General features: G+C 43.9%; 1 protein-coding gene across 2 annotated transcripts; it reads left to right on the top strand.

Moving 5' to 3' along the window:
- Positions 1-65,208: 65,208 nt before the first annotated feature.
- On the top strand, positions 65,209-111,137 carry CDX1 (caudal type homeobox 1). 2 transcript variants are annotated; one of them, XM_086931311.1, is made up of 3 exons: positions 65,209-65,761; positions 108,789-108,934; positions 109,850-111,137. In XM_086931311.1, exons 1-3 carry the CDS (start codon positions 65,305-65,307, stop codon positions 110,054-110,056), a joined length of 810 nt encoding a protein of 269 aa, XP_086787437.1. In that variant the 5' UTR covers positions 65,209-65,304; the 3' UTR covers positions 110,057-111,137. The 2 variants fall into 2 exon arrangements, with proteins under 2 accessions (XP_086787437.1, XP_086787438.1); XM_086931312.1 differs by having other exon boundaries at positions 65,222-65,818.
- The last annotated feature ends 33,042 nt before the right edge of the window (positions 111,138-144,179 follow it).

Genomic DNA, 144,179 nt, shown 5'->3' with positions numbered 1-144,179 from the left:
TCTGTATATGCCCTGGCGTGGTTTCCACCTCACCCGGCCATTACTTCCTCATCTTTCATCCTTGATGTGACGTGTGGGGAGAGTTATAGCAATTTGGGCAACCGCTTACAGGGTATTGCGCAGGCACAGTGTAATTACAATATCGCCAGTAAAGTAAGTACCAGACAACACAGATACTCAGTCTGGACCGGGAGTCCCGAGCAACCCCGGCCCTTTTATGTATAGCTCTCTGGCCACGCCTGGCCAGAGAGTGATACACTGTGTGCGATCAATTCCAGGTCTGTCCCCGCCCGGGCAAACACTAGAACGCTACATCCCTTATCAGGTTGGTATTTAAACAAGCTAATGTCAAAAGAGTCTAGCAAATAAAGGTTGCCAATCTTCAGTTTGGCTTGGGGTTCAGCCTGAGACTGTATTGGTGACGGTGAGCATCTCTTTGGTTCTGTGAACTTGGAACTCCCACGCGGGTAACTCGTTGGTCAGGACTGTAAGAATCCAGGTATTTGGTGCCTCTCCGGACTCAACGGGCGCTCGCCCCGACCATGCGTTCAGCCTCATCCACTGGTGTTTCCAGGAGCTCTGGCTGTTCTGCCACTGTTGGGTCTGTGACAGGAGTGGGAATTCTCTTAAACCATGAGACGTTTCTTGTCACAGTCTCGCCGTTCCTTTCCGCCGTGACTGCGGTTCCACTGTTGGATCTCACCACCCACACGCCTGGTTCATAGGGTGTTTTGAACTTCCCAGTGTTCCAACGATTTCGGATCAGTACAGAGCATCCGGGTGGCAGTATACAGGTCTTCGCTTTGCGTCATCTGTTGGCTCGGTCGTTGGTGTCTTGTCTCTTCACTTGGGCCGTCGTTGGGTCATAGGGTTTTTGTTCCCCGCACTCAACCCTTGGAAACATGTCCTTGCGTGGCCCTGCCAGCATGAGCAACCACGGAGATCTCTGAGTCGAGCAATGAGGTGTACTGTGATACTCCCTCAGGAATTGTTGTAGCTTGCACTCTGGATCTGCACCCTCAGCTGTCGAAATCTGTAGCACTTTGTTTATCGTGCGCATAAAGCGCTCCACCTCGCTGCTTGCTTGGGGCCATTGGGGGGTTTTTCCGTGGTGCTTAATCCCGAGGCGTGTCAGAAAGTCTCTGAACTCCCCACCTTGAAATGGGGGCCCATTGTCAGTCTTGATGATGTGCGGGATGCCGAACAGTGCAAACGATTTCTCTAAAACGGGCTGTAGGTTGTTAAACGATGTGGACGGTAGGACTTCGACGATGGGGTATTTGGTGTAGCTGTCAACGATGACAGCAGTGACTCTCCCGTCTGGGAAACTTCCAAAGTCAAGACTTAGCCATGCCCACGGGGATGGAGCCGGATCCTCCGTGATGACGGGTGCTGAAGCCTTAGCATTGCCGGTGAGTTGGCACTCACTACAGTTGCACAGAAATGACTCGACGTGACCTTCCAGGTCCGGAAACCACACCTTTTCTCTCATTCGAGACTTCATCCGTCTGATGCCCTGGTGGCCTTCATGGGCAAGGGCGGTTGCTCGTTCCTGCAGGCTGATTGGCACTACGATGCATGATCCTCTTAAAACGACCTTGTCTTCTGTCTAGCTGAGTTCGTGTCTCACTTTCCAGAGTTTGCCAAGATAATTGCGGTCAGGCTCACTATACCCTTGGATGTCTTTAAGGAACTTTTCCCACGATCCTCCTTTCAAAGCGCTTAACACCCGCAGGAGGCATGCATCTTTGTCAAGGTGTTCCTTGATCTCTTCTATCGAGATCGCCCGGGGACACGACCATTGAGAGATCATGTTGATGAAATCCTCTGTTTGCGTCTCCTGTTCCAGGCTGGATTCAGTTACTGTAGCCGGATGGCGGGATAAGAAGTCCGCAGGATTCTTGGCCCCTGATCGGTACAATACTTCCATCTGATAATGTTGCAGCTGAATTGCCCATCTTTCAATCCTTGGGGGAGGATGTGGCGCTGTCCCTCTGAATAATGGCAGGAGTGGTTGATGGTCAGTTATCACTCGAAATGGGTTTCCGCTAACATATAGGTGAAAATGATTACATGCCCACTTGATTGCGAGCGCCTCCCACTCTATCTGTGAATACCTTGCCTCGGTTGCAGTAAGCGCCTTGCTCACAAAAGCTAACGGGACCCAGGTTCCTGGTTCTGTCTCTTGAGTAAGCACCGCTCCTAAGCCCACTGGGCTAGCGTCCACAATCAGTTCCGTGGGACGTGAGGTGTCAAAGTAGGCCATTGTCGTACTGTCCAATAGAGCTGTCTTCACTTGTTTGAATGCCCTGTCTTCTTCCGTGGTCCACTTCCATGAAGTCTCCTTCTTCGTGAGATTACGCAACAGCTCCGGAATTGTTGCTAAATTCGGAATGAAACGTCCGCAATATGTTGCCATCCATAGGAAGCTTCTCACCTCGCATGCGTTCATTGGTGCGGGGCAAGGTGTATCGCCTGAGACTTTCGGGGGTCCACTTTGACCCCGTCCACGCTGAAAACATACCCAAAGAAATCAATGGACTTTTGGAAAAATTAGCACTTCTCTCTGTGGAGTGTCACGCCATGTTCTGCCAGCCGTTGGAGGGTGTCTAGTAGTCGTCGGTGGTGTTCTTCAATGGTTTTAGAATGGATCAGGATATCGTCACTTACATTGAGCACTTCACTCAGACCAGATAGTATTTCTCTCACAGTGTTCTGAAAGATTTCCGCCGCCAATGATATCCCAAAGTTTAATCTTTTGTAGCACCGGAGTCCGAGATGTGTCGAGAAGGGGGTTATATATCTGCTTTCCGCCGCTAATGTCAATTGGTGATAGCTGGCGTTCAAATCTAGCTTTAAAAACCACTGGGCACCGTTTAGGTCAGCCAGGATATCGTCTATTGTAGGGATCAGGTGCCTCTCTCGTCTGATAGCTCGATTCGGCATCCTCATGTCTATGCATATTCAGATTTTCCCTGGCTGCTTCGGTTTTTCCGCAATCAGCATGGGTGACACCCAGGGAGTCGGGCCAGTCACCTTTTCAATAACCCCTTGTCATTCCAGCTCCTGTAGTTCCTGTTGGACTAGCGGTCGAAGATGAAAAGGAATTCGTCGGTGTCTCAGGGCCACCGGTTGGATGGCTTTGTCGATGTGTAGTTTCACGGGAGGTCTCCGTATGCTCCCCAATCCTTTGAATAGTTGCGGGAACATCTCCTGGATACCATCAGCTTGTATTAGTTTGACAGCGTTTGCAAAGGCAATCAGACTGAGGTCCTCAGCAGTGTGGCTCCTAACTAATATGTCAGCTTCTCTATCCACGACATGGAAGATTGTCGTCACTTCATGACCTTCCGACCTTACTTGAACGGTCATCTTTCCTTTTAGGGGGAGCGGTGTTGTGCTGCCATAAGTCAGGATCTTGATTTTTGATGGAGTGAGAGTTGGCCTTGGGTTCAGTCTTTTGTAGTGCTGTGAGCCCATCACAGTGACAGTCGCTCCTGTGTCAATTAGGCCAGTCACCCGGGATCCGTCGATTTCGATGTTGCACTTCGGTTGTGGCCGTCGCCTTTTCTTGAGGTCGCTCGCAAACGACACAAAGTAACACTCTTCTTCTTCCTCCGTTGACGAGTCATCCAGTCGAGTGGGAGTTCTGTTCGATCTTGATGTTGGGGAGTTCCTCTAGCATTAGATTCCTCACTGCTCCTGTCAGTGGCCTTCTTCCAGTGTTACCTCTTCCTCGTGAGCCCCCTCGGCATACACTTGCAAAGTGGTTTAGAATTCCACATTTTGAGCATGACTTTCCTCTTGCCGGGCAGCTATCTAGGGGATGTTCTTCTCGTCCACATCATCCACACGGGGCTCGCCGTGTTGGTTTGGTTGCTGTGTTGCAGTATCGCTCTCTGTCCAGCCGATTACTCTGACACTTCAGTATATGCAAAGTTTTTTTTCTGGGATTAAAATTTTTGTTAGATCCTAGTTATTGGCCTATATGTGCTTTGCAGGCTTCCCATTTTTTCTCTGTATATGCCCTGGCGTGGTTTCCACCTCACCCGGCCATTACTTCCTCATCTTTCATCCTTGATGTGACGTGTGGGGAGAGTTATGGCAATTTGGGCAACCGCTTACAGGGTATTGCGCAGGCACAGTGTAATTACAATATCACCAGTAAAGTAAGTACCAGACAACACAGATACTCAGTCTGGACCTGGAGTCCCGAGCGACCCCGGCCCTTTTATTTATAGCTCTCTGGCCACGCCTGGCCAGAGAGTCACTGCTCCTGTCAGTGGCCTTCTTCCAGTGTTACCTCTTCCTCGTGAGCCCCCTCGGCATACACTTGCAAAGTGGTTTAGAATTCCACATTTTGAGCATGACTTTCCTCTTGCCGGGCAGCTATCTAGGGGATGTTCTTCTCGTCCACATCATCCACACGGGGCTCGCCGTGTTGGTTTGGTTGCTGTGTTGCAGTATCGCTCTCTGTCCAGCCGATTACTCTGACACTTCAGTATATGCAAAGTTTTTTTTCTGGGATTAAAATTTTTGTTAGATCCTAGTTATTGGCCTATATGTGCTTTGCAGGCTTTCCATTTTTTCTCTGTATATGCCCTGGCGTGGTTTCCACCTCACCCGGCCATTACTTCCTCATCTTTCATCCTTGATGTGACGTGTGGGGAGAGTTATGGCAATTTGGGCAACCGCTTACAGGGTATTGCGCAGGCACAGTGTAATTACATCATCACCAGTAAAGTAAGTACCAGACAACACAGATACTCAGTCTGGACCTGGAGTCCCGAGCGACCCCGGCCCTTTAATTTATAGCTCTCTGGCCACGCCTGGCCAGAGAGTGATACACTGTGTGCGATCAATTCCAGGTCTGTCCCCGCCCGGGCAAACACTAGAACGTTACATCCCTTATCAGGTTGGTATTTAAATAAGCTAATGTCAAAAGAGTCTAGCAAATAAAGGTTGCCAATCTTTGGTTTGGCTTGGGGTTCAGCCTGAGACTGTATTGGTGACGGTGAGCGTCTCTTTGGTTCTGTGAGCTTGGAACTCCCACGCGGGTAACTCGTTGGTCAGGACTGTAAGAATCCAGTATTTGGTGCCTCTCCGGACTCAATGAGGCGCTCGCCCCGAACATGCGTTCAGCCTCATCCACTGGTGTTTCCAGGAGCTCTGGCTGTTCTGCCACTGTTGGGTCTGTGACAGGAGTGGGAATTCTCTTAAACCATGAGACGTTTCTTGTCACAGTCTCGCCGTTCCTTTCCGCCGTGACTGCGGTTCCACTGTTGGATCTCACCACCCATACGCCTGGTTCATAGGGTGTTTTGAACTTCCCGGTGTTCCAACGATTTCGGATCAGTACAGAGCATCCGGGTGGCAGTACACAGGTCTTCGCTTTGCGTCATCTGTTGGCTCGGTCGTTGGTGTCTTGTCTCTTCACTTGGGCCGTCGTTGGGTCATAGGGTTTTTGTTCCCCGCACTCAACCCTTGGAAACATGTCCTTGCGTGGCCCTGCAAGCATGAGCAACCACGGAGATCTCTGAGTCGTGCAATGAGGTGTACTGTGATACTCCCTCAGGAATTGTTGTAGCTTGCACTCTGGATCTGCACCCTCAGCTGTCAAAATTCGTGGCACTTTGTTTATCGTGCGCATAAAGCGCACCACCTCGCCGTTTGCTTGGGGCCATTGGGGGGTTATTCCGTGGTGCTTAATCCCGCGGCGTGTCAGAAAGTCTCTGAACTCCCCACCTTGAAATGGGAGCCCATTGTCAGTCTTGATGATGTGCGGGATGCCGAACAGTGCAAACGATTTCTCTAAAACGGGCTGTAGGTTGTTAAACGATGTGGACGGTAGGACTTCGACGATGGGGTACTTGGTGTAGCTGTCAACGATGACAGCAGTGACTCTCCCGTCTGGGAAACTTCCAAAGTCAAGACTTAGCCATGCCCACGGCGATGGAGCCGGATCCTCCGTGAAGACGGGTGCTGAAGCCTCAGCATTGCCGGTGAGTTGGCACTCACTACAGGTGCACAGAAATGACTTGACGTGATCTTCCAGGTCCGGAAACCACACCTTTTCTCTCATTCGAGACTTCATCCGTCTGATGCCCTGGTGGCCTTCATGGGCAAGGACGGTTGCTCGTTCCTGCAGGCTGATTGGCACTACGATGCATGATCCTCTTAAAACCACCTTGTCTTCTGTCGAGCTGAGTTCGTGTCTCGCTTTCCAGGGTTTGCCAAGATAATTGCGGTCAGGCTCACTATACCCTTGGATGTCTTTAAGGAACTTTTCCCACAATCCTCCTTTCAAAGCACTTAACACCCACAGGAGGCATGCATCTTTGTCAAGGTGTTCCTTGATCTCTTCCATCGAGATCGCCCGGGGACACGACCATTGAGAGATCATGTTGATGAAATCTTCTGTTTGCGTCTCCTGTTTCAGGCTGGATTCAGTTACTGTAGCCGGATGGCGGGATAAGAAGTCCGCAGGATTCTTGGCCCCTGATCGGTACAATACTTCCATCTGATAATGTTGCAGCTGAATTGCCCATCTTTCAATCCTTGGGGGAGGATGTGGCGCTGTCCCTCTGAATAATGGCAGGAGTGGTTGATGGTCAGTTATCACTCGAAATGGGTTTCCGCTAACATATAGGTGAAAATGATTACATGCCCACTTGATTGCGAGCGCCTCCCACTCTATCTGTGAATACCTTGCCTCGGTTGCAGTAAGCGCCTTGCTCGCAAAAGCTAACGGGACCCAGGTTCCTGGTTCTGTCTCTTGAGTAAGCACGGCTCCTAAGCCCACTGGGCTAGCGTCCACAATCAGTTCCATGGGACGTGAGGTGTCAAAGTAGGCCATTGTCGTACTGTCCAATAGAGCTGTCTTCACTTGTTTGAATGCCCTGTCTTCTTCCGTGGTCCCACTTCCATGAAGTCTCCTTCTTTGTGAGATTACGCAACAGCTCTGCAATTGTTGCTAAATTCGGAATGAAAAGTCCGCAATATGTTGCCATCCATAGGAAGCTTCTCACCTCGGATGCGTTCATTGGTGCGGGGCAAGGTGTATCGCCTGAGACTTTCGGGGGTCCACTTTGACCCCGTCCACGCTGAAAACATACCCAAAGAAATCAATGGACTTTTGGAAAAATTAGCACTTCTCTCTGTGGAGTGTCACGCCATGTTCTGCAAGCCGTTGGAGGGTGTCTCGTAGTCGTCGGTGGTGTTCCTCCATGGTTTTAGAATGGATCAGGATATCGTCACTTACATTGAGCACTTCACTCAGACCAGATAGTATTTCTCTCACAGTGTTCTGAAAGATTTCCGCCGCCAATGATATCCCAAAGTTTAATCTTTTGTAGCACCGGAGTCCGAGATGTGTCGAGAAGGGGGTTATATATCTGCTTTCCGCCGCTATTGTCAATTGGCGATAGCTGGCGTTCAAATCTAGCTTTAAAAACCACTGGGCACCGTTTAGGTCAGCCAGGATATCGTCTACTGTAGGGGTCAGGTGCCTCTCTCGTCTGATAGCTCGATTCGGCATCCTCATGTCTATGCATATTCAGATTTTCCCTGGCTGCTTCGGTTTTTCCGCAATCACCATGGGTGACACCCAGGGAGTCGGGCCGGTCACCTTTTCAATAACCCCTTGTCGTTCCAGCTCCTGTAGTTCCTGTTGGACTAGCGGTCGAAGATGAAAAGGAATTCGTCGGTGTCTCAGGGGCACCGGTTGGATGGCTTTGTCGATGTGTAGTTTCACGGGAGGTCTCCGTATGCTCCCTAATCCTTTGAATAGTTGTGGGAACATCTCCAGGATATCATCAGCTTGTATTAGTTTGACAGCGTTTGCAAAGGCAATCAGACTGAGGTCCTCAGCAGTGTGGCTCCTAACTAATATGTCAGCTTCTCTATCCACGACATGGAAGATTGTCGTCACTTCATGACCTTCCGACCTTACTTGAACGGTCATCTTTCCTTTTAGGGGGAGCGGAGTTGTGCTGCCATCAGTCAGAATCTTGATTTTTTATGGAGTGAGAGTTGGCCTCGGGTTCAGTCTTTTGTAGTGCTGTGAGCCCATCACAGTGACAGTCGCTCCTGTGTCAATTAGGCCAGTCACCCGGGATCCGTCGATTTCGATGTTGCACTTCGGTTGTGGCCGTCGCCTTTTCTTGAGGTCGCTCGCAAACGACACAAAGTAACACTCTTCTTCTTCCTCCGTTGACGAGTCATCCAGTCGAGTGGGAGTTCTGTTCGATCTTGATGTTGGGGAGTTCCTCTAGCATTAGATTCCTTACTGCTCCTGTCAGTGGCCTTCTTCCAGTGTTACCTCTTCCTCATGAGCCCCCTCGGCATACACTTGCAAAGTGGTTTAGAATTCCGCATTTCGAGCATGACTTTCCTCTTGCCGGGCAGCTATCTAGGGGATGTTCTTCTCGTCCACATCATCCACACGGGGCTCGCCGTGTTGGTTTGGTTGGCCACCTTCCTCTTCCTCCTCGGAATGCTATTCGAATTGCGTCAGCTCGCTCTACCTTGACATTGGTTGTTTGATCGTGGTGGGAGGTGAGCACTGCTTCCATCGCTGTCGCCCGGACATCCGACAGCTCATGCTAGCGAGCGAAAATGAGTATTTCCTCTAAGGTGATCCGGGGTTGTCGTAATATGAGTGTCCGCAGCGTCTTGTTGCGACACCATTGAATGAGCTGCGCTGTCACCTCCTTGGCCTGGTCATCCTCCGTGCAGGTACTGGCCAGTTCCCTGAGGCGTGTGTGATACGTGTCCATTGATTCCCCTTCTTGTTGTCTGGCCTGCCTGAGCTTGAAACGTTCGTAGTGAGGGTTGAGTTGGGGGTCAAAGTGAGCGTTCAATGCATTGACAGCGGCGTCATAGTCAGTGGCAGCACCAGTGTTTGGGAGGTGTTCAAATAACTTATATATCTCATCACCAGCAAAATGTAATAATAATGACCTTTTTACCGCACCGTCTGCCTCTCTTGTGGCCACAAAGTAATTATTGAGACGGCCAACCCATACTTTCCACCTTGGAGATGCGGTGGCCGGGTCAGCGAGTTCACTAAACAGCGGGAGCGCTGTGATCTGGGAATGTACTGGATGCGTCACCACTGGTTTCAGCCGCTGGTTGTTGGGCTGCAGGCCCTGGCACATTCGACATGATTTAGCTCTTGTGGGTGTGTGGTTTTCTGTCTTGCTAGGCTACCGCTGTTCCTCTCTTGGGATGTTTCTCCTTTTTTGGGTGGTGATGTTTTCGGTTTTTCAGTGCTTGTTGGCCTCTGCAGCGTTACGCTGGTTTCTGTGTGCTTTTGGTCACCCGTAAAGTTGTGGCCTTGGGATTTTCTTTTCCTCTCTTGCCCCCTTTCTCTCCTGTTGTTCTACTTGCTTTGGCGCTGTGTACCATGTTTTTTGCTGCCTTTTGCTGGCATTTGCAGTTCCCAATGTTGTTCGCGTGGGCTTGTGCTTCCTAGAAGCACGTTATTTCTGTTCTTTTTCCTCTTTCTCTCTCTCCCAGGCTTGCTCTGGGCGCCTCGCGCTCCCTAGGGGCTGCCGTGTTCAGTCGTGTCCCGTGTCCCGTGTTCTGAGCGCGGTGTCTGCCGCGTGGTCAGGCTGTTGAGGCCTCTCCTGCTCACTGCGCATGCGCGCGCTGGGTCCTCAGGCGCCACGCTTCTCCGGCAGCTCCGGGGCGCCCCTGAAAGCGCGCACAGGTCTTTCCGGCGTCCTTACCGGCGGGGTTGCCCACAGATGGGGGTTGATTGCGCACTGCTCAACCCGCGGTCTCGGACGGGCTGCTCCTCCGATAGTCCGCTCGACGTTGCTGTCCTGCTGGGCTCAGCGGTGCCTCGTTGGTTTCACGTCGCTTCAGCCATGCGATGAGTTTTTTCTTCTTGGGCCATGACCACTATCACATTGATCCCACCTGCGTCGCCAGTGTGACGTGTGGGGAGAGTTATGGCAATTTGGGCAACCGCGTACAGGGTATTGCGCAGGCACAGTGTAATTGCCGCCCAGGCAAACACTAGAACGTTACATCTGATTCAGTCCTTACGCCTGAAATACCTCTCCCCTCTGGCAGAACCAATTCCCTAGCTGAAGCTAAAAGTTCCTCCAAGGTTGGCCCTTTTACCAAAGGACCATCATAAAAGGGAGGAACTGATATTGTCGCATCCTGTTCTTTTCTTTTTGGAGAACGACCCTACGCTTGAACAATTGTGGTGAGTAGATGTGTTTCCTTCCTGGTTGCGGTCAACTTCGGCAACATTATACAAATAGATTTGGGGCCAGCTACACCCTGCTGCAGCGGGCAGGGCTTTTTGTCAGTCTCTCTCTTGGATTCGCAAAGTGCTCCTTTATGCAAAGAGATATCAGGAAAATTAGAGTGCTCCTTCTCCCCCACTTGAGGAGTTTGAGAGATTTTGGAAGCTTTTTTTCCCGTCTAACCTCTCGGGACACTCTCGCAAGATTTATTTCCTTAGAATTCGACCATAAACAGGAAGTTTTGGGTTAGTTTCGTTCCTCGTGTGTTCAGGTGTCCAGAGAGGTTGGAGCAATGCATTGTGCTGCCTTCTGCGAGAAGATTGCTATGGAGCCTTCTTAGGAGGAGGCTGGGCCCTGATCCCAATACTCACTGCAGTCCACACAGGCAATGATTGAAGCTGCAGTAGAGGCACCTTTTAGGGCTCAAGAGGGGCAACCCCCACTTAAAATCCACACGCAGGATCTGGATGAGCCCAGAGCTGACCCTGATAAGGAAAGTAGAAGGGGTTTAGATGTTTATGGTCTGACCTGGCGTATCTCCCGCAACACCTGAGACATAACCTGAGTCTACCTTCGACAGATCCATCGGCTGATGAGGATTATTTTTTTAGCCAACTATCAACAGGTGGAGTCACAGACTTTACCATCGCATAATGCTGTAGGCCGGGTCTTGTCCCATGAGTGGAAGGAAGTAGCCATGTCATCTTTTCCAAAATTACCTTCATATCGTTATCCAGTGGATACATTTTGAGAAGAGTGTCCATTCGTAGTAAAGGTGGACAATCTGATGGCAGGCCTGAGGATGCTTCCCCACCAGACTCAGTGGATAAGAAAGTGGATGCAGCAATGAAGTGTTGTTATGCAAGCAGTTAAACTTCTCCATTGGTGCCAACATTGACTTACACCACATATACCGTTCAGTCCTTTCCTAAGGACTCTTAGGCTTTGGCAGACAGCATGTGTGAGGGAATGGATTGTTTGTCTCTTTTGTCTCTCACAGAGCAGCAAGTCTGTTTTCTTTCTGATTTGTAATTTGACAATTTATGTGCATCAGCAGTTACTTCTGAGCCGCAATAGCTGCTTGCCAGCATTATAGATCCGCAACTAGAAGGGAAAAGCTACTCAATATGATGTTCTGAAGGATCTCTCTTTTTAGAGTTCCAAACTCTTCAATCAGCAGTTAGAAGAGATGATTAAGAAGTCGGTGGGAAATAAGAAATTGCTGGCTCCATTTCGTCCCTGTACTACGGGCAGAGGTTTTACTTATTATAGGGCTTTCCCTCCAGGCCCTGCGAAGAGTTCGTCCTAGCCCCTTCGAGGTAGGGGTCATGGCCCGAGCACCCCAAATCTTAGCAAATCCCATTCCAACCCTCCTTCACAGTGACCAACCCTCAGCCTCCTAAGGTAGGACTACCTGGGGCCACTTCAGTGGGGAGGTGTGCCTCATGTACTTTCATGACCAATGGCAAGAGGAAGTCTTGGATGCCTCAGCAATTCATGCAGTCTCCTGGAATTTTCGGAATCCCCAGGACAGTCTTTCAGGAACATTCCCCTTCTGAGGGATTGAGTTCAAAGTCAGGCTATGTTGAAAAGCATTCAACAACTTCTCGACAATCGCATGTTCTTCCCATCCCTCATTTGGAGCTGGTGCAGAATGTGTCAGGAGTCTATCGTCCAGTATTGGATTTAAAGACTCTAAATTGCTTCCTGGTTCTCCGATCCTTCAAGATGTTCACACTACAAAATATCTTCTGTCAAATGGGCAGTTCCTGGCATCTTTGGACACATTGGATATGTATTTGCACCTCCTGATGTTTCCTCTCCACCAGCAGTTTCTGAGGTTTTCCGTGAACAACCAGCATTCTTTGTTTCCATCTCAGATTCTTTGTTTCCATCTCTTACATTTTTGCTACAGGGCCCAAAAGTTCCACAAAACTTCTGGCTTCATTGGTGGGTATTTTACAGTTTCAAGGTATTCTGGTATTTTCTTACCTTGAAAATTGGTTAATTGCTTTCACTCTCTCAAAGACTTTCCAGGATGTTGAGGAGGTTTGTGCCCTATTGCTCAAACACAGATTTCAGCTCAACTGCACTAAGTCCCACCTACAGCCGTTCCTGTATCGTCAGTTTATCAGAGCCCTGTTCAGGATGGACTCAGGAGAAGTCTTTCTGGCTCCCATTCAGAGAGACAGATTGAGGTTGCCACATTCAGTCTTTTTGGAACTCGCTGTGGCTCCAGCTGACTGTGGGGGACATGGCTTCAACTTTGGCTCTGGTCTCTTGGAGCCCCATTGTTCATCACCTTCTACAGCACTGGAGTCCAGTGTCTCAGGACTTTCAGACACGAGTTCCTAACATCCCCTCCATCCCCAAATTAGGACATTCTGTGGTGGTTGAACCCACTAAACCTCAACAAGGATCATCAGCTGAGCCAACCCCCCCAGTTATCATTTTAACTAATGCCAGAGGATTGGGTTGGTTGGCAGTCATAAGTGATCTCTTCATTCTCACAACTGGAAGGAGTTAGATGCAGTATAAGCTGCCCTGTTTCATTTTCTCCCATTGATCAAAGGTCGTATGTGTGTGTCCAGACCGACAAACAAGTGACAAGATATTAGTTATGTTATGAAGGGGTATGGTTCCCTCTTTATTTTTCCTTTCCCGGAAAATTGGCGTGTGGTCAGAGCAGACTCTTCTCTATATGACAGCAGTTTATCTTCCAGGGATGGAGAATGGGCTGCCAACTAAGGTTTCCATTTCAGTATCTCTGTGCCTCTCTCCTCTAGTGTTTGGGAGGAATAAAAAAGGTTTGGGATCCCATGGCTAGACCTGTTCGCCACAGAGAGCAAAGACTCTGCTTCCTAACTTCTGCTCATTGGTTCCCTCTACAAGGACTTGGACAACAAATGCTCTGTTGATCCCCTGGCCAGGGGGTTTCCTGTACTGTTTACCTACCATTCCCTTGATAACCAGGGTCTCACAGAAGGTGATGACTGATCACTCTCAAGTTCTTCTTGTAATTCAAGGGTAGTCTCGGAGGCTGTGACTCCCCCTTCTCCTTCAGTTGTCTCTGAGTTTTTCTTCTGTATCCTTCTCCCCTGAGTCAGACAATCCTTTCAATAGACTTCCTATTGTGCCTGAATATTGGGTTTTGGTTGGCACAGGGATGTTCAGAGGCACTGGTGAAATCCATACAGTAATTTAGTAATCCCTCAGCTCGCAAGTTTTACGACTGCTTCTTGGGTCACTTTGAGAAATAGTGTCAAGCTGGAGGTTTGATTCAGCTGGTTGTGCTCCAATGAGAATTTTCGATTTTTAAATAGGATATTTTCATTTTGGGGTTGTCAGTTTCCACCAAAGGAACTCAGTGGACTGCTGAGCATGCTTTCCGGGGGATGATCTCTCTGAGGTAGCTCCTTTGACATCCCGTCTCGCTTGGACTTTCTTCTTCAGAGAACAATTTTGAATTCTCCAGTTTCCCCTTGCGATTTACCTTTGGTGCTCTAGCCTTTGACTTGTCATCGTTTTGAGCTGCTTGATTCTGTCTCTTCTACATTCCTTTACGGAGAAGGTGGTGTTCCTTGTGGCTGTGTATTCAGGCACAACGGTGGGTGATATTGGAGCTTTGCTATCAGTTTCCCTGTTTATCTGTTTATTCTGGATAAGGTTGTACTTTGACCATGCCCTAGTTTTTTGCCTAAGATTCCTTTACAGTTTCACTGTTTGGAGGATATTATTCTTAATTTTTTCCCTAGCCCCTCTTTGGCTGAAGAGGTGACTTTGCATTCTCTTAATTTTTGCAGAGCTTTCACTGTTTATCTGGAACATACATCTTCCTTCCAGATAGTGGACTCCCTGTAGGAGAGTAGGGTCTGCTTCCTATGGTTACCCCCACTTTTTGCTGTGTTTCACTAGTTTTTCGACTTTAGTATGGCTGTGGCCCTGCTAATCAGGCCCACAGCCTAGCGGTTCTCTCTCAAAAGTGATACCATGTACTTTAGGTACATACCAGATTGGTTGCTGGGTCACCTTTATGAGCCCCTGTATATGATAACTTAGGTACCTAGGGCATAGGGACCCCAGGGGCCTACCAGGGGCTGAAGCATGTATTGTGCCACCCCTGGTTAGCCTTCCAAACTGACATCACAGGTCTGCACTTGCAGCCTGCGTAAGGTGGTGTAAGCACCCCTTACTTAGATATAGTATAACTACATTCTACCTTTATATATAGACACATAGTAACCTATAAGTCACTCCTATGGCAGGCCTTGACAATCCTGGAGGTAGAGTGCTTAGTTGTGTGTGAGAGGGTGCCCTAGCACGAGCTGAGCCCCTCTGCAGCTTTCGGAACCATCTCCTTATAGCTGTTCTATTATATAGCCATACCATATACTCTTAAGTGCATTATAATCCTCGCGGTTAATGCTAACTTTGGTTTGGCTTTATCAAAACATGTCGTGTAAGGTGTCAAACACTCTGGAATACTACCCCCCCCCCCCCACCAGTTCTGAGGGGGGGGGTAGCATTCCACCCTTCTAGAGGGAGAAGACATGTACATACTGGTAAACCCGGTTAAAGTTAAACAGAGCCCCAGCATCACAAAATGGATGTTGCTGCCACAGACATGATTCTGCCCTCCTTCTGCTGGACGAAACTCTGGCAGGGGAGGCCTGGACAATAGGTTTCCTGTCCAGGCAGGTGCTAGCACCTCCCCAGACGGGCTTTAGTGTATTGAGGCAGGAGGGTTGCATTCAGTGAATGCTTTTCAAACACTGCTTGGGGCACACAAGGTGCTCCATGCATTTCCCAGTACAAACCGGTTGCTTGTGCACTCAGCCCCAGCTCTGGTGCGAAACTAGACAAAGCGGAACGGGTGAATCCACCCCCTCCCCAGGTCCACCCATAGGATGGACCTTAGAGTTACTCCAACCCCTAAACTTGCTATAAGAATAGGATTCCAGTCCCTAGGACTTTAGATTACCCTGAACAAAACTCTGCAAAATATATCTTGGACCTTCGGCATTCCATATCGACTGGAAGATGGAAGAAATCTCCCTTGTGGTCAAGGAATGACCACCCTGTTCAAACAGGCAACAAAAGCATCTTTGCCAGTCTGCATTTTTGAGGCTCCTGCCGGATACCGTAGAATCTGAGAGACAGGAAATGGACTTTCATACATCTCTGAAGCTGCCCCAAGCTCCCAGCAAAGCTGAGACCCATAGCTGACATGAGAATTGTGGGAGCAGAACTCCTGCATATCCTGCATTTTTGCACCTGCACCTACTTCCCGAGGTATCCCAAAGATGTGCATTGGGGTATTTGAAGCCCCTGCCCTGAGCAACGTTTGCACCAAAGTACAGACCACAGCACTCCACGAGTGACCCGTGAGTCCTCTTTCTTCACAGCAGCTTGAGGCCCCTTTGCGGTTCCTAGTCTGTTGGCTACTGAGCCCCCCGAAGGCCAATCCTTGATTTCTTGAGCTTTCCTGGTTGCTCCAGATGTGCTCTGACTCCCCCAGACCTTGTTGGTCTCAACTGAAGCCAATCTTGACATCTTGCATGGGTTGCTGTTACCAAGGCTTGTTGGGTCCAATCCGTATTCTGATGCTGCAGCACCTGACATCCTTTGTGGGAAAGCTCTAATCCAGATCCTGGTCATCATCGACACCTCCTGGTCCTCGTGGCTGCAGAGTCAAGCTTCACCTCTTTCACCTGAAAACACCCGACATTGGCATTTTCTCCTCGCCATCCTGGTCACTTGCTAGTGACACATACACTGTCCCCTCTGCTTTCAGGTTCTTTACAGCTCTGATCAACTCTTGGATCCACCCGGACACTTTTCCTCTGGTCGTCTGCAGCATTTTCGTTCTCCATGGAAAGTCAATGGTGATCCGCGGCTGTGTTTAGGCACTGCACGCTTTCCCCGTGGGCCTCCTGTGTCCCTACCTTGGGTGGTTCCTGGTAGCCCCAGAGGTTCTACAGGCCCTAGGCCTGCTTTCTTACCCTCACATGGTTCTTATACCACTATTTTAGTATATGGTTTGTGAGGCCCCTAGGGCATAACGTATACTGTGCAACTTATCGTATGCTAATTAAGTTCCTTGTATTGTACTTTTGCCTCTGACCTCATAAAGAGTCCAGAGGGGTTGATTTTAGAATAAATACATGTATATTTGATATATACCTTGTGTGGTGTGCTTTCATTTGATCATTCAAGAGATTATAATTGGTAAAACAACTTGCTTAACTCGCCTCTAAGTTTTAGCCTGAAGGCTGCTCTCCCCAGCTACCACTAGGATAGCTTTCTATAAAGGTTGACTTTAAACCTACCATCAATAAGGGTCGTTTGGACTGATGCAAGGTGCCCACTAGAATAGTAGACATCATATGCCAGGCCAACTTCTCACACTCCCTATTTGTCTCTTTTGGCCTTCCTAATACAGATTACAGAGTATGGCCCCTCCACTTATACGATATGTAGGAGGACTAAGTCTGCAATTATGAGGGGGTATCAAGTTTCACATTCTGTCTCTCCTCTGCAGATGCAAGCCGGTCTACTAGAGGGGTTCAACCTCTTGGGCTGCTTTAAGGGGATCCTGCTTGAGGGATATGTGTGCTGCTTCTTCTTAGAAGTCACATCATATTTTTCTTTTTCACTATAGGTTGCTGTTGAGTGGAAATTTCTCCTCTTTTTTGGAGATCTTTATTTATTTATTTTATTTTTAAAGTTACATAGAGTGCGAAATATACCCACGCTAGGGTATCAGAGCGCTTTACATAAGGTGTAAGGTGAAACATTCAAAGGGCAACATTGCATACAAAGAAACATAGTCTGCAGGTAACAGGAAGTAACAACATTGAGAAAACTTGTTCTGAAAACAGTAGAAAGACCATTCAAGTTCGTGTGGGTCATCTGTTATCGTGGCAGCAATGAGAAGAATGTTCTGAACCCAAAAAAACTATTTAAGCTCATGAAGGTCTTAATTAAGCGGGCCAGAGAATAGAGGTAGTTTGGGGTTTGCCGATCTTGTGACGTGGTTGTATTGATTTAGGTAGGAATTTGCTCATCAGGATTAATTTTGTTTCCTTTTTGAAGAGAGGGATAGAGGAGATTTTTCCGATGTGTAGTGGAAGGGAGTTCCAAATTCTTGGAGCTGCCCCAGAGAATGCTCTGTTGGAAGTTTTAGACTTTTTGAAACGTGAGTGTTTCAGAAGTAGATTGTTAGCACTCCTTGAATGTCTGTTTCCCCCAGACAGGCTGAGTTTTTGGGCTAAGTACTGAGGGGTGTTGTGGTGTAGCACCTTGTGTGTGATGCAGGCCATTTTTAGGTGGATTCGAGCTTCGTAGGGTAGCCAGTTGAGTGCTTTAAGGTGTGGCGATGTGTGGTCAAATTTCCTAGAGCCTGTTATGAGTCTTTCAGCAGCATTGGGACAGGCTTTTAGAGGGGCGGTTGAGAGTTTGGGAAGCCCTGCGAGGGAGGTACATCCGTACTCAAGTCTAGAAATAACTAAGGACTGGACTGCAGATTTGAGGTCCGCGTTCTCGAGAAATGGTTTAATTTTTCTGAGATAGCTGAGATGGAAGCGGGCATTTTTAGCCACTAAGTTGATGTGGGTTTGCATGTTCAGGTTCTTATCCAGAGTGATTCCTAGTGATATGGAGGAGTCCACTACTGTTGGCGTGCAGTTCAATTCCATGATAGTTTTGATCCATTCCTTTGTCTCAGTGGCGTTCTTAGGGGGGGAGATTTGGAGAAACTCTGTTTTTTGAGAGTTTAGCTTGAGGAAGTTGGCCGATAGCCATTGGACTGTCTTTTCGAGGGCTGTATTCATTGACGTTATATCTTCAATAGAGGAGATCTTGATCTACAGTTGGGTCTCATCCGCGTACATGTGGAAGGATATGTTCTCCAGCTGTAATAGCTCGGTGAGTGGTTTGACGTATAGGTTGAATAGCATGGGAGATAGTGTGGAGCCTTGAGGAACTCCCAGTAGGTTAGAGGAGGAAGCTGAAAGATGGTTGTTGATCAAGTAGGATTGCGATCTGTTTTCCAGGAAGGATTTGAACCACTGAAGGACTTTACCAGAAAAACCCATCCTGTATTCTAGTCTTCTTAGTAGTTTGTCGTGGTTGACCGTATCGAAGGCTGAGGAGAGGTCGAGTAAAACTAGCAGGCCGGTTTTGTTGCGGTCAAGGGCTTGCAGGGCGTCATCTACTATATGTAAGACTATATGTAAGATAAGATGGCTGTTTCTGTGCTATCAACATTGGATGATGGGAGCATAGTATTGCAACCTTCCTGGAACCACTGCTTGCTATGCATTGTTGCAATGAATGTACCACAATTAAATTCAATGTATTTCAGTTATTCAAATTCTTCCAATATTTTCGATATCTTACTCCATTTCCTTCTGTCACATGAAAAGCCGTTTATGTATTTACGATTCTAATGCAGTAGACGTGTCCATCCGGACTTTTATCTTCTAAAGCAGGAACTATACATAATTCATCCTCGATAGTGAATAGTTTCCCATGCATTTCGGGCCGTGTTCTTGCCCTTCATCATGGATTCACTACAAATGTAAATGGGAATATTAAACTGTGTGTTTAGGCGAACATAAGATGTGCTATCTTAAAAGTCATTCATTAATGTGTTTACATTTTAAGAAATACTTCACTCGACGTTTTCCCTCTAGCTAATCACCATAAAACTCAAATGAAAATGACTCACCCTCCTTTTTACAAAGCACCGATTCATAAAAAATCATTAGACTATTTAGACTATTACCCCCACTCATTTGGTAAGTAAATTATATGTTGCCCCTCAAAACCACAGTGTAAAACTCCCCTCGTACCTGTCTTGCGTGTAGTGACCTCATTCCTAGTTTGTTAAACTGTCTGTTCACTCTGTAACACCTGTTAACCTTTTAACTGAGTCAAACATAACTCCTCCCCTGTTCTTTCGCCGGTCGGCCGTTTTACTACAAGACCCATAATTCACCTCCATGGATGAACCTTACACTAAGCTTCCATCAACTAGATTACTCCGCTCACCCTTACGATGTTAATACCTATGCCTTTACATCAAATATGTAATTGTGCATTTCTCCAGAGATGTGCATTTGTTGTAATTGCCAAAAGCGTGTACACGTATAATAAACAACCGTATGCTGCTCTATTAGTTCAATATTCTGATGTTTTGTCCACCAAGTCAGTGAACCTGGGAGCAGTTCAATTTAGATCCCTCCTGGGAGGAGAAATGGTTTAACATGTGACCGTCCAATTTCTTTTTATTTTTTCCCTTGTAACCATGTAATCCGTGGGTGTTACCTCGAAGTAGGGCTGAAAAGAGTTCATCACTCAATTAGGTAGCCAAGAGCACTACGTTTTATCTTGTTTCTGTTTCACTTCTATTTTGTTGTTGTTTTAGCGTGCATCCCGGGTCCGATGTATGCCCTCCTACATCCGGATGGACATGTCTACTGCATTAGAATCGTAAATACATAAACGGCTTTTCATGTGACAGAAGGAAATGGAGTGAAATATCGAAAATATTGGAAGAATTCGAATAAATGAAATACATTGAATTTAATTGTGGTGCATTCATTGCAACAATGCATAGCAAGCAGTGCTTCCGGGAAGGTATCAATACTATGCTCCCATTATCCAATGTTGATTGATCATTCTACATGGTAGGAAGGAGTACCACCGATCCGGGATGCATGCGAAAACAACAACAAAATAAAAGTGAAACATAAACGAGATAAAACGGAGTGCACTCGGCTACCTAATTGTGTTTCTGTGCTATGCCCGGGTCTGAATCCCGATTGGTGAATGTTCAGTAGATTGAAGTTTGAAATGTGTTGGTTTAGTTGTTGCTGAACACATTTTTCCAGGACCATGGCTAGCATGGGAATATTGGTTATTGGTCGGAAGTTGTTGGGGTCGGAGTTATCAGCAGTAGGTTTTTTAAGGATGGGGTGACTTGTCCTGTTTTTAGGCAATCTGGGATGTGACCTTGTGCTAGAGAGGCATTGATGATATTGGTCCAAAGAGGAGAGATGCTATGGAAGAGGTAGGGTAAACAATTTGAGGGGACAGGGTTGTTGAAGTGGTTGTTAAGTTTGGTCGTTGCAATAATATTGGTGATTTCATTAAGATTGTAGAGTTTAAAAGTGACCCAGAGAGAGTTATTTCTGGGCCGTGGTAACTGAAGCATTGCAGGCATAATGACTTGATTGCCCAGAGTTAGTTTTAGCAGAGAAAAATGAGGAGAATTCTACACTACTCAACTGTGATTTCGATGATAGTAGTAAAGATTTAGCTAATTTGTTAGATTGTTTTTTCAGAATTTCAAAGAGTTTCTTTGGTCTATTTTGGTCCTGTCTAATTCTGATCTGAAAAATACTTTTTTTGATTGTAGGATACTTTTATTATAGTAGTTTCTCGAATTCGAGATGATTGGGGGAGGGATGTTGCCTCCATTTCCGTTCCGTTGATCTGAGTTTGCGTCTCTCTTCATTTAAGGCTTCGCTGAGCCATGGGTTATTGTCTTTTTCCCAAATTCTTTTGAGTTTTGGTGGAGCGGCTTGCTCGAAGACTTTGGTTACTACAGAGTTGTAGTGAGCTGTGAGGTCTTTGACGTCTAACCCGTTATTGGGGGGGAGTGAGAACCTTCTCAAGTGAGAGGCCAGGCTGTTCCAATCAATGGTTTTTGTGTCTCTTATCCAATGTTTATGCTTGCATTGTTGTGGGAAGATTTTCTTGAAGGCGGATGGAATTTGGAAGGTGATAATGTGGTGGTCTGACCAGTCACAAGGCATAGCCGAGAGTGAGTCAATAGTATTTTGATTAGATATGATCCAATCAAGAGTGGCACCCTTTGAGTGAGTCGGCATTGAGATAACTTGGGTCAGAGAATGTTCTGCTAGGAAGGTTTTAAGGGCGTTAACCTGCTTGTCCTGGGGGTTATCCCAGTGTAGAATGAAATCAGCTAGGTATATGTCTTTTGAGTGAAGGGAAAAGTTTGAAGTAATAATTTCCATAAGCTGTTCAGTGAATTCAGCATTCAACCCTGGAGGATGGTAAAGAATGTGTCGTTTGTAAGAGTGGGTACTTGAAGAATTAACAGAAATCCCCAAATATTCACAGGAGACAAGGGGTTCTGAATGGAATTTCGAGATGGAGATGTCGGACTGATGTATGCAGGCTAAACCTCCGCCTGTCTTGTGCGTTCTGTCTAATTTAATGATGTTGTAGTCGGGTGGGACAAGAAGATCTAGGCAAGGGGAGGATGACTCATGAAGCCAAGTTTCTGTGAGGATGATTATGTCAATTTCCCTGTTGAGGGCATGGTCGGCGATGTCAGATGCGTGTTTTGGTGCTGACCGGCAGTTCAGTAGAAGACAGGAGAGCACGTGTGCGTCACTCTTTACAATTGGCTCAGGGTTTTCAATGTGTGCAGTTAATGATTAAAGATTATTCAGGTTTATTCCTCTAGGTCTTGGATGAGAAGTTCTACTTGGGTCGCTAGGGACTGGGAGTATAGCATATTCATCTTTATTAGAGGTAGGACAAGCAGCGGTTTCATATTGCTGAAGAAGTGATTGGATTTCACTATCAGTTATGTTATTGTAGAGTCTCCCTGTGCACAAGACTCGGTCCGATAGTGGTAGAGGGATAGTTTTTATCCCCTTCTCGCCTGTTGCTAGGGATTTTTCAAGATCTTTAAGTGTGGAAAGGGAGTTTTCAGTGAGACGTTGGATGTTTCTGATTTCTAGGATAACGTTTTATAAATTTTGGACGGTGATGCAAGTCTGTGTTTTAGGTGAATCTTGATAGGGCGGGGGGAGCTGAAGTAGGGTGTTGATGGGGGGCATTAATGTAGTTGTTCTTGCTAGTTCTAGAGGAGGGAGGTGGTATGGTGTGTGTGATGTGCGGGTAGTTGTTGCTGCTTCTTTCAGCATATGTAGGAAGAGGCACGGGTCGAAGCTCCTCCGAAGGCGCTGATAGGGTGGGGAGGGGAGTTAGGTTCAGAGGTAACCTGGGTGGATTGACGGACTGGCTTTTTAAAGCACAGAGCTGAAGGGAAATGTTAATGTTACTTCCAACAGTTTTGGGTGGGGTAGTCGGACGTTGGTCTTCAGGGTGAGCTGACGGGGTGGAGGCAGAGGTTAGGTCCTGAGGAGCAAACAGTGGGTTGCTGGCCTGGCTTTTTAAAACACTGAGCTGTTGATGGTTGCTAATGCTACTAGCAGCAGTTCTGAGTGGTCTAGGGGGTCGTTGATCATCAGGGGATGCAGGGGTGGTAGGAGAGGTAAGGTCCTGCGAGACGCTAAATGTGGGGGTGGAGTGTGTTTTGAGGGTGCGGAAGTAATTATCAAACAGTTCTAGGTCCTTGTTAGCTGCTTGAATGAACACAGTGCCATTTTTGTAGGACGTTATGTTCAGTGTAGCTCTGAGGTTTTGCGAGGGAGTCGTAATAATCCTAGTTCCGTAAGGGCTATTTTTATGTTCCTGGATGTTTAATAGGTTGGAAAAGGTCAGTCGCCATTTTGCTATTTTTCTTGTGAAAAATATGAGGTTATAGAGTATGGTGCCTTTTTTGACATTAAAGGAGGGATCTAGCAACAAGGTATCAGGGTTTTTTCTGAGCAAATTGTGCTTGAAGGTTTTAAAGGCATCTTTCGATAGTTTAGGGGGGTATTAAATAGAGTATGCACTGTTGCCATCTTCTATCATGTTAGGTCCCGCCTTTGTGTGAAACTTCCTTTGTATCGTGGGGGAGAGATCATAAGACAAAACAGAACGTTTAAGCGCCAGAAGGTTGTTAGAAAGTGATAATTCTCAATCTGAAGGAAGTTGTTGCAAGACGTCTGCAATTTTGTTGGATATTATATTGAGTGGAAACGATAAATAGGGCTATCTAAATGATCGTGAAGGATGGCTGCCAATTCGTAGGGGTCAAGGCCTGTCTGTTTATGTGGTTTTGATAGTAAAGTCATTAGCCGTTACAAGATGGCTGCCGTTTTAGTCACCATTTGAAGCTGCTGTGGTGTTCATGATTAAATGGGATTCAACATAACAGGCTGGCTACCTCTTTTAGATGAAAGCCCTTCCAAGATGGCTGCAGTTATGGTAGATGAATCTTCAGAGGGTAACTAGTAACTGGCAAGGGAGTTGTTCCGATATGTCTGCTGATAAATTGGGAGCCATTTTAATTGTTATATGGGAAAGTGATTTCAACCTACTAGCGAGGTGTGTGAGAGCAGGGTTTCACTCCCCCTAATAGGCTGAGATCTGAATAATCCCATAAATTTACTCACATAAGGAAAAGTCCCCAGTGGCGCTCCTCATTTCCGGATCAGGCGTCGCGTCAGGAGGCCAGCTTCAGAGAACAAGCGAAGAAACTGATGAATAGTGTACTCATCAGGGGCGGGACATCCGGTGCCTTCTCTGAGCGATATAAATGGCAAGGGAGATCCAAACGTGATCGCTAGACTCCTTGGTCCGGAACACGCCTCCACGACCGGTGACTCCCGATGTGAGGGGGACACTCACGATAACTCCAGTGATCTTAGTGTGGATCGCCTCTGCAACCCGACCAGGAGCAGCTGAACGAGGCTGGAGGGCGACTCGTCCTGAATCTTTAACCACCCGAGGTACAAAGTTGTTCAATACTCTCCAGGAGGTCTCTTGTTCCTCCTTGCATTGCTAGTTACAGTTGATGGGCACAATGGGCTAGGTTACCAGGGATATACAGCCATTAGCTATCCCTTACCACCAGAGCTCACAAAAGCACCTCTGCTCCATCAGCCATCTTAGGCATAATTTCATGTTCTTTCAGCAGTTTCAGAAACTTTCAGCAGTTTCAGAAACTTGTCCTACTGTTGTGTTCTCTTAATGGTCAATTGCATGATGTAATAAGCCCAGTTTATTTGCAGTTCTTTGGATGATTGTTTATTATGTTACGACTGTAAATAATTGGATAGGTAGCTTGGATATTATCTCAAGTGTAAGGACTGCATCCAGGAAGATGGGCGAGGAGGCAATGCCCTGGTGTCATGTAGCTCCTATAGAAAATATGCAGGATCTGCATGTTTAGACAACATACACTGTAGGATTGGTGTCAAATGAACTCTGATCACTCCCACTGGGTATATTGGCCCTTTTTCTACCAACTAGCTCACAGTGCCACTAGACTCTCCTCTTACCGAGGAGAGAGTAGTTCTTGGCAACCGTCAAACATGACAACCCTGATCCCTCAGGGCCGTGGAAACAATATACTACCTTTCACCTAGTCACTCGTGCTTACTTACCCTGTCTCAGAGAGATACACCGAATAAAACAAGCTGGGTGTTTTAAATAATCATTTATTAAACATTTGTTATTCTGGTGTAGAATAGATGTGCTGCAACAACCGTTAGACAGTATAAGATATAAATGATTAACAGTACTATGAAGATAAAAGGATGCTATAGTTCTATCATCTTACTAAAATCATGAATACATTCAAGTAAATAAAACACATGATAAAAGATACATACTCCTACAATGCCTACCCTAACTAGATGTACCTACGTGTACATTGCCTCGAGTTGGACACCTCGCGAGGGATGTTAGACCACTGCGAGCTGGAGCTTCTGCATGCAGGAACCTCAGCGTCTCTGGTCAGTGTGTCGGTTGGGAAGTCTCGCTCTCCTCTAGCTATCTTAGCCGGATGTGTTGTATATATAACCATAGGTCTCCCTAGGGGTCCTACCTTGCTGTATTACTGTGTTGACCTAAGGATGACGTCGGGCATGAACTTTGTACAGGACCTGACATTGGGCATGAACTTTATAATTTTATAGAGGAGATGGCAGTCCTGCTGTGCTTCCAAGAACACCTCATGCATAATGTAAGAGATTTCGAACTAGGGAAAACTCGCGTTCTGAATGTGGTGTAATATCTAGGTAAAAGGTCAGTCCCTGTAAACCGTGACAAGTGTAATGTAGGGAGAGAATATAATTGAAGGGTAACAAGTTTACTGGAATATAACACTGGTTACTTCCGGTAATGGTAATTTCTCCAAGTCCTGGCCTTCCTTGAAGCAGTCCTGAGTCCCGCCCCCACCCGAGGGGTTGAAGGTCTGATTATTCCAGATATTTCGTTTTTTCCATGTTTCTTATACATGGTATGCTACAGGATGTGACAATCTCAGTGCTTCCCTTTTGTGATGGTCCATGGGTAATAGGACCGCCTTGGATTAACTTTTTAGCTTCAGCTATGGAATTGATTCTGCCGGACAGGAGAGGTACCTCAAGTGTGACGACTGCATCAAGGAACACCAGGACTCGGACTAATGAACATTATAGGCAAGTAAGTGCTGCAATATTGCCTCAGGATTACTAGTGGGCACTTAAAGTAGATAGGACCAAAGTATCGCGAGTTAACTTTAAAATCTATTTTATTTGCAACTTCGAAACTTAATGGATGTTGATTATCTTCTTTTCTCCCATCTTGACAGGAGAGCGGAAGTCCGGATTTTTAAATTCAAACCGAAATGCAGACTACTGAGCAATCTATGGATAGTAAGTGCCGCATTTTCGAGAATAACAAAAAGTGCACAAGAGGAAGAAGTTTGCTGCTTCACACACATCCACACTTCGCAGGAAATCGATACTTTAAGCTTGGTGGTTAATTCACTTTGTCAGTCACCGCAATATATGCAAATGCTGTGTATTTGTTGGGATTTACTGCTGCATCTACTTTACCCTTATAATATATTTTCAAATTTGATTTCAATTTAAGGGAGTATTCATCCTTTAACTTGAACTCCTTTTTCACGGTCAACTGCCACTGGGTACGCAGTCAGGGTTTGTCATACTTCCGCGCTGGGGGGGTAGGATTTTACCCACACTGTTTTGGATGACAAACTCAATTGCAATGACACCCACAATTGCAGAAGATGACACATCTAAACGAAAAATCAATTCCAGGTAAAACCCAAAAAAGATTGCTTATGCAATTATGAGAGTGGGATTCCCATGTTTCTGACACCCCTCTGCAAAAAAGCACTACATAAAACTAAACATAAGATGGACTCCAAAGGTGCAGGCAGTTCTTGGAAAGTGCCTTATAGAAGTGGGGCTGTCGTCGCCAGTGGAAAAGCAACCATAAACCTTTGACTTTACCGACATGGTACTGCTATGCCACCCATTCAGAATAATATTCTAAGGTTCAACCCTTAAAACATAGCCCCATTGGCCTAGCACAATACTTGCAATGCTCGTAAATTAATTATACTGATCTACAGAGCACCAGCATTGTATGTAAAGCAAGAAACTTAGGCCTCGATTCACTCTAAAATTATTCACTGTAAAATTCATAATTGCCAGATGTGTAGACCTTTTTATTCATATTTCAGAAATGTTTTACTTTTTCTCGTTAGCAAATGTTCCATGTATATGCAAAGCAAACCTACAATTGTTGATTTCCATGGATACAACTGCTTCCGAAATAGTAGCATCATGCAAATGTAGAATTTATAATTTCTTTAATTTTGACACGTGAAATATTTTTATGGGAAGCACCCTGTCCCTTACACCACCTAGGGCCTAATGATGCTAACAAGGGATGAGGAACGTGTGCTTGACTCATTTTTCTGCCAGTTATAACACCATGGGCCAGATGCATCATGCAAAGAAATAGCGATTCCTTAATTGCGATTTTTAAGGAATCGCAAATAAAGACTCACTATTGGCTATGCATGATGACGATAGCGAAGAAATAAGGATTCGCTAAAAATCGCTAAATAGAATAGCGATTCCATGTTAAGGAATCGCAATTGTAAAAAAAACTCCTATCTCGCATTTAGTGATCCCGCTATTTGCGATATCGCAAATAGCGATATCGCAAATTGCGATTTCGCAAATATCGGGACCGTGAAAACTACAGAGTTGCACTGATGACATCACAACCAGTAAGTCAATCAGCCCATGCTGCCACCTGTGCACAGAGAAACACTGAGGCAGAAGCTGAGTGCAGGGAGAGAGAGCAGAAGAACACAAACTGCAGTCTGCTCACAGGTGGAGTCAGCCATGTCCCAAACAGCTACAGAGGAGGGTGCAGTGGGCAGGAAGCGAAAAATCAAGTTCAGTGAGGGTGAACTTGACCTCCTCATTGAGGAGGTCGCAAACAACCATGAGAAGCTATTTGGGAAGCTCTCCCTTAAAGTGCCAGAGGCAGACAAGAGAAGGATCTGGAACAGGATCAGAGACACGGTGAATGCTGTGGGGGTCACACACCGCAGCATAGATGACCTGAAGAAACGCTGGTACGACCTGCGCAGTCGTGCCAAGGAGCGGGTAGCGGAAAGGCTGAAGGAGGCGAAGGGGACTGGAGGAGGAGGGCCAACAGTCCCAGACAACACACCCCAGGAGGACATGGTAGAGGGCACAATTGAGCCAGAAGCAGTGGTTGGAGTAACGAACCTGGACACATCCGGGGCGGCCTGTAGCACACAGGGTAAGATGCATGACTATCAACAGAACAATGTACATACTGACAGTGCTCAAATGTGAATCAACCTGCAAAATAACAGCAAAAATAGTCCAGCACACATTTTACATAGGGACACCAATGCATCATGGGACTTGTAGTCAGTAGAACCCAATTGCCTGTTAGAATCCAACACAGTAAGCCCAAATGCAGTACAGTAATTGATGAGAGACAGTGAGAACATAAATGTATAGTTTTAATTAAGATTGCTTAACTCATGCAACAACTTAAAATAACATTGCACTGTTTCACATCACAGATGCAGCTGAAGCAAACACTGATAACAGTGATATTGGAGACAGCACACAGCCCAACCAAGAGTCTGCGGTGTCAAAACCTGTGACACCACCACCAAAATCCAAGGCACCAGCAAAACGCAGGGCCACAGTAACACCACTGCAGCCAATGGAGACAGAACAGGAAACATCTACCGCACCTAGTACAAGCCGTCAAAGTGCCAGCAACACAACTACACCTCAGGCACATGTCCGGCCAGGAACAAGACGCAGGCCAAGGACCCATACTTGGGCACAGGAAGCAGGAAGTCCCAATCAGTGGGGTGGCGTGGAGTCACAGATGGTGCGGGTGCAGCGCGTGCAAGCGAGGCACATGGGAGCCATCGACCTGCAGATGACAAAAATGAACACAAACATTTCTGCAATGGCTGACAGTGTGAGGGAGCTCACAACTGCACTAGTGGAAGCACACAGAGAATCCAACAACACCCTGCTGGAGTGGCGCGTGTGATGCAGGAGGGACACACCACACAGAGGAGGAGGCATCACCAGTTTGTCACATGCATGGGCGCCTATACCAGGTCAAACAACAAGATCTGCGCAAGCGTGGCACAGCTGTCACGTCGGTCTGTGGAAATGCAGATAGATATGGGCCAATGTTGTGGGGATGTGTCCAAGGCACTGGGGCAAATTACAACTGTTGTTGAACTGATGCAGGCTAGCACTGGTGTTCAGGGCGATGTTACAGCCGAAGAGGGCAGTGAGGTTTCCAGCCTCAGCAGCATCACTGCGCCACTCACCACTGTCAGGAGGAGCAGTAGCCGTAGACAAGCACCTCCGGCTGCATCCGGGAATGCAGATGCTGAAGCAGGAGAAAGACATTTGGGTCTGAGAGGGAGGAGACGCTAAACCTAATCAGAGGGGTGTAAGACTTCATGGTGACGTAACCATGTACAAGACTATCTTTGTAACTGCATTACAAGTCCTTTGTGTGTCTCTTTTGTCCTTCAGTGCATGGAGTTAATGTGCTAATGGACACCATCTCAGTTTAATTTCACACCCCTACCGCCTGCCGTGGTAATAAATAGTTCACCTTCAAATGCAAATGAGAGTTGTGTGTCATTGTTACATACCTTAGAAATAATGCAGGGTGATATCTGTACATTTTCTGTGTCCCTCCGCTGAACTACCAAGATGTGCCCGGCGTGGTTGTGCTGGGGGTTGGTTGCCCTCTGTGTCGGATTCCTCAATGGGGATGACTCTCCTTGTTGCTATGTTGTGCAACATTGCACATGCCGCAAAATTCCTGCAGCAGGTTTCCGGTTGGTACAGCTTTGCTCCTCCAGTTTTATGCAGGATGCGAAAGCGACTCTTGAGCAATCCAAACGTCCGTTCTATTACATTACGTGTCCTGATGTGGGCTGCATTGTACCTCTGTTGGTGTGGGCTGGCTGGGTTCAGGTATGGAGTCAAGATGTAATGCCTCACCGCGTATGCACTGTCACCTACAGAGTTACAGACAATATGTTAGTGTCAGGTATGCATTGCCATAACCTAAGTCAGTGATGTGTATAGTATTCAACTTACCTAGCAGGTGTCCATTGCCAAAATCTCCCCTGAGCAGACGTGTGTGCAAGCCACTATGGCGGAAGATGTATGAATCGTGAGTGCTTCCAGGGTATTGTGCTACGAGGTCGGTGATGATGTTCTCAGCATTGCACACTGCTTGGACATTGATTGAGTGATATGATTTCCGGTTGCGAAATATATACTCATTTACGGCAGGGGGACATATGGCTACGTGGGTGTAGTCAATGCATCCAATCACGTGTGGGAACTGTGGTACTTGGTAAAATTCCTGTTTTGTTTGGCTCAATTCCTGTGGGGTGGTGGGGAAGGTGATGTGGTTGTTGATCACAGTCATCATGGCGGCCAGGAAGGATTTGAAGAACCGCGAGAGGGAGCTCTGTGATACCCCTCCTGCTTCTGCCACTATGTCCTGGAAGCTACCTGACGCAAGCAGGTGCAGGCTACATAGCACCTGGACATGAGTAGGGATAGCCTGGGTCCTATGTGTTTGGCGCTGCAATAGTGGGTCCAATTCATCTATTACGTCTAGTATCATTGCTGCATTCATCCTGTACTTATCATAAATTTGCTCACGAGTCTGTCCTAACAATGTGATGCGCAGCCGGAAGATTCTCTCCTGGATTCTCCTTCTGGCCTGGCCTGCTGCAAGTATCCTCCTCCTCCTCCTCGCAAAAATGTAGAGTCCTGCCATTGTGGGAGGCCACTAGGGCCTCATGGGTCTGTTTAAATACACCTCTGATGTAAGGCAGGTGAGTGGGAAAAGTTTTTTTTTCCCACCTGATTGTGATTCCCTTTAAACTGCTATTGCAAAATAGCGATTTTTGATAGATTCGCTAATAGCGATTTTTCATGCATTGGATTAGCGATTTTTTTGCGAAATCGCTATTTTGATATAGCGAATTCGCAATTTGTTTCGCAGAATCGTTGGTTTATCGCTAATTGCGATTCGCTAATGGGGTTCGCCCTTGTTTTGCGATTTTTTTGCGATTTCGCTTTTTTCCTTTTGCAAATTCGCATTTTCCTTCGTTTTCATATAATGCATGCCATTTCTTTATTTTGCGATCGCAATTGGTAATTCGCACCAGTTGCGATCGCATTTTTGGTTGATGCATCTGGCCCTAAAGCTCCACAGAGATTCCAGGCAGTATTTTCCCATCTCTGGTGCCTATTCTGTGCTGTCTGTCTTTGGTCTAGAAGTCCTGCTAAAGGAGCTATATGCACCTACCAATGTTTCTGTAATGGGCCTCGATCCTCTCTTGGGGGTCCTTTCTCGTGGTGGACTGCACTCATCTGTTCCCCTTCATTTGTACTGCATGTGTTTAAATGTCCAAGTGAGATATTGTCTCTCCCCCTGCTTTCACGTGTTATTCATCTCATATTTTGCACAACCTCTTTCTTCTTCTCGCTTCTCCTTCAGACTATGCAAATTGACATCTTTGCATCACAAAACACTCCACAACACCGGATCAGCATACCTCAATGAACAACTCACCTTCTACACACCGACCCACCAGCTTCGCTCCGCTGACCTCATTCTTGCCACCGTCCCCAGCATCGGTCGTGCAAACGCCGGCAGCAGATCATTCTCCCACCTCGCCGCAAAAACCTTGAACACCCTCCCCATCCGCTTATGACAGACCCAAGACTTGCTGGCCTTCATGAGACTCCTCAAGACCTGGCTGTTCAAGCAGTAGCAGCACCCAGCCCCCCTAGTGCCGCTCTACAAATGATTGATTGATTGATTGTCTGTATTCAGCTGTAAGCAGTTGTTTTTCATCCAGTCGACTACGTTTGTCATGCATCTGTGGAAGTTGGTTCTGGTGGTGGTGGGGTCATCAGTGATTGAGAGGATGAGTTGGGTGTCACCTGCGTAGGAAATTATGTTGAGACCAAGGGATCTGACAATATTGGCCAGTGGGAAAAATATATGTGTTGTAGAGCGTGGGGCTAAGAGATGAGCCCTGGGGGACACTGCAGGTGATCTCTTTGGGTTCAGAGGTGAGAGGTGGGAGGTAGATTCTCTGGGTTCTCACAGTGAGGATGGAGGTACCCACCTAAGGGCATCCCATTGGATGCTGATGAGGCGGAGTCTTTCGATCAGTGTGTCATGGGATATGGTGCTGAAGGTTGCAGAGAGGTCGAGAAAGATCAAAGCTGCTGTTTCTACTCGTCGGGGAGAGTTCAGATGTCTGCAGTGGCTGAGATCAGGGCAGTTTTGGTGCTGTGGTTGCTGTGAAAGCAAGATTGGGTGGCGTTGAGGAGCTGGTTCTGCTCCAGACGTGTCATGAGCTGAATGTCGAAGTTCGTTTCCAGTACCTTTACTGGGAATGGGAGCAGGGAGATTGGCCGGTGGTTTTTAACTTTGCTGGGGTTGGAGGAGGGTTTTTAGAGTAGTGGGTACTCCTGAGTGGGTAGATTTCATGGTGGAAGTGGTGTCCTGGGTGGAGAGGATGTTCCAGGTGGTCAGTGTTTGGTTTATGTCAGTTACAATGGTGGCGCATCTAACGAGGAAGTCAGTAGGGTTGGGTTGGGGTTCGAAGTTTCTGTATATTGTTGCGATCTTGTCATGGATGAAGTGGGCGAGGTTGTCATACAGTTCCTGTGAGGGTGTGATGTTTTTGCTGGCAGCCTCTTTAAATTTCACCACGTAGGAACATTTCAGGTACTCTAATTCATTTGCACCTTCAGTTAGGCAATACCCCTTTCTTCCAATTACCATCTTTTCTGTTCTATCCTAATCCATAGTATTCTCCTGCAACATATTACATTGGTGCTTTCCTCCAAGGCCCCCATTTGATCACTATCCCTATTTGGGTTAAACATATTGCCATGTTTTCGATAAGCAATTACATTAAAGATGTATGTATGGCTTGCCTCTTTTCTTGCCTTTTTTGCAATTATTGATCATTTGAGACAATGTGGAACCATACGCATGTATGTATTCATCACAATTTGTTGCCTTTTATATTTTAAACTTATTTGTACGTGTATCCTTTTCTTTGTGTTTGTCTTTATATGTGCTAGTGCAAGAATTATACAGGCCTACATTTAACTTGCCCTGATGATGATCATACCATTTTAATGGATCGAAATGCCATCGACAACACAGACCCAATTCCAATTAATTTCATAGTTTATGGTTTGTATGCCTTCTGATGTAACTGTGATATAAACATTGCACCCTTAAGTCACATGTACCTCACTTTTGCCTTTTACATTTTTACCCAGTACCTTTTTCACTTCACATTCACTCACATTCCACCATGTTTTCACTTGAGAAACTTGATGTATTGATTTTTTATAGTGCAAACTTTGTTTCGTATTTAGAATATTGATTGGTATTCTAGGTCAATCCTTCTTCTCTTAGGGAATGCTGCTGTTTTTGAATACCATATTATTTGTCACACAGAGCTAAAAGTGACTTCTTGATTTCAATATCACTGCAGATCCACTATCTGATGGGGTTATTTGGGAGAATGTCCCATATCAAATTTTGGCCCTACAGAAATGATTCAAATTCTGTATGATTTGAGAATCACAGGACATCAATGCTGAAGACTGACTTGAGTTTCTGTGCTTCACTGGATAATAAAGATCTGTATCTTGATGTGGAAAATCACAAAGAGCTGTTCTATTTCCATCATTATGGACACAAATCTATGCATTGATAAAACAGCCAAAGGGAAGTATATCATTTTACACAATCGGGCTATTATGGGACTGTGTCAATTATCAGTTCTAGAGGGTTTCAGGCAAGATTTTAATAGTGATGTAAGATCAGATGAATCTGCATTTCACTATTTCCAAGAGCCTACAAAGTTTAAAAGGATTTTGATCACCTGTCAAAGATGTATATATTTCCAACTGTTTATTTATTGATTTCTACAACAAGGCTACACGTATTGTAAGGAAAATATCCATGACAAATTGCTTGAGAAACACCTTTTTGGCAAGTTCATGGAAATTATACCCTGTTGAGACTCTGTCTGATTCCTAGAGAAATTGTCTTTTTGAATGAGTCTTACTTCTCTTTCAAATTTGAAGACAGCATTAATAGCGAAAAAAAATTCATAATTTCGCACATTTTTCAGACTGCATATTGAAAAAAAGCATTACTGATAACGAACTGAAGGAAATGGTTCAGAACTGTACTTATAATCTGACATTGTTTGGTTCAGATTGCATAGCCTTATGCCAAACAAATACTAATATTGCATGCATAGGTTTCTGTCTAAAGCTATAGGTCCACTAGAAAACAGAGCAAATGGTAGGCTTAAACGATATTCCCCCATGACAGTGACTACCTATTGTTTAAGAAATGTATGCCCAAGGAACTTATCATGATCTGGGGTAAATGTTTGGGAAAAAAACATCTTGAAAATAGGTGAAGATATTGGTTTGAGTGATTTTCTTTTAGGACAATATCATGCGAAATTAAAAGATTTATAGCTACAATAACTGATGCAACTATAAAAAAGAAAAAGCATATTCACAGAGGATAGCACCAGAAAGAATCATGAAAATTGACAGAGAAATTATGCAAAATACTTTCAACTTATTGATAATGATGAAACGTGTGCTACTTTGTCAAGTTCAAAACAGAACCATCTTTATTCAATTCCCAATTCTTTAGATTCTTACAGCTAAGCCACGCACTAGAGAAATACTGTGTGAGTTAGTTGGTCTTCCAGAGTTCCGTCCCCAAGAAGCTAAACTAATATTAGGAATACTAGAGTGAGGGGGATATCAACACTCCTAGATTGTGAATGGCCCAGATCCTACTTTAACCCTGTGTACCTAATGACAAAAAGACCTAGACCCTCTTGACGGTTAGTAGATTGAAGCAAAGATGGTGCAGTACAGCTTTGGTATTTCGTCCACGCTTTGACTAATTCAACTCAACTACCTCCACAGAACATACTACACCATGAGAGATAATTGAGAATGGAAACTAAGACATCCCCAGCTGTGCATGATAGCCAGGTGATGGTAGCTTTCTACACATTGTATAGGACTTCCATCCCATTTGACCATTCTTGAAGTACATACAGAACACTCTAGAATTAGTGAATGGCAGGTCAATTGTCCTTGTACACAAAATTATGCCATTGGGATTCTGAGGAAAATAAGGGCCTCAGTAGCAGTTGCATCGTAATTGGGCTGAGATACCTAATTACAAAGGGGTTATCACAGAATCAGAGGACTTGACGCCTCCCTTCCCCTGTTGCTGACTATGGCTGAGGGGTACGGATTGGTGCTCAACCCCCTCAAAGTAGCGTGTATAATGCCCATGAATGCCCAAAATAGCACACACAAAGCTGGGGTAAATGAGTGGAACACACTGGATTCAGCATCACCTAACTGATAAAGGTACCAACAAGACCAGCAACCCCCCCCCAAAATGCCCACTCTTGCCATGGTTCCCTGAAACTTTGTAAGGAATTTCCACAGGGTCTCATAGTTGGGAAAGATCTATAGACAATAACCTAGGAGTTCTGGGTGGAAATAATTGCATCAAGTCACGTAGCAAAGCTCTCTTCATATTAGTATGTGTATTCAATCCGAAGACCTACTGTATCCTGTCCATGACTGTGGTTAATGTTTCATTGTATTACTTGCAAACCCGAAAAAGAATGGTATTTAAAAAATTGTACTTTCAAACTTTAGCTAAAGAAATTCATGTTATCTCTTCTATTTCCTGTTCTACTTCTTTTACAAGATCTGAATTCTTTGCAAAATGACAAGCTCAAATGTGTGCACTGACACAAATTGGGCACTACAAACACTTCAATTGCATAAGGTACCTTGGTCGTTGATGAACAAAACATCCGTCTTTAGTCCTTCCATTCTCACTATAACCCAGAATTACGATTTCTAAGAAAAGAGGCATTCATAGCCTTCTCTTGATTGAACAGATAGAGAGTGTCCTTTTTCTATTCCTGAAGTTTCGCATCTCCCGTGACCGTTGCATTGAGCAATTCATTGCCTCTCACTGTTTGATATTTCTGTGGCTGTCAGAAATATAAATCTCTTAGATGGTATGGATGCATACACCATTTATTCCAATAACGTGATTACGCTCTTGGAGCTGAATTTCCCTTTGAATTCTATTACTTGGATAATGGAAATCCTCCTTTCATTGGCAAAACTTCATGTCCCATTATTTAACAACCCTCACTACCTTGGGAGGCCATAACTATCCCATGTGGTTGTAATCCTTTTTAGGTTTTGACTGGCCATGCGCTTTGCGCATGTGCCAAAAAACCTCTTGAGTTGTGTGTGTGTGTTTGGGTCGGCCCTCGTCATTGATTGGCTGGCTCCGTAAACGGAGCCTTGCCATTGGACGAGGGGCCTGTCCGTCAATGCCGGACCAGACACGGGGGCGTTCCCGAGATTCTTTGGCTTTTGCCGACGTCACGGGACGCCGGGAACGCCCCCGTGTCTGGTCCGGCATTGCCGGCACTACTGCGTCTCTTCTCCCCCGTTTCCCGCCCCGTGACTGGCCGGCCGGCCAATCCTAGCGCGGCCGGCCGGAAGTGCCCGCCCCCCGCAGCCCGGGGGAAGAAGGAAGACGGCAAGCAGTATGGCGGCGCCCGCGGGGCTCCCGTGGCCTGGAGGGAACCGCCGCCGTCGACGTTGCCGGTCTCCCAAGCCGAAGAGGGAGACCGGAGAAGTGCCGTCGCAAGGTGCAGGTGAGTCTCGGCGGTTTAGGGCATGCATGCTCCCTGCTCCCACTTTCTGCTCTGCTCGTTCGGATTTCATCTTCCCCCACACAGCGCTGCCGCCCACGGGTGCCCACAGTCCCTGTCTCATGCTGCTCCAGAGCCTGCCAATGCACAGTCTCCCCTCCGCCATGCACACGCTGCAGAAGGATACCACCTGGCCAAGTTCTTTGTTGGCGGCCTCCCCTACCACACTACCGAAGCCTCACTCAGGAAGTACTTCGAGGTGTTCGGGGACATCGAGGAGGCCGTAGTCATTACCGACTGTCAGATTGGCAAGTCCCAGGGTTATGGCTTTGTAAGTGTTGCCCGGATATAGCGCTCTTTGCTTTGGTGCACTGACAAGTGGTTTTATTTAGGCACTGCTGTTGGTGTACTAGTGCAGGGACTTTGTCCTGGACTTTATGTTTATGTTCTTATGTGAGGCGGCCTGGATATATAGCTCTCTTTGCACAAAAGTGGTCATATGTATATTGCAGATGGTAAGGTGGCCTGTGGCGGTCCATAGAGCGCTTTTGGGTTATTTCCTTACCCTTGGTCTGGATCAAGCGCTCCCTGACTGTAGCCTCACTCTCTTACATGTATGGATGTTGCAGATTTTCTTTTGGGTTTTTCTAAAGCGCCAAAACACCCAGGCCCCTAGAGTGCTCTGAGTTGGGAATACCAAAGCATGGGAGATTGCCGTGGATACAGAGTGGTGCACGAGCACTCCAAGGCAAGGCGCTGTATTTTCTTTACAAACACTTGAGGCTAATGCTGCGGCAACGCTCACATGGTGGAGTCCAGCTGTTGTGAGGCTGTAATAAGGGATGCTGTATGCCCCCCGTGGTGAACCCAGGTTATATGTTGGAGCATTCAGCTAGTGAAAGGGAAGTCATGTGCAATATGTGCTGGTTCTACGGAGTCTGTATTTAGGGGCTTTAACTCCCCACCCGCGTCTTTTCTCCTAGTGGTCTGTGAGATGCGAACTCTTGTCTCTGTATTCGCATCCCCAATTCCCGTGGGGTAGGTACCCTTGAGGAATTTTAATACCATTGATTTTTTTGGGAGGGGAGCCCTCCCACCCCCCCCCCTAACAAGTATCCCAAACATTCACGCCTCGTATGCTCCAGTTTCCCCCAAATGCTTAATTGTCTTTACCTCTCTGAGATGAGGCACCTGCCTGGCCTCCTTTGCTTTGCAGCTGCCTCGTTGTCAACTTCCTGTATAGTGTGGATCATCATTCATCAACACCCATCGCCATACCCTTGCCCGGGGTTGTGACTGTAAATGTATAGTAGATGGATAAAGTGATAGGTGTGGGTGAAATACTAATCCGCAAAGCTCCTGGTCCGCGCCTGACCTGCGCCTGCCCGCTCGAGGCGCTGTTTTCTTTGTGCCGCTTAGGCCCTTCCCGTTCTCACCTTCTGTTGTCATTTTAGTTTATTTGATGAGGAGCTAAGCATAGAAATGGTAAGCTGGAGCAGGGCTGAACTGAATCATTTCATTGACAAGTGGCGCTATATAACCAGCATTGGCATAGCCAATAGGTCTCGCCTTTGGGACCTTATAAGTATTTAATTATGCTGCATAATATCCTTGGTGCAACACCAACTGTTGCATGGCTAAATACTTATAATGTCCCAAAGGTGAGACCTATTGGCTATACCAATGCTTGTTTTTGTATTGCAAGCCTATGTATGCCGCTCTCAGGCAGTGGCATCTTTCCTTTTTTTTGCTCTTTTACTCTTTTAGTTAATGTTGTTGTGTATGCTTGTTGACTTATATATTTTTTGTGGCTGGGTAAGTGGGTGAATGCAAGAATGAATACGTGGATGGCTGAATACATAGATGGTTGACAGTGCACTTGTGATGACTTATTGGGTGCTTAACTTCACCTGTGAATGAAGAGACACTTATTCATAAGTTAGACTATTTTGTGGGGCCAGGTCTTGTTTGCAGAAGTCTTCTCCACTATTTGTGGGTTAAAAGTTCATGAAGTTGCCATGCCTTGCAAACATTAAAACATGAAATTTAGCAAAGATGCATTGGAAATCATTCTTTTTTGCCTGCCCTCACTATATATTAAGGTGAACTGTTCTACACTCTCTATTGCTATATGTTTTGACTATTATTACCTTGTTGTATAGCTCTGCAGTGGGGCTCCTCGTCTAGTCATCAGATTTAACCATCTTCTACATTTTCCTGTGATTGTATTTAATATATTGTGATTTGTGGTTTGAGTTAATCAAAAGAATATGGAGTAGTTTTCTCAATCAATTTGACGCTCTCTCGCAGCACCTGCAATGTAATGATCAAGGTAGGGCCTACCCTTGGGGACTAGGTCAGAAATCTGGTAAGCAAACATATCTAAATCAGGGTGCCGTCACATTATGTGCCAAAGCACGGTCTGATTTAATTATCAATAAAAGCACACAGTCATTGAACAATATGCTAAATTTTGTGCCTACTTATAGCCAAAACGTACTCTCTATTAGATGTTTGTCTATCATAGATAGTGACCGTGTGCTTGGAGAAAAAGCTGTCTGTTACTAGTTAGTCAGTATGCAGTCAGTGACAAAACGGAAATGCAAAACAAAAAACACACTGCAGTCTGCCACCAACCATGTGATAACAAATATTATTGTCAGCGTGGTAGTATTTACAGTGGTGTATACAATATTTCATATGTTTTATGAAGAATGTGGGGATCAGTTGATGGGGATTTCAAGAGTGGTTCATTGGGATAGAAAAATATGCTAGTCACCATAAGTAGGGCACCCCATAGTCCTTGATCTTTGTTAGGTACTCAAAACAACATCGCGAAAAATGATTGCTTCCATTGCCTGGCCACCCATAGGGCAGTAAGATCAACCTATCAACCGCGAGCCTGTGTGGTCTGTGCATTGATCCTGAAGTATTTCAGAAACTTGATCTAATGGTAAAACGAGCTGGATGTGTTGCATGCACAAAAAACCGAGGCAAACAACCCACCTCCAAATATCTGTTTAAGGTAAAGTGGTGGACACCGAGAACAATAAGTAACTTAGCCACCTTCATATGAAGGGACAGAGGTAACAATTCCATTAGGGCAGTCATTACAAGGGCCTTACAATCCCATTTGATGAGTCCAGTAACTGCAGTTACCTGGCCCGTTTGGATTACAAGTCCCACAGAAACACCATGGATGGGGTGTGTTTGATAGCAGGTACACAGTCTTTGTAAAATTCTAATTGAAAATCTGGAATAATATGCTGAAATCAATGCAAACTCAGATTTCTGCTTCTTGTTCCCCATTGTCGTGTGATTTGAGGTAATACTGTTTTACTCCCTTAACTAACCCTTCGGCTTCCTGACAATTACATGTCTACTCAGGAGTGAGGAGGATCCATGCAGATTGCCTACCCACTTGTAAGGGGGCGCTTTTAAGTTGGCTAATAGTGATGTGTAGGAAGAAGAAGCACTTGCTTTAGTGCTGTTCTGAAGCAACTACCCAAGTCGAAATTTGGACACTGGAGAAGAGACTTATGCTCTACAATAACTGTGTGGAAATTCTCCAACAATTAGTCCCTCACATAATAATAATAATAATAATAATAATAATAATACATTTATAAAGCGCCTGGCTGCACAGAACTGTGTGTCCCCGCGCTAACTGCTAATACAATACAGAGATCCGGAGGAGCTGTAGAAAAAGAGTCTCGGGGGAGGTTTACATGTTGGGGAACAAGTAAGTTTACAGTTTTGCACAAAATATCAGTTCAGATGGCTCCATCTGCAAGTGGAGCGGGAGCGCATTCCAGTATTTAGAAGCTAAATACCTAAAGGATCTTCCTCCCATTTTGGCCCTGATGATTCGGGGAAGTTTGAATAGCATCATGCCAGATGATCTTAGGTTCCGGGTTGGACGGTGTATAGTAAGGAGATTTTTTAAGTATTCAGGACCTTTGTCCTGAGCGATGCGATGGGCATAGCAAAGGGTCTTAAACTTAATCCTCTCCTTAACCGGAGACTTTTTATTAATCCATTGATCACCTTCATAAAATGTATCTGGCAAATCTGTGATTCAGAGGAAACGGCTGAAGTTGATGCTCTGTCTGGAGATTGAAGTTATTCAAGTAACTGTATTTAAGTTGCCCTACTTTGCCAGTAAGAACATACCCATCGTGCATGGGTATTATTAGTTGTAAGTCCTTCGTTGGCTTTTTAAATTTGTATGACATTTTGGGAGAGTTTGAGACTTTGAATCATGGGATCAGAACTCTTTATTAAAAAAAAAACCCTGTCACCAAGCCTTCTGTCCCACAGGCCCCAGGAAGAAGGTTCTCCGTTTTTAATTGCAATTTTCCTTTGTGATTCCATCTCCATCTTTTGTAGTGCTCCACATTATGTGGATGAGATCTAAAGCCCTGTGACTCGCATTAAATGTAGCATACTTCTGCTCTGTGTGGGGGGGGGGCTCTGTGTGGGTGTATGTGTGGAGGGCGCTGTGTGGTTGTGTGGGGGGGCGCTGTGTGTGTGTGTGGGGGGGCTCTCTGTGGGTGTTTGTGTGTGGCATTTGCGAGAGATTAAGCTATTGGCATTGTAAATGACAATGCCATTTATTTATGTTAAAAAAAACATAAATAAAAATAATGTCAAGAGCAATGCCAATAGCTCTAACTTTAACAAAGGCAAAACCATTGCATTGTAAATGCTTGTTTTAATTTTTATTTATTGGTTTTTGAAGAAACAATACAACCAGGCAGATAATTGTGCGGCACAATATACAATGATTTAATGGCATCGGCACATGGATTACATCTTTACTTCCCCTTAGAACATTAGGAAGAAAACATGCATGAGAAAAAAAAGAACAAGCATTTACAATGCAACGGTTTCGCCTTTGCAAAAGATAGAGCTATTGGCATTGTAAATGACAACATTTTTATTTATGTGTTGGTTTTGAAAACAGATAAATAAATGGCATTGTCATTTACAATGTCAATAGCTTAATCTCTCGCAAATGCCACCCCCACACCCCTACAGAGCGCCCCCCCACACAGAGCCCCCACACACACACACAGAGCCCCCACACACACACCCACACAGAGACCCCCACACAGAGCCCCCCCACACACCCACAGAACCCCCCACACACCCACACAGAGCCCCCCCACATACCCACACAGAGCCCCCCACACACTGCAAGCCCCCCCACACACCCACACAGAGCCCCCCACACACTGCGAGCCCCCCCCACACACTGCGAGCCCCCCCACACACTGCGAGTACCCTACCTTTTTTAGTCTCCTGTTTATTTTTTGAAACGTTCTATTGAGTAACACGTTTCTCATGTAAAGTAACTGGTCCTATAGTACAGCGCTCTGACTCCTTTGGGTAATGTCCGCGCTATATAAAAATGCACTAAATAAAAAAACTCTGTGCTTAGTTTCTTCCGGAGTATTGAGTTTTAACGGGGTGGGCCCTGAAAACTCGTGGACCTGGGTCACTAAGTAAGTACAGCAAAGAGTGGTCCGAGTTTTTCACAATTATTCCACAAATGTTCTGTATTTACTCCATACAGACATTCACCACAAATAAGCTTCAGTAATTATAACTAAACAAAATGAAAAATAAAGTTTAAATGTTCAAAATCTAATTGCATTTATTTTTGCAATCAAGTATTATAGTAAGTTCATCATCACAGAAATTGTTTTAAATCATCAAAATTTGTTAATGTAATTATGAAGTCATTATATCAATAGTGCTCTCAGTGAGGAAGGGAAGGGTTGTGAGGAGGTTTGTGAGGGACTGGGTAAAGGTGGCGTGACATTAATAACATCACATTAAAATCTATACGCCTTTACAGTCAAGGTAATATAAATGTTCCCAGATCACATCACACATAGGTTAGGTAAGTCAATTTAATTCAGTCCTATGGTGTGCTAGGTTGGCGTAGTCTACGTTTCGACCCCCATGTACGCTGAAGGGTTGTTATTGCCTCATGTTGGGGTCTTCGTCAGGACAAAAAGAGAGAGCCTAAAATATAATACAAAGGCTCATGGGTATCTATGTGGCTTGTAGCAAAGTAAGAGCACGCGCGCTGTTAGTGCTGCAAGCCCATACTGATGCAGAAAGTAAGGGACAAAGAATGTTATTGGTAACACAACGCGTGACGTTTCCAGAGACTCCATTCAGCCTGATGGTTTGAAAATACATGCATCCCAAATTAATAATTACAGGAGACGTGAGATTAAGAAAGAGACATCAAGAGGATTCGCCATCTTATAAAACTCAATTTCTACCTTTTTTTTAATGTATCATACATCAATGGATTGCTGCTGTTGCGCAGTGTCACACAGCCTTCAATTCATTTCTCTATGAGATTCAATTCAACAGTACTTATATACTTATATAGCGCCATGTACTCCCCAAGTTAGAAACACAACCAATAACAGGTAAATTAATACCCACCTTAATAAATCTGTCAAAATACTTGTTTTGATTATTATCTTTGATCTTTCAATAAAACAGGGCTGTAGGTAGCAGATAATGAAGAATTACATAGAGAATCGGATCCAAAATTTACATTTCCGTCCTAATTCCAAATATTTTAATAGACCTTGAAAATTGGCCAGCGGGGAAGATAATTGAATTTTTTTTTGATGCTGTGTGTTTTTGTGCGCACACGTCTGTTTGTGTGAGTTCATACACGCATGTATTAGTGTGTGCATGCGTGGCTTTGAGTGCATGCAGGAGAAGCGGGCCCACTGTCGGTCTTAGTGAAATGATGGCCCAGGCACAAAGGTGGCATTTGTTGGCAACAAGTACTGAGCCTCGCAGGACGGTTGTCATTATCGCCAACCAATGGCCTTCCATGGGAGGAGGCCCATTGCTCGTCCCTGGTAACATTCTGGTATGACGCAAGGGTGGTAGCTCCTATTTCTGACTAACACCTGCCCTTACAGAATGGTGATTATTTGTGACGTGTCGTGTACATCCCTTGGGCCCACCCAGGGCATAATGGTGATTGTGGCAGTATGGAGATAATTACTGGCATCTATTACACCATGGCGTCATACTGTGGCATATGACTCGCCCTGTCATAAATGTGGCCATTCATAGATATTGTAGGCAGCCTTTGCACCACTGTGTTACTTCTTGACGTATTAGAGACATCCTTGTCTCCTACATAATCACCCACGGTGGTTATGCATAATGCAGGTGCCGGCCTAAAGGTGGTAATTCCTGGCCTATTGTAGGCAGCGTTGTATGCTGGCATTGAAGGTATGTGACGTCACGTGCATGCCACCTTTCTCTAAAATCTAGTACTGATGACATGTTTTCAATACCCAGGAGTTAGTCAGTGTGTTGGGAAAGGCAAAACATAACTCATTTATAAACACCTTACTATTTGATATTGTACTTAACGTTTTGCTCTAGCAGAGCCATCCAGAAAAACGGTGTCACCTTTTACCTCAAAGCTAATGTATTTTAGACACGTATCAATCAAATACACCAGTCAAAGTAAACTAGGTTGTGATCCTGAATAGGAGATGGGCCAACATTTATCAATATTTTGCTCTTTAGCATCATTTGCCATAAAACTAAAGCTTTACCCGCCCGTCCTCCACGATTCTCATAAAAAAACGCAGTAAACACGAGGCGGCGGGCGAGCGAGCAGCGTACAGTCTATGGGGAAACAACAGAAGGCCATCTCCTGGTCATGGGGCAGCGCCATCTCGTGGCCGCTTGGCAGAGGGAGACTGGATACATTTGCTTTGGACATAACACATAATATCTAGAAAGAATCTTGTTTTTTGGGTGTGTATTTCTGTTTTATAGCGCCGACATGGCACCACGGAGACAATGGCACAATGCGTCACGTAAAAACTTACTCTCAAAGTCGAAGAAGAGAGAGTTAGCAATGCGATGTTTGTTTATCGAGGATATATGCATGGTGGAGAGCTGGTGTGTTCTTTAATTTTAGTTACCTTTTCTTCGAGGTCTGATTTGCGAGACTGTGTCACAGCTTGAGGCTCCAATCGGAACCCAGAATTTATACTTCTCCCCTATACAAGCTGCTTGTGGGCCATTGATCATGTTTACATTCCGCCTACATCTGTTTTGTGCGGGTAGGCCGTTACAAACAAGACAGGGAGGATGGATATGGAGCTCCAGGGGCTGAATGGGGCGGTTACAACAGCAAGCACAAGGTCAGGAAGGGTGGCAACCAAAACAAAAATAACAAGTCAGGTCCCTGGCCGGCAGCCAATCACAGCGCGGCCCGGGGAATGACGTCACGGGGGTGTCCCGGGCCGGCAGCCAATCACAGCGTGGCCTGGGACACACGGCAACAAGGGCAGGGACTTAAAAAAAGAGTCAGAAACGCCCACGATTCGCGTTCTGACCGGGAAAAAGTGATTGACAACAATATCTTCCAATGGCTAGCCTCCATTTATGGAGCTAGCCAATGGAAGAAGGGGCGGGTTCAAGTCCCCCATACTGTTCTATCATTAGATTTCTTCTACGCGAAACGCTGCTTGCGCAGCTTTCGACAGGCAAAACCTAAAACGGCACATTTCAGGCACGAATAGTGCTGGGGGAACCAGGTAAGGGACTGACTCCGGTGGTTAAGCTCTGTAAGTAGGAAATGAGGACGGCTCAGATGTCCGGGGGTCGGCTAGCAGCGGGCATCAGGTCCCAAAATTCACCCATTAACGTCTGGCAATGGGTAGCGTCGTTTAGCCAACCAGGCACTGTAGGTGCCGGTCTGCGCCCTCGGTAAAGTGAAACGCTGCATTTGGCAAGGACTAGAAGCATGGCGGTCAGATTGCGACTAGTGTTACGTAGATGCTTGACATACCCAAGGAGACACCCCAACGGATCAGGGTCTATACTCACAAAGGTGGTATCACTAATGGCCGTACATACAATCTGCCTGTAGGTGGAGACCTTTGGGCACAGCCAAGCCAGGTGCGAGAAGTAGGCAGTGGAAGCAGAGCAGCGCACACACCTATCGCTTGTGAGGAGCCCTATTCTATGCAGTGAAGCGGGGGTACGATATAAGCAATAGTTAGGCAACAAGCGCTTTATCTGATTGCAGCAATACAGCCAAACATCTTGGGGGAGATCTCTGCCAAGGTCCTCACTCCACGCTGTGCGGGCTCTGTCAGTGCTAGCAGGAAAAGCAGCAAGCGAAAGAGCATAGAGCCTGGTGACTAACTTCTTAGTGGAGCTAGAAGAGTATACCAACTCGAGGGCAGCAAGCTTCAGTGGAGGGTTAAAAAACGAGTGGACTTCTCTACAGATAACTCGGATTTGGTAGTAGAGGAGCCGATCTTGCGGCCCAGCATCTTCGGGAAGGGCGACGAAAGTATTGGCAGGGTCAGCAATAGTGGTGAGGCCTAACGATGCAGCGCGTTTAACCATGCCGGACGTTTGGAGGGGAAGAAACGCCGGGTTACAAGCTAGCGGCATGGAAGGAGCATAAAGTGTAGATAGGCCAACCAGTCTCCGGAGTCTGTTCCAGGCCCAGCACAGACATCCCGCCGTGTCTACTTCACCGCGCAGAAACCTAGGAGCAGTAAATAGTGCGGTCTGGAGTGGCCATGGGGCAGCAAGATCAGCTTCGACAGCAACATGGGGTTGGAAGGGGGTGGAGCCAGAAGTGAAGAAAGCTAGCTTGGGTGCAGAGCGCATATAGGTGAAAGTCAGGAGCACCCATGCCCCCAAGGGACAGGGGAAGTGTGAGAATGTTGTAAGCTATTCTGGGATTCTGGGTTGCTGGCCAGCCCATACCAGCACGATGATATGTGAATTTGGTTTGCGTAAAAAGTATGAGGTTAGTAGGATGTTTAAAAAAAGATATAAAGATTTCGGGAGGACGACCATTTTTGCTATTGCAATGCGTCCCGCCAGCAACAGAGGACGTTTTTGCCAAACCAGTAGCTTGGAATCCAACCAATTCATAGCGCGTCCAATATTAGAGCGCCAGAGCTCATCAACGTCACTACTAAGCCAGATACTGAGGTATCTGGTGGGGCCGGATGCCCAGACAAAAGGGTAGTCTGTGGTGAAGGGTTTAGTAGCGTCGGTAAGAGGAAAAAGATTAGACTTACTCCAGTTGACCTGGATGCTGGAGAGGCCCCCAAATCACAGAACCCCCCTTGTCATAGGGCTGAGATTATCTTGCGGATTACGGATGTAAAGCGTGATGTCACCCACATACATAGATACAACCAGGGCCCGGGCCGCAAAGCCAAGGGCGTGCTGAGTGTGGTGTTGCCAGAGCCATGCGGCGAGAGGTTCCATACTGATGGCAAAAAGCAAGGGGCAAAGAGGGCACCCTTGCCTAGTGCTCCTCGAGATGGAAAAAGGCTACGTGACATGTCCCTTGATGTGGATGCAGGCCGTAGGGAGGGTGTAGAGAAGCTGGATACTGCGCACAAAGCCCGGACTGAAGCCCAGGCGAGGGAGGAGGTAGAAGAGGTAAGACCATTCAAGGGTGTCAAAAGCTTTAGTAGCATCTAAAATTGCCACAACCTCAGGAAGAGAGGGGCTTATCTGGTGAAGCACAGCAAAGATGGTCCGAAGATTATGTGACGTGGCGTGCCTGGGGATGAATCCAGATTGTTCAGGACGCGCGATCAGCGACATTAGGGAAAGAAGACGAGTGGCCAGTAGTTTAGCATAGATTTTATTAATGAGGGACAAAGGGCGGTAGGAGTCGCACAGCTTAGGAGATTTGTCGGGCTTTAGGGGAAGGATGAGCATGGCTTCCCGAAGGGAAGGGGGGAGGCACACGCACTCTAGAGAATCCTTTTACATGGCAGCTAGGTGAGGAACCAGGAGGGGCGCGTATTGCATGTAAAAGGCCGGAGTGAGGCCATCAGAGCCGGGGTCTTTGTCCCCGGGAAGTCCTGAGATAATAGCCAGTAGCTCCTCCTGGGTGAATGGTTCATCCAGGTACTCCCAGTGTGCATTACCCAACCACAGGAGTTCAAGGGTGTCGAAATATTGGTCAAATAGCTCGCGGGAGGGCACCGCACCTGTAGGCGATGATATCCGAAGGGGAAGTAATTCTGTCAGTGAGTCCACTCTGTAGGGCAGTGACATAGGAGGAAGCGTGGGGGTGCCTGAGTAAGTTGGCAAGGGTCTTTCCGGGGCGGTCACCTTCTCCACAGCCACGAGCCTTCGCCACCTTGCCTAGAAATGCCAGTTCTCTATCTACCTCTTCCTGGAACTCAGAAAGTTTAGCTCAAATCTGGGCTAGAGTTTTGGGCAGTGGGTTGAGGGATTTTTGAAGGTCCAAAGCCTTAATTTCAGTCTCGAGGCACTCAAGGTTGCCATGAAGAGAACGCAGCACTCCGGATTGTTTGGAAATACACTCTCCCCGGATTACTACCTTAAAGCCCTCCCAGAGGGTAGAAGGGGAACTCAACCGTGCCGACATTCAGCTCAAAATAATTGACAATAGCAGTACGGATCTCCTCCTGGAAGATTACATCCCAGAGAGCCTGCGGAGGTAGCCTCCAAGCAAACATGCAGCCCGTGGAGAGTGGGAGCCTGGTCGGAAAGGGTGCGAGGCATATGATCTACGGATGTAACCCATGAGGCAGCATCACAAATGGCGAGCCAAAGGTCCAGACGGGACCAGCACCCCCCATGAACCAGACATGCAAGTGCCTTCACAGCGATCTGGATTGGTGTGTCTCCACATGTCAAGCAAGGAGTGGTCAGAGATAATTGCATTAAGAAGGGTGGCAAGGGAACATTACCTTCAGGCTGCAATGGCAGGCCTGGGACAAGATTCAGAGGACTATTTAGATGGGTGGCACAACAAGTGCTGCCGCCTAATAGCAATATATAAGTTATAGGCCCTAGGCCATTGGCATAACAATAGCCTCCACAGCCCACAGCTCCGTGTGGCCCCCAGCGGCACTGAGCTCAGGTGAGTCTTAGAGCTCCTGACTGGGTCCGGAGCATGGGGGCCCCCTCATTGTACTTGGGAGGGAGCCCCCTCAAGTTTTGTTATGCCATTGCTCTGGGCATACGGTATACCACTCTACAAGGGACTTAATGCAAATTAACTATGCCAAGTAGGTATATACTAATCAAACTATGTTTCGGGAGTGAGCACAAGCACATTAGCATTGGTTAGTAGTAGTAAAGTGCATGTCCTACTGAAAAACAAAGTTGGGAGTTTTTAACAACCAGGACATGTAAAACTTAAAAGTACACGCCTTTATTGTCCAGGACGGATTCGTGGTGTTTCTTCAGGACCAGTGAAGTATAACCCTACCCTTCATCAGGGTCGGGTGTGGGATCTATGGTCTTCTTAGTTAGAAGGACAATCTGCCCACATTCTTTTTATCCATACCAAGGAGACCCTCCATTAAATCCATTGTAGGGTACCCCTTAGGTATTTTTAACTACTCATAATTGTGGCTATATCAAAAGATCTTTGCCAAAGTGCCCTCTTGCAGGGCCTGTGGTGTACTGAAGCACCAACCCCATGAGGAGCAAAGTCCGATGATGAAGCATGACACTCTGACAGGAGTGTGAGGGCATAACTTCCCTATAGGGAAGCCGCCCATCACCCTCCAACCTTGTGCTTTATACACACTATATATAACTCTTCTCTTTAGGAACAGCTACCACCCTAAATCATGATCTTGGCCACTATACATATGCTCATTCTGGTGGGTACCCATTGAGGGTCTGATTCACAAATGGCCTCCATAGTCATGGCAGAGTCATCACAGTCGCTGCAGGGGGTCCGCTCTCGTGACGGGACCTCCGCAATGGGAAACTGCTGTATGGAGGTCTGCCACGAGAGTGGAACCACCGCCACAACTGCAATGCCTCCAACACAACTGCAGAGGCTGTTAGTGAACATGGTCCTCAGTGTCCTCAGTGTCATTTTGCGGTTCCTCATCAGGACTACAGCATGCAGTAGTGAATGGGCAGGACCAGAGGCAGAAATGTTTTGCTGAGGCAACCACCACCATTTCAGGAATCAAGGATATGGGAATAAAGCACTGCAGATAACTCCTAGGTTCCGAGCAGGACCATAACCCCTTGGCACAATATGTACACACAATACCCATGGAAAGTGATGTCGCAGAGTCATAGGAGAACAAATCATTTAGCAAATGGGAAATACAACACAAGAAGATGGGATGCTGCAGTACGTGGAAACACATTCAGGAAGTGGTAACGGAGTTGATAGAACTGATAAAGAAAAACAATGCCCTATTCAGTGAAAAATACATTTGAATATTACTCACTTCCTGCATAGGCTGGGGACTGCTGGCCTACATGAAGTGAAGGAGACTGTTCCCACAGGAAACAACTAGTTACAGAAATGATGCACAATCAACCAGAAACAAATACCAATCCCTGTCAGAACTAAGGGCCTGATTTAGATCTTGGCATAGGGGAATACGCCATCACAAACGGGACGGATGTCCTGTCCACCATGTTACAATCCCATGATATCCTACGAAGATCGTAATACAGTGGATGAGATATCCGTCCCATTTGTGATGCAGTATTCCATCCACCGAGATCTAAGTCAGGCCCTAGGTCAAGGGAAGGGATGTGAAGAAGACAACAAACGTGAGCAAGGGAGGATCCAGATGACGAACTCCACTGAAGATCAGAAAAACTATCAACTTACAATGTTGCTAGGAAGTGTGGTTTTCTAGCCCTCGCCTTTTATACTGTGAGAGGTCAATTATATTACAAATGCTTTCAGCCTCAAATGCCCTGATTATGGATTCCACAATATTTGGTTCAAAGAGATGAATCCTCAGTGTGTTGAGCCTGGCACGGTTATCTAGATATAACACAAGTTTTGAAAGATAGTCTCTCTTGGCAGCCCTTTATGACATGGCAGGCTGTAGTGGGTCATTTCAGATTCACACTACTGCTAGATAGGGTATTTACCTCCCTTTGCAGCAGGCACATTAACCCACAAACTGAGTCCTGCAAACAGAATAACAATCTCTAGAGCAGATGCATTATCTCGCCAGGCTATTTTTCAAAACAGGCCAGTGTGGGCTAATGCCAGTCAAATGTAAGTCGTGCCTGACTTCTGATAACTCTGCCCCAGCACAAAAGCCTAATCAAAGCACCATGCCATATTGGAATAGGGAGTTTCCTGATTGGACATTGCTTCAGATGACTGGTAGGTTTAGGTACTGACAACCACTTATGTATCAATAATAGGAAATATTGTGAAAGTTATTGGAAAACAACATGACTCAATGTCCTGTACAGTTGTGCAATCTCTTCAAGCCGCAAATTCTTGTTTGACATACTATATATGAAAGGTGAGACTGCAGTTCTGCTAATGCCTACTGAATTCTTGGCCTCATATTAGTGAAAGTTAAAGTGTTGGTACTACCTTTTATATCAGTTTCCCACACATAACACTGTGGTGTCCCACAGGGGTCCATCATATTTCCTCTATTATTCAACATCTACCCAACCCACTTACTAAACCTGATTAAATCATTCAACCTCAGATGTTGCAATCATGAACATGACATCCAAATTTTACAAAATGATGGTCTGGAAGACTTCTGCAACTTGATGACTGCCTTGGGCCATAAACACATGGATGATGACTAACCTTCTAAAGCTAAATACCACATAGACAGAGCGTATGCCTTGCGGACGAAAATACCGGGCTACCTCTGTATGGCCTAAGGAACATGAGTCCCTCCAACAATGTCAAGAGAAGTAAGAAACCTAATGGCAACCTTTGATTCAGACCTATATTTGATACCACATGTTAAAAACGTAAAACAGAATTCCCTTTACACAATGCAAACAGTATGTTGCATCCTCCCATTCCTTGGGTACCAACAGAAACTACAAACAATCCTCACACTCATAATCTCCAAGTTTGAATGTGCTGACAGCTTATACCTTGGCACACCTGCCTTCATCATATGCGAAATACAATTTATCCAAAATGTTGCTGCAAGACTTGTTCCCTGCCTTCACCCAAGAGAACACATGACTCAAGGCTTGCAGTCACTCCCCTGGAAATCTATAGATAGATGGGCAATGTTCAAGGCACTTTGCTTTGTTCACAAAGCCTCCAATGAAAAGGACCACTATACCTAGAAGGTAAATTCAAGCAGTTTTAACAAATCAGGACATTGTGCTCCAGGCTTGCACCGCTTATCATCATTCCACTTTACCATAGGAAATCTGTAGGAGGTGCTGCTTTCTCAGTAAAACCTGCCAACATCTGGAGCTCACTACCAGCCAGCATTTGAAGTATTCAGAGTCTATACACTTTAGACGACTGCTTAAAACTTGAATATTTCCTTTTGTTTGTGAAAGAGAAGAGAAAAAGGCAACAAGTGAATGGCACTATTACATCAAAGAAGGCAATATAAAAGAGGAAGAAACAATATAAGAGAAGTTTTTGGCGAGGATATCAAGAAAAAAGAGGGTAAAAGTATACAAAGGAGAGAAAAGAGGCAGAGCTATTCCGACTGCTTGAGCCAGGACGTTAGAACATCCCAGATGTCCAGACCCCTTTTCCGCATTCTAAGGCCTTTCTGAGCGTATACAGCTCTCTCTAGATTATATGTAGCCATTAGCCTGGCCAGCCACTGAGAGAATGGAGAGGGGTCTGGGTCTAACCAAGCAGAGGTGACACATAACCTCCAGACTGCCATGGCAATGAAAATTAAGCCCCCATTTATATTCCTAATCTCTACCTGCTGGGTCCCTAGTAGAATACCTGTGGATGTTAGCACAGTGCTTTGGGTCCTGGATCTTAAGGAGAGTTGAGGCAAGTTTGGGGCAGGTTGCAAAGATGTGGACAGAGTCGGCCCCATATTCGGAGCATCGGGGGCACAATGTGCCTCTACCGGTTCCCCATTTGGCAATTTGGCTGGGTGTGATATATAAGAAAAAAATGGTTTTGAAGTGTTGTGCCTGCAATTTGGCTGACAGCAAGATGTTTTGAGAGAGTGCTAGTGAGTTGAAGAAAGTGTTATGAGGGGATTCAAGTTTGGAAAGCCATTTGTCAGCTATTTTAGGCAAGTCGTCTGGGGTTTGTTTATTTAACATGCTGCATAGGAGGCTTATTCGAGGAATAGCAATATTGTGCAGGGTGTTAAACAATTCGCCTTCAGAGAACCCTGAATTGCCCCCATCTTTTCTAGAGGAAGTCACGTATGGAGAGGTACTTGAAGGCATCTTGGCTTTTCAAGCCATGTTTGGACTGTAAGTCTGCAAAGGACTTAATTCCGTCGCTGGTAATGAGGTCCCCCAGTTTCGTGATGCTTACCTTCTACAAGTCTGAGAGATAGGCCCTACCAAAGATAGCGTGGAGGTTACTATTTGTCATAATTGGAGAGTAAAAGTTAAATCTACCCAGCCCAAATAACCTGCGGATATTGCGGAAGACCTTGTAGGAGTTCATTAAGGTCTTGAATCTCACACGCTTGAAGTATCCAAATGAGGTCTGGAGCAGGAGACAGCCCCGGTGTTCAGCGCACAGTAAGATCTCAAAGGGTGAGGCCAGCCCATAAGAATGTGAGGGGAGAAGTTCCTTCACAAGTTCAGTGCTATATTGCATGATTGAGGCCCAGTAATATAGAGAGATGTTGGGAAAGGCCCACCCACCCCGCTCTCTGGGATGAGACAGTTGCCTTAAGGCCTGCCTGGGTCGTGAATAGGCCCAGATAAACTGTGTGAATATTTGCTGGAATTTCTGCAAGTGGGTTTTGCTAAATTCCAGGGGTATGGTGCGGAAGAAGTGAAGAAGTTTAGGAAAATATGTCATTTTAATTGTGTTACATCTGCCAACCAGGGTCAGGTGGAGGTTGTCAATTTGTTTAAGAGCTTTCTTGGTGTCAGCTGCAAGAGGGATTACATTTTCTGAGACTATTTCTTTGATGTTGGCAGATATGATAACCCCCAGGTATTTAGCTTTTGGCACTACCCTAGCATCTACCCGGGTGATTTCCCTGTTTATGATAATCTATGTTTTCTTGTTGTTCAGGGCGTAGCTCGATAATCTCCCAAATGTTCGTGCCTCTATCTCCAGGGCCAGTATGGCACTCTCTGGGTAAGGGAAGTTTATGGCCAGATCATCGGCGTAGGCCTTAATCTTGGTGCTACTATCGTGAGTGTTGATGGCAATGAAGGCAGGGTTCCTTTCGATTTGTTTAATGAATGGATCGATGTAAAGGGAGAAAAGCATGGGGGAGATGGGGCAGCCCTGCTGAGTGCCCCGAGAGATGTCAATTGGGTCAGTGAGCCGCCCGTTGATGAAAACACACGCCGTGGGTTTTAGGTATAAGGCCCGTCCTGCCTGGGTGAGTCTTGGCCCAAACCCCATCCTACCAATTACTGCCCACAGGAACCGCCAGGTGCTTTTTCAGCGTCTAGTAGTGTTAATGACATCGGGTCTCCTGTTACCTGCGCAGCATCGAATAGGGTAATGGGCCGCCTGACATGCTCTGTGGTGCCTTTTTTGGGAATTAAATATGAATGTGGGGAGCGCAGAAACTACGCTCCACTCCCTGGTGCACTGCAAACACTGGATAAACTATCCAACACAATCTTTATAGCGTTACACATTTCTCCAAGTTAATCCAATAATAAACAGTCTTTTCAAAATTTTCCATTTTCGCCACATCCATAGCATAATGTATTTTGGAGGCTTTTCATATTTGCGTGTGCCCATCCGGACTTCTTCATAAATATGATCCAAAATGACAACAGGTAGTTCTAAGCAGCATCTTTTTATTTCAAACCCAATGCATTTCGGGCTGTAGCATCAGCCCTTCGTCAGGGGTCACTACAAAATCAATTACAGAAAACAATCGTCATTATCAAATGAATAGCGTTTTTCACAGTGTGTACAAGAATCTACATTTACACTTAACAGAAATTCGACTCCATTTTCTGAATTAAAAAATACTAAAATAATGACTCATCTTCATGAATCCACCAAGCAGGCTCTACAACGTGACATTATCCAATAAATACGGATATTACTCATTGTCCCCAGCAGTTTTATGCTCAAACCCTCTAGTCAAGTGAAGCGTGCTTAACATTCATTATAGCGTTTTTTTACTGAATCACTTTCATTTCAACAAATTCGAGCAATTAGCAAGTATTAAACTCCTAATCCAGCGCAGTTCAAATCCACTTTGTGCTTACCCCTTTCACAAATTCCCCCTCCCTTTCAGTACGTGCAAAAGCTACACAAGTTTTTATATCATTTGCCTGAGCCATATTTTTCATTGCGCGCACACAACTGCATTCAAAATGATTAAACTTGCCGCTATACCTGCTAACTCATTTTCGTAAGGTCGCTCAGCGAGTGCTTCCTGCGACCATCAGATTCTCATGTGTTTGGCCACGTTTCCAAACTCCATTATGACTCTAACTGCTCCACCCCTCGTTGACGGACCACCTGATCAACTGAAACTACTGATACTTCCTTATGGACTACATAACCCGGCCTGCACTAGCTTGTGAAAGGAAACAGCCGTCTTCAATATAAAAACATCATTAGTGTAAAACACATTGTGAATATGAAGAACATCTTTATCATTCTTATTTAGTATTTGCTTTCTGAACGTCATTCTTAACTTGATTGCTGCCCTGAACTTTGCGAAAAAATTGAATACCCCACATTTGGGAACACGCAAAGTTCAGGGCAGCAATCAAGTAGATTCTTGTACACACTGTGAAAAACGCTATTCATTTGATAATGACGATTGTTTTCTGTAATTGATTTTGTAGTGACCCCTGACGAAGGGCTGATGCTACAGCCCGAAATGCATTGGGTTTGAAATAAAAAGATGCTGCTTAGAACTACCTGTTGTCATTTTGGATCATATTTATGAAGAAGTCCGGATGGGCACACGCAAATATGAAAAGCCTCCAAAATACATTATGCTATGGATGTGGCGAAAATGGAAAATTTTGAAAAGACTGTTTATTATTGGATTAACTTGGAGAAATGTGTAACGCTATAAAGATTGTGTTGGATAGTTTATCCAGTGTTTGCAGTGCACCAGGGAGTGGAGCGTAGTTTCTGCGCTCCCCACATTCATATCTACTATATTGCTAGGGCTTGCATATCACTGGGACGCACGCGTTTTGCCGAATAATAATGTTGACTTTGAATACTTTGAAAATAAGGTGTGCATACCACCTCTTTCATGATTTTTTGGGAATTAAGCCATTCTGCCATTCTGAAACTAGGGACTCGACCACAGTGGATATTCTGGTAGCAAGGATTTTGAAGTCGCAATTGGTGAGAGTGATGGGTCTGTACAAGTTCATTTCTAGAGGTGACTTGCCCTTTTCAGGAAAAAAGGTCCAGGAGGTAGGGGGAGGCACCATCAAAGATAGAGGTTACCAGATCAATGAGGATTGGTTTAATTTGAGGGGCAAAGATCTTGTAAAATTCCACAGGGATGCAGTCCATTCCTGCGGCCTTTCCATCAGGTAAGCTAGATAGGGCTTTAGAGATTTCATCCCAGGTTGGGGTGACGTCTAAAACTTCGCTATTGTCGAAGGAAAGCTGTTTTAGAACCACTTCGCTTAGGTAGCGATCTGTGTTGCTTTCCAAGAAGTCAACTGTTCTGTCCTTTTCTTCAGTTTACAGCTCAGTATAGAATTCCCTGGAACCCCTTCTGTATTAGATTGGGATCTTTGGTCTCGGTCCCTGTGGACAGTTTGATTGAAAGTATTTCGCTACTTGTGGACTGTCGCCTGCCTGGTCCTGACAGCAAGGTGGTGCCCGATGAGATCGCTACACTCGTAGTTTTTTTCCCGAAGGGTTGCCCATCTGGCCGCAGTTTTTTCGGAGAATACTGCCCCTATTTTGACTTTCGCAAAGACTACTTCTTTTTGGGCATCTTCGGTGTCCTGACCTGACCTAACCATTTGAACCAATTTAATTTCTGCTCTCTTAAGTTTTCCCTCTAAATCACTAATTAATAGCTTGTCCTTCCTTTTCTTCCTAGCTGAAAAGCTCAGGGTTTCTCCCCTAACACCCGCCTTTAGTGTGTCCCATACAATTGTTGTTGAGGCAGTTCCAATATTGATTTCCAGAAACTCCTGGATTCAGTTTCGCATGTGAGAAAGATACCCAGGGTCTTGAAGGAGAGCCTTCTCAAAGCTCCACCTTGGAGCCTTGTTCCGGTTCCCTAGTCCCTTGATGTTTAGTATGAGAGGATTGTGGTCTGACATAAAGTGAGGTACAATGTCGATGGTGCCATTGTTGGCTAGTGAAGATGAGATAAAAAAGTAGTCAAGTCTGGTGAAAGTGTGGTGCGGGGCTGTAAAGTAGGTGTACCCAGGTAGTGTGGGGTTCAGGCAGGCCCAGATGTCGTTTAGACCATGGAGGTGAGCTAGGTTGGAAAATGCTTGAAAAACAAGGGTTTTTCTGCCTGTGTACCTCCAATTGCTCCCGGGGTTCCAGTCACAAGGCAAATGTATGTTGAAGTCACAACATAGGATAATTGGGCAAGCTCCCCGGAGACCGAGTTAACGGACCCCGGATCCTCTGAGTTGCTGCTGTATAAGGAGCAGACAGTAAAGGAAAGGTTGGGAGGAAAGTGGCATTTGGTTATTAACCATCTGCCCAGTGGGTCTGATTTAGTACGGGTCTTTTGGAAAGAGAATCTTCTGTCGCTAAGATGCCTACCCCTTTAATTTGAGCGCCTTGCGTTGTAGCCCCTAGGACTTTGAACCCAAGTGTGTTCAGTAGGTGTTTCTGTGAGCCCTCTATATGGGTTTCCTGGAGGCAGATGATGTTGCCCCCTAGAGAGCGTCAGCCTTGAGTGACAATCCGTCTTTTCGATGTGTCATTCAGCCCACAGATATTGACGGAGACAAACCTTAGGGAGTCTACCATGGCCATATGGGTGTAGAGAGGTAGTGGGGTGCAAACAAAACCTGAGCCCTGGAGTGCGCTGCACTTACAATGATTTTTCCCACCCTCGCCCGAAGTCTAAACAAACGAGTGCGTATATGTGTTGTAGTAAAAGAGTGCCCTTGGTTCTTCTGTGACATAGTCAGTGCCTGTCCACCCCCATCTTCTGGGCAATCAGGAATGACCTGAGTGATGGTAGTCAGACATGAGTCCAGGCTGACGACCACATCTAAGAAAAAAAAGTCATGTTCGTTCGGCTAGAAGCCCCTGTATAGCATCGAAAAGAGCAAGAAAAAGTCAAGAAAAAAGAGAGTGAAAGATGCTAAAGAATGGAGCGAGGGGCTATCTACATGATCGAGTAGTCTAATTCAAGTGGAGCCCTGGGATGCTGTTCAAGTTTGAAAGGTCTGTAGGGGCTATGGGCCATATGTATCAAGACCAAATGGGTTCGCAATTTCGGCATTTGCGAACTCATTTTCGCAAAATGGTATGTATGAAAGAATTTGGGTGCAAAATAAAGAATCGCAAAAGTTGCGATTCCTCATTTTACGATTGCATTTAAGGAATCGCAAATTTTGCGATTCCTAAATGCAATGTATTAAGCAAAAAAAAAATCCAAAATGCCCTTAAGGAATCGCAAATTACCACCAACTTCTAGTTGGTGGTAAGTTTCCTTGGAAAATGCACATTTCAGCATTTTTCAAAGTGCCATGTAATGCACATATATGCCCTTAGGGCATGTATGTGCACCACATGTGCACCCATACTTATTTCAGGGGTGCAACAGGGTGTCCTTTTGACACCCCTGCACTCTTGAAATTATTCTCAATTTGCGATTAGCAAATTGCGAATCGCAAATTGAGAATAAATTCCCATTCCTTCCTATGGGCCAGGAGGCCCATAGAAATGAATGGGAAAGTATTCCTTAATTGCGAATTCGCAATTTGCGAATTTGCAATTAAGGAATATCAAGAAATCGCTAATAAATTGCGATTTTCTTGATACATACCAATTAGCGATTCTAAAAAATAGCGATTTCTTGAAAATCGCTATTACAGAATCGCTAATTGGTATCTTGATACATATGGCCCTTTGACAGGAACATGGACAGAATAGCAAGGACCAGAGAGTGAACTTTTCATCTGAGATTTTTCTTGGATTTCAGTTTGTTCAAGTATTCGCCAGTCTTGATTTTAGAGAGGAAAACCCCAGTACTCCCATTGAAGATTACTTTAAGCCTGGCTGGGTTCATTAGATAGACTTCAGCCCCCAGCTGCTGGAACAGGGAAATCAGTTGTCTTAACCGCCATCTCCTCTCGACAGTCTGGTGACAAAAGTCTGTTTGGCGAAAAATGTTACACAGTTTGACCCTTTCTTGGAGTTAGGGTGGGCCTGGTCATAGATTAGCTGCCTGAGGAGAAAGTTGCCAAAGTAAACCAGGAATACCCTTGGCTGTCCCCCACTGGCATTGCCACCGCTGCGCTGGGGTCTCGGGATGAAGGGAAAGCGGTGGGCCCTCTGTACTTTGCGGTCCCAGTCCCAGCTCGATTGGTCAGGGAAAGAGTCCTGCAAAAGTCTCACAATAAAGCGCCTTGGGTCATCCCCTTCCTTTCCCCCTGGGATGCCCAGCAGGCGGAGGTTGTTCCTGCATTGGCGGTTCTCCTGTTCCTCCATCTTGGACATTGTGGTCTACCAAGCAGGCTGAATTAGACTCGCTCTGCTGTTTGACTGAGTAGGCTTCACTCTCCAAGTGCTCGGTCCACGCCTCCACCATGGACACACGGTTGCTTATGTCAGTGCAGGTTTTTTTCAGACGCCTTAAACCTCCTTGCAGTTTCTTGGCGGCTCCTTTGGCAGCTCGATTGTCCACTCGTACCTCCTCCTGAAATTCTTTGATGGAGGCTAGGATGGAAGCTAAGGAGAGCTTGGTAGTGTCTGCAGGCGGATTTTTAGCTTTCCCCCAATGTCCTGTGCTGTACTGGGATAGTCCTCTTCCAGAGGATAAGACATTTGGGAGTCGGAATCGTCCCATTTCAACTGGCTGCGCCGCTTGCCCTTGCTTCTCGGTTTCTTTGGCCGCAGAATCGTACCAGTGTCTTTGTTTAAGGTCTCGCTTTCGCCCTCGCTTGTCTCTGACCCTGACCCTGACCCTCCCTCTCCAGATGAGGTAGATGTGCCGTCTGAAACTGAGTAGAAATGTTCAGGTCCCATCTCTGGAGTCCAGGGAACTTGTAAATCAGAGGGGTTTTCTAGGCTCTGGATAAAGTTGGCCATGCCGGTCATCTTGTCTTCCGGGCCAGAGAGGGCTGCTAGAGGGGTGCTAGTGTTAATGTCGAAATCGGTAATGTCAGGGCCACTGTAAAGATTCTGCAGGTCTGGATATGGAGTGTGTTGTTCAGTCCCCTTGCTCGAATCTTCGGTAATGGAAGTGATTCTGCGGGAGTCTTGATGCTTAGTCGAGGTCTCGACATCATCTATAGTTAAGCGGGGCACTTCCCCTGAGGGAGTAGTAGCTGGAAGAGTGTCCTGGGAAATCTCCTGGTTAGGGGTTGGGCTGACCGCTGTCAATGAGCTCGGTGCGGGGCCAGTAAACTCGGTGGGTCCAGGGGGGTAGTCTCAGGGAGAGGTATGTGTGCAGGGGGCAGGAGGTTGTTGGCCGCGGTTTGAGCTTTAGTGCCAAAGAACAGTCTTGTTAGGGGCAGCTGCATGGTTGAGTCTTTAAGATTTCTAGGGATCTTTGGGTCTTTAGGCAGTCTGCCCCCCCGCTTTGCCCAGCAGCTTTTTACTGGTACTGACCTCTTGCTTGGGTTTAGGGCCCCCCTCAGTCGAAATGGTGTCTCTGGGCTCTCTCGATTCGGGCTCGGCAATGGTTTTTGCCTTGGTGCCCTTCCTGGCTCCCCTGCTGCTCATGCTGTAAGCGCCCAAGCCCCCAAGCCCCCGGTGTGCAGCCGTCGTCGTCGCGTCCCAAATCTTCGAGTTGATACAGGCACCGAAGAGTAGAGATCCAGGTGAAAGTCAACTCGGTAGGTTCTTGGCGCATTCCTTGTGAAGAGGTAAAAGACAATCTGACCCCAGGTAAATAATCCGTTATGGTCCGCCGAGGGACGGCAAAGAGAAGAAGCCGCCGAAACAGAGATAGCGCGATGCCTAAGATCAAAGCCTCCCGCCAGCAGCCTCGGAAAGGAGCCGTGCATCTGAGTCAGCATCACGGGAGCAGGGCGGCTAGCCGATCATGCACGCGTCTGGCGTGGCGTGGGCAGCTGAGCAGTGGAGCCTCATGCTGACTCCATCTTGCTCCCCGTGTTAAAACTTGAATATTTCCAAGACAACTACACCACCCACATCCCAACCACAGACTCTGGAAAGACAGTCACACTCTCAAGCTCAATCTTTAGTTTACAATCCACAGGCTGAAAACAATCCAACCAGCAAACTACTATCGATAAGCAGGTAAGTTAAGAAGGGCTGAGCTATGCTTTGCCAGGTATTATATAGTTATGTAAGTTCATTCATATCATTTCTGGCCCACACTAATACTAATGCCATAAGATCCAGCAGTCAGCAGCCAACTGTAACTTACAATTCTTACATTCAATTGTGGCATATTTGCTACAAGGGTTGTCCATCACCAGGTCTGTGAAGCCAATAAACCAGCCGTCCCTAAATAAGCAGATATGGAATAACTGAAGAGATCTGGCACATACTGTAGGTCAATTGGAGGACTTTAATCCAGTCTATGACTGCAGGTTCTAAATATCTAATCACTATGGCAACTTCTTTCTTCTCACAATGACTTTCAGATATGAGATGTTATAACAAAGACAATCTAGCAGAACTCTCCACTTCTTTCTCCCTCCAACAATGCCAGCTCTGGCCAAGAACTATACACTGGGGATGGATTTATTAAGATTTTGTTTCAGGGTTGCAACACTTGTGTAGTGCAGCCCTGACGCAAAATCATTTTTGGTATTTATGAAGCTATGCAAAGCTGCTTTACATGGTTTTGTGAGGTTTAGTCTGCCTAGCGTTATCTTGCATTGGGAAGGCGTTCCATGGGTGGAGCATGGGCGTGTCCATGCATCCTCCCATAGATTTTGCAGTGTCAGATTTGCTAAAGATAATAAACCTGCGCATTCTTCAAAATGCTATGCCTTACCCAGAATGGCGTAAAGAGTTGAAATATCTTTAAATCTCCTTGTTACTTCCTCATTCTATGTGCGCTGCATTCAGCAGCACACATGGAAAGAGGAATATGACTCTAAGCAGAGGCGCAACTAGAGTGAAATTTCGTGGGGGGATAATAAAAATGTCATGAGGGGCTAATTCTTCCAGTAATCAGCAGAGTGGGGATGCAGGGGCTCTAAGAAGGGGTGAAAGTACAACAAAACCTTGTTAACAAGTAAATGGTCTTTTAAAGACCTGTGAAGTACTCGGGTGCGGCTGCAGTAAGACAGTCGCCAGCCCGGGAAGCTGTCTCAGCCCGGACTGACACACATGACGGGAGGGGCTGAAGTCCTTTGAGCCCAATGGGCATTGAGCGCCTGACTCTAAGGATTGTTTTGTGCAGGAAGGGGCGCCTTCCTGTACAAAAACAAAAGTGCCCTTAATGCAGCCACCCTTGCACCATAGTACAAGAGTGCCTGTGTTAGCGCAAGGCAGCACACTTTGCCCAGCACTAGGAGACAGTAGAAATGCTCTCTATTGCTCTAAATATAGCGCATTTCATTGGCTTCCCTTTCACACAAAGTAGCACAGCAAGTTGTGTTGCTGTGCTGAAGTGTATGAAATGTAAGTAAATCTATCTCGCAAATACTGATTGGACAAGCCAATGCAGTAACCAGCTAGTAGATTATAATCATATACTACCATAAAGGGATCTGCATAGCTATTCAAACCCGCAAGTATACTGAAAAACATAAACAGCGAGTCTCGATGTGATCATCCACCAGTAGTAGGCGTAGTGGGGCTACGTTAAGCTACGTGAAGTGGGCATGATGCTACGCCCGCTCACGCGCTTCGTGTAGCCCCACTACGCGCCTCCCGGCTCCCTCCCGCCCTCCTTTACATACATAAATGTAAGTTATAAGTGCAGTAAAAGTAAATAAAAGCACTTACCTGGTCCGTGGCGTCCCGGGGCTCCCTCTTCTATTTTGCGCCGACTTCTCCCATCGAAATGCGCATGCACGGCCGCCCGTTGTATGTAAAGGAGGGCGGAAGGGAGGCGGGTAGCGGGCAACTTCGCTCCGTCCACGGAGCGTGCGTAGTGTTGCCTACTACGCCTACTTTGCAAAATGCAAAGTAGGCAACACTACGTACACTCCGTGGGCGTAGCGTAGTCTTGCGCCCACCCTTACCCATGACACAAGAACTGAACCTTGGAGGCCCTCATGCATAGTATGGAATCACTTTCCACACAGGATCACAAAACGAAGATGCCGCCCTTCAAACCACCCCCTTTCCCCCCTCCATGAGATGCAGCTTGCTGCCCATTTAGGCAGCCCCAGGCGGTAATGGGTGTACCTGCAGGGCGGTGACGTGGGGAGTGTGAGGGGCAGGGTGGGCGTTAGTAATCTATGGATTACGGAGCTTTACAGGTAAGTAAACATATAAATAAATAAAACCAATTTTGTTGCGTTCACTGGAAATGCGATGCAGTGCGCGCAACAAAATTTGCTTTATTTATTTATATGTTTACTTAACTGTTAAACTCCGTAATCCATAGATTACTACCCCCCTGCCCCTACCCCTCCCCACGTCACCGCCCTGCATGTACACCCACTACTGACCGCGGCTGCGTGGAGAAGTGTGGCTCAATGGTTAGAGCGGCAGACCAGGGTTCGATTCCCGACGCGGCAGGGTCTTGGGCTCAATGTCCACGGACTCGATAATTCTCACCTTGGTGCCTACTCTAATCATGGGTCCCACTCTGCAACTCTGGGCAATAGCTTGCTTAATTTCCACAACGGCCCGAAAGCGCTGGGATGCCTTGCCTCACCTTGGGGGTGCCCAGTAGGGAGCATCTCACAGGGAAAGTCAGGACGGGTTCCACAGCAGTATACAGCGCCAGGATGCCTGTCAGGTGATAGTGCGCTTTTCAAGTATACACACACACACACATTTACTTCAGTGCCACATGTAGGTATAGTAAGAACTATGCGAATAAAATGCAGTATTTATCTTTTGTGCATCACCACTATTTGCTTTGAACCTATTAAATTATTTGTTTCCATCACACTTAAGAATTACAAAATAAAATGTGCTTCATTTGTGCTGTTATGACTGCTGGTATATGTTGAAATATTTGTAGCGTTCATTTACAGGTTTTTATATTTTTTCTGAATTAGAAACAAAATGACATCTTACAGTACTTTCTTTCACACTCCATGTACGCAGAGTCCCAGGAATTATGTGATTATTTGACATATTCTCCATAATAATGAATTTGCTGCATTTTCCACATATTCCATCATCTCCGGCATAATCTGCAGATGTTAACGATAGCAAACGTTATTCTAATTCAAAAATGACTAGAAACGCTGCAACATGTGCTGCCTTTGCAAAAATGAATATTGGTCACCTTTAAGTTATTTATACCTGTTTTTGGATGTGGAACTGGGGCTAATGAAGTGAACCATTGGCCCAGACAGTGTTAACGTGTAAAAATTGCAAAATAGTGAAGTGAAACTATCACAAAATGTGTAACAATGAGCTGCATAGTTTGAGGTTTCTTGTAACACAATTTAGTCAACATTGCTGCATAATTTAGCCCTCTCCCCACCCGCCTATAATTCCATTGGTTTTTCCTGTATGTACTCCAGAAAGATTGTCACACAGTTCATTTTACAAAATCCTGTCAAATTGCAATCAGGAAAAGAAAATTAAACATTTCCACTTAAAAGAATAGAAAGCAACTTTACAGAAGACATAACCCGAAATTTACTAAATTTAACATGTCTTTGGAAAAAGCAGCAGATGTAGCACAACAAGAACAAAATGTACAGACATGTTATTGCTCAAACACCCTCTGAACTCCTGCACATCTATACTGTGCCAGCCGCCTCGGTCATTTGGGGGGTGGGGGAGGGGAGGGCAAAGATTAATTTGGGCAGGTGAATGTATGCCCAGATCAATGGACGGAGGGTAGAGCTACATTGCAAGCATATGGGTGGTTAGGCACAAAAAGGAAAAAGATACTTCTGCGGAGGATGGGCATGTTGCTGGATGGGTGGGTGAGTGTCTAGGTGTCTCGTGGTTGGATTCGATGGATGAAAGGATAGATGGATTAATTAATGTGTGAGGCAGGAAGAGTGGGGTGGGTGGATAGATGGATGGATAGACGGACGGACGGACAGACGGACGGGCAGGCGGACGGAAGGACGAACGGATGGATGGATGGATGGATGGATGGATGGGTGGGTGTGTGGGTGGATGGGTTTGTCGGTGGCTGGATGGATTGATGGACTGGTTTACTTTGAACGATAGATAAATGCTTTGGTGTGGGTTCTTTTATCTTACAAGCAAGTAACGCACTGGAGAGGAGCACGGTGCACCTGCTACGCTGTACGAGGCCTCGTCCACTCTACCCCTTTCAGCTGATCCTATAAGCTGCAGGTTTTCCTTTTGCAGTCACCTCGTACTCTGCCTGTATATGAAAATCCGCCTCCTCCGCCACATTTCTCCTTAAACTCCCGAAGTAACTTCAAGGGTTGGTTAATGAGTTTTGATGCCATTGTCCCCTGCTTCCTGCAGGAGGGGAGGGGTGTCGGGCCAGAGGGAGCAGGGGTAGCCATTCCCCCCTTGTACCTATAACATAAACACCCTGTTGTTTTCCCGTCTTTATCTGGCTGGGCAATTTGTCGTGTTTGAATTGGCCTGGTGGCCCTCGGCCTGCTTCCCAGGATCCCTTTGAAATGCGCGAGGCTCCTTCCTCGCACCCTGTGGCCCAATAAAAGCCCGCGCCCGGGGTGTGGCCGCGCACAGCGGCAGGACTCGCAGGGAGCACAGAGGCGTCAGCAGGGCTCCTGGAGGCAGCATGCCCTCAGCACCCCTCCAGGAAAATGTATGTGGGGTATCTTCTGGATAAGGAGTCCGCCATGTACCCTAACCCTGGCACCAGGCATCCCGGGCTGAGCCTGAGCCCGCAAGGGTACGTGCCGGCACCCCCACAGTACCCCGACTTCACCAGCTACCACCACCACCACCACCACCTGACGGGCATCGGCAGTGAGCAGCACCATGGGCAGGGGCCCGCGGCCTGGGGCGCCCCCTATGCGCCCACGAGGGACGAGTGGAATGGATACGGCCCCCCGGGGCCTGCCCAGGGGGCACCCGCCAACCCGGCCCAGATGGGCTTCAGCTCTGCGGACTTTAACCCTGTGCAGCCCCCGGGCCAGGGGATGCTGCAGCCGGCCCTGGGCAGCGCCGGGCCCCAGCTCTCCCCCAACTCCCAGCGGCGGAACCCCTACGAGTGGATGAGGCGGGGAGGGGTCCCCGGCAGCACCAGCACCACCACTGGTGAGTGGGGAGGGGGTTCTCTCCCTCGGGGGAGCATCACCACCGCGGTGGGCGTGGGTAAGGCCTCTTCCAGTTCCTTATGGGGGTGTTCAGGATGGGGAAGTCAAAGACGTTTTTATTGGGCAGGGAAGTTTATAAAAAAGTTATTCTTGTCAATTGTTATGTCGCACACTTTTTATAGAGCTGTGAGCCGGCCGACGAGCTCTGTATTATGTACAAAACGTTTTGCGCAGCGTGGGCCCGTGCCTCCAGGAAACATGCATTTTTGACCGCCTGCTCTTTGGGCAGGTTTCACCTGTTAATGGTCAGGTCCTTCTGAAAATATCGTGGTATTTGTTACAAAGACTAGGTGTAGCCTGGTCACACTTGCAACCCCTATACTGTCGAATTACAGCTTCCATCAATGACAGCACAATACCGATCCTGAGCGTGCGCGAACCCTCGTAGTGATCGATCCATAGATCGAGATCGATATCTATCTATCTATCTATCTATCTATCTATCTATCTATCTATCTATCTATCTATCTATCTATCTATCCATCTATCGTCCTCACTCTATCTATCTATCTCTCTATCTATCTATCTATCTATCTATCTATCTATCTATCTATCTATCTATCTATCTATCTATCTATCTATCTATCTATCTATCTTTAGATATACATTTTTATTTAGATATGTGGAAAGGATACTATATTCATATATTAAAACATTTGGATACATTATAAATATATCTAAATGTTTTAATAACATATATATATATATATATATATATATATATATATATATATATATATATATATTGTAAATATTGTATCAGTCTCTCTCTGTACATATGTATCCACACATTAAACTCTTTCATATATATAGCAGTCACATATTTTCATTAAATACAGAGGTTAGGTGCGTGCAGTACATGTGTGTAGTGTTGTGTGTGTATATATATATATATATAATGTGTGTGTATATATATATATATATATATATATATACACACACACACACAACACTACACACATGTACTGCACGCACCTAACCTCTGTATTTAATGAAAATATGTGACTGCTTGAAGTTGGGTTGCATGATCGTATGTGTCTGTCTGTCTTTAATAGGACAAGATGAGATTTCTGGCTGGCACACGATCTGTGCACCTTTTGTGGCGTTAATATTGACACAATGAGTTTCCATTCATTTGCAAATTTTGAATGTGAATAATTGCTACTGAAGAGATTGATATGGTATTAAAGACATAAGAATGTTTGAGACTTTTGGGGGGGTTGGTTTGGTTGTAAACATACTGTAATCTCCCAATTCCATCATCCAAATGGGGTGGGACGAAGTTAGGCAAGCCAGCTGGGCAGAAGGGGCACAGTGTGTGGGCGAAGCTGTAACTTCTCATGTGCAGGATACAGCTGCTTGATAAGCAGGGGCCTGAGGAGCAGCGCCATGTATAGGAGGACCTCGGGTCCTTGTATTCCAGATCTGGTGATCTGCTACTGCCAGTGTCAGTATCACCGTTTGGCCCCTGTGGTGTGAACGGATCTAGCTTGAAGATCCACTACCCCCTTATATGCAGATAGACTCCTTGGCTTTGGACGCAGGGAACAGAGACATCTCAGCAAGGGGAGGTGAAGGTAGCCATCACCCCGGAAAGAGTCATCACTGTTTGTGAGTTGACTCAGCTTCTGTCCAGCTCCTCGCTGAGAAGCACTCTATACTATACTAGGCCATGTCCAATTAGAAGGCCAGGACGTCATATGCCTTTCTGGCACTAGGGGTTTCCTCTATATATTTATGCAGTTTTATATAGCTCAAAGATGCCCCAGGGGAGCCTAGAGCGCTTCATGGTACGGAAGACAGGAATCCCCAAACTGGAAGGATGGCAATACAGAATATAAAATACTATAGAGTTCGATGTAGGTGAATTGCATAAAGTGGTGTAGAGGACTTTGGCACACTACAGAATTTGTCATAATCAGTGTCACTTCCCACGTTCACTCACATTAAAAAACAAACAATCTATAAAGTTTGTATTTGAGTTAGACATGTTTTAATATTATTGCATGAAACATAGGGAGGGGTTCGAAATATTCACTTTGAGAGCAAAGCCCTTTAAATATATTGGTATTTGAATCTCGAATTGTACGAGGTTGGAGTTTGGGAATGGTTGGTATTTATAAATGCTTATATTTGAGCCTGTTTTACGTTTAATAAAAATACATTTTTCGAGATATGAGGTTTACACGGTGATCCCACAATTAGTGAAATGTAAACACCAGGGACTTTTGAGCCCGGCACAATCGAGTGAAATGCATTTTCGAGAAGAACGTCGTTTACAAATACTGACAGGTCAGACGGCTCAAGCGGCCAGCCCATATTTATATTTGAGGAAGGCGACCTTCATGACGCTGCATTCATAGTCCGGGCATTGCAACATCAGACACGGGCCAACCTTTCAAAATATTGACGAGGAAGATAGAGTAGGGAGCTTATTTACAAGCCCCTTGCGCCGCAGGTGCGTCACTTTTTCACATATTAAAAGTGACGCAAGGGCGGCGTAAGGGGCTAAATAAGCCCAAAGGGTTCATAATGTTCACAACATAGAGTTAAGCCAGCCATTCTTTTCAATATACAGACATTCAGATGCGTCAGGAGTTCAGAGTTCAGAGAGACGACACGAGCCAGTACGAATTACTCTACCCACCAAATAACGTTCTCACTAAAACGAGGGTAAAGATAAAAGGAGTGAACGCGCCGGGAGCAGGGCGGCCGGGCTGGCATGACAGGGTAGCGCAAATAAGACGCACTTTCGTCCTCAGAACAACAGAGATTGTCTCAGTGGGTTAACCCCCCGTCCCTAAGACGTGCCTGCAAACGGACGACGAGAGGCACATCCTTTCATCCGTGCTTGGTGTATACCTCGAGCACCGCTGAGCAGGGGGGCCATGGCTCTAGTATCCAAGCACCAGGGGACACCTCAGCTTATGAAAGGTTCCAGGCCTACCGACGGCCAACATTCATTACACCAACATTGGCAGTCGGTTAATGGTTGGTGTACATGCGGTTTATCGCCGCTGCGGGGTGCAATCGTAAGCTTTATAGGGGGGCATTAAGAAAATATGTATTACACAACATCACTCACAAATGTAATTTATAAAAAAAAACACATTTGATCATGAAATGTATTGGCCTAAATGTCTGCATCTGTGGGGAGACATGACTGGTCATCCTTTAGAAGAGCTTAGCTTGGTCCTCAGTGCGCTACAAGGGCTCACACCAGTGCTTTTCCTTGTGGGGACATCTCTCTTCACGTCACCCGGCAGCACCGATGAGTGATACAAAGAAAGTGGGCGACAAGTGACGCAGCTCGGCGAGTTTCTTCTGTTCGTGGAAGTGGTGGGTGTAAAATAGAAAGAACACAAACCCCGTCCCCAGGAAGTCCTTTCACTGCAATTTGTAGCGCTCAGTGGTGGTGTCTCAGGGGCACGTGTCGCCGCAGCAGCCATCTTCAGCTGTGCGTCACATTAGAGGACAGAGGGTTCTCGCTCGCGGACAGCGCTGACGTCACTGTTCCACCGTAACATATCAGCTGTAGGGAGACGCGGACCACCAGGGCCAGGACGCAACCGGAAGCAAAGACCCAAGAGCACTGCCCACCAGCTCTTCCTGAAGGATAAAAGGAGGACACCTTTATTGCAGTTTAGAAAAACATTATTATTTGCAGTTCAGATAAAAATTAAAGACCTGTCTGTTCGCTACTTAGGCACCCTCCTTTCAATGTGGTCTTCACCATTTTTCTGCAGCCTGTTTTTTTACATTGGGCTAGCGCTAGGAAGCCCCATTGCTTGAGCAGCTATGCGCTTTATTAAACTCTATAATATTAAATATTACAAGCACATTGCAAATACCAAAAATACAAATCGGAAGTCATTTACTCAGTTTGTCGCCATTTGTTTTGTAAATACCAAAAACCTTATGCTAGTTTCCTGATTAAGCACTGGTTGCTATTGCTACCCAGTTCAAAGGCAACGTTTTAATCGTCTCCGAAAGATGAAAGGCTGAGCGGCGAAACGTGACAGCTCAAATATAGTCGTAGCAAGCCTTGAGCTATGCAAGCCTTTCATCAGAATTATTTGGACATATAATAGGAACCGATGCGGAGCGCGGGTAGGGCCGACCCCGCCGTGACTGCGGTGTAACCACTGCGCAAGAACCCTGGTGCAAAGTAGGAAGACCCCCTGGTCGCTGTTTAAACTGTGAAATGCAACCATAATCAGGATTCACTGCCCCCCTCTGGCCTCTGGGCACTGCTACCCCTAAGATGCGTCCCTGACCGGGAAATACAAGGGCTCCGTGACCGTTTGAGTGCTAATAAATGGCTACTATTACGTGGAAATAAAAAATCCCAAAAGTAACCCAAGAAATGGGAAACATTAGACCCAGAGTGGGTACTAAGTTGCTAGGGTGAAGAGGGGTTAGGGTTAGCCGTCTTGCCCCTGCTCAGGCACCCGAATGGGTTCCCCTTTTAAGAGGACGCGGCTCAACATGCAATTCCAATGAACACATGTAGCGGGAGGGGCCCTGGACGGTTCAAAGGCTCCCGGGGGAGGGGGCATGTATGGAGAGGGGTCGGAAGAAAGGGCCGGGAAGTGGCCCTCTGGGGCAGGCCCACGGTCGCCCCTTGTCATGCAGATGTAGGCGCTCCGGAGTGACTCCGGTGTGCCGGGAGGCCGGCAGCGGAGACCTAATCGGCCCATTGTCCAGGCCTTTGTGCCCCCTTGTTCTGGGGGCGGAGGAACATGGCCTTTGAAGTGGGGGCGTCCTCCGACAGCTGACCCTGCCGCCAGGACACGCAGAATGGAAGGGGGCGACGGGGCGGGGCTTCAGAAAGCTTTGTATAGCTGCACTTCCGGCCGGAATGTACATGAAGTAGGTGAGTCTGGGGCAGGGGTGTGACGTGACCGACAGCAGGTGCACGGAGGCCCCCAGAATCAGACATTTATACAACAAAATCTTCAAGACGTCCCTTCCCACACTCACTCCGGGGTTAGTTATTTCCTGCTCATCAAACCGTGCTGCTGCTGCAGGTTAATAGCGATGACGTCAAATCAACAACACCTGTTACTCGTGTAGTAATAATATGTCTAGTTTCTTTATGTTGCCGTAACCAGGCGCTGCTCGTTGATAATAAAGTGCATATCAATATTTATTATTAACATTTGATTTCATATTAATTGTCGTTTACGACTTCTGTGGATTATACAATTTGGTGCATTGCTCTAGTACTACTGCTACTACTATTAAAATAACAACAACAGCAAAACAAATACTACTAATAAAAACAACAATAATAATAAAACCGGTGATGCTGAAGATGAGGGTCTGAATTATGCCGTTTACGTCGCCGAAAGCTGTGGCTATTAAACTGATTTTCGTGTCGCTCTTGTCTCTTCTTCGTGTCACTGTGACCGGTCCCACACTAACGACAATGACACGCATTCAATCGCAAAGCTATTTTGGAAAAGCCTTTTCTGTATTGCTGTGCAAGTGTGATACGACTCGAGTTATTTATAGCGCTGCGAATCTACGACTGTCAGTTAGCACTACAATAAACAGGTTTAATTGCCATGCATATACCAGCTTTCCACGTGACGTAAGGCACAAGGACCCGAGGGAGGGGCTGCCAGGCCCATGTACCAAGTCCAGTTCTTGCTTTCCTTGTTCCTCACACCACGGAGCGCACCCCCTGACGGCGCCATGATATGTTCTGAAACTTTCTTCCCCCATCATCATGAAAGGCAGAGTAGACCCTCTTCTCGAGCAAGTGAATGTCAGTTTATACTTTGATCTGCGGGGCCAGGCGTATTTTCAGCAATAAAGCGCTATCCTGGATGCTATACTTTTCAAAAGATGATTCCTGACAGCGCGGGAGATTCGGGCTTTAACAAGGTGACAGCTGGGGCTCTAACCCCCACCCTCACCTTGACTGATCAGAGATCAGAAGGAGAACAGCGCCCCCGGGTCAATTGGGGTGACAACAGAAAGGCCATGCGATTTTGCAGTACAGGACATCGTTTCAATTTTAGTAATGTTTACATAGCGCCTAAACCTAAATTATCAAAGTACCAATGTCAAAGTGAACAAGACCGGCTAGGGTTAGAGTTGAATCTTCTTTGTTAGCTGCCAACAACTGGATACAGCGGTGGGGCGTTTGAGCACAAACACAGGACTCTGGAGCACAAAATGACGCCACTTCACTGGTTTCAAAGACACATTGCCTTTAGAAAGAAAATGTCCACGCGGTGCCTCATCTTTAAGTCTTGGCACCGTCCCCTGATCTTTGCTTAAATTAGTCCCACTGTCCCAGTAAAATTGAAACTGTCCCTCAGGACTCGGGGAGTGGGGAGTGTCTAGAAAACCCGTCGATCGCCTCGTGATAATGCGAAATAAACATGGTAAAAATGAAGACGGGCGGACACTCTTGATGTGCAACACATATTTACCGTTTGGAATGTAAATTAAAAACTTGATTTAGTGGAACAACAAATACATTATTAATGCAGTGTGGCCCACAGTGGCCGACAATAACAGAACCATCCTTTCCCCACGAATAGATAAAAACATGAATTCACAAAAAACTGTTTCTTATGGTCAAGGGCACATATAGGTTTACATAGACACATATGTCCTTAAAACAAAATCAATACACATAGACACATTACAATCTATTCTCCAAACATTGAAAACATCACAACCTAATAGACGTTACTCTTGTTCATTAATTACTGCTGCTAGTAACAGCATCCATAAATCGTTATAGACCTAGTGATACACCTAAAAATAGCACATAAATTAATTATAAAGTCATTCTGTGTGTTAAAGTGCCATATTAAGAACAAGGTGTTAAACATTTTACGAATAAATATCAGTGAGTAAAAACAATTGATTAAAATATGTGGTAAAGTGCCTTTGGTATTCAGTTGAGTTAGCAAAGACTTTTTCCACCACCCCCTTGCATCTTTGGGTGAAGCTGTAGCATTGAGAAAATTAGGCTACAACTTAATGTGAATTTTTTTTTAAAAAAGGACTATGTGGTTCCCAGGTAGGGAACATAGTTGTACTGTAAAATCAGAGTACAAGGAGCAAGGAAACAAAGCTGTGGAGGAGTGACAGTATAGGAAAAAAATGGAAGTGGAAGAGTGAGGGTACATCAGTTGAGCACAAAAATGATAAAAAGGAGGGTCTTCGGGTGAGCAAAACTATATAAATTAAAGTGTCAGGGATGTATTAGCCCCTTCAAAAAATAACAAAGGGGAGGAGTGAGGGGACGATGTGGCATGTAAAAAACAACGTGAAGAGGGAATCAGACTTGAGGCTGCAAACCTCCTGGACAGCAATTTAAAACAAGTGAAATATTGTTAATGACAGGACCGGGGAAGTGTCAATGGAGCAGTGGTTCTTACCCTGTAGTTCGGGGACCCTTGAGTGTCCGTGGAACCTACTCAGGGTGTCCACAACTACTTTAAAGGTATATAATATTAACAGATAATTGAAATGGTAAAAGCATTCTGTAAATGTGAAGGAATTTGAATCAATGTAAGACGAAGCAGCGCGCACAACAAAATTCGTTTTATCTATTTAATTGTTTACTTATCCTTCATTCATCCATATTCTGGTATTTACTACCCCATATCCTGGCCCTCCTTCGCTCCACCTCACCGCCCCACGGAACTCCCGCCACGGGCCCCTACTGATGTAAGAGCATTAAATAGCATATAGTATGGAGGACGCGTGCCCACAATTGAATTTAGAACAGTACAAACTTTCCCATTGAAATAAAAAAAAAATATTTATATATTTTTTCGTGAGATAAAAAATATTTAATCCTTTGTATGTTTGTTTAATGAGTACTTGTTTCGGTATTTTTTAGTTATGTATTGTATAATGCGGTTTAAATTATCGAAAGTACTTAGGCCGGCTCCCCTGCTTCCAGTAATTACTCAATGCGGGTACCCAGATTCCAGTAATGATTCTGTAGGGTACCTAGGTTTCCATTCATAATTAAGTGAGGGTCAACAGAACTTAAAAGTTAAGAACCACTGAAATAGAGAACTCATTTTTTACGGTTAGTAGAATTTAGGGGCATATTATCAAAGGGGTTTATCTCCGCTTTTTTGGCTTTAAAAGCCAAGAAAGCGGAGATAAAATTATCTCCCTATTACCTAGCTGTCGCTAACACCAGTTAGCGACAGCTAGTAGGAGATAGCGACCATCTTGGGCCCCACTTTGCATGTTAGTGATATTTATCACTAATGACATGCAAAGTGGGCGTGCCAAGATGTTAGCGACTGGAAACAGTCGCTAACATCGCTATTTCCTATTACCAACTTTTGGAGATATTCGCGCTGAGCGCGAATATCTCCAAAAGCTAACACCTGCCCTGAGCAGTTCTTAGCCATGTTATCCAATGGGAGGTGGATAACATGGCTAAGAGCATTAGCTCGGTAATGCATGAATATCGCTGACTTTTCAGCCATATTCATGCATTGCGGCCGATTTTTATCGCATTTGCGATAAACCTTGGTAATTCCAAGGTTTATTTGCGATAAAAATCGCCGCAGCTTAGCGGTAAATTTTTGTCTCTAACCAAGCAATAGCGATAATTATCGCTATTGCTTGGTAATATGCCCCTGCCTTCTTAAACTAACCTGTAAAACACAATTTTGAATGCAATAATCTATGAATTAATGTTTGCTAAATAGCAAATCTTATTAATTTTGAAAACTTATAATAAATGGTTTAACTGAAATGTATTCTATGAATTCGTTTCCTTCTGAAATCAAATACAATTTTTTACAGAACGTGAAAGGGAGGCCATCATTTTACACCTCTGAAATACATATCATACCCTTTCTTACTCCTTGTGGAAATATGAAAAGTTTTCACATTGATGTTTAGCATTGTTCCGCATCCCACACTCAAAAACCTGAATCCTGGGGGTATGGGCCAAAGTAACTACCCATAAATTCCCCCATGGCCTTGCAAGTTTAAGTTGAACCACCAATAACTTGTGCACAACAATCTGCATGTTGAGAAGGCACACACCAGCACTAAGAACATGAATCTTGAGTACACCCCACCACAAGAAAACCAGATAGCATGACCTGTCACCTGATCTAATATTTTGTGGTAAAGCGTGGCAGCTAAGCTATAGTTTGTGCTGACTCGGAAAGAGTGCATGGAGACTAGGCTGACATCAATGCCATGGTGTACAGAGATTATTGATGATAGTGGCCTACATTTTATTAATAGTATAAAAAAAACTCTCAAAAAGCTATATAGCGATCTTAAACTACAATAGAGAAAAAAGTTTAAAAAATGCAATAACGAATTTATTTATGACCGCCAGTGGACATTAAAACAAAAATAATCCCCATTGCACGTTATAATATTACACCCGGCAGTTGGTAATACAGGCGACTGTTATATCGCGCCTGGATTATGCCAGCTCTCTCCTGGTGGGGGCTAACCTGGCCGAAGTCACCCGCCTCCAACATGTGCAGAACGCTGCCGCTAGAGCAATCGTTGGTCTTCCTAGATCCTGCCCTGTTTCCAGTACTTTGAAAGCGTTGCACTGGCTGCCAGTCAGGGCCAGAATCCAATTCAAGGTATTGTGCCTAGCCTTCAAAATTCTAAAGGGTTCGGCTCCTCAAGTTCTCACGGACCTCCTGTCTTGGTACGTCCCCACTCGGCCTCTGAGATCTCTGGGTCAAGCGCTTACTATCACTCCTCGATATAAGCTGTGCTGTGTTGGTGGTCGTTCCTTCCGGGTCAAAGCAGCCGAACTGTGGAACTCCCTCCCGGTGGAGATTCGGCTGTTGGAGGTTCTTTTCTCCTTTCGTAAGGCTATTAAAACGTTCTTATTTTAACCTGGTTTCTTCTTTTTAGCTGTTGTGTTTCTTGTGGCTGTTGCGTGTTACCTTGCCATGCGCCAGGACGCCCCTTAGCTGGGGCAGCTGTGCGCAGTACAAATGCACGTAACATAACATAACATAACATAACATAACATAACATAACATAACATAACATAACACAACATAACATAACATAACTTCTCTCATATAAAGAAAGCCTCATTAAGATAAGGTAGCTCACATACCAAAACTTCAGGATAGCCCAAGATTACCCCAAATTATTTCACATTGTGCTATCCGAATAATTCTCCTAGCAAAGATAATTTCACACATTTTAACGTGATTGAATTTTTGCTGCTAATGAAGAAAAAATAGCTACAGACACTGTAATGAATATAGAATGGCGCTCTGCTACTGATAAACAACATTTTCTAAGATCATCTGTATCGATGACACAAAAAAGTTTGTAAATGTCTCCAAAAGAATGGGTTATTCTTATTTAAATCCAGGTAGGCTGGTAACTGGTCCCAACTTTTGTAAAGAGCTAGACAGTGATGTGAAGCCAACCTCCCTTCCCTCCAGATAGCATTTAAGCATCTATTTATAGTTTTTGGATAAAAAAGTATTCATTCATTTAAGTGTATAATACAAAAGTGAACATGGAGAAAATCTATTCTCCTAAAATTGGCGGCTCTGAAGAATTTATAACTATTTTGCCTACCTTGCAATGTTTATTGATTAGGCACGCAGTAATCGCAAATGAGCCAGGCAGTTGTTTGAAAGGGTAACTATTGTGAGAAAGAGAGAGAGACAAAGAGGATGAAAAAAGAGAGCTAAAGAGACACAGACGTAAAAGAGAGCTATTATTACGAGTAAGATTTGGCCCAGGCAGGTGTCCCAACAACAGAAATGGGTTTCCCTATGATAGCCTTTTGTGACCCTATGACCTTCAAGAGTAGTGCATTTTACTCAGAACCAGTTGTGCAGAAATCTGCACAGGAGGACGCTCTCTCTCTCTGAATGCCCAAACTCCTCAAGATTAATTCGGAGCACCATGTTCATTTTTCAGTCAGCGGCACAGAAAGCATGCCCCAAACTGTAACACAAGCAAGACCAATGGGCCACTTCCAGCCATAGGTTTGGGATAGAGGTAACACCTCACACCTATGTGCCCCTGTGCCACTGCACCTGCTGCACTATTGATAGCTATGCCCATGGTAACATTGGACCTAGCAGTTTTTTTTATTACGAGTTTCACACACATTACACTGAGTATCAGGGTTTTCGCGCTTGCAGTTTTACCCATTTCTAGCCTGGAGGACATTGCACCTCAAAGCTGGACAATGAGAGCATTAACGTGTGGTGAAAGTGGTCTCAAAGTCCATTCCTGCATGTTAATCCCTATTGCAGATGGCAGAATCTCAAATCAGAAGCGAAACCTGACCCAACATGGGCAACCAGTATTTTTTTGCGATGGCGGTGCCTGATTTCCCCTCGGCGTGATCTTACCATAGACTATGCGGTCTCTAATGCTCCAATGGCAGAAGTGGTCAGGTAGCAAAATGGCCAGGAAACTTTAAAACAAGCGCATTCAGACTCAAGATTGTAACAAAGTGCAGAGAACACGCCATGCTTTAAGTGCACATCTAGTGGTAAGGACGTCTATATGAAGCTGCCTGTTAAATGTATTTAAATTAGTTTCAAATAGGCCCTTTTTATCATTTAACTTTCCATATTCTGTACTTTTTTATTATTAATGTGGTGTAGTTACTTTTTGATTTAGTATAAGACATGTGGAATTGGGTTTAAAATGGCAATACTTTATATTTTCTTGAGATGTGTAAACCGTTAGTTTTGCTGGCAGAATTGCAGTACATTATTACTACTGTGCGTTGTGAAATTGCAAAACTATTGAATTTATTGTCTTTCACGAAACTGACAACTTTTTTGGTACAATGTATTGATTTAGGCTGGTTTGTATACCACACTCTTTGCCTTAATGGAACAAGAATTGTATATTTTTTGGAAGAGGTCCAACGCACAAGCACAGTGCTTTGAAGCTGCTTTATACTAAGCGCTTCATTCAGAACATGCCCTGTAACTGTAGCCTTACAGAGGGAGGTTTCTAAGCACTTTTCTCAGCTGCAGTCTGATAGGCAGAGATTTTTCCCAGAGCCTAGTCTCCCCTCAGAGAAGCACCAGACCCTCTGGAAGGAGATGCATTTTAATTTCTATTGTTATTTCCATCTGGCCCCTTGAGGTCGCATGGGATACATGTTTGCCATCAGGTAGGCAGGACTCTCCCAAAGTAACACATGCACCAGTTCAGATGAGATAGTTCAGTGAGTTTTGCACCTGCTGAAGATATCTTAGTCCATAAACCTGGCAGAATGGGCTAAGCTTTTCATCTCTCTAAGGCCAATACAAGGAGGAATATTGGGTTAGGTAGTAATAATAGTTTCTGTTATCAGTGATTTTAGTGTGTGAGCTATGTGAAACAGCTGTCATAAACAACTTTATGGCGATCCCCACTACTAATGCTCAGACTCGAAAGTGAAGGTTTTATTCACTTCAAGGACTATCACTGTTTAGACTCTGGCCATTCACTCTTTAACAGACTGCGAGAACTCACCGGGAGCATGGTGCCTCTCCTCTCCTTGTATTTATTTCTGAAGTGATATACAAATAACTTATGTGATAACACAACAAACATACATTTCATTGAACTTACAATATATAATTCACGAAAGTGCCATACGCATGGCCTAACAAACCACAAAATATACTGTTTGATGCACATGTTTCTAACCATAGTCACAACTCTGAAATATCAAATACATCCAGGTAGCAAAATCCCACCTGCTTACAGTTCTGCAAAATGAGATCATAATATTTGGAACTCCTGGTTTTATGATATTTATAATTTTGCCATTTCTGTCTATATTTATCCATATTTACTTTTTGCAAAATGTACCTGTATTTATCCATATTAATTTTAGGTTTTATGAAAAAATTAAGATGAAATGTGTATATTTCTGCATTTATTTAACCAGTTAATATACACACGTGCCTGAACACCTGACAGGGTTCAATGATATTTACACACTCAGATGATAAACTATGCAGTGCTTTAAATGGGCCGGTACTTTCCGGTACGGAGTACCGGCACTTTTTTTTTGAGAGGAAGAGTACTGGCACTTCTCAAGAGGAATGCTATACTTTTAATTGGAGAGTACCGGCACTTCTCAGAAACAAGCAGGTACTCTGGTACAGAGTACCTGCACTTCTATTTTTCCATTTCAAGCACTGAAACTATGCACTTTTAAGAAAACTTGCACATTTTAGTATCAAGCTTGTGCAAATCTTCTGGTGTTTAAAGCTCTTTACTAAAGTACCTTTATTTGTTTAATCCCCTGCCTTTCAATCTGCACAGCTTTTGACCTGGTAGTCATGATTGACAGAATACAGAATCATTAAAAACAACCCAATATCCGTTTTTATCCACATTAAAAAAAATACAGACAGGAATATCAAAGGTTTCTGTATGTATTTCTCTGCAACACTCTGTAAAAACGGAAAACAGAGAGCCTTAATGATAATACAACTGTCATTCAATATCTGCCAGGATGTAGCATTTTAGAATTACAAATACCTGAAAAACTTAACAGAGCCCTCCCACTGACGCTGGTGCAAACGACTGCATTTCTAACATGTAAAACGTCTCTAATATTTAAAATGGAATCCACACAAATTCTTCTATTTTCACTGATTCCCTTGACAGAGTGTATTCTAAAACCATAATTGTTTAAAATCTGGCCTAGAGTCTCTATTGAACGCAGTTCTATAAGATGTAAAGTATTAAAAATATATTTCACAACAAGTACTCTCAAACTACAAATACTTTAAATGAAATTTGATTCCAATCACTGATAATAATGTGATATCATCAACATTTAGGATATAATCTAGGTTTCCCTAAATAGAGAGTACTTTGAAATTTAAAATATTTAAAAAAAATCCCTATGTATTTGCACACTCAGACAGTATCTTCAAGTATCAACATTTTAAAGAAAAATCAGCATGAATTCATCTGAAGAAAATTATTTTAGAAATCCAAAAGATTCCTAATAAACATTGCATTCACTGAGAGTGCTCTAAATTCTAAATGATTCCTGCAGCAGCCATAGCAGTTTTATCCAAGCGAATTATCAAATGATCCATCCATTTCCAATCTTTATTTCGTCCATTGGCCATAAAAGATAAACAATACACATATACAATCACAATAGATCAATACATTAAACAATATAAAACATTGGAATTGCATATGCTAAAAATACTTTAAAAACTATGCATCTTAAAATTAAGAGGAAACCAGCACCTTTAAAATACGATTACGGGTGTGCCAGACATTAGTAAAAAATGTTGTCAGTGCAAACACAGTTGGGCCTGAGACATCAGATTTTAAAATCCTGTACATTGGAGCATATTCCCTACAGCCCATGTTTCTAATCAATGGGAGAAGCCAATATTTCCTCGCAACCCTATAGGCTGGGCAAAAGAGGGCCACGTGTAAGTCAGTTTCCTCCGTGGCGTCACAGGCCGGACACTGCTTTGTGGTGGGAGGTGATGACCAGGAGCTGGTAAAGGACCGAAAGGGCAATGTGCCGTATCTCCATTGGAGAAACAGCTTTCTGGCAAGCACAGGGGAAATAGCATCCAAAACCCCCTCAAACCTATATAAGTCCTTACTTTGTAAAAATACAGAGGATAATGACCCTTCAGCCTGGCCATCTAGGGCCCTAGCTAGTTTTTGTTCCTGGTATACATTAGCCAGGGACCTTTTGGAGATGTTTAGTGCGGCACTGGCAGGATCAGTCCATAAATCCGGGAGCCCTATTTCCATACAAATACATTGGATGTGTTTAATCCAGGGGATCCGGAGCGCTTTTGGGTGGGTCAATAGTTCCACCAATTCCGCACTATAGGCTGCAAGATCGTTACTACTCCACAGCCTACGCCAGAAGGCTATGGGTCTCAAACCTATTTCGTCGGCTATTGGTCGTAGACCCAGATCAAGCCTCAAGGGGAGGAGCGGGGTACTGGGCGGAAGCGCGGCTATCTGTCTGATAAACTTATTCTCCGTTAGTGACAGACTACGGCAAGGTGTATGTCCCCACAGTTCCGCCCCGTACATGGTCGCTCCCCTGGCCTGGACCTTGTATATCTGGATGAGCGACCCCAGCGGACGGTATGAGGAGCCAGTCATCATCCGGGCGATGCCCCCGGTAGTTTGTGTCAATTTGAGGATCGCCCTGCTCTGATGGGATCCCCAAGACATGGTTTCATTAAGGGTCACACCGAGGTATTCAAAGGTGGCGACTCTCTCAAGCCGTGTTGCTCCTAATAACGGGTTCGGCCGCAGTTTTTAGCTCGGATTCAAAACCATGAACTTGGTTTTGGCTGCGTTAATTTCTAGCCCCCTGTCAGTGCAGAAGGCCACAAATGAATTGAGGATCCTCTGTATCCCCATAGGGGTTTTGGATAGCAGCAGGGTGTCATCTGCAAACATAATTGCAGGCACCCTGCTGCCATTCAATTTGGGGGCGTTGGTGTAGTCAATGGCATTCAGGTGGGCGATTACCCCGTTAACGAAGAGGCAAAACAGGGTCGGTGCCAACACACAACCCTGTCTTACCCCTCGGTCAACGGGGAATCTTTCAGTAAGTTCCCCGGACCTCCCACACCTCACTCGAGCATAATTATTGTGGTGTAGCCTCTGTAAGATTAATAGGATGTCCGGAGGAACACCCACCTCTGCCAGGACGCTCCAAAGTTTCCCTCTGGGCACCAGATCGAAGGCGGCCCGTAAGTCCACAAAAATTGTGTAGAGACTACCGCCCTCGAATATTGCTGCCCTCCAATAGATGATGTTCAGTCTAAAAACCTGGTCCACTGTGGAAACTCCCTTCCTAAATCCCGCCTGATAGGGACTAAGTACACCCACCTCTTCCACCCAGTCCTGGAGCCGATTCAGCAAGACCCTGCCAAACAGTTTCTGTGCTACATCAATTAAACTGATGGGTCTGTAGTTGGCTGGGAGGAGGGGCGAGCCCTTTTTGAAAATGGGCACCACCTCCGCCCCCAGCCAAGTACTAGGGATTTCCATGCCGCTAAGAACTCCGTTGAAGAGAGCGGTAAGGTAGGGGGCCCAGACAATGGGCTCCTGTTTAAACAGGTCCCTGGGTAGGCCATCCCGTCCCGGCGCCTTTCCCGAGGCAAGTCCTGCTATGGCAGCAGTGACCTCACCCAGTGTTATTGGATCCCCTTCATAATCTGGCCAACCAACCCCGGTATCAGCGATAAATTCTCCCGGCTCAGAGCTGTATAGGGACTGGAAATGTGCCTGCCACACCCCTGGAGCGATGTTTGGCTCAATTGCCGATTGGAGATTTCCCGACCCCCCACTCACTATCCTCCAAAACAGGCGGTGGTCTTTGGTCGCTAGGGCCTTGGTAAATTCTTCCCACTGGTTTTCCTCCCATTCGGCCTTAGCGTGGGCAACGAGTTTCTTATAGGCCCGCCTGCTTTCTCTTAGGTTGTCCCCCCCTAGACCCTCCTTGATAAATCTAAGGAGTTCCCCTTTTGCCCTTCTACATGCTGAGTTGTACCATGTTGATTTGCATTGCCGCCCCCAACTTGGTTTCCGTGTGCTACTAAAGAGGTTAGGGGCCGCAATTTTTATGAGGTCCTCATGAGCCTTATATAATTTAGCCTGGGAGTCTTTATTGTTCACCTAGGTATCCAAGTTCCCCACAATTTCCAAGATGGGAATGATCCCATCATAGAGCCTGGGAAGTTTCTTCTTACTTGTAACCAGATGCTCCCACCTGATTCTTCTCCTGCTATTTTCCAGGAGAAGCGCAGGTTTGTTTCCTTCCAAAGCGGTCGTGGGAGTCTGGAGACCAGGGTGGACAAGGTCGAGCTCGAGTGCATTATGGTCACTATCTGCCCTTTCCGTTACCCTAAAGTCCCGGATTGTTGGCCACTTCACTATTTGGGCCAAGACATAATCCAAGCGAGACTCTCTTCCCACTCTATTATAGGTGGTTCTGCTGGGTATGTCAGATCTCATTCGCCCGTTACAGGCTCTGATTCCGAACTTTAGGGTGAGGGCTGTGATTTGTAATGCAAGTGGGGTCCATGCCTTCGGGGGGGGAGCTTCTACCGAGGGCACTGCCCATCTAGCCTCTTCTTCCATTGAGAACCCCTCTAGAAGACCTGGCAGTGGCTCAAAGTGAGAATTAAAATCCCCTCCCACCACGTAGAATGAGTCACTCGGTAGCTCAGATAGATAGTTCGTGAGTTCATCTATGGTCGGTGATTCTTTGGCAATTCCCACTGGCCTAGAATAGATGTTAATTAACACAAGTTTAGCTTGGTTTGGCCAGGATAATGAGACCACAAGAATATCATCAGAGGTGACCGGTAACCGTGTTGCCTCACAGCCTAGGTGAGATGCAACCCAGGTCGTAAGCCCCCCTGACGGGCGGCCTTTACCCTCCCACCTTGCTGGAATAAAAAATGACTGATAGCCTTGGTGCCCATAGTCTTCTCTAGCCCAGGTTTCCTGGAACATACAACGTCTCCAGTCTCAAGGTAGTTTGCCCAGTCGGGATCGGCCAGTTTGTTAGCCAATCCGGCAACATTCCACCAGATTAAATGATCCACAGATTGCTTCTGTGGAAGAAACTGTAAAAATATAAATGTTTAATGAGTTACCAGATGATAATAAAATATATAATATATCGACTTTACGAAATAATAGCGCTATAGACAATTCATAGATGAAGTTCAATCTCCAGTCATAAACTTGAACATTCCTAGATTTAAAGGCAAATTGATAACATTCCAGGCAAGGTTTAGTGGATGAGTGTATCCACCCATATCCATTCGCTTTTCTGCTGAGTTTGAATGATAGCAATAGAGTGAAAAAGATTGACAAGGATGATTTGAAGTGTTTGTTATTGTCTGAACAATTCAATAAACCATTGAACTACATTGTTCATTGCTTTCTACCAACAACTGTAATTCAAATGCTTTTGCATATGAACAAAAGACACAGCAAACCTCCCATCATTCTTAAATCGACGTGAGTGCACCAGCATTCTCAACATCACATTCTGTTGCATTGCAGAACTGCTGTTTAATTTAATTTTCAAGCTTATCAGACAAACAAATCGCCCTGGTGTCTGAGTGCTTTACAAAACATTAAAATAAAAAAAATATACATAAATAGGCAAAATAAAAATAACAAATCAAAACAATTGTGACAAATATTGAAATTCCAGGTTTCAGTTCTAACTGAAAGCCATTCCAAAATGTGAAGCACCTCTGGACAATGAGCGGTGCCACACCCTAGATTTGGTAACTTTTTGGAGTTAGTTTGTAAAGTTAAAATGATGTTTTTGCAAGAATTACACAACCCACCAGAAATGAACACATTGCCAGACATTTAGATATAATCTTTAAATGAACAACTTTAAGTGTAGGGCAGGGGATTCCACCACAATTCTTGACTACAAGGGTATTCAATTAACCGAATATTTGTATTGATTGACATACCTATTGCGTTTTTTTCTCTGCTAAAAAGCTACACCTTTTCAGAATTTCTAGTGATACACTACACCCACTTCCATGGATGTGGTCTAGGAACTGCATGGGGTAGCAGAATAGGCTGTTCCAGAAGACCGTCGTGATCAAGTGCAGGGCGCAGATCAATGCTACAGCTCTGTTGAGCAGAAACAACAGCAACCTCTGATTTACAATGCAGACTACAAGCATTAATGTGCTCAAACGCATAACGCTAATTGTATTATCAATGAAATTGAACCACACCCACTTTAAGTGGAAAGTATTTTACTATGGCATTTTTTTAAACGTATCAGGGAGACAGAATAGCTTTTAAGAACCATCCTTACTGATAAAAATAAATATCACCAAACACAAATACTAAGGGGCTTATTTACAAGGCCCTTGCGCCACTTTTACGTCACATTTCCCATGTTAAAAATGACGCAAAAGTGGCGCAAAGGGCATGTAAATCTGCCCCTGAGTGAATGCTAGGGGTGGGCAGCCTAAATGAAAAAAGTTAACATTTTTTGAAATCTCATGAAGATGAATTCATTTATGTGTTTTCAGTCACGTCTGTAGTGAAATAATCGTCTGCTGTAAAAAGCCATGTTTCTCCTTTGCTCCCCAAAATACTTTGCTAAAAAGTGCTAAAAGGACCATTTGTGTCTCTTAGCAACGTTTTACTCATTTGCTTTTAGCAAACTATTTTGCTAAAAATATGGAAAAGTGCATCAAATAAAATCAATCTATGTAATGGAAGATTTATTGTATTGTCTTTTCTTGCTTTTTTCCTAAATTTTCAATAAAAAATGATTTGAATTATAAAAAATATGGAAAAGTGAATTGGTTCACTGGGTGCATTTATCTGTACGATTTGACTAAAACTCTAGAAAAAATGCACACTGGGACATGTGCCAGGCATGTGTTATGCATGTATCATGCACTGCACACAGCTGTATCACCATTTCGAACGGGTTCTGAGTGTAAAAGAAGCTTGTCCGTCTGCAGTCTGTTAGGAATGAGGACACTGTTGCTGACCTCCCTATTTCAGAATGTGCTTACACCTTACGCGCAGCGGACGGGCGCAGCGGGCGCGCCTAAGGCAAGCCCGTCTGCGCCCGTCATCGCCACGACATCGCCATTCGCCAGCCCCCCTGGTCTAACCGTGCCCCATATGCCCTTACGGTACAACCGAGAAGAACTCCTTGCCGTGAATCACAGACAAGGATGTTCTGATGTGACAGGCGTCCTTGGCCACACGAAACTCCAGTGCAATTCTTGCCACTTTATTACTGACAGCCCAAACCGCGTTCGGGGAAACCGAGGCACAACCACCACCTCGCCCCTGACGATACTTCAACTTAACGTCAGGTCACTCACCAAACACCATCTAGAGGTCAATTCGCTCATATTGGATGAAAACCCAGACATCCTCTTTCTTTGCGAAACGCGGCTACGAGATGGCGCATCTGCCATTCCCAACCTCACGCTCCCAGATGAGTATCATTTGGCCACCTTAAATCGCGATACACGAGGCGGTGGCATCGCGGTAATTTATAAGAAGCATTTCACCTGCTCATTTATTAAAGAAGCTCTCCCTGATTGTGAATGCGCCCAATTTAAAATTACCACAAGCCTACAATTCACAATGTCGGGTCTATATATCTACCGCCCACCTGGCCCTGCTTCCAGGTTCATTGACGCCCTCCTCGAGGTGTCTACCGTACTTATAACCAAATCTGCCAACTTTACAATTCTGGGCGACCTCAACCTGCACTTTGACCTATCCGACGATCACACTATTACTAATCTTCTCACTGATCTCTCGGCATTGCAGCTTAACTCCCTCATCCAGGCTCCCACCCACCTAGCCGGGCATACTCTGGACCCAGTCTTTTCCAACATCCAAGAGGCAGTCACAGAAGTACCCATACCTATGGGATGGACGGACCATTACCTCATCAAACTAACCGTCCCAGTTCCAGGACGTCAGTACAAAACCGAATCCAACCGCCGCCATAAAAGACCATGGCACAAACTTTCCACCCCTATTTTCCATGAAACCCTAGGAGTATTTCATCGGGAAGACAATCAAGATATTGACACGACCTATACCTCCTTCAATAACTGGATCACAGGTGGACTTGACACTCTCATTCCAGCCAAATTGACCAAAGGACGGTCCACACCATCTAACCCTTGGTACAATGACACCCTTAAAGCCTTGCGCAAGGAATGCAAAAGAGCCGAGCGTCAATGGAGAAAAGACTTTGACTGTCAGGATAAAGTTACCTATTTATCCAAACTTAAACTATATCAAAAAGCCACCCGTACTGCCCGCGCAGCTTTCTATGCTGATAAAATCAGCTCCAACCCAAATCCAGCTAAAATGATTTTCAAACTAGTCAAAGAACTTCAGAGTTCTAGATCACACTCTCCCAAAATTGCATCCACTGAACAATGCGAACAGCTTGCCACATATTTTGTAGAGAAAGTCCAGAATATCTACAAAACCTTTTCGCAGCACCCTCTTCTCCCTGGTGAACCCACCAACCTTACCTCCAATATCACCCCTCTCACCCAAATCCCGGCTATCTCTGCTATCGACCTAATCAAACTATGCAAAAAAGTGAAATCTGGCTCCCCTGGGGATCCTATGAGCCCTACACATTTTCTGCACTCACTTGACTTTTTCCTACCCCCCATGATCGAAATACTCAATCTTTCCTTCTCATCCGCCACTGTACCTACAGCCTGGAAACAGGCTTGGGTATCACCCATTATCAAAAAACCCTCCCTGGATCCTTCGAAGCCAGAAAACTTCCGACCTATATCCCTTCTCCCCTGGATGTCTAAGATAGCAGAAGCCCACGTCAACGGCATTCTCTCCAAACATGTGGACCTAAATGGCATCCTGGACCCATCCCAAAATGGGTTCAGACCGGGCCACAGCACGGAATCTGCCCTATTGGCTACCACCGAATATCTCCGGACGATTTTAGATTCCGGTCAGAGTGCTGCGCTGATCCTTCTTGATCTCAGCGCAGCCTTTGATACGGTATCCCACGACATTCTTCTTAAACGTCTGGAGATGGCCGGTGTGTCTGGCCTTGCTTTAACCTGGTTCTGCTCCTTTCTCAAGGACAGATCCTTTCGGGTGTCAGCTCCCCCTTTCCTCTCAAAACCTTATCCCATAACACAGGTAGTTCCCCAGGGCTCAGCGTTGAGCCCCTCCCTATTCAACTTATACGTCCAGCCTCTTGCGGAAGTGGCCAAAGAGTGGGGGCTCACGCTGGTATCGTATGCCGACGACACCCAGTTGGTCGTCAGCCTCACTGAAAGCCCTTCCATCGCGGCGTCCAGGTTCAGAAATGGCCTGGCAGCAGTGGCACAATGGATGACGGACAATTATCTACAACTGAACGCCGGGAAAACTGAGGTGCTCCTCCTTGGCAGAAACACCAGCCATTGGAACGAGCACTGGTGGCCGTCATCCCTTGGTACCACCCCACTCCCTAAATCCAGTGTCAAAAATCTGGGAGTCTGGATGGACGCCACTCTCAGCTTCCAGACACATACCAAAAAGGTGGCACCCACTTGTATAGGTCTTCTGAGAAATCTTAGGCCCATACTTGGCTTTTTCGATCCGAAGGTTCGCCAGCTGATTGTCCAGGCAACTATCTTATCACGCCTGGACTACACGAACGTCCTCCTCCTAGGTACAAACAAAGCAGAAACTGCTAGATTTCAACGAGTGCAAAACGCGGCGGCAAGAACGTTGGTCGGCCTTCCCCGCAGATGCTCAGCCAGAGCCACCATCCGCAAACTTCACTGGTTGCCCGTTGAAAACAGAGTAAAATTTAAAACCCTCATCACGATCTTTAAAATCTTCAAACAGGGAAGCCCCACTCTCCTACAAAACCTCATCTGCCCCTATGTTCCTAGCCGTGAGTTGCGCTCCTCCAACCAGCTCCTTCTGAATGTACCCCGAATAAAGCTCTGTCGCACTGGAGGTCACTCCTTCAAGGTCCTTGGACCCAAGCTGTGGAACGCTCTACCTCTCCATATACGTTCCATAGACAACCTTTCTGCCTTCCGTAAGGCGATTAAGACCCTCCTTTTTCCTTCCAACTAGTGCTGCTCCCTTTTCCCCCCCTTCCTCTTCCTGGTAGGTTTTGTGACTTCTCTCAGCGCCGGGACGCCCCATTGCTGGGGCAGCTGTTGTGCTTTACCAAACCCAGAATAGAATAGAATAGACTGTGTTGTACCTTCTTTGCGAGTAAATAAAGGTTACACAGCTGTAGTGTATGCGGTACACATACTGTGCGTGTGTGTCTGTGTATGTAAGGAAGTCGTGTCCTGACTTTGTCCTTTTTGCACCTGTTTCTTGTGTGTGTTAAGTGTGTACTCCTCCCCCTTTCTATTTCTAGGCTGTGTGTGAGGGATGCATACATTTACTACCTTTGTTATACGTGTCTGAAGGGTGCTGTGCTGTGTTGCTGCCTGGCCTGCATGTCTTGATTTAAACGAGAGCTGTTGCTGCCTTTGGCAGTGTTTGGTGTGTGTGTGTCTTTTATCACTACTGCCCGTGCTGTACCCATCCCCTGTATGCAGAAAGCATGCGCTGCTACCGCCTGAGCTACAGCGGGTCGGTCTGTAATAGAAGCCTGCACTCTACCTCCACGTATTATCTTAGGGAAGCTTGACATCTATTTCAGGATGTGTGAGAAAAGCTAACACGTATACCTGTTATGTACCTAGTGTGCCTATCTGTGGGAAGCTGCACTACTGTTGAAAGTGTGATTTATGTTTAGTAGTTGTTATATTTGTGAGAATTAGTAAGAGTTTCCTCGAAAAAATAACACTTGACAACTTTGAGCACTCCTAGAGTTGTGCTTCTCACACTGAGGTTTCAAAGCTTTCAGAATCAGGCACCCTAACTATACTTACAGCAAAACACTACAACGCACGACCTGCCTTGAAATAAATTCACTGGCTCCAAGAAATATAGGGTAAAATCTGTGTTAATCAGTGGCGGCTCCTTCGATAAGGCGGAGGAGCGTCGCCCCAATGTTTTTTGCAGTATAAAAAAAGGAAAAATAAAATGATGATCACCTGAGGTTATTATCATTTTAGTTTTCCCCGTTACGACATCTTGTGGGGTGGGGCTGCTCTCAGAGGAGGGGGGTGAGTTGTTTGCACTCCCTATGTGAGCATGAGTGCTTGGCCGGCCCTCTTGGGCCATCAAAAACAGTCATGCGCACATACCGTGTTCTCCATGCAGGCTGCATTACAGTCTGCATGGAGAACATGCCCACCCCTCCAGCCCCTGGCTGAGCGTCGTGCCACGATGCTCAGGCCAATCACAACGTTGCATTGCAGGGTTGTGATTGGCTGCAAGGAGACTGGAAGCCCTGGTGCTTCCTGCTTCCTGTCTTCCTCCCCCAAGAATCCAGAAAGAGGACGTAGAAGAGGCGGTGGCGGGCCTGCCGGCCAGCTTGAGGATAGGTGGTTTAAAAAAAATTATTTCCCGTCTGCACGCCCCTTCCCTTTACCCAGCCTCACTGGTGGTAACAGGTAGCAGCTGCCGCTGGTGTTAATATCAGTCACAGGGCCTGTGATTGGAAGCCTTGAATATTATCCAGCAATGGACATTCAGATGCCTGAAACATGGAGACATGTCGCTAGAGGTTCAATATACAGAGATATTTTTTATGACTATGAGCCACATTTGCGATTAGCAAAAAAAATTGGTTTACACTTGCAAAATGAATTACTCACACAGATTCTCATATGAGTAAATCTTCTCCCAAGGATAGGGAATGCTTTCCAGAATACGGTAACCTTAAAAATTGTGTGTACCTGAAACTAGTGCGCTTGTGGTCATTTTCCAAGTTTTACTTGGCCTATTCCTACACTAGAAACAATCTGAGATTTACTTTTCTCTGAGACAGGACTACAATCTGTAGCAATGGTAAAGAATAAATACGAAATAACCCCAGATTTGCTAGTGGGGTCGGGAAATATATTTTCTCTATACGAAAATAATTAGCAGGTTTATTTGCACTTCACATATTTTTTTTCTTAAAGCAAAGGCATAAATGTACATTGCTCCTTCTCATGTGTATTAAAACAAATCTTTAAGGTACTCTAAAAGTAGATCATAAATTAAATAGCAGGGGAATCCTACCCTTTTCACAAAACAAGAACCTTGTCACAGACTAAAAACTGAGCAAATTTTTTCAAGAAGGCAACTCAAATGTTGTGCTACCCATGTAATGAAAAAAGAAGCTGATTTCTCAATCTGTTTTTCTATCCAAAGAGGTGCCTTTATCCTTAATGTTGTCTTCTAATATATTTATACAAGAAAATTAGCACCATAAAAAGCACGATTTGTGGTGCTTTTATATATTTTTAAAAATCCATGTTTATCCCAAAACATGTTTTATAAACTTCTATTCCTACCAACTAAAAAAAAAATACTCTTCCATATCTTTGAAACTCAAAATCGAAACACTCCCAAAACATTATTATCTTTTAGCTAGCGATATAAACATTTGTATATTTGCATAATTCTTAAAGAATTATTTTACAGCATCCTAAAGCTTCACATTTTGTTTTAAAGATTTTCTGTGCATAAAGAAACTACTACTAAAATACAATTCAAAACTTAATTTATCTTAAATGTTTTGAATAAAAGTTGAAATTTAGATTGTTGTAGAATCTATAACTTTTAAATAAGTAATTCCAGATTATTTGTACCTCAAAATATTAGAGCAAAGCAAGCATCATAACAGATGTTACATACTCACTCATACATGCCCTTTTAAAAGGGATAATATCCAGGCAAAATTTTTCTACGAAATGCTGCTGGTCACAAAAAAGAACTTTTTTGCTTCTAAAAAAGATACAAAATATTTTACGTATCTAACATACAAATTTTAAGTGGGCACTGATAACAGAATGAGAAGGTTACACCATGGGATTTTAGAGGAATTCAGAGAGTTTGCGGAATCACCGCAACAACCCCTTTCAAACAGATTCAGTAGACAGAAAAGGGTTTAACAAACTTAATATAACCACCCGAAAGGTGGAGGAGCATCGGCCCACTGAACAAAAGGAAAAATAAAATGGGAATACCTGTTGTTATTACCATTTTATTTTTCTTATAGCTGTCAGTGACTCAGGTGGGGCGGGGCTGGCCGAACAGAGAGAGGAGTGTTTTCCCTCTTGAGCTAGCCAAAAAGTCATGCACCCTTTGCATGTTCCCCACCAGGCTGCATTACATAGCCTGGTGAAGAACATGCAAAGCCTCCCTGTCCCTGTCTGAGCGCCGAACCACGGCGCTCCAACCAACCAATCACAACACTGCATTGCAGTGCCGTGATTGGCTCAGAGGTGCTTCCTGCTGCTGGCCGGGAGTCTGCAGGGAGATGACTGAAGACGCAGGATTGGTGGGGGCCGGCAGGCAGGTGGGCCAGCTATTGAAGCTATGTGTTTTTTAAAATGTTTTGTTGTTGCGACTTTTACCCTGTCCCTTCCACCACCACCCGGGTCCTGTAGCAGCCGCTATTGTATATAACGAACCTCCAAACCAGGCACGGCCCGTGCCGGGCGTTATACTAGGGCGGTGACGTCAGGCAGGGGAGGGTCAGGGTGAAGGGTTGTAAAATGCAGGATATGGACCATTAGAGGTAAGTACCGAAAAAAATAAATAAAACGAATTTCGTTCCCCATGCTGCATCACATTTGGCGATGCAGCGGGGGCAACGAAATTCGTTTTTTTCCCCCGGTACTTACCTCTAATGGTCCATATCCCGCATTTTACAACCCCCCACCCTGACCCTCACCTGCCTGACGTCACCGCCCCGGTATAACACCCGGCACGGGCTGTGCCTGCTACAAACAACTGAGGAAGGAATGGAGGCTATGCCAGTTAGCTTGATATGAGTGTGTTGGAACTCTGTCGCCACATGTGTAAAGTAGAATACAGTCCAGTAATGTGATAATGGAATGCTACAGGGTCCACTGCTACATGGTTTCATAAATTATGTTGCAGAGATCTACATGAAGTCTTTACCCGGGCAATCATGGACCTAGACAAATGTTTGATTGTTGATAAAGTAAAAATGGATAGCAATGCTAGGCCAATTTTGACTCCTTGCTCTTCCTTTCAGTGTTCTATATCAACAGCAAGGTGAAATGATCAAAGCTTTAATGAGATGAGTAAATGTATAGAATTATAGATGGGAAACAGTGAATAACAGGGATTTTTTTACTAGGAGGTTCTGAGTGACGTCAAAGAGACAATGAGAGTGAAGCTAGTGTTGTCTATGATGTCGCTCAAGACCCTGCATAAGTGACATCAGAGTGACTTCAAGAGTGAATCTTGAGATGCCTATGATGTCGCTCAGAACCCAGCGGTGAAAAACATATCTGCCATTTACTTTCTACCAATCTGTAAATTGATGTTATGTATGCCCCCCCCCCCCAAATCATCTGCCCCAGCTTTCAACTGATAAGCAAGGGAGAGGAGTAATGGGAGAACATGTATAACAACATGGCCTTTAATCCCTGTTACAAATGAGCAGTAGCGGCTGGCGGTGGGAGTGCTGCGGCAGTAGCGGTCAGTCATGGAAGTGCGCCGGACGTTGACGTGGGGATGGGGAGGAGCAGGGTGGGGGGTAGTAAACTATGGATTACGGCAGATTACAGGTAAGTAAACATAAAAATAAATAAAACTAATGTTGTTGCACACACTGCATTGCCAAATGCGATGCAGTGTGCACAACAGAATTAGTTTGATTTATCTTTATGTTTACTTACCTGTAATCAGCTGTAATCCATAGTTTACTACCCCCCACACTGCTCCACCCCGCCCCGCCCCACCGCCCCGCAGCACTCCCACCACCGGCCGATACTGCAAATGAGAAATCACAAGTACAGAAGCACGGAATAACTGGGTTTAGAATGCAGGTATTCATGCTGATGGCTCTCAGTGGGAATTATACCTAAGAGATAAAACGAGTTTCACACCAAAGCTTTTCATTTACTTTCATAGACGAGACTTGTAAACACATTAAACTTCTTTGTCACTGGACCCAAAACAATGCTGTGTTTGGTGCTCTCTACATTCTAAAACACTTCAAGAAAACTGGTCAATTTCCAACATGACCGGCCAGTGGGGAATTGAACATGCACAGCACTCAGAGGTCAGTGGGGCTATCAGATGCAGAGGTTAGTAGGTAAGAGGTAAGTAGCATAGACACCATGGGTGGTGTGAAATAGGACACCGATTGGCTGCAACCGCAAACGTCTAGTCGTTGTGTCAACAAGGAATTTCTGAAAGGTACAAAGTTACTTATGTTTATAGTTCCACAGAAGTCATAGCTCTACCTTACTTGGATGTGTGTTCCCAAGTCCACCAGTGCCTTCCTTCATGTCCATGTTGCCCATCCCAAACCCTACCAGAGCATGCCACGAATATTATAAAGTGAAATTTGATTTCTAGAATTTAACAACTACCTGCACCTGAAACTGGATCCAGATATTTTGATTCTTAGCAGAATGGCCTCTCAGCTCTCTTTAATGATCCCTCAAAATTCATCTCAAACCTCTCATACCTCAGTCACAGCCCTCATTCCTCACGCACAGCAGCAGCTACAGTTCCATTTTCAAGAATGCCTATGTGTAAGAATGGGGAGTCCTATAGCATGGCCCCAGCTAAAAAAACAGTGCAAAACAAAGATAGCATCTATTTTAAAATATTAAATAAATTGGAGGGTACTCTGCTCTTTGAAAGTGTCTGAGCATGGAAGGGGTTAAACTAAGGCATTTCTCTTAATTTTCAATACAAATAAACCTATTGCACATACCATATCTAAAAATTGCACTCAGAGCTTCCCACCTATTGAACATTCCATATTTCCTTAAAATGAGTTTTAAAAATCTACCAGGGTCAGACTGATTTGCATATGGCCATGTCTGAACTGGGGTGGTGTGGAGTGCAAAAAAAACGATGGATTTAGGCCCAGATCTCTGTACTGGGGTGAATGTATGACATTGTTCGGCATTCTGTCCATCAACTGTGGTTTTTGCATTTGTCACCCCGAGTGTGATGGGTATGCTCAGACGTGAGTCCCATGCTCTCCACACCACTGGATTCAAGCAAGCCGGGCAGAAGACGGCTGGAAGGCCAGAAACCGGTCCTCGGAAGCTAGTTTTCGGTCCAGGGAAGGCATGGCTTGGCAGTTCGGGCTGGACTGTTCCCATGAGGCACAGGGTCAGACTGATTTGCATATGGCCATGTCTGAACTGGGGTGGTGTGGAGTGAAAAAAAACAATGGATTTAGGCCCAGATCTCTGTACTGGGGTGAATGTATGACATTGTTCTGCATTCTGTCCATCAACTGTGGTTTTTGGGGACAGAGCACCATGCTGCTGGGCACCCACCTCCAGTGGCTCTGATAGCAATGCACCCCATTCCAAGATGGTAGCACGTTTGTAGCCTTATGCATTCCCATTCCAATGCAGGTGCAGAGATAGGGCTCGTGACGCCTCTACCTCCTGTTCCCTTTTGCACACACACCAGGAAAGGTAAGCCAGTAAATTCCTAGGTAAAGGAAGCGGCCCCCAAAAACCAAGGCAAGAGCCAGGCCACCCAAAGAATTATCATTTTAAATGATGCAACTGAGGACATTCCCAGTTGCGCTAACTGTTTTAAATGCAATATGGCTCATTGTTTAACAATTGTGTTTTCAACTTAATATATTAGATCGTGTTATTCTGTTGGATCACATTAGTTTACATTAATTACTTCTAAACATAAAAAGTAAAAGATTTAAGCACTGCTCCCTATAATGCAAACAATAAGTTCGGTATGTGATGCGCATTTTATAAGAAGTAAAAATCATCCTTATATCCATGAGCAACACTATAGTCTAACCGCTTATGTGTACATTGTGCAATGTTCACTCCGAACAGTCACTTTCAGGTGTGTGCTCCCACGTGAGGGATGAAGCAAAAGGGAATGCGGCGGGGGATTTGGGGGTGGAAGTTTCAGGAGAAGGACAGTGATTCAGGCTTGACCCGGATTTGGCTCAGCCCTCTGAACAAGAGACAAACCTTAGCCCACGCCAGGTTCGCGCCTTCATTGGTGCCACCGCCAACAGCAAACATACTTACCTTTTGCAACGTCCCTCTCTATGATCCCCTTAAATTCTTCATGCTACACATATTCCATCCTCGGTTTCCTCCAGATCTTGTCTCTGCCCTCCTTGCCTCTTTCCCATAGTACTCTGCCCTTTGTTCTCCTGTTCTTCTCCAGTGCTTAATTAGAGCCGGTGGTTTCCGGTGCTCGGTACCGCCACTTGCCAACACCGGCACTTATGACAGCTGCCACCTGGTGGCGCTGTCTGTGAAATATAAAGATGAGAAGAACAACAGTTGTTTATTAATTCAATATAAATTAAAAACAACAAACACCTGCCACCCAAGCCATTCTTATAGATCCTCGAAAATTCTGAACTGTGCACTTATACCAGTGTTATGATTAGTTATTGTGTAACCACTCATTGGCAGTGGTGACAGTGGCAATGTGTGGTGCAAGCTTTTTATTTATTTTACAAATGAAGCACTGCCCTTCTCCCGGTGTTCCGTTCACCTCCTTACCGCGCCAGTGCACTGTCCTCCAAACCTCTCCTCTAAGGCCCCCCCTCAACATGCACAGGGGTCCGCCTAGCATCACATTCTTCACCAATAAAGTACATTTTCTCGTCAGCCCATACTGCTTCATTCCATGCCCCAAGTGAGCACGCCCCCTGCCTGTGCATCGTGCACAGTGCATCTGCTGACCCTCTCATTCCTCCTGCAGGACTCCCAGAGGGCCTGTCCAAGACCCTCGCTGCATCTACAGGGGTCACAGCACATATAGGGCGTGATGCAGAGCCTTTATAGTATTCTCTTAGTGTGTATGCAGGACTATCACATTTCAGGTCAATAGATTAATAATAAACATTTTACGTTTTTCCAGTCTGTTTGGCAATGTTGGATTCATTCAGAGTTTTTATTGGCCACATTTGTGCAAATTGCCATTGCAACTTTGTTTTAATAAACTCGAATCCGAAGAAGGTCATGGTTTTAAGCAACTGATTGTGTAGTGTCTGGTTTTATAATTCTCCTCTGAGGGACCGAAGGTTGTGCTTATTTTCAAAAATGGTAGAAAGAAAACTGACATCCAATGTGGCGTGGATTTGCAATGTTATCAAACCACGGTCACCGGTTACACAAGGTAAGCATCAAAGCAGCGGATACCATGCATTGCTTATACACGTGTGGCTGTGCATGTTTCTTACACTACTGTTGGATATGCAGAATCGCCTCTTTTGCTTAAATGAAAGCATGCATTTGTGCTAGCCTTATGGCCCTATTCTGTGTATGCAAAGGAAGTCTGCACTGTGATGTACCTGTTCTGTAAGTGGAAGATTACACTGCTGCGGCAGCTACCTGCTCTGTGAGGGAAGCTTGCATAATTATCAGTGCTGTATCCTGGGACGAGGGGACATATGTGTGTGTGTGTGTGTGCGCAGGGGGCTTATAGTCCTGTTACCAGTACTATATGTACTCTGAGTGTGCGAAACTTGCACAACCGATTTCTGCATTGCATGTGTGGTCTGTGTATGTGTTATAAGCGTGGACTGCCGCTGCTTCTACTGTTGCATATTTTGAGAAATCTGGTGCTGAGGCTGCCGCCCATACTGCAGATGGTCTGTGTATTATGGAAGCCGGCACCACTATGCATGCTGAACTTGTTCTCTGTGTGAGAAGAGTTTGACAATCCATTTGTTCTGCAAAAGTGAAGTCGATGGCTTTGCCAGTGCTTGTTGATTTGATAAAATTGTATTAATGGGGAGAGAGAAGTAGATTATTCTTTGCAGTTATTGTGGGTGGAATAAGCTGCTTTTGTTGTTGTCGACATCATTAAAAGCGCATCATTGGTGAACCTGAGGATCACAGCGCGCCCTTCCTTGAGATGGGCATTCTGTACACCCAGTACCAGGATCCTGATCACCAGCGCAGGGCACGGAGTGGGTACTTTTCTTAGATCTGCCACCCCTCACACTACACTAACCCCAGAACTACCCTCCGCTTTATTATTAACGCCCTCCTCGGATCTTCTTGTCACCTACCCTGCCCCTCTACTCTCCAAATACATCACTCTCGTCATCCCTACCACTTCCTCTGACACTTCACTTCATTCCTCCTTACACTCTGCCTGTTTGGAACTCTTCCACCTCCCTAAGGCTACATTCTTATCCACCTACTTTGCCTACCACTGTTTCCATCAGGCACCTCTTCCCTCCCTTCTCTACATCACCACAATACTGTCCATGAATCTTCCTCGACATCTCTAGCAGTGCCTCGCTCTGCTCTCACTGAAGTCTCTCCTGCTGTCCTCCATTTGGTCTTCCTGCTGCTCTCAGTCTGCTAACACACAGGGTTGGACTTCTGGCCTTATCTAGTCATTTTCCTGTTGATCCCTAAAACTGAAACATTCAATGCAGCTCTTGCTTTGTCCCAGATGTCCTACCTACCTTGTGCCTCAGTCCTGTCTGAATCATCTCTTTATTTACCCTCTCGCACTCCTACTGGAGACTTGCCTTGAATTTTGGATACTTATGCAAATATGTATTTTCAAATAGATGTATCAGAGGCCCTTCTTCCAGTTTTATGAAGACCCAGAGTAAAATCCTTTGTTGGATTTGCTTTTATCTTGTTTTTGGTATACTTTTGAGGGATGTTTGAGTCTTTCGGGTCTGACTTCTCTCCTCCATCTTTGTTGTAGCACGCACAGTAATCCTTTCTTTATAGAACCCCCTGTTTTAAATCCTGCATCCTTTAAATTAGAAGGTGATGGAAAATGCGCAAAATGTCTACAAGCAATATTTTTTTGCAAAGTGCTTGCTGGATTTTGCCCTGATCCTGTAGGCTGAATGTACCACCTAACAGTATTAAAGGAGAGACTACATGAGTTCTCCGCTGGCCAATATTGTGAGTGGCCCAGCAGAAGGGCTGGATTCTTCCCAACCTATAAGTTATAGAAACCGGTTACTCCTGAGGTGGGGAAACTCTGAAGAGTTGGACCCCGAGGAGCCACTTAGAAACTAGGGATTTCCTTTGAATAAGTCATTGTTGGTCGAGGTCTTACATTTGTTTGATAAGGCTCTCTTGAGCTAATGAGCTGACGAGCTCTGGTTGATGCCCTTGCGCTCTGTGAGTTGTACGTAGACCTGAGAAGACTATAAGCAGCATTTCCAGTGCCGGTAAAATGACTCGTTATTCTCTACTGATGATGGACAATTATCATGAAACGCGTCTAGAGATACATAGCACTGGCTGCACCAACAAGGATGAAAACTCAAGAATGTCACTGAAGTAAGTGTTATCATGCTCTACATTTACCATAATGCATTGGGGCAAACTGAGTGCAGTGTGCTCCCTAAATGCATTGGGGCAAACTGAGTGCAGTCTGTGTGTGTGCGTGCATGCATGCGTGTGTGTATGTGAGTGTATAGGTAAAATTTGGCTTGCTATCTCAAAAAGTCTTCTCCCAAGACCATAATCCTAAACCCTGCAGGAAAAATAGACCTTGACTTACTTCCGTTTGATTGTTCTAATGTTTGGTTTCAGTGTGACCCTCTCCTTACCTTCCATCCTCCCTATGCCTTCTATTTCTTAGGATAGCCTCCTCCCATTCTCGTGCCTGTGGACTAAGTCTAGGGTAGATAGTGGTGCTTAAATAGCCCCTGGGCATTTCCTTGATAGCCTACTTGAGCAGTGAAGGCCTAGCACATGGGAGGGGACTTGAAGGTTAGCCTCAATGTAGGATAATTATAGCCACGGAAATTATGTGGTAATAGAGGACCAAATTAAATGTCAGACTTGACTAATTTATGCAGCAATAAAAGGCAAATTATGCATCATTATTCGACACATTCTCTGGCAGTATTCGCTATTTTGGCATTCAAACACACATTAATACTAGGCCCAGGCTTAATGTTAATTACACCTGTGTAATCAGAGTAATCTTGGCAATACCGCGTTACTCTTTGATGCGAAATTACCAATAATTACGCCTGCTCGCTTAATTAAGAGTAATTCTGGGAAAAACAATCCTACTGCGAGGGCACAATCGAGCGGACACGCTGATCGTAAACGGGGCTTACTTCACGGAGAAGGACAGAACGGGCGAAAGCCACCCGGCAGAAACAGATACCTGAAACTGATCGGACAACGCACACTGACTAATAGACAACGGAAGACCCCCGTAGAACCCCCATGCGGGTTGGAATTATCACCGCATATTAAAGAAAAGTTAACAGATCTGGAAATAGCTCAACACTATCCAGCTACGCTGTAACTCAGGCGTTGTAGCACGCTGGGGAGGCATTCGGCCACCCCACCGGGGACCCAATGATGAAGCATGTCACCAACTAGTGGTGACTGAGGGTCCTTTTATAAGGAAAGAGTTCTTTCTCTTTCCTTTATAGGCACAACTGGGCATAGGCTGCCTCCAGTAGCCGGTGTCTCCTTTTTGGTTTCACTTTTTTGGTTAATGGGGATTATTAGTAACCATACAAATTAAGGTGGTTTTTGTTACTTTATTATTCTTCACTGAGTCACTCTTTAGTTGTTTGCGAGAGAAGACTAACATAGACAAGGTTTTTACAGTTTGCCTCCATACAGCAAGCACCTATCCGTTTGCTCCTCCCCTCCTCCAAGGGTAACGCTATATCTTCTGGAAGCATCGTCAAGCACAAGGCCAGTGGTCACCTAATGGACCCAGAAATACAAGTACTTCCCAGTTGCCCTGTCTCTCTGTAATTGATCAGTACAGACAGGTAAGTCCCCCCCAAGATGATCCAGATCTGTACACCCAACTCCTTTGAATAAGAACCTGTAACAAGAGTCAAAAGGAAATGTGATGATGGAAGACCTTGACGTGACTAAGCCATCTTTCTTAATCAGTTGGGGCACGGGGAGTGATAGACTAAAACATAATTGTCCACTCCCCCCCTCAAAAATACCCAGTGACTGGCTAACAACTGTAAAAACATTATCATCAAAAATGTACCAAAAAGGTGGATACAAATAAACTCACAATGTCCACAAAGCTTTATTGATTAAGAGTGAAGGTGGATGATACTTAGGTTAGGACCAAGGATGTCAACTCTGACTGGGATAAATATCTCTGAATGGAATAAGGCCACTGATTGTATTGTGGTAGGATGCTGGAACAGCAGTTTGACAGATGTCTGATAAATGTCAATCTGCAGTACCCACTACTTCCATTAAACATAGATTAACAAATTAACTACTTTAGAAATAAATGTGAGGAACTTTTTAAAGAGGTCATCTAGTGGATGATGTCACACTGGGGCTGACAGACCAAGCAGTCATCATCCAACAAAGGAATATTCTGGAACTCCCATTTTTGGCTTTTTCTAGAAATGCAGGACTGGGTATGAAAAGTGTTTTTTTGTCTACTGTAGATGCCCCTTGCCTCATTAGAGATCTTCGAATGGGAGGTATATTTGCCTCTTCTCCTCACTGATACGTGCAGATTAGGGAATAAAATAAAATAGGCATTTTTCCAGTTAAGGTTTTGTGCAACCAATGACCTGTGGTAATTGTTTATTATATTATAATTCTGAGAAACTCCCTTATGACATATGAAAGTAATGGCCCCTCCATTCTGACATCAGAAAGCTCCACAATGATGACCTAAGGCTTCTCTTTTACAAGTGAAAGGCCGTCCTAGTGAACAGATCTGTAATGTTTGGCTCTTTCAACCGAATTTCCTCATGGTGTTTCTAGACTTGATGCAATGAATGAATGGAGAATTTCGAAAAATGAATTTTTCCCTTTTGATTCTGTGTTGTGGTAGTGCCCATGCAGATATTGGCATGGAGGGTGTACAATACACAAATATTGCCTTGTGCCACAAGGATTCCTTTGTCTAGGGAGCTGCAGTGCATGGATTTAGACTTAGCTCTTGAGCTGAATAAGTAACAGGCAGGACCCACTGGCTACTACAGGCATGCGCCTCTCTTAATTCTTCCTATACTAACCACTTCATCACACGAGCCCCAGCCAGGGACGTTTTAAGGATTTTGGGGCCTGTGGGCCAAATGTATTTTGGGGGTCCCTATTTAGACCAGCTTTGATTTTATGATCCAGTCTCAGCTCTTTCATGCCTTCTTTGATCAAATACTAAATGTGTGTACATCGGATATTCAAGGATAGTGATGCGTGTTTTCAGTATGTAACAACAGCAGTTCACAAAAATTACTGCAAATAATCTGTCACACCCTTCCATTTCTCATATGTGAGGTCACGCATTGATCTAAAATAAACTTTTTATATGGATGTCGCATGACGCCTAAACACATTTTGTCTGCAAAATGTTTGTAATAGACTTTTACACATTAAAAATGAATGATAGAAAAACGCTATTTACAACATTGTGTTTAAAAATGATTCAAGGTCATGAGGTCAAGACTCTGTAGAACAGAGCTGGCTCTTTCAAACCCCCCCCATCCTTTGAAAGGCTGGGGGCCTAGGGCAGAGCCCACTTTGCCTATGCCTTAAAACTTTTCTGACACCAGCACAGACCTGCCAAAGCCCCAACCAGTGCAAGGAGGCTGATGAGCAGAGGAGGGTTGTGTGTGATTTGGAGGAAGAAGAGGAAGGTACAAGTGTATGTATAAGGGTTTCGTATTTTGGGGGAAATTTGAAAACTGGCCTGGGGATGTTGAATCGAGAATGGCATTGGTGCTTTACACATTAGGCAAAATTTTGAAATCTAAGCGATTGTGCTTCACATTTTGTGAAGCGTGTGAATACTGTAATGGCACTAGTGTTTCACACATTATGGGAAAATTAGGGAAGTGTCCTGACAATGAATCGCTTTGTATGCTTGGGCAATGTATAATCTGGTTTTGGTAATGGTGCACTGGTAACCACATAAATAACATTACCATCATAAGTATAACCTTAGGGGAGGCAGTGACCTGCCCTTAGTACAATGTGCATCGTGGGCCAATTTGGGCATCAATGATAAGCCGTGGCAGTCTGACATATTGAGTGCCATATTATTAACAGAAGTCTTGAATAATTGAGCGACACTCAAGTATATGTTGAAAACACTCTGGCATACGACGACTATGTCTGGCATAAAATAGTCCTTAAACTAACTCTGTTTTATCTGCCACTCACATTCTTCTAACCTGGACAACAGATATAATTACAATCTCTGGCGTCCATGTTAAACAAGTAGAAGATACAAGTCCTGCAACTCTTGGGAAAGACTGCTTTAGTGACCTAAAGCTACATTTTTCTTAAAGGAGCAGGATGCCACTTTCAACCTTAAGTGCGTTTTCCCTACAAATCACTAGCCATATTTTGTGTAGGCCTGGGTGTAAAATTCTGCTCCGCTAGCAAAGTTTGCGGAGTTTTTCCCACTCCGCGCTCTGCATAGAGCGTGGAGTTCCAAAACCCCTGCGTAGTGGACAGCCGCGGTCGGTAGTCGGAGTACCTGCAGGGCGGTGACGTGGGGAGAGGGAGGGGCAGGGTGGGGGGTAGTAATGTATGGATTACAGAGCTTTACAGGTAAGTAAACTTATGAATAAATAAAACTAATTTTGTTGCACGCATTGCATCGCATTTGGGGGTGCAGTGGGCGCAACGAAATTAATTTTATTTATTTATATGTTTACTTACCTGTAAAGCTCCGTAATCCATACATTATTACCCCCCACCCTGCCCCTCCCCCTCCCCACGTCACCGCCCTGCAGGTACTCCCACTACCGACCGCGGCTGGTAGTGGAGTTTTTTCCTCTCGCATGGCTATCCAACACTTAGTTGGCGAGCGCAAGCAAGGAAAATCATACGCTAGACCCCCTTCTGGCGAGATTTCTCAACTGGGGCAGTCACGGCCAGTCCTTGCATTGAGAAACCTTCCACTCATTGAGGATCCTGCCATCTACTCGAGGGGCAGAAAGAAGCTGCACCATGTTGCGCTACACGTGGTGCCGTTCGCACTGATTTTCCAATGTGGGACAAACTCCAGCTGCTAAAAATTAGCGCACAACTTACCTCACTCTGTAGCTTGTGCATCTCCACATAGCGCGGCATGGTTTTACGCAGAACTCTGCAAACTCTGCCCAGGCCTAATGTTATGATTTACCATTCTGGCCCTCGCTGAGATTTTTGGGTGAAGGCTTCTACATTGCACTGACCATGGGGCACTGACCATTGCACAGTTACTGCCCTGATGCTGCCATGGAAGCACCTAGCCTCCCTCAAGTATAAACGAAAGACCTACTTTAGCCTCTCGGTCACAGCAGAGGTGGAGGTTCCGAAGGGTCTAGCAGACATCATCAATAACCATACACAGGTGGAATTAATTTACTTTTTCGGGCTAAGGGCACTGCATCGAGGCGAGAGTCGGCGGCGAGCCTGGCCTTATCCTGTAACTAATTCTTTTCCAATTTCAGAACATTAAAGCCTGCTCCTAATCTTATCGGCGGCGCTGAGGTGAGCCCTACAAGCGTTATCCATTAACGCAGATAAGGCTATTCTCTGTCCCGCGTGCACATACACAACTCCTGCGGCCCCTGCCCCCGCGGCTGCCAGTCACACGCGTTTAACAATTAATCTGCCGTTCCCTGCGACAGCACGAAGGCGGGCTCCGAGCAGAGCCGATTAGGCCCGAGTGCGGTCGATACAGTTAGAAATGAGTTCGTCTCGAGGGGCCCTCGGCTGAGAGAAGGCGCAATACTGCTCTGTCACCAGAGGCGGCGTCATCAACAGTACACACGTGAAATAATAAATTGCTTAGTTAATGCGACGGCGGCGCCTTTAATTTGTGCAAAGGAGTTGCTGCGGTGTGTACCCAAGCTATTAACCTGCTCCGCGCCCCTGGCAGCGAGCGCCCCGTGTTGTATGGATTTGCAATTAGACTGGCGCTCAGATAACACGTTGCGCTTGACTTGGAAGTTGGCGCCTCTCATCAAAGCAGCATTTCCCGAATGTGTTGAATGTGCTTCTTATGCAAAAAGCTGAACGAGATTGTATTTTTCCAAAATACCGCTCACAATCTGTTCACCTTAGTGCCATTCACACTAAGGGCAATAAACTGAATTGTCTAGTCTCAGGTGCACGTTTACACAACACTTTAAATAGTTTATCAATAGAGCCCAGGACACTGGCTCACTCTGTGAGTATGAGGGGGTATATGAGGCAGTTTTAAGAGATTAATGATGCACATTATCGAAACTAAACTTGACTCTGGGAAAAGGCACGTCCTTGGCATGACATGCAGGCAAAACAAACCCCAACCTAACATGGAGGCTGACAGAGGAAAATCTTTCCACACTGCGGACCAGGGCCGGACTGGCCGTAGCGGGCACCAGGTTTTTCCCAGTGGGTCATATTAGTGGGAGCAGGTTTTGGGGTGGTGGGGGCCATTTATGTTACTGAGGGCTGGTTTTGCAGCAGTGCTGCAATATTGCCCCCCTGTAACAAAAGCAGCAGCAGTGTTTCCCACCAGCAGCCCCCCCACCCACTCTCTGGGCCGATCCGGCTTAATTGCCCGGGCTGGTTAACATTCTCAGTCCGGCTGTGCTGCGGACCACTGCAAGCTTCTCAGACTACCCACCATTGCAAGCTTTTCATGCTGTGTACTGGGGTAAGCTTTCACACTGCCCACCAGCGTAAGCTTTTGATACGGCCCCCCGATTTAAGTCCTCATATTGCCAACTAATGTAAGCTTCTCATGCCGCCCACCAGTGTAAGCTTCTCATAATACCCACATGTGTAGGCTCTTACTGCCCCCACTAATTAATGTAAGCTTCTTATACTGCACACCAGGGCAGTGCTCTTCAAACTTTTTAATGCTTCATACATGATTGCCAAACATACTATTCTGGTCAGACAGGCCTTACTAACGTGTAAACGTATCCACAGTGTATTTTTAGAAATAGGATTGGGGATGGGGTTTTTGAAGAATATTTGGTGACCATTCCATTTTGACACCTTCACCCAGCCAAGATATAAATGACAAAAAACCTTAGTGATGGCCCATTACAGAGGGGCTTACTGCCACTCATTTTTCCCTGCTGAAAACAAAGCACTTTTATAAGCATAATGCTTCTTTTGGCCGGAGACTGAACCCCTCCCCCGGATCAGTTGAGGCCCCGTTAGGGGAGCCCACCCCCCAGTTTGAAGACCACATAGTCCATCATTGCCAACTTCTCAACAGGTCAGCAGTGCCAGCTGGGCACACTTCCCACCAGGGTCATCTTTATAGTTGCCCACCAGAGTCAGCTACGCGCAGGGCTCATCTGGACGAGGGACTCAGATTGACAATCGGTGTTCATTTTATAGGAGCCTCATAGTCTGTTACTGTTCAGTCCTAAGGGGCCCATTCCGATCCTGGCGAGCGACGATAGGCGGGACACTGCCCACCTGATTTGAAGTTTTGCAGTATCTGTTGAAACCAAATGTGTGCAGGAACAGCCCTGGAAATGGGAAAAACTTGGAAAATTGGGACCGGCAATTTAAGACGAGGAACTCTGTTCCCCATTTTGGCCCATAACTCAGAATGGCTGGTAATTGGAGCAGATACCAGAAACCATCTCCCGGCTTTCTATCTCCACAGGTGAACTCTGAATTGCAGCATTAGTGTCTTTAAATGAGTCTGACAACTCACAGCGTTTGAAAAACACTTTCTTACCCCTATGTGGGGTGCTAACAGGTAGCTAAACACTCTGTGTAGGGTGTGTGGTTGGAAGGATGTTGAAGGGAATGGGTTTCATGTAAAAAGGATTTCGTTGGTAACCCCTTACTCGTTACATGCAGGGCTACTCAACAGCCACGGTCGGTAGTGGGTGTACCTGCGGGAGGTGACGTGGGGAGGGGGAGGGGCAGGGTGGGGGGTAGGAATGCATGGATTACGGAGTTTAACAGGTAAGTAAACATATAAATAAATAAAACGAAATCGTTTTATTCATATATATGTTTACTTCCTAGTTAAACTCCGTAATCCATACATTACTACCCCCCACCCTGCCCCTCCCCCTCCCCACGTCCCCGCCCGCAGGTACTCCCACCACCGGCCTCGGCTCCTACTCAACAACCGGCCACACAATAATGAATACTAAGTATTAGTAAGCAAGCGCACGGTGTATCCTGTGTCACGGCCTGAAAACTGTGTAAATAACACAATCTTGAGATCCTATCAGCCCTACCTTACTTAGACACTATTACCATTTAGAGTAAATCAGCAGCTTTCATAATGGCGAGCGAACTGCCTGGCTTTGCCTGTGCTGTGAGTAAGTATGAGGAGATGCAGGGAGTTTTCTGTCAACAGGCAGGGGGCAGCTAGAACACAGACCTGAGCTGGGCCTTCATCTCCTACGAGGTCATAGGTGCCTAGCGACAGGGCCACTGAAATTTTGTGGCATAGGAGAACCAAATTATGCAGCAGCATTGACTAAATTATGCATCAAGAAAAGGCAAATCATGCAGCGTAATGCAGAACATTTTGAAGCTATATCTTTCACTTTGTTGTCATTTTGACACGTTTACACTGTATGGACTAAGGTTTCCACTTATTAATATCAGTTTAGCACTTTAATACGGCAATCAGCAGCTGAAAGGTAACCTACCTCTGTGCGAGAAAATGCCTGTCACTGTAGCTTTTCAGTAACTTTTGATCTGTTTGACCTAAAAACAATTTTTTTGTTAACATCTGCAAATTATGCAGATGATTGATATGTGACAAATGTGGGAAGTCCATAATTATGCGGAAAATGCTATGGCTGCATAATTGCATAATTCCAGCGACCTTGCTTTTCTGTCATGACTAAATATAATGTATATTTTGCTTAAAGAAATGGACAGTCTTAAAACAATATTCCGACCCTTTGTGATAATATTCATAGTGCTAAATGTGTGGATTGCAGTACTTACAGTAATGAGCAATCAGTCTATAATAATGCATGTACTGCTTAAGGAAATGGAAAAGCTGCGCTTACATTTTATAACTCTTTACCAGACCCTCAATATGTAAAATTGCACAAGAATTATAAAAGTTTTGAAGTGCCTGGTTCTTCGTAGTGGGAGGGGGATACAACAGCGTTGTTTAGCGACTCAACACCAACGGCCACATGCATCATCCCGGGTGTTTGCGAATTCTTAATTGCGAAAAATAGCGATTCGCAATTTAGAATTCGCAAAACGGGATACATGAATATTTTCGGTAAATTTATGCGATTCGGTAAAAATCGCAATTTTTACCGAATCGCATAAATTACCGAAATACAATTTGCGAATTCGCTATTCCCATTGGTTCCTATAGGAAGCAATGGGAAGGCATTAGCAAATTGCGATTTTCACTTTGAAAATCGCAATTTTTTAATGCATTTCATGGGTGCAGGGGGGGGTCCAAAGGACCCCCCCATGCACCCCTGAAATGTATTTTTCGCATCATGTTTCACACACACATGTCCTAAGGACATGTGTGTCCGTAACATGAATGTTGAAAAAAATGCATTTTCAGCGTTTTAAACACTTTTTGCAAATTTACCGAGTGGTTCAACCACTCGGTAAATTTGACCCCCTAATTGCGATTTCGCAATTTTAAAAGTAATCATGCATTGCTTTTAAGAAATCGCAAATTTGCGATTTCTTAAAAGCAATCGCAATTTTAGAAATCGCAAAAATGTTGCGATTTCTAAAATTGCTTCATGCATCCCAAAAAGCACTTTTGGAATCGCAAACGGCCGATTTTAAGGAATCGCACCGTTTGCGACTCCAAAAATGCTTGATGCATGTGGGGGCAAATCTTTAGGTATTTTTGCCTCCCCTAAAAGTGATGTTTTCCTCAACGAATTAAAAATATCACTATTTAAATAAGCATTGGCAAAGACAATAGGTCTCACGGGCCTGCCTTTCGGCTACAAGTGCTTTGCCAAAAAAGCTTGATGCGTATGCCTGCATTTGCCATTGCGCATGTGCACGTATGCATGATGTATATACAGCAGTCAAGCACGTCACCAGCCGTTACCATTGCTCTTCTCTGTGGTTCCTAGATGGCATACACCACTGGATTTTAAACGTGTTTCTGGCTGCAGGAGATCCTAAAAGAGCCCCAGTGAAGCGGTGGGTGGCAACCACCAGTACAAATTAACCATAGCACATGCAGTAGATAAATGTAATAAAAGGATACGCATCCTTTACACACCAGTGCAATCCTAACCTATGCATATGCGTATCCCGCCATTAGAAGATGTGGAGTCACATGCTTTAAGTGCACAATCTGTGTCCTCAGGGGGACTTTGACGCTCTTTACTTTTTGAACCTACATCCTGTCCAAGGTAATCACTAACCCCTTCTCTATGTCTTCCTTCTTAGGTAAAACGAGAACAAAGGACAAATACCGAGTCGTGTACACGGACCACCAGCGCCTGGAGCTGGAGAAGGAGTTCCACTACAGCCGCTACATCACCATCCGGCGGAAAGCGGAGCTGGCTGCCAACCTGGGTCTCACGGAGCGACAGGTCAGTAGTGGAAGAGGGGTAACAACCCTTTCTTGTGCTCTTAGGTCATGTACTGTTCTTTTCAACTTTTCACTAGAATGCACACGCACCCATCACCTGTGCTCACCACACATGGGTAATTCAGCACTCTATTAGATCCCCTGACAACTTTCAAATTTTTCATAATACCTGTTCACAGTCCCTGCATAGCGCCTGGAAAGAAGCATCCCGCTTGAGCACTTTGATGCATATCTCTACTGAAGCCGAAGGGGGGGGGGGGGGGGGGGCATTGGGCACCCCCCTTGAACACCTCCTTGCATTTCCTGTCTTCCTTCCAGAATTACTTTCTGGGATACTTTGCTCTTCTTATGCCCTGGAGTTGCTGGCAGGCCGTGCATTAGTGATGATCAGGTCACAAGACGGTATCTTTCATGTATCCTTATTTGATGAGTATCCTGGTAGGTGTCCTGGGAGTTTAGTTTTAGGCGGAAACATCTATTACAACGCAGGCATTACATAGTAGTGCCTTTACCATACAGTCAGTACCACAACTGCGACATTACCATGGGCTCCATTACAATGCAAGTCATTACAACGACTTGCTTTAGGGAATGCAGTGTTGGACTGGGGTTGGATTTTAAGTCCAATACCTTCCCTACTGATACATCGTCTGGAGTTGGAATAATAATTTAAACTATTTCAAAGTCCAGCGCTTCCCTAAAACAAGTAGCTGTATTGACCTGCGTTGTTAAGCCACACATAGTTTTGGCATGCCTGGTAACAGACGCTATTCATTTTGAGAGGTTGTGTGTAGTTGTCTCCTCCATGTGCCCCTTACCTTGTCAGCTGCTGTTTTACACTTATCACACTTTAAGTGTCTCCTCTTTCACCTGCTCCACCAGCTTATCATTTTGTTACTGTTTCTACTCACTGTAGGTGAAAATCTGGTTCCAGAACAGACGTGCGAAAGAAAGAAAAGTGAACAAGAAAAAAATGCAGCAGCAAAGCCAGCCAGCCAGCACCACCACCCCAACTCCACCCATGGTGGTCTCCAGCGGAGGAGGCATGGGCAACATCTGCAGCAGCAGTGGCACTCTACTATCCCCTTCTCCACTGACTATCAAAGAAGAGTTCATGTCCTAATGAGTGCCTATAAAAACAAGTGCAAAGGACACTTAGAGTCCAGAGAAAGGCACTCTTTCCAAAGACAATCATTCCTGCCAGACAGCCATTTTGATATGATGTTGATTCTCACCTCAACAATATCACTTCTTGTGGGCTTTAAGGAGGAACCTTTTTCATAAATGGATATTGGATAATATGTTTGTATAAAATAAACCCAGCAATGTTTTAGTTAACGTTACTGTATTATTTTTGAAGAATTGGTCGATCTGGAAGACATATATTATACAAATTTGCAAAGACGGTATATATTATATTTTATAAGGTGGAGCAGATACGCTTTTGAGACCTATGTGAACGGTGAGAGAAGACATCAGGAAGTCCTTTGTGGGTAAATGGAATTTCTTCTGAAAAGACATGAATGGATAAACCTCTACAAGAAAATATTTTTCAGAACATTGAAAAAAACATTCCAAGCATGAAAAATTCACATGGTGTGCAGACATGTAATCAATGAACTCAACCATGCAGAGGCAGCATCAAGGCACCGTTCCAACGGAGATGCGGGAATCCATATTCTTCGGCCGGAGGGCTTTTGAACATCATAATGTGCAATCTATAGATTTGATTAAACTGTCTCATCTACTACTGGAGTATTTCAGGTAGACAGGGAAACAGAGCTCAAGGTTTTAACTCTCTATTCTGTTAGGATAAGATGTTTGACCAGCAACAGTGAATTCCTGCCCACACTGTTGTGTCTTCTTCCTGCTCCTTCTAAAATAGAGATTTCCGAATCTGAGCCCACACAAGAAAAGAGCAGTCTTAGAACCTTGGACTGTGCAATCTTGAAACGAGATTTAGGTTCTATGAAGACTGATTTTGTCTAGGTCAATTGTCACTTAGAGAATCAAGAGTACATCCACAGGGTGAAACTTCCAGATCATGGCTCAGGTTTCCATTTTAACACTGTCAATCAAGAGAAATCAGAAATCACTTTGCAATGTTGGATGGGCGGTCTAAATGGGGGCACTGGAAACTTAAAACATTGTTGTATTTTTCCATTGTATGGTTTAAAAAAATTAAAAATATTTTTATCCCCAAACAATGTCTCCAGCTCTAGCTGTACAGAAAATAAAATAATATTAGAAAACTTTGAGCAACACAAAGAAAGCTACACTATGTGTAATTGTAGAGGAGATGGAAGTTGTGTGGAGGCGGGAATGCCCAGGATTGCTCAAGTACTGACAATGAGGATGATCTCAATGTGATAGCCATTGGCTGTATAACTTTATCCATCCCATAGCTGGGAATAGGACTGTAGCAGCCATATGAAGAGGCAGGATAGACTTGAAACCCACCAGACGGTAGATGAGCAGTATTTTAATACTGGAGTAGAGACATATCACGACTTTGGGGATTCTAGGGGAAATGGTCTGTCTCGTCAACAAGACCCTAGCCATGGTCGCCACTGCTAGATTCAGTGGAGGCCAGGAGCAGGCTCTTAAACGTGGTATTATCTGTAAACTTCACATGACGTCTATGGGCTTTTTACACAACATGTTCATATTTTCTGTGGCAACAAAATAACATCATTAAAATTCAATCAATGGAGCTTAAGGCTAACCACTCCAGTGTCAGCTGCAAGTAAATGTAATCACTAGAGCTGTCAACCAAACTCACAGCGAGTCTGAGAGGAGCTGCACCTATGACAGTGTGCGCTGCAACCACACCTGGAAGTCACGGAGAAAGAAGTGTCCCCTGCCCTTCTCACGTGCACCACGGCTCCCAACTCTTAATGATGCATAAGAAGTGCTCTGTGCACGGCCGGTTTCTAGAACTCATGGAACCCTTTGACGTGAACAGCACCGATTCTTCTGCAGGCCCAATATCAACAAGCATTGGCAAAGCCAATAGGTCGGGCCTTGTCGAGCTAGTGCAATGGTTCATTTTTTGTTTTTATTTTTTATTGCAAATTTGTGCAGCAAAAAGGGAAAAAAACGAAAATATACAGTTGCCTAAAAGTGTATTCTACATATTTGTAACAATTTTAAGGGCAAAAACAACAACTATACAGTTCGTTTACCAGTGATGTTTTTCAAGCCTTTCAGTTTTGTCAGGCGTTTTATCACTTTTGTTTGTGAAGTAGACAAGTATAAATCCCCACCTAACCATGGATTCAAAGCTTAGGCAGTTACAATGTCATTTAAAGGTTTTACAAAAAAGACAGGAAAATAATTGCCATCTAATTTGGGTATGCAGATTACGGGCAAAATAAATAGCTGGTATTTAAAGTGGATACAAAATAAAAAAGTACGCTTTGAACCAATTTTGTCACTGCAGAGAAGGCACTAGTTTTAGGCAGATTTGAACAATGTGCGCAGGCTGTTCAAGTGCTCCTTACTGTATGCTATTGTGGGAAGAAGCAAAACGTGAATGAGAATTTAACATGCCAATTAGTGAAGCTTACTGTCCGAAAGAGCCTCTATGTGCGTATATTGTGTATGTATTTATTTAAAAAATAATAGTCTGGCGAGACAGCAAAGCAACCTCAAACTCCCGACCTAAAAACTCCAGCTTCAACTCCTGCTCCATACTTTGCCATGCAATGTCTGAGTGCACAACTGGTAACTCGGCTATTACCCGCCGCATGCATGAATCCTTCCATGTTCCACATCCACACAAAGGTACAGTTGATTCAGAATGACCTGCCGTGCATGGGTTCTTTGTTTGCCAGGCTTACACCTGTTGCCTCATTCGAGTAAGCTTTATGGAACAGGACAATTCAGTCTGTTGTCATTGTGTCCTATTTTGATTGTAGTGAATACTGTTTTAAAGTTGAGCCCTATTGTGATTGCATTCGGTTCTCAGTGAGCACTGCTGTGATGCAATTATTTACTTTTGTTTATGTCACTAAGCACAACTTTGATATCATGTGGCTTTTCCTGAAATTGTGTGATATCCAAGTGACAGGCTGTAGTTTTCACCACCTTCCTTAGAAGAGGATTCCTAACAAAGATGATGCCTAGTAAACTGGCATCTTCGGAACAATACAAGATGTACAGAGTTTGAGACTAAAACCATTATGGAATCATTTAAAGATATGCAGGAAATATTCCAGGAACTGAGCATGTTAGAGATGCACAATAGAACCAGACTTTTGTGTATTATCTGAAGGTTGGGTGCTATCACCATCACAGACTTTACACCTCCAAGAAGAACCCGATTCACAAAGATGACTTCATTGTTTATTTTCTCATATGTGCTACCTTCAGTACACACCTTGTGTTATTCTCTCTGGTCATAGTATGCGCACAACGTGACATTCCCTCCTCCCCAAATTCTGTCACCTTACCGCCCGCTACGCCCATGAACTCTCAGAATCAGAGTATGTTGTCTATGGCGTAGCTTTTTATTTACTTCAAACCAAGTAATTTACCACAGACCATTACCAAAGAAATTTATCCTTTTTGGATATATAACAATTATTCACAGCATCACACTTTAGCTGTATCAACATGTCAACGGCAGTAAGTGAATTAGGCACAACATTACACTTTAATTTTAACTCGGCCCTACACTAGAACAACTTGGCTGTACCTTTGAACTTTACACTTTAACTTTTTAACTCTGCCGTACATTAGAACTTGACCGTCTTGGCCACCAATGTGCCACTCTGCTGCGCACATTGTGCCGGCAGGCCCCAATGCGTTACAGACAACAGTTCAACTGCTTGACATCCAGGGCACCACATACCGCACCGGCCCACCGGGGTACCAGAATACAGGCCTCCTCCCCAAGATTCTGCTCAGTCCATACATTGTGGGTTAGGGAAGTAGAGTCCAGGACTACCGGCAGGTCAGTCCCTCCTCCCTGCCGACCCACTGCACACGTGGAATCTACCCCCTCCTGGGGTCCATCGAATAGCTGCACCTCCATTGTTGTGCATCCTTCTTTGTTGTTAACTGTCAGCGCTCCGCCTCCGTGAAGCCTTCTCATCTGCCGGGTGGGTGGGTGGTCAACGACGCTCCAGTAGCCAGGCTGTGGTCCGAGCGGACAAAGAGAATGAAACCCCCCAGGGCGCAGCCTTAAATACCCACTAAGTTTCGTTTTCTTCAAGGTTTCATTTCACTGTGTAAGTTTCATTTCTGCAAGGTTTCATTTCTCCAGCCAACCCCTTCCTTAGCCAGGGGCCCCAGAGGAGGCTCAGCCCCTTGGCGCAACTGAGAGTGCCCCTCCCCTAGGCGCGGGGGGCGCCTGTTCATTATAGAATGTAGGGGGGTTCTAGCTTGTCAAACTTTGGGGGCCGAGGAATTCTTTCTGGAGACCGTCGGTAATTTTTTCAAGTTGTCCATAGTTGGTTTAGCTTACTCCTTTTGGTGTTAATAGACTATGTTAACTTTATGCAGAGAAGTGGACGGCTCCTAAAGGTTTTTCTGTGAGCATGTATGACTTAATGCTGACTTGCACATGCATTTCCTTTCCATGAGTTGGCAGGAGTAAGCCATATTGTCTCATGGATAAAGCTTTGTGAAGCAGGCCTTGAGAAATCGGTGAGTACTCTTTCGAAATCACTAGAGAGGGATATGAAAGTCAAAATGCTGAAAACTGAATTGTACAATTAGCATCGATGAATGCAAGCAATTGTAAAATCAAGTACTACATTTATTTGAATGACTTTGAGTTTTATTAACTCACCTTTAATTTCTGGTGTGATGATGGTGATTCAATCATAATATCATGCAGTTGTGATGTCATCGGGTACCGCTTCCTAAGATACTTTAAGAGGACACCTTTGATCACTATCTCACACCACCAACACACTTCCCAGGCAGGCTCACAGCCGATACAACACTCTTCCAATCAAACTTTGATTTTGTGTACCCAGAAAATACGGAATGCACGTATGGGAGGTAGAGCCTTCTACCTGGCAGCAAACATTGGAATACGCTCCCACAAAACCTCAGGTCCTGCAGGGATCTAATCAATTTTAAAAAACTGCTGAAGACATGGCTCTTTTAAACTCATTTCCTCTTGCCCTTTCTCCTTGTATAGCGCCTAGAGATCCTTTCAAGGATGATTCGTATGCGCTCTATAAATCCACAAAATAAATAAATAAATACACTTCCACCATCCATTTTGTAGCATGCTACTCATGCAAAAAAGCTACAAAACAATTCAATACAGCAGTGATGTCACTAGATACTACTAAAATGTCACTAGGACTCTAGTGCAAATGTCCTTGTGTCGTATGCTGGTGTAAGTTATTGGGTTATATGCCTTTGAGTGGTGTGAAAGATCCTATTTCACTGTTGAGGATTTGGACAGTTCTAGGTAAATGTTATGTTAATGTTTTCATTTTCCACCACATTTATGTCATTGTCGTGGTACCAAATGAAATGGTATTGTATTGTTGAATTTGAATAGGCTGCACATACCTCCGCTTCAGGCCTGGTTCTAAGGCAACCTTCTCAGAGTACATGGATGACAGGGTGTTGGTTGTATTTAAGCCTGATCGGGGGTGTTGGGAATCATGTTCTAAAGAGGGTGTGGAAAACTGGGATCTTCATATAAGTATAGGATGTTGCAGCAAAGAGAGATTAGTCAAAGATGTCCAATTGGACAGACGCTCTATTTTTGGAATGAAAATGTTTCTTTCCGGAATCTGAGGTGGCTGCCAATTATTCTAATTGCAGCATGAACTGAGTGATATACGTTTGATCTGAACCGAGAATTTTGAAGTATGGGATGGTCAAGGGGTGGTCCAACCTAGAACAAAGTGTTCTTGATTTGCAGTAGAGGTGGAGCTTATCCTGAAATGAAAGTGGAAAAACGTTAAGAATAGCTCGATGTTCCTTGTGCAATGCTTAAAAGGTAATACATGTAGAGACGGTAACCAAGTGGAGTGACTCAATAGCAAAGGGCTGTTTAAATACAAGTCTGGATATGGGCATTGAGACCGCTTCTTGCATCTGCATTCAGGGTTATTTGCAATTTGTGAATGAAGTATCTCTAGCAGTGTTTCCAAAGCTGTGGGTCACGACTCACTGTGGGTCCTTAGCCGATTGTTGGAGGGTCGCAAAAAGTCCTAGCAGTAAATAAAAATACATTAAAATTCTGGATTTCTCTTGTCACATTTTATGTGTGTCAGAGACAGAGGTCAAATGTCAGTCTATGTCTTCTGATAAATTGCTGCATTTTTTTCACATGCTTTAACATTACCTTTGCAGTCATAGAAATACATGTAAAGTGATTTGTCTGACAATCTTCCAGGGATCCATTTGTTTGAAAGGAAAAGGTGAAGGATGCCATTTTTGTTGCACACAACAAAGTCTAAATGCCTGTAAATGAACTGTACACATTCAGCAGTTAGGAAACAAAAAATGAAGCATTTTATTTGTAATTCTGAAGTGTGACAGAAACAAATATTTGAAAAGGATAACCACAAATCAATATGGTTTACTCGTTGTGCGCAAAGAATAAATATTCACTGTGGATCACTGACATAATATCGAGGGACATAATATCGACTACCAAAAATATCGGCAACAAAATATCGACAGACAGAATATCCACTTTGTATCTACAAACAAAATATCGAGTAAAAAATATTGTTTACAAAAATATAGTTTGTAAAAATATCGACTTTATTAAAAACAATGTTAAATTAAATTAATATTACAAATTATTTACTAAAATATACTTAAAAATACTTAAATTACCTTATAATAATTCAATAATTAATTAAAGAATTTGTTAAAACATATATATTGTAACATAATATAATTAAAAAATATCCAATATTATTACCGTAGGATAGCGGAAGTGTAAAATTACTATTCCCACTCCAGAGAGTGCAACAGTAGATAAGGCGCTGGATAGCGTAGAGGTAAAAATTACTATTCCCAATCCAGTGCAACAGTAGGGAAAGCGTTGGATAGCGTAGGGGTGAAAATTACTATTCCCACTCCAGAGAGTGCAACTGTAGGGAAAGGGTTGGATAGCGTAGGGGTAAAACTTACTATTCCCACTCCAGAGAGTGCAACAGTAGGAAAAGCGTTGGATAGCATAGGGGTAAAAATTACTATTCCCACTCCAGAGAGTGCAACAGTAGAGAAAGCATTGGATAGCGTAGGGGTAAAACTTACTATTCCCACTCCAGAGAGTGCAACAGTAGGGAAAGCGTTGGATAGCATAGTGGTAAAAATTACTATTCCCACTCAAAAGAGTGCAACAGTAGGGAAAGCGTTGGATAGCGTAGGGGTTAAAATTACTATTCCCACTCCAGAAAGTGCAACAGTAGGGAAAGCGTTGGATAGCGTGGGGAAAGTAGATACTTCATATATTATTTAAAAAAATATATATATATTAATATCTATAAATTTTTTTATTAAAAGTAATTACCACTTTAATGTAATATAATAATTAATTACAAATACTAATTTAATTTAATCATTACAATTAGTTATCTATTAATACTAATTAATTACAAATTAACAATTAATTAATTAGTAATTAAACAGTTACTTAACAATTAAAATCTAATAAATACTCAATTCGCGCATACGAATCATCCCCGAAAGGATCTCTAGGCGCTATACAAGGAGAAAGGGCAAGAGGAAATGAGTTTAAAAGAGCCATGTCTTCAGCAGTTTTTTAAAATTGATTAGATCCCTGCAGGACCTGAGGTTTTGTGGGAGCGTATTCCAATGTTTGCTGCCAGGTAGAAGGCTCTACCTCCCATACGTGCCTTCCGTATTTTCTGGGTACATAAAATCTGCGCTTTTTAATAATCCTAATCCCTTTCCTGTAAAATCCTGAACCTCTTTCACTGTGTATTTTAAGCTAGAGGGTAAGTCCTCTTTTGTGAGAATCAAAAAAAAACCTCTCTTTTGACTCTTGAATTTTAATTTGAAATCCAAATCCTCATCATGTGTTTGAATCACAAGACCATCTGGTGTGCAATAAATTGTACAGTTTACCTTGAACGAAAGATCATGGCCCACGTTAAGAGGACTTGTGTCATATATAATGAACTGATGGCCATGCTCTATTGAGCCAATTTTACAGGGGCATTTGCTGACACCTTGTCAGCGATATGTGTGTAGGTAATCCCTACAAGTTAGACTTATTTTACTGAGAGGGGTATGTTGGGAACCTCCATCAGTTTAACTATGGAGCAGGTTTCACCTGTATCAATCACACATGATACTGTGTGGCCATTTACCTCACCGTCGACATATGGGCACCCTCTGGTCCGCCTTTAAGCTTTCAATCTTTCCTCCCACTCAGGCATTGTCTTTGTGCCTGACTTGATCCAGTAGGAACTTGGATGTTGCTGTAATTTGTGGGAAATTATTGCTAATTACTGAAAAATTGTGGTTTGAAAGCAGGATTCCATTGAAAAATATGCATTTTAATCTTCATATTATTACCATTGAACTGTCACTGATACGGTATGTTCTGCACAGAGGCCAGTTGGACTGGGGATGCAGACTGTTTCAACCCATCTAATTCATGCTCTGTCACATCTGAGGAATGTTTTGAGGCTTATTTTGTACTTTTTCTCAATTGACTTTACAATCTCACTTCCAGTGTCCAAGCTTCCAACAAATGTTGAATGGCGTGTGCCTTTTTTGCATGTTAATATTATTAGAATTTCCCATGTTTCAGTTATTGACAAAGCCTCTATCCTATGGAACAATATTTCCAGTTTTCATAAACTAAAAATCCTTGCTTTATACACTAACTACTTACATTCTCAAATTTGCACCTAACACAAAACCAGAATCAAAACCAGGATCTGACGTATGTGAACCTTTCTTACCACCTTTCGGAAAATAGTTAATCTGCACTACATCAAGGCTTTCTTCGTTTTTCCCCTGTTTTGCCTCAAAACAATAAGTAAAATACTTTGCAAACTGCAGTATTTCATCAAGAGATTTTGTCTGTCGACATAACAGACTTTGCTGTACATGGGAACTGATTTCCAGAAGCAAACCCCACACAAAAGCAGAAATTAATCCACTAGCGCCCTCTTTTGTGGGATCTTCAACTCCGCTATACTGTCTGTAAATCATAAGTATTCTCTCATAATATGAATGCACTGATTCTTTAGGCTCCTGTGCCACTGTTATATTTTTTTACCAACTTATTTTACTCTGTGAAAACATAGGGCCCAATTACGATGCCGTAGGAAATGGCTTCGACGCTTGGTAGGGGCCGGTCCTACAGCATCGTAATCAGCTGTTCGGATTCTTTTCCAACCAACCCATTTTGATGGGGTCAGTAAGAAAGGAATCCAAACCGGATTTCCGAATGGCATCCGGTGGGCTCGGAGAGCCAGTCTGCTATTCGGAAAGCCTCCAGTAATCCCCCAGGCGGCTCTTTCCGCCAGATGGATTATGATGGCAGATTCCAACAGACTTTCTGTGCCGGGCTTTCCTGCACAGAAAGGCTGTCGTAATAAAACTTTGGGGGCCCCCAGCAGGGCCCCCATGGGTGCAAAGCCTCTGGATTGCGGCCTAGGGGGCACATATGGTGCCCCCTTGTTGCTCTCTGCACCCGGTGGCAGGCACCTAGAGGTGGCTGCCATGGGGTGCAGGGATGAACTGCACCTCAGCTCTTTACAATGAGAGCATACATTTTGGTCCGAATACATGCTCCCATTGAAAAGAATAGGAATGCGACTCAACAGTGTTCGGTCGCCTCCTAATTGCTAGGTTGGGACCGACGACAGGAGGTCATTCGGTCCAAGTTCCCGAACGATGTCAGACGGACTCAGGTCCGTCCGACATCTTAATCAGGCCCTATGTCTTCATATGTTCAATCGCTAACTTACATTTCTCCATCGCAACAGAAGACAAAGTATTCTGGGGCATTACTCTTGTTAGCCTTTTATTTGGCCAATTTACAACTCTCTTGTACTCCAACTGCAAATGTTTAGAAAAATAATCTCAAACAATATATTCAAATCTATCCATAGCACTCTAGAAGTTGTGACACTCCTTTCAACCTCCGTATATGACGTTTCTGGTGCTTCTCTAAGCTTTAAAAAGTTCATCATAAATATCAGAAGATCAGATCTCATTAATGTACATGCACATATGCTCCTCCATGCACTTATCCCAATGGATAGCCACTTAACACAATTCTTTTTTTCTCCAGATTTCTTTTGTTTTTTCCGTTTTGTTCACCAATTATCTCTAAAATCTTTCATATCTTTCCACTTATTTGTAGTCCTTATTAAATCTCTAATACGTGTTCTCATTTTCACAACACCCTAATTTTGCAATTTAGTGTCCTCTCATGCCATTTTATAATTTCTGCAATTTTAAACAAATTCACATTAAAATAATTTACCAATTCCTCAAGCTTCTCATAGGTATCACATGCACCTTTTGCTGCTTCCTTAGTCAGATACCTTAATACTCCCTTTTTATATGATAATATTCTTTCTACACTAATAGTACCATTGACAATTTCTCCAAGTTCAATTTTAAGGCTGTAAATGTCGATTTCTTTTGTGATCATCTTCCTCAATGCTAGTGTTGTTGAATAAGGTACTGATGAAACAGGAGTTGGCTCTCCAACTCTCCTATGTTGCACCTACGGTTAATATTTCCTCATTATATAGAGTTAGCCTCAAACTTAACAAATCAGTTAATAACATTTGCATCTCACCTTAACCATTAGAAAGTGATCCCTCTAAGTATATTTCCACTTTTTAATTCATTCTTGACATTTGTTTTCTTTTTGAATGTTTTTTAACAATCGCAGGAAACACTTGAATACCCTCTACCATGTCTTCTTTTCATGTCTTCCTTTGCAGTCTTTTTTTGCATCCAACCAATTACTCACTACATTTCTAACATACCCTTTCATTATTTTCCCCTGCTCCTTCTCATTTGCCGCATGATCCCATTCATTCTGTGCCTCAAACTGCTCAGGTCTATAAAGTGACTTCACCTCGTCCTTAGCACACCTTAAGCGATCAATCTTTCTCTGCCTAGTCATCTGGGTAATCCTATTCCAGTTTCAGAGCCATGGACAAGTATGAAGTGCTGAGTTTAGTAACAAGTAATGGGCAGGTGAACCTTCAGATGCAATCTTATCTTCAAAAGCAGGGATTTTAGACTTCTTCAAAACTGCACCCATTTTCTCTCAACATTTAAGTTGAACGCATATCACTACTAACACAAACAACACACCAATCACAATAAGATTTCAAAGTAAGACTTGAAACGCAGCCACAAACAAAACAATTACCTTGTATGCCTACTGGAGTTCATGATGGAAATCAAACTAGTCATTAGCCTAGGGAAAAACTCTAATAAATCTATCTTCAAATCACACTAAGTTAGATTTCCAACCAACGATAATCCCTCTTTGAGTCAGCGTGCCTTATGCACAAATAAATGAAAGACACAGCCCAGATTAGTTCAATCACATCTAGACAATTAACCATTTTTAGAATTGGAACCTATAATCTTGACGTGACTCCACAACAGCTTAAATATTTATCTTGAGATCTTCAATTTCTTCGAATCCGATAACCCAAAAACCCCTAAAAAACAGATTAAATCACAATGTATTCATGAAACAATTCAAAAGAATTTCAGCAATTAAAATGCAATGCACACTTGACTTTGAAGCATTTAACGCACAAGTACACCTTGAAACACCAAACATTGGCACCACCACAATACAATCTGCAACACTCTGTGTAATGCACTATAGGTATAGCACACCACCCTATAACATGTTCTGCAGAGGTAGCAAAACAAATGGCTCACTTCAGTCCTGATGCCTAACAATCCACATAACACAACAACATTTATGAGAGGCAAGTTCTATTAATACTCACGCAATGCAATTTCCAAACTCTTCTACAATTGAACCTGTGCATCCACTTGACTGGAAGCTGAAGCTAGGGGATTCTTCACACTAACAAATTTAGGGACGTGCAAATTCACATTGCAGATATGCACTAAAACTATCGAAAATGCTGAAGTATCTTCTGCTACAAAACTGTCAGCACCTATTGCCATTAAAAGGGCCAATAAGATTAATCAGGGCTAGGTGAAGAGTCCCTAAGGATGACAAGCTTAGATATAACTTTCAAGTAAAACCAGAGACCCGGCATAGGAAATTTCACACAAGAAAATCACACTCGAAAATCCACACAGGACAAGGATCAAGTACAAAACGTGAAGGTTTATTTAAAATGTAGGAACCATAACAGTAGGCAATAGAAAATGGTTAGTCAGTCCAATTTTTTTATTAACAGCCAAAAACAAATATGGTCTAGCTGAAGGCACATACTAAATCAAAGAGTAAATAGTCATAGGAACTGCTTGATTCTCTCCTGCGGAGAGAGAATCTTGTCAGGAGAGATTTAAATAAAAAAGTATTGTTTCAATAAGAAGACTTACATGGAGCCTGTCTTCAATGGGAAAGAAGGGACCTGGCTCACTTCCCAAATACAACAGATTTTATAGCATTGCAGCAGCAGAAATCCAGGCCCAGAGCATAGTGTAAAGTAGTATCATAAGTTGTACTCAATAAGATACATTCATATAAGCCGATCATCATTTAGAAGTTACTCTACGTAAAGTATTCTCACCCTAGAAATCCTCCCAAATTTAATAACCAATTAGGACTTTTAACCTATAGACAAGCAGAAATTAAATTGCTTTTCTAAACAATAGATGCTTTAAAATATGAAAGAAATGCAATTTTACTAGCAAGGACATCGACCTAGAATGTTGAAACATAATATGAATGTTCCTCCGGCAGCTGGCTGTGAGCTTGTAAATTTTTAATGCTAAAATTACAATTTCTGTAGAACAGAGCACATTTCGACCATTGAATGAAGTAAAGAAAAAACACTGTAGAAATGAACATGAATGAAGTGCACAGTCAATCAATCGATCAATCAATCAGTACTCATATAAAGTGTGACTACTCACCCGTGTGGGTCTCAAGGTGCTGGGGGTGGGGGGTGAAGTGTCTGGGTCTGCGGTTCAGTCAAAGAGCCAGGTCTTGAGGTCCTTCTTGAATTGCAGCGGTGATGGCGATAGCCTGAGGTACAGAGGAAGGGAGTTCCAGGTCTGTGCAACTTTTCAAAGCATTGTTTTTAATTCAATCAGGCTAGGCCCAGTAAAATAGTTTAGTGCCTAGTAATGCTAACTTAGAAACTTTACTATGAAACCTTTACACTATTAACAAACTGTCCATGTTAACAAAAACACATAGTTTTATCAATTACAATTTCACACTCGCAATTGGCAAGATTTACCTGGGAGGGGGGAAAACATGGCGGCAGTCGGCTGACTGTGGCAGTGCTCCGCTCCGTCTCGTCCCTCTGATGCCTGGCAGGTAGCTCAAGAAACCCGACTCGCTATCACTCGCTATCACTAGCAACGCGCAGGTCTATCGTTTCCAGTTTTATATATCCTGAATATTCACCAGCGTGGAAATACCTCTCTTTGCTCGATGTGCCGAGTTTTCAGCGTCGGCAGTAGCGACTGGGTGGAAGGGCGCGGCAGCCTCGGCAGCCCCAGTAGCCGCGGAGACGAATGCGGAAGTAAACGCCTTTCGTGTGGAGTGTTCCCAGCTGCTCTGCTACAACCGTGGAGGCAAGTCGTCCTGGAGCGCTGCAAAGTGAGGCGGGCTCAGAGTCTTCTCGGCATAGTTAGCGCTAATCGAGTCAACTGGGCTTTTTTCCTTTACAAATTGAAAATCGGACTCAGCAATACAGAAGACGAAAAAACATACAGAGATTTCCATTCCCTGCAGGCGGGTACTAAACTAAGAGGCGAGTCTCCTGAGTACTCTGAGCCTTCTATAACTTCCGCAGTAAGTAAAAAAAGTGTGAATGAGGTGATTAACTGTAGAGCATACAGCGCGTCCCTTAGCCAAACTTTGGCACACATGAGTGCTTCAGAGTCTGGCAGGAAGTTAAGAGGGAAGGGTTTAGTAAAAGACGTAGTGGGGGCCAGTGCATCTCGAAAAAAGAGAGTAAAGTGCGCACTGCAGGATATTGAGGAAGACACTGATAAGAAAACTTTCAATCGGGGAAAAGCCCACAAACAGATCGAGAAACATCCTCATACCTCTCGATTGAGGTGAAAGCTAAAAGGGGAAGGAAACGTTCTAAAGCGAACCCCTCTACTGCTCTCGCTCCCCGAGTGACCCCTTCTTTGCGTTCATATTTCAAGGCGATCCCTCAAATTTTGAACCTTGGAAAAGATCAAGTTCAATCTACCATTAGTATTTCCAAACCCGGTTCTGAGATCATGGAAAACAAAGAGTACACTGAGAGAGCGTGAGGCAGAGAGTTCAGCGCATAAAAATTGAGCGCACCGAGTCACAATAGATGGTGAAATATTAAAGGCAGGGGATGAGTTGTTACCACCTATTCCTCCAGCAGATGGTAGGAATGCTCTTATCGAGATTTCCAATACCAACATCGAAGATAATTTTGAGGCTCGGATATTTTCTGAAATCCCTCTGAGAATTCCTCAAGAATTAAGTGATGCGGCTGTTTCATGTGTAGAAACAATATCTGTAGCCTCAGTACAAAAAAGGTTTGCGGCATTATCTGCAGAGATTAAACAAGGCTTTGCTGAGTCTGCCTCTAACCAGAGAGAGATAAGGGAGCTTTTGCGAGTCTCTTGATGAGAGATTAGGCAACCTGACGCTAAGAACTCAAGCCTTAGAAGAGACGGTGGGCCAAATATCAATGAGAGCAGAGGGCACCACTGATGACATCGCAAAACTAAGGAAAGAAGATCAAGCCCTATCAGAAAGAATGGAGATTCTAGAAAACAATGCGAGGCGGAGTAACATACACATTTTGAACATTCCTGAGGGGAGTGAAGGTGTGGATATTAAGAGCTACATAATTACTCTTTTAAAAGAAACTCTAAATCTTTCTCAATCCATCGAGGAGCTAGCAGCGGATATTCAGCGCATACACCGGGATCCTTTCAGACGTAACATCCAGCGGACCAAGCCTAGGAAAATCCTCGTAAATTTTCACACCTACTCATTGAAAGAACACATTTTGAACCAGGAACTTAAGCTTAAATCGCAAACATATAAAGGCTATAATTTTCAGATTCGCTCAGATTTGTCTCGCTTCACCTTGGATAAGCAATGGGAGCTCGGACAAAGGATGGATGCTTTTCGTAAGCTTGGCGCCACTGTACAGATGGGCTTCCCTGCATCCCTTAAAATCATGTTTGACAACAAAATGCACAACATTAGATCAGTGCAAGCTGCAGATGACCTCTTGTTATCTTTTGGCAACAAGAAACAAAGGGAGTGATACTAAGATTTGTTGAAACTATAATAAGTATAATCAGATGAAATATTAGATCGTTACTGACCCTTAAATTTTAGAACTCCCATCTCCCCATACACTCGAAGTGTAGTTCTGTGGAGGTTTCTTTGAACTGGGAAAGGGTATTAATAAGAAGGTTATAAAGTGAAAAAAAAGACAGGAAAATAAAAGGGAATACAAGGGGTATAACTTAAAAAAAAAAAAAGTGGGAAAAAAACGAGTAGGGGGAAAAAGGAAAAAAAAAAAAAGGGGAAAAAAAAGATTAAAAAAAAAAAATCACGAACTGAAATAAATACACAAATTTACACAACTATACTCGCATCTAAGATAAACACAGAATGTAACGGCGAGTCACACTGTAGATATTAAAGGCACGCGGTGACGAGATGGGGAAGAGCTAGGGGCACTTACTTCCGGAAGTTTTCCGGTTGGTGAGTACGGGGTTTTCCCAGGGAGGGAGTCGGGGAGGGAATGGGGGGGTAGGGGGGCATAACTACACTTCTAGTTAAGAGCTCCAATCTTTTTGTGTAAATAGTTATTTCAACACAATGTTTTTTTTTTCATCTTAAGCTACATAGTAATAATCTGTTTGTATTGGTCAATTTCTTCTTATTACAGTCAGCCCTAACAAATGACTTAATTTCACAATTTAATGAGTAAATTAAAAATATTGTCCTGGAACGTTAATGGTCTCCGCACCAAACCACGAGCTAATAAAATCATGCAGTATCTTCGAGATACCGATGCGGGAATCATTATCCTCCAGGAGACTCATTTAATCGAGAGCGAGATACTTGATTTGGTTCGTAGGAATAGATGGATAGAATCATCAATCTCAACAACACAAGGGTTTAATACACGGGGGGTCTCGATTTTTTTAAAAAAAATCTGTCATATTTAAAATAAAACAGCAGAAAGTAGACACCGGAGGGAGATGGGTTATCGTAGCAATAGAGTTAGGAGACACCAAGTTAACACTCGTGGGATATTATGGCCCTAACATTGATGACCCTTCAATACTGGAAACTCTTTTTAGTCATTTGCTTAGTTTCCCAGACCCGGTGATTATAGCGGGAGATTTTAACATAACCTTGAATCCACTCTTAGATAAATCCCCCAACAGTAGGCAGAAAATCATTTCCAAATCCAGAAACTGTCTGCTAGGTTCAATGCACCAATACGACTACATGGATATTTGGCGGCTTAAAGAGGGTCAAAGGCAAGAATTTTCATATAGAAATTGGAAATATAGACACAGATCCAGAATTAATTTCATTCTCACAAGTAGAGCTTTAATTGAAAATATTATCACAATACACTCCAATCCATCTCTCCGACCATGCAGCAGTTGAGTTAGTGCTAAAACTGGCTACGACCCCTCTTACTAGAACATGGTCCTTTGACAGATCCCTTCTCTCTTCAACAGGGGATATTGTTTTTTTACAATCAGAGACAAGTTACTTCTTTAGTACCAACAAGGATACAGCCCCAATAGGGATAATCTGGGACGCGTTCAAGTGTACATTAAGAGGTCTTATTAAAAATAAAGTAGCCTACCATAGTAGACAATATACGGACGAAGTCACCTCCATTGAAAGAAACATCTTGACAGCACAAAATGATATAGATAACATCGCTCCTATAGAAAATCCAACCCTTGCCGTTAAACATGCAGAATTGAATAGGCTGAAACTGTCATTGTTAGCAGTTCTGGAGAAGCGGGTCATGCAGAGATGGGAGGCAAGTAAACTCTCGCATTTCCAATACGGGGAGGGGGCAGGTAAGCTACTTGCCTGGAAAACGAAATCTGATCGAGTGCGTAACAACATATGTTCAGTCACATCAGCGGAAGGCACCTTTTCCAGGGATGAGGAAATCAGAGCAGTTTTCAGAAATTTCTTTGAAACTATATATCAAGACGATCTTAGGCCCAACCAGTGTGACATAATTAATTGGCTCGAGGGCATATCCCTTCCGTCCTTAACAACAGAACAGTATCACTCTTTGGACGGGGAAATAACCATATTGGAGGTGGAGGAGGCCATAAAGAAAGCAAAGAGTGGAAAGGCGGTTGGCACAGATGGGATGCCTTGCGAGATTTACAAAAAACTTATCTCGGAGGTTTCACCAGTGTTGGCCACTTTGTTCAATCAAATCCTTAGAGAGGGCGAATCACCACCGGAGTCATGGAATAAAGCCTCTATAACCCTCATTCTGAAACCTGGTAAACCCGCCTCTGACTGTGGTTCATACAGGCCCATTTCTATACTAAATGCCGATTACAAACTTTTTACATCTATTTTAGCTAATCGGCTAGGTCGGGTAGTTCCTGATATTATAGCACCGAACCAAAAGGGCTTCATAAAAGGGAGACAGCTTTGCGAGCTTACATATGAATTGATTGGTTCAATGGACATTGCTATAAAGGAGGAAATTCCACTGGTTGTTCTTACTCTGGACGCTACCAAGGCCTTCGATAGGGTGAATTGGCTGTACCTATCGGAGGCCTTGAAGAGGTTTAATATTGGGGACAGATTTCGGAGGACGATAGAGCTTTTATATAGTAATCCATCTGCTTCACTGCTAATTAATGGAGGTTTGACAGAGCCCTTCAAGATCATGAGAGGAACCAAACAGGGTTGCCCCCTGTCCCCCCTTCTTTTCGACATATATATAGAGCCATTCGCTCAGACTCTTAGGGATAACATACTCATTAAACCTTTTATTTATGGTGGCTGGGATAAGAAGGTGGCACTTTATGCAGACGATATTATGATTTTTTCTACAAGCTACGAAGAGGCATACCCAGAAATAATTGAACAAGCCCTTACATTTGGGAAAGTGTCAGGGTATGAAATCAATGCCCTCAAGACAGAGTCAATGTCCTGGAACTGTAATAGAACTAATAACAATGGGACATTTAAAAGCCAAATTCGTTATCTGGGGGTGAACATAGTTAAGGACATTAACGCAATTGCTGCTCTTAACTTTAATAATGTAGCTGCAGAGTGCAGGAAACTCATGAGAGATTGGTCTCATCTCCCGCTTTCTGTTCTGGGTAAGCTTAATTTGGTGAAGATGAGCATTTTACCGAAAGTTTCTTTCTTATTTAATTCAATACCACTTTATTTTGATCCAAAATTAATTTCTAAACTACAGAGTGTGATTACCAGCTTTATTTGGAATAATAAAAGTGTCAGAATCTCGTGGAAAAAAATTAGGCGACGGAGGGAGAAGGGAGGGCTGGCTGGACCAGACCTTCAAATATACGCATGGGCGTTCCAACTATCGCACATGCGTATGTTGCTTAAAACCCCTATATCTACAGGGATGGGCCCTCTTTTTTCCATCTTACTGGAATGTGAAGGAGTTAATCATGCAGGTTTCTTGTTTAAGTTTGGCGATCCCAAATTCTTTAAAAAGATAAAACTGAAAGTTCTAAAAGGGTGTGTATCTACTTGGTACAAAATTAGGCAAGCGATAAAGGTTGGTTACTATTCAGCGAAGGCTCCGATATGGAACCTACCAGTTCCTCCCTTATGGACAATAGACGCTCTTAATAATCCGCTAAAAGAAGCTGGTATATATTGTTGGGATGACCTGTTTATGGATGGGGCTTTACTCCCATGGGATTATCTTATTGACAAAGTAGGCCCTGAGTTGTCAAGATTTAAATATATTCAGATTTCCAGCTGGGCTCAGTCATATAACGATCAGCCAATGCGACGTAACAAACAGCCTATAGGCGGCCTTAGTGACTTGGTGACTTCTTTATTAGACAGCCCAGTGGCAAAAAAAGAAATCTTGCGGTGGTATAACAAAATAATAGATGAAATAGATGTCAGTTTTCAGTTACCGACTAAACTGTGGGCAGAACTAATGCCAGGCTTAGATGTGGGAGAGCTCTGGACTGCTTCTTGTTCATTGCTTTGGGATTTAGTTAAACCTTCGTGGCTTCGTAGGAACCACCTTTTTACTATACATAGGGCATATTACTCTCCCCACAGGTTAACTAAATTCTCTTTAACAGGTCCTGTTTTATGTCCTAGATGCGGATTAATTGCAGCCACGGATACACATATGTTTTTAGAATGTCCAAGTATATCAGATTATTGGGAAGCTATTAAAAATAAGCTATCACGAGCAGTGGGTGAACATGTCACTATAGACCTCGCTCTTGTTATCTTTGGTCTGAGAAATAAAACCTGTAACGCAGCAACCAGATTGATATTTTATTCCATCCTTGCAGCGCGTAGGGAGATATGTAGACACTGGAAAGATGCTCAACCACCTACAGTGCATGAATGGCGAACATCACTCTTTCAAATTTCCAAACTTGATCTAGCCAGGGTAGGAAATCCGAATAATAGGGCGTTCTGGGCAATGCTTGGGTAATCGCGATCTCACCTGGGTTTTTTTTTTTTTTTCCCCAGGTCCTATGATTAATGTGTGCATTGCCTATCCTGGCTATTAAGACTAATAGTCTTGATTCCAATGGGGTCTCGATGATTCGGGCACTATCAACCGAGGTATCATCCTAAGCGAGTTCAAGATTGATCATTGTATATAGTGCTGAAGGGAACTGGCCTCGCTTCTCGCTATATAAATTCCCCTACCAGCAATATGCTGAGTTGGCACAGTACACGATCAGTTGGCTCATTGCTCTGTGGTGGTTTTCTTTTTGGTCTTGATAGATTGGAGCTATGCACACAAATGAGGATATAAAAAAAAAAAAAAGATTTACCTGGGAGTGACAATGAGAAAAAAAGGATATCAGACCATATGCTTTAAATAGGTCAGGCAGTCTGATCCGTCGGGCCATCGAAGTAAGTTTTTCAATGGTGGAGCTAGTGGTGGAACTGCCTTTGGAAAACGGATGTTCTATCCAACTCATATTTTGTGATGGCATACTCTGTCTGCCAAACTCTAAATTGGGCCTTTAGTGAGTTAAACCTAAGCTTACAACAAAAAAAATTACAAAGGATGAAGTAGTAATGTAATACAAAAATGTTACCTGCAGTTTAGTATCTATGTTTTACCTTAGAAAACCCCAAAGTAATTAATATTTTGCAGACAACTGACTCATGTTCATCTAGACCAGGTAATGCATGATCTCTATAGCTGTTTATATTGTATTCAACACTGACCCAAAGGTATATGGTCTAGATGGTACATGGACATTTAGTTATTTACATTGCATTGGCTGTGGGCTCACAGTGATGTAGGACAAACTGTGTGAACACTAAGGGGCCAATTTAGACTTGAGTGGTAATGTAAAATTCTACAATTTCTTGAGAAAGTGTTCAATGTAAAGAATAACCCTCTGGTGGAATTTCCTTTAGTAGCACAATGGTTGTGGAATTCCACCATTTTATAGACCCACAGTAATGTAGAATACACTACACTTCCGGCTAATATTATTTAAAGTTGTGGACTCCCTAAATCGGAGCCGCACATTCCCAGGGGTCCATAGACCACAGATTAAGAAACGGTTCTATAGGAAACCGTAGAAAGTTGAAATGTATCTGTTCAGACCCAATGTTACAACCCTATGAAATTTAAGGCCCTATAATTGAGGAACATCTACAGAGACTACAGGTGGTGCAGAACACCGCTGCGAGACTAGTTCTCAACGCCCAGCCAAGGTCTGCGTCACTCCCCCTTCTCACAAAACGTCATTGGTTGCCAATCAGACAGCGTGTAAAATTTAAAATCTGTTGCACTATTCACAGATGTCTGTTGGCAATGGACCTAAATATCTAAAAGAAATATTCAAACCCTACAAACCCAGTCGTACCCTGCGGTCCAGCAGTCAGCAACTACTCCAGGTTCCAAGGATAAAAAAAGCTAGGCAGGGAGGACGAGCCCTGTCCTACAAAGGCCCCATCCTATGGAACTCACTGCCCCCTGCTCTCAAAAATATCACCAATTTCCAATCTTTCAAGAAATCCCTGAAAACGTTTTTATTCGTCGCATGTTAGGATTCTCTCCCCTCTCTTTCACAGTTCAGAACTAGGTCCTGGCTCTTCGGTAAAGCTTAAGCGCGGAGATACCCTTTCGGGGGTTGATATCCTGCGCTATACAAGAATATAAATAAATAAATAAATACATCATGGGTTTGCTATATCGGACTTAGGCTTATGCACACTGTAAATTATGTATATGACTCATAGTTACTTATATTGTGTTCTTTCACCGGTACTATGCATGAACATGTAGATTGTAGACAGGGTTCAATGTTCTGTATAAGATTATATGTAGAGTGTGCATTATATGGAAGGATTGTTAGGTATATTGCAGGCAGACCAAAAGTTTAAACAGGGTGCACAATGTATGGACTCATAGATTACACTCACTGAGTTACATAGTAACATTTTGTAATATTACCTAAAGTTTAAGTGACATCACACTTTCTGCCAGTGAGAACGACTGCTTGATTTTTTGCCCATTGTCTCTTTCTGTTTTGAAGTCTCTGCTTTTAATCTGCTTTAAAAGCACAGGCAAGTCATATGCTATCTGTGAAGATTTGAACCTTGGAATTGCACAACAGTCAGGGAGGCAGGATCAGACGGTCTTTCATCCAAATGTTGCTGCTGTGACTGAGAAGATCAGAAGAGCGAAGTTCTCGAGACCTGAACGAGGAAATGCAAATTCTGCAGTCTATCAGGTCCAATAGGCACTGTTCAGGTTAATGCAGAGACATAATAGATTCCTCCAACATTCCGAATAACCATATTTCAAAATGAAACAGGACAGGTGTCTTCTTACGTCTGGCTTGACAGTGCTGCTGCCACCAGACCTCATGTGATCAGACTAAAAAAGTTCTTTCAGAAGGACCTTAGAGAGAGAATTTGGCTCTGCCCACGTTAGTAGTCATGTTTATGAGATTTAATAGAGCAAAAATTGTGTTCTTTCTCAAAAGAGTGCTTTTATTACACTCATACTGGCAGTTGGAAGATTTCCCCTTACCGAATGTGGCTGTCAAGTTAAAATGTGATGTTGTGGCATCTTGCAAGGGGAACTCTAAAACATGCTGCAATCCAATGGCTGAGGGAGATATCGGCTCAGTCAAAATGGCGTCCCATTGAAGCTGGTTTACAGGGCTGATGACAGGGATGTCAAATTGAGCTAGGTCTTGCACAAGTGGACGATATTTCTCATCCGGCTGTTTAAGAAAACAGGAAGTTAGGCTGGTTACCAAAATTGGCCAAGAATATGCCCTTGTGAGTAGGATTGAGGGAATTGTGCAGTGCAACCGTGCTTCAGGATGGCCTCTTCACCTCTCCTCTCTCTTCCTGAAAGACGAGGTTGTGGCTCCCCACAGCAACACTCCAACATTGCCAATCTTGTGTAGTGTTCTGAAGTGTTTCCTATGATGGACCTGCCCTGGCCCCTGAATGGAAGGATTCCTTAGTGCTGCCTGCCCCACACTTGACACCACACCGTGTTCTTCTTAGACTTGTTGCTAGGCTTTCTAGACTGTGTGACATCTCCTACTTGTTCCTGCCCACTCTCCTGCCCAGCAGAGAATCATCTCTCCAGCACCAGACCAGCCATCAGCCATTCACCATCACCTGTCTCCCAACTCCCATTGCCTCAGTAAAGATCAACAAGTAAGTGGAAGGAAGAGAGTGTTTTTTTGTTTCTGCATTGCTGTCTCCTTCACTTCATCAGGCCTGCCAAATGCCACTCTTGTCAATTTAGTCTAACCCATTGCCATAAGGGTGTTTCCCAGGGAAGCAATTTTAATTAGCGACGCCAGTGGCGCAGTGTCAGGTGTATGGAGAGAATATCAAGTTTTAAATATCGACATACAGAAATATCGAGTTGCAAATATTGTGATACAGAAATATCGACAGCGAGAAAATCATGCTCAAGAATATCGACTTTAAGGTAAAAAAATAATTGTTTTTTAAAATATCGAAATTAGTAATATCGTTTGCAAAAATATATTTGTTTAAAATATCGATTTTTAAGTTAGTGTTATGTATTTTAGTATGTTTTTTAAAAGTTTGTGATTTATTTTTTGGTATGAGTATTACCTAAAAAATATATTTGTTACATTTTTTGTAGTTATTGATTTTATATTAATTAAATGTAGCATTTTTTTAGTTCTTTAGTGGGTTGTGGGTTTATAGGGGAATAGGGTGGGAATTATTTTAATTATAATAAATTAATTAATATTTTTTATTTATTAGTATTTATTCAATTTAGATTTTACAGTGATAATTGCAGGAATGCATTTATTATTAGTTTATTAATAATTGGTTGTTAATTTTTATTAATTAATTAATTGGAAATTATGGTTTTTGTTTTTTAGGAGTGTGTTGTGGGCTTATAGAAGAATAGGTTGGGAAGTAATTTACTTATAATCAAATTATTGATATTTGTAATGAATTAATATTTATTTAATTTATATTTTATATTGTTAATTGTGGGAATTCATGTTTTATAAAATATTAATTAATTGGTTGTTAATTATTATTAATGAATTGGTAATTGTATTAATTGTGTCATTTTTGTAGGAGCTGGTTGTGGGTTTATAGGGAAATAGGGTGGGAAGAAATGTATTTATAATTCATTGTTATTTACGGTAATTCATTAATGAAAAAACTAAATATGGCAATTGTGTAATTAATTTGAGATGTGAATTTTGGGGTTTATAAAGGTAAAGGTTGGGGAGTAAATTATTTTAAATTAATAATAAGTTATTGGTAAATGATATTAATTTAATAGTGTAAAATTAGCTATGAAAATTGTGTAATGAGTTTTAGATGCGTGTTGTGGTGTTTATTGGGGTAGAGGGGGGAAAGTATTTTAGGTTTTTATTAACTAATAATTAGTTGCTCATTAATATTCATTCATTAATTAATCATTAGTTATGGTAATTGTTTATTTCAAGTGTGGATTTTGTATTTATAGGGGTAATGTTTGATGAGTAAATTAATTTTTATCTGTTTTAATTTGTTTTTTAATTAATAATATTTGTTTATTTGATAATTAATTATGTTAATTATGGAGGTACCATTTGTTTGAAATGTAGAAGTGTGTTTTGAATTGTGTGATGTTATAGGGTATGAAATAAAAAATAATTATGTAATAATTAATGTTTTTGTTTATAATTATTTTTTATTAAACATAGTTATTTGTTTGTAAAATACAATTTTAACATTGCAATGTTTCTATCTTTTGTAATTTTAAATAATTTTATATATGTTTTCTTTTTTTGTTTTTTTAACATCTTTTGTATTGAAGTTGATATTTTGTTTGTTTTTAATTTTGAATTGACTTCAGTGGGAATATTAAGTTTTACCCCTCCACTATCCAACACTGTCCCTACTGTTGAACTCACTGGAGTGGAAATAGTAATGTGTACCCCTATGCTATCCAACATTTTCCCTACTGTTGCACTCACTGGAGTGGGAATATTCATTTTTACCCTTCCGCTATCCAACACTTTTCCTACTGTTGCATTCACTGGTGTGGGAATAGTAATTTTTACCCCTCCGCTATCCAACATTTTCCCTACTGTTGCACTCACTGGAGTGAAATAGTAATGTTTACCCCTCCGCTATCCAACACTTTCCCTACTGTTGCAGTAATTGGAGTAGGAATAGTATTTTTTACCCTTCCGCTATCCAACATTTTTCCTACTGTTGCAGTAATTGGAGTGGGATTAGTAATTTTTACCCCTCCGCTATCCAACACTTTTCCTACTGTTGTAGTAATTGGAGTGGGATTAGTAATTTTTACCCCTCCGCTATCCCACACTTTCCCTACTGTTGCACTCACTGGAGTGAAATAGTAATTTTTACCCCTCCGCTATCCAAAACTTTCCCTACTGTTTCAGTAATTGGAGTGGGAATAGTAATATTTACCTCTCCGCTATCCAACACTTTCCCTACTGTTGGACTCACTGGACTGGGAAAAGTAATTTTTACCCCTCCGCTATCCAACATTTTTCCTACTGTTGCACTCACTGGACTGGGAATAGTAATTTTTACCCCTACGCTATCCAACATTTTCCCTACTGTTCCACTCACTGGAGTGGGAATATTAATTTTTACCCCTCTGCTATCCAACACTTTTCCTACTGTTGCACTCACTGGATTGGGAATAGTAATTTTTACCCCTCCGCTATCCAACACTTTCCCTACTGTTGCAGTAATTGGAGTGGGAATAGTATTTTTTACCCTTTCGCTATCCAACATTTTTCCTACTGTTGCAGTAATTGGAGTGGGAATAGTAATTTTTACCCCTCCGCTATCCAACACTTTCCCTACTGTTGCACTCACTGGACTGGGAAAAGTAATTTTTACCCCTCCGCTATCCAACATTTTTCCTACTGTTGCACTCACTGGACTGGGAATAGTAATTTTTACCCCTACGCTATCCAACATTTTCCCTACTGTTCCACTCACTGGAGTGGGAATATTAATTTTTACCCCTCTGCTATCCAACACTTTTCCTACTGTTGCACTCACTGGATTGGGAATAGTAATTTTTACCCCTCCGCTATCCAACACTTTCCCTACTGTTGCAGTAATTGGAGTGGGAATAGTATTTTTTACCCTTTCGCTATCCAACATTTTTCCTACTGTTGCAGTAATTGGAGTGGGAATAGTAATTTTTACCCCTCCGCTATCCAACACTTTCCCTACTGTTGCACTCACTGGACTGGGAATAGTAATTTTTAACCCTCCGCTATCCAACACTTTCCCTACTGTTGCACTGACTGGAGTGAGAATAGTCATTTTGACCTCTCTGCTATCCAACACTTTACCTACTGTTGCACTCACGGGAGCGGGAATAGTAATTTTTCCCCTTCCGCTATCCAACACTTTTCCTACTGTTGCAGTAATTCGAGTGGGAATAGTAATTTTTACGCCTCCGCTTTTCAACACTTTTTCTACTGTTTCACTCAATGGATTGGGAATAGTACTTCTTACCCCTAGGCTATCCAACAGTTTTCCTGCTGTTGCACTCAATGGAGTGCAAAATGTAAGTTTAAAAATGATTAAATATTGCAATGTTTTAATTTATAATATAATGTTTTTTATATGATTTTATGTTATAGGTGTATGTGTATACATATATTTATTGCAAATTATTATATATTTATTAAAATAAATTACAATTATACGTTTATTAATAGTTTTAAAGTGAATATACATATATATGTGATCAAGGTCACCGTGTAGTGACCGAAACGCGTCATGCTGGCGATTGCGTGTGAATAAACCACTTTGAATTTACTCTTTGCGCTGTGGAGTGGTCTGTACCTGTGGGTTTCGTTGAGGCGGATTGGATTTCTGTCCATGTGCTGATGCAGCGGAGCAGGATTGTGAATCGTATATATATATATATATATATATATATATATATATATATATATATATATATATATATATATATTACATTTTATATATGTATGTTTAACCCTTTCGCTGCTGATGACGAGCTCAGCTCGTCATCACCCACGGGTGTCGTGTGCTGATGACGAGCTGAGCTTGTCATAACTGCAGCAAAAGAGCAATTTGCAGCACAGCGCAAAAATCCCCGCAGCAGCCATGTGGTTAATGTTTTTAAATTACAATGGGAAAATGTGTTCATACATATGGCCCTATATTTGTTAAAATGTATATTACATCTAAATATCTAAATAATTTTTTTAAATATACTTTCATTAATTCATTTATTTAACATTATTTTTTATATATGAAAAACGATATTTTTTTCATCAATATTTTTTCATATATATTTTTTTGATATTTTTGTACTTTACATTATAAAGATAGGATGTTGATATTTTTGACATCGATATTTATGTGTCCATATTTGTGTATGGGAATATTTTTGTAATCAATATTAAGTCAGTGATCCGCCGTGTCATGCCGTGTGGTAGGGGTAGTTGGAAATGCATTTGTTACTGTTCCAGTAGTAGGGGAAACATGGTGGCCCTATGCGGTGGCAGGTAAAGTCCAGTGGCGTAACGGGAAATGATAGGACCCCCACTGCCGAATGTAATGAGGGGCCCTTGAGATTTGCTTATCTAAGAAATACTCATTGGCCTTGAGCTGAATGAAGCCCACCTGAAGTGTTGGGTGGGGCCTTGAAGGGTTGGGGGCTCCCATATGCCCTATGGGATTGCAGGAGCTTGCGTTGCAGCCCTGGTAAAGTCTTGTACCTTATAATTGATGACCACTCTTCAGAGATTGAAGTGGTCAGGAGAACAACACTACCAAGCTTTATTCATTTGATCAAATCAGTTATTTTTTTAATTTAAAAAACAACCATCCCTGAACGGTTGAGATGATACAATTTAAAAGGGGAGAACGAGGTTCACCTCTACAGTGAGATGAGAAGGGAGAGGCAGTGAAATGAGAAGAAAGCCTTCTCTCCAGGGTTCTTCCTGCTGCAAGAAATGCAATGTGTTCAAAGATTATTTGGCAAATCTAAAGGCTGCTTGACAGCCTGTTTAGGCTTCAAATGGTAGAATTCAGCATTAGGTACGGTGAACATAATACTGAAAACATAACTTTTGAAAGCACTGTAAACATTTAAACAAAATCTTCTTGCAGCAGCCCTTTAATACTGTGTGCAACCTTTGTTGTACCTTGTGTAATTCATTTAACAAACTAATGACTTACATACTTACAGTGCTTTCTAACACAAACTTGGAACTCTTAGCACTATGAATAGACTTTACTATTTTCCAGTGCATCACCCAGGATTCAAACGAGTGACCCTCTGGTTACACTCACAGACATCTGAAGTCATCACATTCACCAACCAAGCTTTCCCAGCAGAAAAATGCATTTCCCACAAATAAGTTTAAGGTGCATTTATTTTTCATTTAATCTGTGTCCATTATATTTTATATGCAGTTAATTGTAGGTGAAAATCCAAAAAAATATTTATAGAATACTTTATGCTTATTAGCCACATCACTGACCCTACCCTCACTCTCACTGACCCCACCCTCGCGATCATTGTTACCATTATTTTTGGTTTGGACATTGACAACTGCTGCTTATGTGTTTGTTACGGCCATATGTACAATGCGTAGTCAGGGTGGTCTACCTACCCATTGCGGAACATCATGCCTGAGTTTCGTGGCAAGAAAGTGCTGAAGTGCTGTGACCACCCCATCCTTTTACACTGCTGCTTGTATAGTGTATAGGACTACCATCTGGTCCACCCCCTCTTGAACCACATAAATGAAAGAGTTTTAAACTATGTGGCATATGGGTAAGTGGTGTCTGAGGGTAAGATAAGTGGCAGATGAGTGAAGTGCAAGAGATGGTGAGTGTAGAGTGTAGACTGTGCAGTGTACGAGTGCAAGGTGTGTGGTGTGTCACTACAGGGTAAGTGCATAGTATATGGTGGTTTGGGGGTGTGTGAGTGCAGGAGTTATGCTTTGAGGACAGTCTGAAACTGGTAAGTGAGGAGGTCCTTCACTTGTCAGGTGGGAGTGACTCAGTTTAGGGACTACCATGACCATAATTATAGGAATCTGGACACCATTTAGTGGCTTGGAGATTTTGATTAGCCAAGCATAGATTGCAATTGGTGATGTATCTAGAACGCTTTGCAATAGTTATATGGCAATGGTTTCCTGCACAGCCATGATGTCAAGTGTGAAATATTTGGAATAAAAACATGGGTTTGGGCGATATCTTGTTGATGTGGTGAATGTAGAAAGAAACAGGTGTTTGAATAGGGGGGTCCAAAAGGATGCAGGTGGAAACGTTCATAACTGTGTATAGCAGAGAAAAAGAACAGTGTGAATTGCTTCTAAGGCCCTTATTTAGAGTTTGGAGGATAGGGCACACACCACAAATGTAGCGAATGCCCTGTCCATTGAATGAACAATTAATTTTAGTGAGTGGCATTTTTAGCATGGTGGATGGGACATCTGCCATTTTGTGACAGAGAACCTGCCTGCCAAACTCTAAATATGTTCTATATCTGTTGCAGTACTCAATTACACTCATAATTGGTGAATTATTTAGGCTATTGTTGTGTGGAAGGGGAGGTGGGGATGGATTGGATTTTTTATATTTTCCATATCTGAAATCTCAGGGAATTTGTTGTTGGGGTTGTGGTGGATATGAGCAATCCCAACCCTACTCTAAAGTGTAAGACCATGCCACAGTTTATGGTGGAGGAGGAAGAGTGAAGGTGTCGAGAGGTAATAATATTGACAGAATATCCGTAACAAAACTGTGGTGGGGATAGAATATCATGTCAAAAATATCTAGGAGCAAAGTATTGAGAAGTTAATTGCAAATAGGTAAGCATAGCATTACTATTCTTAACTCCATATACATGTACCTTGAAGATCTATATATATCTTAGCATTTCTCCAATACCCAGAGAGAAAGAGAGAGGCACTCGACTCCAAGCATCCAATCTATTTTTTTTTTGCCAGGACATAACACAAAGAGTCCCTTCCCCCCCCCCCCCCCCCCCCCAATGCGATTTGGGCTCCTGACCTTACTCATGGGTGTAGCAGGCAAATCAACTTATCATGTGACTGCTGTCCTTTATACCAATGGCACTTCTGATACACCAGCCAATAGGAGTTGCAAATGATGCATTATGGTCTAAATATTAAATCAAAACAATCATGTTTCTATAAACAGCAATCTGACTGGAATACATTTTTAGGTATAAATGTCACAGGTCTTATAATTACTTTCAATAGATTCACTTTAGTCATGTCCTTAAAACAATCACTTTGCTTGCTGTCCCATGTACAGCCCTACTACAAAGGCAAACAAGGGCCCTCTATGCAGTAGAATCCGTGGCAGCACAAGTCACCTATGATCCTCCAGGCGACACAGTGCAGATATATAAATATATATATATATATATATATATATATATATATATATATATATATATATATATATATATATATATATATATATATATCTTCAAGGTACATATATATTGAATCATATATAGTAAATCTTTGCTCATTCATAAAAGTTACCTTCACAATATTTTTTTCTTCGATATTGTTGAAAAAATATTGTGTCTATGCAATATTGTTCCTGATATTTTGTGTAAACACCCTTTAAATTAGGGAGTTGATTGTTAAGGCACAGAGGAATCAGATGGTTTCAGTTTTAGAAGAGTCTAGCACAAAAGCGTGAAGAACAGTCCGCAGATGGGTCTCTGGCATACAGTTTGAAATGTGAGCCTGTAGGTAGGAGGTGAAAGCTAGAGGTGATAAAAGATTCTGGTATCATGCTGAATTGAGAGGTCAAATAAGGAGAAAATATTACAAAATGAGGTGGTGTAAATGGGAATACAATGTGGATTCAGAATTGAGCTTGGGGGACCACAGTGCTTAGGAAGAGGTGAAGGCAAAGACCACCAGATGAAAGAATAGGTAATCAGAAAGCAAGGATTTGAACCAGCGGAAGTCTTATACCACAAGTAGCATGCATGATCAGCAAAAGCTGAACATTTAAGATTTGGCATTGAGGTCAGGAAGCATGTGGATAGATGAAAGTTGGTGGTGAGGATAAAGGCGATGAAGCCAAACATATATGTGAGAGCGATTGTCCTAGGATGAAGTACCTAAAACATGATTAAAGAGGGTTGGTGTACTTGTAGAGAGAGTGGGAAAGCCAATTCAACACCAGATTATTAAGTGTTTTGGAAAATCAGACAAGCTGAGAGAGAAATATTTAAAGGGGAAAACAGCTAACATTGCCTTTCTGTAGCAGTGGTAGGACAGCAGTCAATATAATGCATGGTAGTAGGTGCCCAAGCTGTGGAAATCATTCCGTAATGAAGTCAAACAGGAAGGAACGTGAGGGTTGAGGGAGACAGGTTTGATAGGCTGGGGGCAGAATGGGCAGGATGGGACATGGAATGGATGGATTTGCAGGTTTGTCTATTAGAATTTGGTCCATAAAAGAAGTGGGGCAAATGAGGTGATTGAGACAGCAAAAAGAGGAAGTTGAATGTTAATGGAGAGTGCAAAGGAGTCTTCTTACGGTACCTCTGATGATGAAGATGTTTGTGAGAAAGTTGCAGGAACACTGACTGGCAGAATTGTCAAAGTGAGGGCAGATCTGGGAACTGATGCTTCTGGCTAGCCACTGGATAGGAGTTTGCATATGAAGGTGGGATTGTGCTTTAAAAGGAACTGTTTAAGGGCATCAGATGCCTTATTGAGGGTGTCCAGATACTTTGGGAGCTCTGAGATATCTTCAGCATTTGCAGAGATGTAGCTGCATGGTTGAAGTTACCACAAGCTGTAGGTAAGGGGAAGCTCGGGAATGGCATAAAGAGGTTAGAGAGAGGTGAATTCCAATTGCAGGGTGCGATTGAGCAGGCTAATAGAATTGAAGTTCACGAGTGAGGTAAGATCATTGTGAATGTGATCAGAAAATGATGTTGCATAGCTCAGTGAATGCTTATGATGAGTCTTTTGGGTTTTGGTGGTGGTTGCTTCTGGAAAGAAGATGAATAGAGATTTGTGTATCATGGCTTGGTTAGGAGAGTGGTCAGTGATGGGGAAGATTGGGTCAGTTTGTTGGGGACGAACAAAGGGTCATGGATAGTGTCAAGTGCATGTGTAGGGGTCAGTGTTGGCTTACTATAACTTTGCCAGAGAAGCGTTGATCACGATTTGCAAACTGTTGATAGTGGTTGAAATGTGGGTTCATGTTGATAAGGATGAGGAGGTGAGTGTCAGCTGTGTGCATCTCACACTTCATTTTTTCGTCTGAAGAAGGATCATAGTGTCTGGATGCTATAACCTTGTGCACATAATCAAACAGGTGAGATTCAGTCTTCCATCTCTCATTGCCTCCACCAGTGACCAAAGAGATGTGAATTTGAGGGCCAGGTGAGAGGAATGGGATATGACAGTAAACAGACACGGATCTCAATCACTCTGACTCCTTACTTCTGTTCAAGGATTCCTGCTGGATGTGGTGGACATCTGCAAGGCAAAGATATACATTAAGTAAGTTACAATAGTTTTCTGTACCTAACAGTAATAATGATCTGAATTTCCATAGCAATATAGCTGTGTATCCGACTCTCTATTTTGATGTGGTGCTTATAATTTCTGAAACCTAAACACACAAAGAATGTTCATCAACATTTCTAAGACTTGAATAACTGCCTCAAGCTTCATCACTATACTATCTGTGTTGGATAATAGTTATACTCTCTACTTTTTTCTTGTAAAGGTTCAAAGTAACCAAGTATGTTCATATTCTGCTGATCCATATCCTTGACAATTTGTATATACATATTGGAACTATGATACTTTATATTTGACATTCATACATAACATGAGCAACATAGCGAGTCTACAAATCCATCTGGCTGCTTTACAGAATAACTCTTAGCTAAAGGAACATCTCCCCATTTTATATAAAATGCTCGGAAAAGAGTTCAAAGTTTGGTTTCCTTCACAATATAACTTTCTCAATGCTTCTTTATATTGCCAATGTCCTTCAATACAAATCCACAGGAAAGCAATAGGTCTTGGCAAGGAAATCCAAGATCAATTGATCAAGGTCCTGGCTTCAGCAACCTTGTATCATGATCACACAGTGAAGACACTATGGGTCACAGAACGTTATACTCAGATATCCAAGATAGCGATTGCCTCAACAGAATGCAAAAGGGTTCATGGCCTAAATTGCAATTTATAGCACCAGCAGCTGGACTTCACAACATCCCTTATGTTTACCACTACCTCTCATGTTAGGTGCACTCTTCTCGTGGCACAGATGCCAAAGGCATCAATAAGAATTGCACCAATTGTACAAATTGCACCTATCACAACATTGGAGATGCATGCTTTCAAGTCAGCCAAACCTTACATATAATATGCTGTGAGCAATAACAACAATATGTTTGATTCAAATAGATCAAAGGATACTCATGTGTCATTACTACAGTACTTGATGAGATCATTTTTGTATTACTTTGAGATTCTTCTAATGGTACAAGGCAGTTCAGCCCACCTAGTTCTTTGCCTGTTGGGAATTGTAGTTCATTGCCTGAACACTGTGATGTAGCCTGTTCTCTGAGCACGCACAGGCTCAGATTAGACAGTGATGATTGCAAGACTTTACCTTCTGAAAGAAATTCAGAGTGAAGGGGTTTGAACCATTGCTCTTCTATGCTCATCAGCTATCATGCCATAAGAAAACAAAGGAAAGCCCTAGCAGAGTTATTGCATCTTGAGTCAAGGGAAATAGGCAGTGGAAATGTGAAAAATTAGCTTCTGTAAAGTAGAAGGAAGACTAACCAAAACAGTCAAATACCTTAGTAACTGCCAAGTGGCTATTGTCAATGATTGCAAAGTTTTGGGGCATGCACATTCTCTTTGTTTCAGAACAGTATGCAAGTAGATAGAATTCAGTCATGCCAATCATGTTACTGCATGCACACCCTTCTGGTTAGGATGCTCCAGAAGATGAATTCAGATGTTTGACAATGATCCTTTAGATTCCTAGGTCACTGGAAATAAAATGAATAGATCACTCATAGTCCTAACTCTGTATGTGCTGGTTGTGGGCATTGCTTCTGTTAAAGTATTTTGAAGAGTAAGTTACGTCCATCTATGAATAATAAGTTAAAAGTTGTTGCACTTATTTCAGAGTATAATCACTTGCATGGCTAAACTTTTGGAGTGTTACAGCAAACAAATGATGGATGGAATGCTGACAATGCAAAGATTCTACCCCAGTCAAAAGATCTGGGTTAAATCCATTGTTCTTTCGCCCACTGCGCCTGCTTGTTTGGACCCAG

Source organism: Lissotriton vulgaris, chromosome 7, assembly GCF_964263255.1.
Source record: "Lissotriton vulgaris chromosome 7, aLisVul1.2, whole genome shotgun sequence".
Classification (NCBI taxonomy): Eukaryota; Metazoa; Chordata; class Amphibia; order Caudata; family Salamandridae; genus Lissotriton; species Lissotriton vulgaris.
Note: the sequence above shows the minus strand (reverse complement) of the source record. Positions and strands in the feature narration are given on the sequence as shown.

What these genes read in the sequence shown, in the direction of transcription:
- CDX1 (XM_086931312.1), top strand. Translation starts at nt 65,305, where the DNA reads ATGTATGTGGGGTATCTTCTGGATAAGGAGTCCGCCATGTACCCTAAC. An exon ending in CACCACCGCGGTGGGCGTGG is followed by an intron (nt 65,819 to 108,788) that starts GTAAGGCCTCTT and finishes CTTCCTTCTTAG; the next exon opens with GTAAAACGAGAACAAAGGAC. An exon ending in TGGGTCTCACGGAGCGACAG is followed by an intron (nt 108,935 to 109,849) that starts GTCAGTAGTGGA and finishes TACTCACTGTAG; the next exon opens with GTGAAAATCTGGTTCCAGAA.